Genomic DNA, 144,179 nt, shown 5'->3' with positions numbered 1-144,179 from the left:
ATATTTTAGTGAAAAGGCAATGTTTGTCTAGCATAGAATCATTGAGGTTCCTTTCATATTGGGATGTATTGTTTTGTTGCAAGGCAGCAAAATTCATGAAGATGCAGAATTGATAGCCCTATGCATTAGGTTTATTGGTTAATTTTACGAAGAATATAGGGTTGAAACTTTTGTTGTGGGTTATATGTTTCTTTGTTTTACATTATCAGATGGCTGCTAACTTTAAAAAAAAGATGTCTATATTTCTAGGTGATACTTTAAAAATTAAAAGGAAGCTTTAAAACTTGTGAAGGATTTGATACAAGGGATGTTACACCCTTTTCTGAGGGAATGCAGATAGTAGCAGTGAATAAATAATCTGATGTGGGTTTTGCAGCTCCTGTAATGCATACTTCCATGGGAGTAAATGACTCTTAATTTAGCAGGATGGTGGGGCTTTTATAGTTAAATGTTTCAGACAGCTGGAGTTAGCTTAAAAATTAGTAGTAGTTTAGCAGTAGTAGTAATTTTGTATTTACAATATATTTTATCCCAGGATTTCAAAGCTCTTTCCTTTTTCCATCTAGCTCAGTGTCCTGTCTTCTGACAGCGGCCATGGCCAGGTCCTTCACAAGGAAGGAACAGAACAGGGCAATTTTCAAGTGATCCATTCCCTGTCCTCCAGTCCCAGCTTCTGGCAGTCAGAGTCTTAGGGACACCTGGACAAGGGGTTGCGTCTCTGACCATTTTGGCTAATTGCCATTGATGGACCTATTCTCCATTAACTTATCTAATTCTTTCTTGAACCCAGTTATACTTTTGCCGTTCACATCTCCTGGCAATGATTTCCAGAGGTTGATTGTGTGTTATGTGAAGAAGTACTTCCTTATGTTTGTTTTAAATTTGTTGTCTGTTCATTTCATCAGGTGACCCATAGTTCTTGTGTTATGTAAATGGCTAAATACACCACCTTATTCACTTTCGCCACACCATTCATGATTTTATAGACCTCTCTCATATCTTCCCTTAGTTGTCTCTTTTCAAATTGAACAATCCCACTCTTGTTAATCTCTCCTCATATGGAAGCTATTCCATACCCTAATCATTTTTGTTGGCCTTCTCTGTGCTTTTTCCAATTTGAATATATTTTAGATAGATCTCCTCAATGATTGTCAAACAATGTAGCACAAATGATTTAAACACTCATGAGACCATAGGAGTGAGATTCTAGTGTGCCACTATTTCATGATTTCACAGTGTGAATCATTGTAGCTGTTGATGTACCGCAGCCATGTATGCCTTAATCAGAACAAACATTTAGTCCCCATCTAACTAGGGTGACCAGATGTACTGTTTTTAAAGGTACAGTCCCGTTTTTTGGGATTGTTTCTTATATAGGTGCCTATTGCCCCCCCACCCCCATCCTGTTTTTTTACAGTTGCTATCTGGTCACCCTATGTCTAACAGACGTAATGAATAACATAGATGAAGTGTGAGGAGCCTGTTACATTAGGAAACTGCTTTAGGCCATCGATGACCCCGAATTATTTGTTGTTCATATTGATCCCTGAACAATCAGAGGAAAGCATTAAATTGCACATGTCTCTTCTGCAGTTAATTATTGCACTATTGACCTAGCATCTCATCTGTGTATTTCATCAATATGTATTGTAGGAAAATCAGTTCACAAAGTACAGCATTGGTAGGGGATTGGCAGGATAGGAACTCAAGGGCTGGAAGAGACCTCAAGAGGTCATGTAGTCCTTCCTCCCTTCTCCATGCTGAGGACCAAGCATACCTAGACTGTCCCTGACAGGTGTTTTTCTAACCTGTTTTTAAAAACTTCCAGTGATAGGGATTCCACAACTTCCCTTGGGATCCCTATTCCAGTACTTAACTATCCTTATAGTTATGTTAGTTATTAGGAAAAAACTCTAAATCTACCTTGCTACAGACTGTGGGGATTACTTCTTATCCTTTGGTAGATGTGGAGAATAATTGATCACTGCCCTCTTTATAACAACCTTTAATGTGTTTTGTGTGCTTTTTGAACCTTTCCTCATAGGTCAAGTTTTCTAAACCTTTTATCATTTTTGTAGCTCTTCTCTGGACTCTTTCCACTTTGTCCACATCCACCCAAAACTGGACACATTACTCTAGCAGAGGCCTCATCAGTGCCAAGTAGAATGGGACAATTATCTTGTTTCTTACATACAACACTGCTGTTAATACATCCCAAATTCATATTTGCCTTGTTTTGCACTGCATCACATTGTTGGCTCATATTCAGTTTGTGATCCAGTATATCCCGAAGATCCTTTTCAGCGGTACTACCACCTAGCTAGTTGTTACCCATTTTGTATTTGTGCACTGAATTTTTACTTCCTATGTGAAGTACTTTGCACTTGATTGAATTTCATCTTGTTTATTTCAGACCAAATCTCCAATATGTTAAGGTCATTTTGAATTCTAATCCTGTCCTTCAAAGGAGTTGCAACCTCTCCCAGCTTGGTGTCATCTGCAGATTTTATAAGCATACTCTCTACTCCATATCATTAGTCATTAGTAAAAATATTAACTAGTGCTGGATCCAGGATAGACTCCTGTGCGATCCCAGTAAATATGTCCTCCTTCCAGTTTAACAGCCAACTATTGATAATTGCTGAGAATGGTTTTTCAACCAGTTGTGCACCCACTTTATAGTAATTTCATCTAGCTTTCCCTTGATTTTAGTCAGCCAAAAATATACTGTATAGTCTCCAGGTCACTTACACTTCCTCCCTGTGTTCCTTTTCTACTCTTGCAGTTAATGGGCTAATTAGCTCCTTAGTGCTGGCCAGCTCAGCCCAGGTTGACCTAGTAATTAGCTATTCCTTCCCTCAGTCAGGCCCTCTCCAGGGGAACTAATTCGATTTGCAGTGACCAGAGTGCAGGTTCAGCTGCTGGTTCTCAGCACTCTGTCACAGTCCTTTTCTAGGATGTTATTTGTTCTGCATGGGGATGTCTAGATAAAGGTTAAGAGATTGTCTCTCAGGTTTTATCATATCCAGAAATCTCATATCATATCCAAGTAACAGTTCTGACGAGAGATACCTGTCTCAATGCCAATAAAAATTACTGAGGTTTCCATGTGATCTCCCATTTTAGCCTCTCATCAGCTCAGGGTTATTGGTGATGGATGATTGTGTGCATCAGCACCCAGGAAATGTGCACACATACTGATCTGGGATTATCCCAATCAGATTCTAAAATGGCTACACAGAAGGCTCTTAGTACCGTGATGACTACAATTTTATCATCTCCCTAAAGAAAACTGTCCCTAGACAATCACTCATCTAAAAATTTACATTGACAGTACCATAGTTAAAATCTTCCCTATGGAAAAGAGGGCAGTCAGGATGCATTACATTCATCCTCTGATCAGAGTTTGCATCAAACTGCTGGGTCTCCTGGCTTTCTGTATAAGGCTAACCCCAGAGACCAGCCTATGCAAGAGGAAACTGCAGCAGTTCAGACTGAAATTGTGGAACCATTCTCAGGAAGCAGTGAACCATCAGTATTGTGTATTTTTATTCCCATGTCACAGTCCTGCCAATGGAACAACTGCACTGATGAAGACTGGAGAGCCAACCTGTAGTAGATCATGTTCTTAGAAAAGAAATTGACCTTCATCAGTTTAATGCTATTGAGTTTGCATTTCTTCTTTTGTGATATGTGCTACGATTCCCTACTGGGATAAATGCATAGGAGATTTAGGGTAAAATTTTCAAAAGAGCCTTAGTCGCTTTTGAAAATGTTACCCTTAGATTCCATGGATAGTGTGTCTGAGAACTGTTCTTATAAATGGCTTCAGGTTTGTTTTTCCCAAACTTCTTATTTATTTGTATTCATAATTGTAGCTGCCACTTGTTTTAAAAAAAGGGAACAGAAAGCAAAGCCGTGGGCTACCTTTATCAGCTGCATTAATACTTCTGAGACTAATAAATCCCTCCCCTTCTTCTTCCCCGATACTCATTTATTTTGCTTTTATTAGCCACTGTCAGACTGAAGTAGCTGCATTAAGAAGTGACAGACTAAAATGATATGCAGAAAGCTAGTTATTCTCTGCTCATGAAATTGCTGGTCTTGTACAATATTTTAAATTCTAGCTCTTCACTGATGTTGTTTTCTAGCATGGATACTGTGACAGTGTACCGCATAAGGCTTTATGGGGGGGTGCTTATAAATGTACGTATGACATAACTGGAATATGTTTAGTGCTGCCTGTGCCATGTAATATACCTCCGTAAAGGTTATGGTCTACTGTATCTATTCATCCTATCTGTACACATATATCATTTTCTACTTGAGGTTAAGAATATGGGCTGTATACTTGCTTGGTTTCTAAGTAAGCTTTGGGAGGCAGTTGATCAGTTTCTTTAGGAAGGAATTTGCAAGGTTAAGTACCTGATCAGGAAGCACTTGGGGAACAATGCATCTTGGAATGCTCCAATCCACATAAGAAGTCTTCCTGGAGACATACAAGATACCATGTGGACAATGGCTTCGGCCTGTAAAGACTGAGTCGTGCAGGGACATGTGACTTGCCCAGGTGACTCCAAAACTCCATCTTGGAGCTGGACTTTGCATAGGAGGGAGGAGGGGGCTCTCCACCCACAAGAGAAAGTCTATTTAAACCTGTGGGAGACCCCTCCATTTTGTCTTCAGCTGGCTAAAGAAGGAACTCTCCACTAGGGTTACCATATTTTAATTTTGAAAAAGGAGGACACTCTACGGGGACCCAGCTCCGCCCCTTCCCTGCCCCTTCCCCAAAGTCCCCACCCCAACTCTGCCCCATCCCCTGAACGCTGCGCCCCCTGCTTCCCGCGAATCAAATGTTCGTGGGAAACCTGAAACAGGGAGGCAGCAGGTAAGCTGGGGCTGGGGCGGCCCAGTCCGGCCGAGCGGCTCCCTCTAACGGCCGGCCGGCCCAGGCCAAGAGGCTCTGGCCCCAGCATCTCCTGCCCGGCTTGGCTCGGGCCCTGGGGCGCTGGCCCCCGGCCGAGCACTGCCAGCCCCAGGCCAGCCGTCGGCCAAGCACCGCCAGCCCCCGCCCCCAGTCGAGCACCGTCCGGCCCCGCACCGCCAGCCCCGACCCCGAGCACTGCCGGGCCCTCCCTCCCTATTTTCCCGGACATGTCCGGCTTTTTGGGATTTCCTCTCGGACGGGGATTTAAGGCCCAAAAAGCCGGACATGTCCGGGAAAATCCGGGCGTATGGTAACCCTACTCTCCACCCCGCCCCCCCCCCCCCAGGATACTTGAAGAAAACTGGAACAAAGGACAGTAACTACAGGGGGTGTGAGTGATTGCTGGACCCAGACTAAAAGGAGATTAGCCAGTAAAAGGGAGCATTCTGTAACTGGTGAGGAACTTATCTGTATTTAGTTTGATTAGACATAGATTTGCGCATTTTATTTTATTTTACTTGGTGACTTACTTTGTTCTGTCTGTTACTACTTGGGACCACTTAAATCCTACTGTCTGTATTTAATAAAATCACTTTTTATTTAGTAATTTACTCAGAGTATGTATTAATACCTGAGGGAGCAAACAGCTGTGCATATCTCTCTATCAGTGTTATAAAGGGCGAACAATTTATGAGTTTGCCCTGCATAAGCTTTATACAGGGTAAAACGGATTTATCTGGGTTTAGACCCCGTTGGGAGTTGGGCATCTGAGAGCTATAGACAAGCACACTTCTGTGAGCTGTTTTCAGGTAAACTTGCAGCTTTGGGGCAGGTAATTCAGACCCTGGGTCTGTGTTGGAGCAGACAGGAGTGTCTGGCTCAGCAAGGCAGGGTGCTGGAGTCCTGACCTGGCAGGGAAAACAGGAGCAGGGGTAGTCTTGGTATATTGGGTGGCAGCTGTGATCCAACCCGTCACAGATACCATTATGGAGAGTGTCACCAATGGGTGGTACTAACAATTTTTAGTGTAAATTCTTAAGGACTGAAATTAGTCTACAATGCAGGGGATAGACTTGAAGCAGAACTGTAAGCTAATAATCCTGAAGAAGACTGTACTTGTGCTCAGCACAGCAGACTGAAAGTCCAAATAGGGAGAGGCCCTTTGCAGAATGGATGAACTGTGAAATGCATGTGATTGTGCAAGGGAATTATAAAACAGGCATTTCTGATTGATCGTCTCCTTACTGAAACATCGCATTTTACCCTTAAATTGGGAGCTCAGACCACTTCTCCTTCTGCATTAATACAGAGTGTTTCGAGGGATTTATGCCAAAAAGATTAGTAGGTAGGTCCTTATTTGTTTGCAACCTTATAATTTTAAAACGCTCTCGTGGGTGTTGTGAAAAGGGGCTGAAGGAAGATATCTTTCACAATGCATCAATGAAAGCATTTTTTTATTTTAAAATAGCCACTGCAGAGTGCTCAGGTGCGTCTCTGCAATAACTAATTAGTGTCAAACTTTGGGGCAGGACTTCAGGACTGTTGTACACACTGTGAAAATCTTTGCCAGTTGGTGGGGTTGGGCTCAAACTTAAATGGGCAAAAAAAGTGTTTGTAAATAAAGCTACTTGCCTGTACGAGGAGGGAAGAGAGAGAGAGAGAGACTAAGGCCCAGATCCTCAAAGGTTTTTAGGTGTCTGATTCCAATGGAAGTTAGACACTTAAATACTGTCGAGGACCTGGGCCTAAATTGCCAATGTTTGGACTCTTATTGGGACAGAAAATAACTGAGGCACTATCACCTGTTGTATGTGAGGCTCCATCTAATAAAATACCTTTCATTGCTTTACCCAATTAAACAGAATCTGATGAAATGGGAAGCCAACCTGGAGTTTTACAAGTAGTCAGAGAAAATTATGGAAGATACGTTAAGTATGGCTTAAAAATTACAATGATGCTAATGTCTGTAAAATTTAAGCTGCTTTTTTTGTTGGTTAAGCTAATATGAAAGTCCTCTTTGCTTTAATGCCGATTTATTGGTCGTACATTGGTTTGCGTTTATGCTGCAGCTTAGGCATGTAATTCTTCAGCAATAAGGCCGTCACTAATAGGAGGTACAGGAATGCCAACTGCGATTCCCTGGCACATTTTCAGTGTGGTGATGGTGGTGATTTCTTCCCATGTAAACTTTCCTGTAATCGTTCTAAGCAAAGTATGTACTTCAGCTTTGTTGTAGCGTTTTGGAATGGGGTGTTCCTGCACACACAAACAATGGGTATGTCTACACCGCAAAGAAAAACCGGCTGCTGGCCCATGCCAGCCAACTCAGGCTCGTGGGGCTCAGGCTACAGGGCTGTTCCATTGCTGCGTAGACTTCCAGGCTTGGGCTGGCGGCCGAGCTCTGGGACCCTCCCACCCTGCGGGGTCCTAGAGCCTGGGGGGTCCAGCCCAAGCCCTGAAGTCTACATAGCAATGAAAAAGCCCCACAGCCCGCGCCAGCTGGCACATACAGCTGCAAGTTTTTCTTTGCTGTGTAGACGTACCCAATGAGGCTTAGCCAAAAAAATAGCACTTCTCCCCTTCCCCCCCCCCCCACCCAAAAAGCTACACACACAGCTTGCTTGTTAAGCGGGTGTTCATTCTTATTTCCATACTGTCAGTATTTATTCATGGTGGTGCTGAGATTGCAGCATGCAAAGTGGAAACTTTAGACCATCCAATGCAAAGGGTTAAAAATAGTTTACTCCATCACTCTCCTGTGCTTGTTCTGTTGCATTGTCCCACCTTCCATACATTTTCCAGGTCATTTGTGTCAAACTCACTTGGGGAATAGAGGTGTTGGCTGTTTCATTATTGGCAGGTTGAGTGTACAAAAGGAACAAGAGCAGCTGCAGAAAGCAATGATGGTTTGCTAAAGACGTTTACGTGCCTCTGGGAACACGTCCAGTCTTGAAGTGACTAAGCTCTTTATTCTACCTAGTCCAATGGTTTGGAGTACCATGTTTTAAATAATGCTATAGCAGAACTCCTTTTAAACTCTGAATCGTTTAGGTTTGTCTTTATATCCTGTACTGAGAATATATTTTTATATTGGCAAAAATGAATTACTAATTTATTTTTTATGTTGTGAACTTTCCCCAGTACTGCGAGGAAAATGGCTCATACTAATACAGTTCCATAGCTCAACAGATATTGTAAAGGTTTTTACATCCAATTTGCATTAAAACTGTTACACCCGTACCTCGATATAACGCTGTCCTCGGGAGCCAAAAAATCTTACCACATTATAGGTGAAATAACGTTATATTGAACTTGCTTTGATCTGCCGGAGCGCGCAGCCCCCCCCCCGGAGCACTGCTTTACCGCGTTACATCCGAATTCGTGTTCTATCGGGTGGCGTTATATCAAGGTAGCGGTATATCTGATGGTGAAAGATCCTCTGAATTCTAAGTATGTAGTGGTGTGGTAGGTTATTTTTTTAAATCTCTGTTGCAAAGAATTTTTTTCCCCCCAAAGCCACCATTTTGGCTCCTAGGAAGCTATTAAAATGAAAAATAAGAGACATTAAAATCAAAGTTGATAGAACTAACTTTATTTTTGATGACTGAGCAGTTCAGCTTAGGAAATGTAAGGGTATTTGGTGAGACAAGGTGAGTGAGACAATATCTCCTGTTGGACCCAGGCTATTTGGTGTTGCAGAATTCATGTGCAGTGTATGCAGCATATATTTGTATTGTTCACATTCCTATTTGCTGTACTTTACCAATGTCCTTTGTTTTGAAAACCCACCCACAGTTATGATGGGACAGAACCACTCATTGTGGTGGTAGAGGCTCGGGGCTTGTCTACACTAACAGTGGTGCAGCTGCAGCGCTTAGTGAAGATGCTACCTATGCTGCCGGGAGAATTTCTCCTGTCAGCATAGATACTCCCCTCTCTCCCCCCCAAGAGGTGGTATCTGTGTTGGTGAGAGAAGCCCTCCTGTCAATATAGCGCACTCTACACCGGGTGCTAGGTCAGCAGGGGTGGGTAGTGTGAACCAAGCCTCAGACACAGAGATCCTCTGACCAGGCAGGGAGCAGCAGCCAGCTTCCTTAGCTAGCTGTGAAGATTCCTGCACCCTGCTGCTGCTAGCCTCTCACTGGAGCCAGATGGATTCAAAGTGCTGCTCCAGCTGCCACAGAGAAGTCACACGTGCAGCAAAGAGAAGAGCAAACTAGTGCAGCGGGGTGGGATCAGGTGGCAGCACCAGGTAGGTTCCCAAGGAGAACAGAAGGGCACTGCATTGCACACAGGCTTCTTCTGGGGAGAGGTTGAGAGAAAGAATGAACTCCATGTGGCAGATGTTTGGTTACGTCATTTAATGTCCTCCTGGAAGGCATTCAAATACTACAGCAATGTGGGCAGCATTAGACCCCATATAGAAAAGAATCAAATCAAAGGGGAGAGCAGAGTTGAGAGGAGTGGCAAGGGTGAATGTGTTCCGTAAGTGGGCTAGCGTGCATTCTATTACTGGATGCGGGGCCTAGAAAAAATGCATGGGAGAAAGTCTGTTATATTGAGAGAGCAAAGTTCTAGGGGACTTCCTTCCCCGGACCACTCTTCTTAGGGCTCTTTCTCCCAAAAGAGCTTTTTTTTTTTTAATGGGGATAGAGGGAGCTACAAAGTGTTCAGACTTACTGAGTTGGCTCTTATGAGATTTTTTTCCCCCTTGGTCTTACCAGTTTGTACTTATGTTTTATTGATAATCTATGTTATCAGCAAATACAATTATCCTGTATCATTTTGAAGTATCACTTGGTTAACATTCAGAACTGAAACCATATCTTTTTATGTTTGAGCCAGATTTCTTCTGAGGGAGGCTTACTGGTAGAGGCACTCTGACTTCATGATGAGGGTCTCCTATTACTCTGACTGTGTGAATTACCGTTTGCTGGTAGAAATTGGCCAGTGGCTGCATGTTCTCATCAGTACACTAGTATCATTTCACTTTCCAACCTTTCTCTCCTAGGTGTTCTTTACTTAATGGAACATGAGGAAGAATATGTGTTCACTCTGCCTAGTGCCTATGCACGTTCTATACTTACCATTCCATGGGTGGAGCTTGGAGGTAAAATCAGTATTAACTGTGCCAAGACTGGCTATTCTGCTACTGTCACATTCCACACCAAGCCTTTCTATGGAGGAAAAGTTCACAGGTATTGAAGCTGCTGTCTAATGGGTTGCTTCCTTTTGTACTGTATGTTAGAGTGTACTTGAAAACTTTTCAGTTTTCTGTATTTATTACTGTAAAATTGAGTGGGTGTGTTTGTGTGTAATTAATAGGCAAAAGCCAAATTGAATTTATAAAATGTTTTAAAAAATAAAACAAAACCTTCTTGCATCTGCCAGCACTTCATTACAGCTTTTCCATTTAAAAAAAATGGTTTAAAATGTGATTTGTAGGTTTGAAAAAAAACAAATATAGATACTTTGAATCTGGGACCTTTCACATTAGTATGTAACAATGTTAAGGTTCTGGGCTGTCGGATTTTGAGCTTTAATATCTGGATGTATTTTTAACACAATGTTAAGTGTCTCTCTTCAGTCCACTATAGCAAACAAATTCTGAGTTAGCGCTGAAAACCCAGACAGATGTGTATTTTTAACTCAAGCCACAGCTATGCTAGAAGATCTATGGCTGGAATATCTCAGCACAGATCTACCACACAGTCTGCACTTGCTCTCTTTGATGCAGCAAAGTCAGATTTCTGTTTGTAATTTAAACATATCTGTTTGCAGTTGATTTTTAAAATTGCTTGGACACTCAGACTCATAGACTTTAAAGTCAGAAGCGACCATCATGATCATCTACTCCGATCTCCTCCTGCACATTGCAAGGCCCAGAACCTTACTCACCCACTCCAGTAACTCAGCCAGAAGTTATGGGTCTATTACAGAAGTCTTCAAATCAAACTACGGCCCATGGGACGGATCCAGCCCACGAGCCGTTTTAAGCTGGCCCGTGCACTCCCGTTGGGGAGTGGGGTCTGGGGCTTGCCCCACTCCAGCTGGGGTACAGGGTCGGGGGCTGCTCCCCGTGGCTCCCGGAAGCCACGGCATGGTCCTGCAATGGCCCCCTCCAACACTCCAATGGGGGCTGCAGGGGCAGTGCCTGCAGATTGGGTAGTGTGCAGAGTCACCTGGCCGTGCCCCTGCATAGGAGCCAGAGAAGGGACATGCTGCTGCTTCTGGGAGCCGCTTGAGGTAAGCGCCACTTGGAGTCTGCACCCCTGAGCCTGTCCCCAAGCCCCAACCTCCTGCCCCAGCCCTGATCTCCCTCCCACCCTCCAAACACCTCGATCCCAGCCGGGAGTACCCTCCTGCACCCCAAATCCTTCATCCCCAGCCCCACCTTAGAGTCCACACCCCCCAACCAGAGCCCTCATCCCCTCCTGCACCCCAACCCCAATTTTGTGAGCATTCATGGCCCACCATACAATTTCTATTCCCCGATGTGGCCCTCGGGGCAAAAAGTTTGCCATCCCTGGTTTAAAGACTTCAAGTTACAGAGAATTCATCATTTGCACTAGTTTAAACCTGCAAGTAACCCATGCTGCAGAGGAAGACAAAACCCCCCCAGCGTTTCTGCTAATCTGACCCAGGGGAAAATTCCTTCCAGACTCCACATATGACGATCAGTTAGACCCTGAGCATGGGCAAGACCCACCAGCCAGACACCTGGGAAAGAATTCTCTGTAGTAACTCAGAGCCCTCCCCATCTAGTGTCCCATCACCGGCCATTGGAGATATTTGCTGCTACCAGTCGCAGATCAGCTACATACCATTGTAGACAGTCTCATCATGCCATCCCCTCCATAAACTTATCAAGCTCAGTCTTGAAGCTAGTTAGACGTTTTGCTCCCACTGCTCCCCTTGGAAGACTGTTCGAGGACTTCACTCCTCTGATGGTTAGAAACCTTTGCCTAATTTCAAGCCCAAACTTGTTGATGGCTGGTTTATATCTATTTGTTCTTGTGTCCACATTGGTGCTGAACTTAAATAATTCCTCTCCCTCCCTGGTATTTCTTCTACTGATGTATTTATAGAGAGCAATCATATCTCCCCTCAGCTTCTTTGGTTAGGTTAAACAAGCCAAGCTCTTTGAGTCGCCTCTCATAAGGTAGTTTTTCCATTCCTCAGATCATCCTAGTAGCTCTTGTGTGCACCTGTTCCGGTTTGAATTTAGTGGATTATAGTCCTTTTAATATGGTGGCACTAAGATAAACTGTATATTTTATTGTGGCTTTTGTCATATTGGAATTAGGGTTACAGCAGAAGTGAAACACAATCCCACCAATACCATCGTGTGTAAGGCACAAGGAGAATGGAATGGCACACTGGAATTTACGTACAGCAATGGAGAAACCAAAGTGATTGACACCACCAACCTGCCCGTTATCCGAAAAAAGATTAGACCAATAGCAAAACAAGGTCCATTTGAATCAAGGTGAGGTTATGGACATCATAACCGTTTATGAAGCTTGGACAAAAACTTAATATGGAAGCAACCTTTGTATATTCATGTGTGATTCAGTAAGGGTCTTGTTTTGGGTAGTATAAATTCTTATAGGCAGAGAGTAGGGAAAGCTGCATACACAGATTTTTCAGAGCTACTTTTGATACATAAACTGCAATATAACTGCTGTTCAGTTATTAAATGAAAAATGCTAGTGCGGATTTCATAAAGTTTAAAAATGAAAGGTAATCAATGCAATTTCTATGTCTGCTTCATTGTGAGTAGTTGCTAAATTGTCATTTCTACATATTCAATTTCATGTCTTTCTCACAGCTATAGATTAGAACTATTGACTGTACACAGCATAAAAATACTTTAAAAAAATTGTCATGCATCCACACCTTTTACCTGACTTTTTGACTCACTATATCAGAGAACTTGTGTTAGAATTTACTGTAAATATTTGTCTATGTATTTGTCACTAGAAGACCAATATTTTATTCAATTATAATGTCGCACCTGTTAATTGCCATTTGAGAGAGTCTTAAAGAGCATGAATGAATGAAGCTTCACCTTGTAGTGAATGAATACATTCTATCCATTTTACAAATGGGTGCACTTGGTCAGAAATGTTCTAGCTAATAGACATGCTCCCTCTCTCATAAATGCATTTTTTTTTTGCTGTATCCCAGCCAGAAAAACATGAGTGTGAATGAGGAAGCCAGCAGTTCCAATGTGCATCTGTTTTATTTTTAACACTAGCAGATGGACTGTAAATACTCAGTCTCTGTCTGAATAGTCACAATTTAATAAATTTTAAATGATGACTCACTTAAACACCACTGAAAATTACACATTACAAAAGTTATGCTCTGAAGCAGAAGAACTTAAGTGTTCTGATAACTTTTGGTCCATATTGCTACATGTTGCACAACATTACTATTTGCACTCTGAATTTGGGTTCTTTGCTAGCCAGACACACGGTTCATTCATATGCATACTGTCAAACAGATAAGGACCAAATTTGGTTCTAAACTGAACGTTAATTGTAACCTGCTAGGGACTGTCCTTGATATCTTATCTTCCTAAGTTCAGAAGTAGAAGCTTTTTAAAGTAACAGATGCAAAAGAACTGTGGTGAGCTTCGGTGAGCTTCCTCTGCCAACCAGCGCACAGGTCAAACTTTGCACGATATCTTCATTAATGAACTACACACAGGTCTGGACACAAAGCAGTTCTCAAAAATTGTCATGTTGATTTGAAGATGTGGGGCCAAGGTTTCAAGAGCTGAGCACCCAACAGCTCCCAGTCAGGCACCTAAATGAAGTAGCCAGATATTGAGTGCTGAACACATTTGAAAATCAGCTCCATAGTTTAATACGATGGGGTGAGAGAATTCACACTTGCTAAATAGGAGGAAAATACATGTATTTTTGAGCTTTAAAATATTATAAACAATATACATGTTAAACCATGACTGCAGTAAAAGTAGTTAAGTGTCCTTTAAAATACAATGAAAAGGATTAAAAAAGTGATACACCTCTACCCCAATGTAACGCGACCCAATATAACATGAATTCGGATATAAGATGGTAAAGCAGAGCTCCGGGGGGCCAGGGCTGCGTGCTCTGGCGGATCAAAGCAAGTTCAATATAACGCGGCTTCGCCTATAACGTGGTAAGATTTTTTGGTTCCTGAGGACAGCATTATATCAGGGTAGAGGTGTAGTTCAAAGTCTGTTTGAGATGGTACAAGTAGAGTGCCAGATAATGAACAAAAAGAACGAGGAGTACTTGTGGCACCTTAGAGACTAACAAATTTATTTGAGCATAAGCTTTCGCGGGCTACAGCCTACTTCATCGGATGCATGTAGTGGAAAATACAGTAGGAAGCTATATATATATATACACACACACACACAGAGCATGAAAAAATGAGTGTTGCCATACCAACTGTAACGAGAGTAATCAATTAAGGTGAGCAATTATGAGCAGGAGGAAAAAGAACTTTTGTAGTGATAATCAGGATGGCCCATTTCCAACAGTTGACAAGAAGGTGTGAGTAACAGTAGGGGAAAAAAATTAGCATGGGGAAATAGTTTTACTTTGTGTAATGACCCATCCACTCCCAGTCTTTATTCAAGCCTAATTTAATGGCGTCCAGTTTGCAGATTAATTCCAATTCTGCAGTTTCTCATTGGAGACTGTTTTTGAAGTTTTTTTGTTGGAGTATTGCGACTTTGAGGTCTGTAATTGAGCGACCAGGGAGGTTGAAGTGTTCTCCGACTGGTTTTTGAATGTTATAATTCTTGACGTCTAATGTGATGAACACACCATCATTATATGAAAAAGAATTGGCAAGTTTATCCTGCAATTGTATATCTCTCTTTACAAGGCACTGTATTGTTGCTGAGGAGTTCTCATTCTATTTTGTCTGTGTTTATCTGTGATCAATCACTCAGGCATCTTTGGCAACATGTCACCAACTCCCTGAAAGAAGGCAATATCGATGCAGCAACGGAGCACAAGCACCGCCTGGAGGAAAGGCAGCGAGCAGAGGAGAGGCAACGTGTGGCTATTAATACACCCTGGAAACCAAAATATTTTACCAACGAGGTAATGTGAATCACACCAAAGCATTTCTTTGTTCCTTTAAGATAGGAATGTAATGGAGTTCCACAGTACAGTGAGGAGTGTGTGTGTGCAAACAATTAAAATCAGCTTTTGATTTGTATCATTGTGATTGTGACTAAATCTCTCTGATCTTTCCAAACTGTGACTCCTAAAAAACAATCAGACATTTATTTTAGATTTTGTAAAACTTGTTCTCCTTTTTAAGCTGTCTTTTACCTGCCTTCGGTTAAATGTATTTATGCCTGAATTTTTATAAACTTGGTCTCTGTGATTAGACATCTAAATCCATATTTTTGACCATTTAAAAATAAAAAGCTTGATGCTCAGCAATGGCTCAAAGACTTTAAGGTCAGAAAGGACCATCATGATTATTTTGTTTGACCTCTAGCACATTGCAGGTCACAGAACCGCACCTCCCACTCCTGTGATAGACCCCTAACAGCTGGCTGAATTACTGAAGTCTTCAAATCATGATTTAAAGACTTCAAGTTACAGAGAATCCACAATTTACCCTAGTTTAAACCTGCAAGTGACTCATGCCCCATGCTGCAGAGGAAGGCAAACTCCCCCCCCCCCCCCCCCCCCCCGGGCTCTCTGCCAATCTGACCTAGGGGAAAATTCCTTTCCGACCTCAAATATGGTGATCAGTTAGACCCCATTTGAGACCTTCCTTCAATCTGACATCATTCCATTAATAGCTACTTTTTGTTTGTGGTTGTTTAACCAATTATGTATTCACTTAATGGTAGTTCTGTCAAGTCCACATTTCTCCAGCTTACTTATCAGAATGTCATGTGGGACTGTCAGAAGCCTTGCTGAAGTCCACCACATTCCCCCTATCCACCAAATCAGTTACCCTGTCAAAGAAGGAAATCAAACTGGTTTGGCATGATTTCTTCTTGATAAATCCATGTTGGCTGCTAGCGATTACCCCTTCATCCTCCAGGTATTTGCAAACTGAATGTTTTTTACATTGCTCTAGTAGCTTCCCAGGTATTAAAGTCAGGCTGACTGGTTTATAGTACCTCATCATCTCCTTTCCCCCCTTTTTAAAGATGGGCACTTCTCCTGTCTTCTGGGACCTCTCCTGTCACATATGAGTTTGTAAATATTCTTGCTAGTGGCTCTGAGATTTCTTCAGCTAATTTCTTCAGTAACCTGAGGTGAATAGCATGTGGCCCCGCTGATTTGAATTCATTCAAGTTGGTTAAAAGATCTCTGACATGTTCTTTACTTATCCCAATCTGCATCCCTTCCCCTTTATGGAAGAGTCTATGGTAACTAGGACCTAGATTAAAGCTCAGGTTAGCCAGATGTCTTGAGATGCTCTTCCCAGTAGTTGATAATGGAGCCATCCCAGCAAAGTAATCCTCTTTCCTGGAACATCAGCTCTTTGTTGAGGAAGCCAAAGCCCTCTCGCCAACACCACCTGAGTAGCCACACAGTTTCTACCCGGGCGTTTTCATTCAACAGGAAGAATGGATGAGAACACCACTTGTGCCCCAAACTCTTTTATCCTTCTTCCCAGAGCCATGTAGTCTGTAGGGATCCACTCAAGGTCATTCTAGGCAGTATCGTTGATGCCCACATTGATAAGTAGGAAGGGGTAGCAGTCCAAGGCCTTGATGAGTCTCAGTGGCAATTCTAGCTCTAGGCAAGCAGCACACTTCTTGGGATTCCTACTCTGGACAGCAGATGGATGACTCTGTCCCCCAAATAAAGAAAAAAAAACTAGTAAGAGGACCAAAAAAACCAAACGCACGCCACCACTGCTAAACAGAGTGAAAGAGGCAGTTTTGAGACAAAAAGACATGCTTTAAAAATTGGAGGTCAAATCCTACTGAGAAAAATAGACAGGAACATAAACTCTGGCAAGTCAAGTATGAAAGTATAATTAAGCAGGGCAGAAAAGAATTTGAAGAGCAACTAATAAAAGTCATACAAACAAACAGCAACATATTTTTAATGTACATCAGAAGCAGGAAGCCTCCCAAACAATCAGTGGGGCCATTGGACGATTGAAGTGCTAAAGGCGCATTCAAGGAAGATAAGGTCATTGTGGAGAAGCTAAATGAATTATTTGCATCGGTTTTCACTGCAGAGGATGTAGGGTAGGGGGAGATTCCCAAACCTAAGCCATTCTTTTTAGGTGAGAAATCTGAGGAACTGCCCCCAGATTGAGGTGTCAATTGGAACAAATTGATAAATTAAACAGTAATAAGTCACCAGGACCAGATGGTTTTCACCCAAGAGTTCTGAAGGAACTCAAATATGAAATTGCACAATTACAGTGATATGTAACCTATCACTTAAATCAGCCTCTGTACCAGATGATTGGCTGATAGTTAATTTATAACGCTGATTTTTAAAAAAAGCTCCAGAGGTGATTCTGGCAATAACAGGCCAGTAAGCCTAACTTCAGTACCAGACAACTTGGTTGAAATTATAAGAAAGAACAGAATGATCAGTTACATATATGAACATAATAAGTTGGGGAAGAGTCAGCAGGGCTTTTGTAAAAGGAAATCATGCCTCACCAATCTATTAGAATTCTTTGTGGGTGTCAACAAGATGTGGACAAGGGTGGCCCAGTGGATACAGTGTACTTGGACTTTCAGAAAGCCTTTGACAAGATCCCTCTCCAAAGGCTCTTAAGCAAAGTAAGCAGTTATGGGATAAGAGAGAAGGTCCTCTCGTGGATCAGTAACTGGTTAAAAGTTAGGAAACAAAGGATAGGAATAAATGGTCAGTTTTCACAGTAGAGAGAGGTAAATTGTGGGGTCCCCCAAGGATCTGTACTGGGACCAATGCTGTTCAGCATCTTCATAAATGATCTGGAAAATGGGATAAACAGTGAGGTGGTAAAGTTTGCAGATGATACAAAATTACTCAAGATAGTTAAGTCCAAAACTGACACTGAAGAATTACAAAGGGATCTCACAAAACTGGTGACTGGGCAACAAAATGAAATTTGAGATGAAATTCGGTGTTGATAAATGCAAAGTAATGCACATTGTAAAACATAATCCCAACTATACATACAAAATGATGGGGTCTAGATTAGCTGTTGCCACTACAGAAAGAGATATTGGTGTCACTGGGGATAATTTTCTGACAACATCCACTCAGTGTGCAGTGGCAGTCAAAAAAGCTGACAGTGTTAGGAACCATTAGGAAAGTGATAGAAAATAAGACAGCAAATACCATCATGCCACTATATAAATCCATGGTATGCCTACATATTGAATACTGCATGCAGTTCTGGTTGCCCCATCTCAGAAAAGATAACTTAGATTTGGAAAAAGTACAGAGAAGGGCAACAAAAATTATTAGGGGTATGGAACAGCTTCCATATGAAGAGAGATTAAAAAGACTGTTCAGTTTATCATATCCCCCTTTAGTTGTCTTTTTGCTAGAGGTCTGTAAAATCAAGAATGGTGTGGTGAAAAGTGAATAAAGAAGTGTTCTTTACTTCTTCATGTAACACAAGAACCAGGGGTCACTGAATGAAATTAATGGGCAGCAGGTTTAAAACAAACATAATGAAGTACTTCTTCACCCAACGCACAGGCAACTTGTGGAACTCATTGCCAGGGGATGTTCTGAAGGTCAAAAGTATAACTGGATTTAAAAAAATTAGACACATTAATGGAGGATAGGTCCATCAATAGCTATTAGTCAAGATGTACTAGTTATTAGTCAAGGGACGGAACTCCATGAACTGGGTTTTCCTAAACCTCTGACTTCCAGAAGATGGGATTGGAGGATAGGGGATGAATCACTCAATAATTGCCCTGTTCTGTTCATTCCCTCTGAAGTATCTAGCACCAGCCACTGTTGGAAGACAGGATATTGGGCTAGATGGACTTCTGGTTTGACTGCTATGGCCATTTTTACATTCTTATGTGAATAGTACCATTGGACACAATGGGATTATTCATGTACATTGCATGATGGGGACAGTAAGAAAGAATTAACAGTTAAGCCCTTTAGATCTGGGTGTTAGGATTTCACTGTCCCTGTCAGCAGCAGTGTCTGGATGCTCCAGTGACTTTAAAAAGGAAAGTGGAGGACAAAAATCAGACAATTGAGAAGAAAATCACTGTTACTAATACCATTGAAAGTTTATTACATGTAAATATTTTTAACAATTCTGCGATGTTTACTCTATTCATCTTGGATGATGAAACTAGATTGGTCACTTCATTTTCTGGTTCTGATGCCCTAGCTCAAGCTGGCTGTTTGGGTTTCCACAATTGCAAAGAAATGTTTAGCTTTTTTTAAAGAAGTGGAGGAAAATATTACATTGATCTGTTTTTTCATCTTATCTGTTACTGACATTTTTAGTGTTTTTTGTTTACAAAATTTAAAATATGCATCTAAACTACTTCAGTGGTTTTTTAGATAGTTGGATCCAGAGGCTTTAAGTGTTAGGAAACTACACCCAGAAGGGTATGGATAATGAAATCCCGAGCTCTAGCATATTACAAATAATTGTGTATTGAAATATGTGACTATAGACTAAATGGTAATCCTTATTCTTGTAGTTCCCATTTACAGCCCCCATTATCAGTGGTGGAAGTTGTTCTGCAGATTGAGGGTAGGATATGATCTAATATATTCAGGCCCTTTTACAATTTTTGTGGACGTTTGAGCAAGATATTTTTGAACCATGTCTAGTAATACTCCTGGCACCGTTGATTAATTCTTTGTATGGAATGGAAATGAGGTAAAAATATTCTCTTCCTTTTGCAGATGCAGAATATGATAAAATGCAAAGAAAATACTTGTTTTCAAAACAACTTCATGTTTAAATAGGCACTGTCAAGTTTTTCAAAAATAGAAAAACTAAGAAAATTCCAGTTTTTGATAAGAGCACCATTGAGCTAGCACAACTTAGAATTTTTTCTAAAACATTCTTGTCAAGTAATTTTTAAGGTTTTTTATCTTCCACTGCTGATAGTTGTAAGGACTTTTTCAACACGGGTGAAACTCACTCTACACACGCAGTGTTGTCTGTTGTACAAAACAAAGTGTAAAAGGCTTTCACTAAAACCATTTAGTTTTAGCAGTCTTATGTGTTATTTGTAATTGTAGTAGGTACAGGGTTTTCAGACAGCCATATCTTGACAGTATTCCTTTAGCTTCTATTGAATCTGTTTTAGTAGTGTGTTGTATATCTTTTTTAAAAAATTGAATGGCAAAATTTGTAAAATCTCCCTAATTTTCTTACAGGGTGACGGTTGGATATACTTCAGTCCCCTCTGGAAGTCCCATTGACAAGACAGAACGCACTGTTGTCTCATAACAAACCCATCTTAGAAGCATTAAAATGATGCAGTATATAACCTTCAGGTGTCATTGAATAGCTTTGTTAAAACAAGATACAAATAAGAAGCTATATACTGTGATTGATGAATCTCAAAACAGCTACAAGCTCAAGTTTATTCAACAGCCATTTTGTGTGTGTACACACACACACACACACACACAGAGTTTATATATATGTAAACACGTTATACACGCACTAACAATGATTAAGGTCCTGATCCTTTAAACATTATGTGCACAGAACTTCCATTGAAGTCAATGAGAGTTCGGTGTGTTGTCTGCTTGTGGAATCAGGCCCTATGTTGGCAATTAAGAATACTTTTTTATTAGTACAGTTTGAGGTTTTGTATTTTTCACTTTGCCAAAAACATTTTGCACTTATAAAATGTGACTTGTCATTGGCAGTCATTCAGAGTCTAAATGGTGGTTAAATGGCTCACTTCAAGTGACCTAAGCAAGATACATTTGGGATATTGATTTAAGAGCATGTTTTCTGTCCTTGTGACTCACTTATAAGCATGCATTTCTTGCCATCTTATAAAAAGTAGCAATACCATTGCAAGAACCTTGTTTGTACTAATCCATTGTTCTCCCTTTTTTTTTCTGTTTGTATTCCAAAGAGATGCTTAATATTTTGCAAGGCCATTTGTCAGCCCCTTGACCGTGGGAAAGGGGATCTCTCTGTGAAACACCACTGGCAGTGGTTATGCTAGGGAATGCCGATGTCATTGGGTGAACCTGCTTTACAGCCCATCAGTCTTGTGTTATAGCTTTGAGCAGTCCTGTATTTTTGGTTCTTCTCTTTTTTTTTAGGCCCTGCTGATTGCTTTGTGACATTTTCTCAGAAAATGCTACTTTTACACCAGGCATTATTTGCTAACCTACTACTTCATGGTGAAATAAGGGCTTTAGTAAATTAAAAAATAATACTGGGGGCAGTGATTTGTTTTGTAATGTAAAAATCTATAGCTTGATTTTACTTTGTAAGTAAACCACTGAGAGACGAAGAAAGTGAACTTCTAAAAATATACAGTGTATTAACGCTTAGCTGCATTTCAGTTAAAGTGAGATGTATCGATTTTTCAAGAGAAAGTACAGTAATGGACAAAATATAGTAAACTGACTTCTGCTCAGTGCTTAATTTACTTTTACAGTGACCCTTATAAACACCATTATATTTCTAACTTTCAGTAGCATGAATGCCTAACTTTCAGTAGTACTGGCTAATTTTGTGCCTTTTGTCTGCTTTCTTAATACAGCTGCTTGTAGATACTAGACAAATATATTTAGTTGACGCATTGCTCATCTGTTCATGTGCTCAAACTAGCATTTTATGTTAGTTATTTTTGGTAGATATTAAGGTTACTTAGATAAGTCAGAAAGTTATACAGTACTCAGGTGTATATGTAATTGAATGCATCATTCATTGTTAACTCGGAATTGGCCTTCAATAGATCTTTCAACCTAATGAGCTTCAGATCTCTATTAAATAGCTTGTAGTGTCCTTCATCTCTTAAAGCCACATTGTATCTGTCTGTACGTACTTTTCTCTGCACATAAAAATCTAGGTTTTTTTCTTAAATGTTTTAAAACCTATTTTAAAGAAATGTAGACTGTACAGGATCAGTTTTAATGTACAGAAATATTGTTTGTAAGGAAAGCTTTATTTTTAGGTATAGTGGATGCTTTTCTGTAATTATTATGTCAAAATGATGCCCCTGTGATAAGAGATGAACTTACAGGTAACTTCAGGAGAATTCATATACTTTGTGGTCTGCAGGAACTCATTTATATTGCTTGGGGCCACTCTTGTTTTAAAGAGGTTAGTCTGGTAAGTAACCGGAAACATTAACAAGTTATAACGTCGATTGGATTATGAAGAACAGTCTAAAATGCAGAATTAAACAGATCATAATTGGAGTACACCCTCAAAACTGTAGCTTTAATTTTCAAACACCAAAGAACTTGGCCATGCATTGATTACAAAGAGGAATTGGAGACCTCAAATGTTTGTTAGCAGTGCAGGACTGGACCTTTCCTTATTCATGGTATGACTATCAATGCTACGAAGATGCTGTAGCTCTTATTTTAAGGTGAATTTTAACTAATTTTGGACTTCTAATTTATTAAGGGTTTCTTCTCTGCATGGTTATTTATTACCGCATGGCGAGACTATTCCATTTATGCTCCGATAAAACTTTTGATTGTATTTTAATGCTGTGAAGAACCCTCGGATGCCGTTACCACTGTCTGCTTTCTAAAATAAATCCCGTGAGGCAAGCACAGTGCTCATGTTTGAAATATCTGAATCAAAAACAGATTTCAAAAATAAATTCAAGAAGTGTCTTCACTTTATTTTTTCTGATTAAATAAAATATATATTCTATGTATTACATAATGATAGGACAAGATTTTGAATATTAAGCAGTAACCAGCCTTATTCTGTAGGTTATTTCAATGTCTGTCTTGCACCTGCAAGCGAATAATTTTTGGGTAGCTGGTGTAAACTTTGAAATGTAATGTGACTCTCAACGTGTTTCAGATCTACCTTTTTTATGCACACATGTAGAACCTATGCAATCTTTTCTTCCTTAAAGTAGAACTGTTCAGCCAAAAAATGTAAGTTTATCGTTTAAAAATTTTAAAATACTCTGGCAGTCACTTCTGATTAGCCTTCCTTTCACAATTTATGTGAATTAAAATTACATAAAGTGACATCACTGTCAATAAATGATTCTTTCAGTTAGTGGTTTGGATGCTGTTGCTTTCCATTGAAATATTGAGTTAAAATGGCACCATTTGCTCAAAGGTCTGTAGATGTACAATATTTCTTTACCACATTCAATTGCATATGGGATCTGCTTCCATTGAAATCTTGTGTTTCTGCTGAGAATGCATGATATCAAACTGGGAATATTGTTTTAAATTAATTTTAAACAGCTGGCTTGCTAGATGTGGGGGAAGAGGTGGCAGCTAGTGGCTGGGGTAGCACCACCCAACTGCAGGTAAGGATGGGGTGTGAACTGTGCAGAGAAGCCCTGGTGATGATTCTTGCAATGACTCCAACAATTAGTCTTAATTTTGGGGTGGTAACATGCCTTATGTTGATCAACTGGGAGACCTTTAGAAAGATAAACCTTGATAATATCCTAACTTCCTGAAGATCACTTTTATTCATTCGTTAGATTACTAAATGTATCTTTCTGTAAAAAAAAAAAAAAATCCTTGCCAAGATCGATTCCTGCTCCTCCCATGAAACTTGATAAGTTCTTAAAGATAACATTCAAACAGCAGCTCTGGATAATGAGATTCATGCCCTTCTATTACCAGTAGATGCATTTTCTCCAACAAATACAAATATGAATTCAACACTTAAACTTTGGGTCTAAACCATTTAGAATCCCTCAAATTTTGTATGATTAAAAATGTGAGGCGCGAAGAGGAGAAAGAGTTTACACAATCTAATATGAATTTTTTTTCAGTTTCACTGAAGACAGTTTAGATTGGAAATATTCTTCCGCTGTTGAAAATCCACACACCACAACCTTGGCCTGAGAATCAGAAAAAGAAACTGGCGGCAAAGATGCCTCAACAGCACATATTGCACAACCAGCTGCTCTTTTCAGCACATGGCTTCATTGCTATGGGTCTGAAGATGGACATGCCTCAGACAGACAAGCTTGGTTCTGATGTATATTTCCTTTGGAGCTTTTGTTATATAGATCTAGTCTTGAGCTCTGTTCTTAAACAATTCTGGCAAAACTGAGACCTCAGCGGGTGGCACTGATGCTATCACAGTCTATATTCACTCAAGTCTATGTAGGATGAACAACAGGGACAAGCAGGAGTGACCTAGATGAGCTGGAGAAATCTGGTGGGAAGATCTATTCCACTTATGTTTTGATAACTTTAAAAGATAAGACTTTACTCCTGAGGGAATTCTGTGCGCACCCCCCCCTCCTCAAATCCTGCACACAATATTTTAAAATTAAGCAAATTTTATTTGTCAATAAATAAAAGTGGCTCCAGGATGGGAGTGGGGAGCAGAGACATTGAGGTAGGAGATCACCCTGAAGCCTCCACCGGTACAGGGACTGGGCAGTAAGGCTGCCCCTGACATAGTGCAAGGGCTGGGCTGGGCCTTCTGCACCACGTGTGGGCAGGCTCAGTCCAGCAGGATCCAAGTGTGGGACATCTGGCTGCACGGGGGCTCAGTGGTGGTTCCAGGTGCAGAGGTAATGGGACTCTGCAGGGGATCCAGGTAGTGGTTGAGGCCCAGTGGGGGGGGGGGTTTGAGTGCTGAAGGAGTGGGGCTTGATGGGGTGGCGGTCCAGGTGGGGGACTTGTCAGGGCAAGGGTTCAGTGACCCTGCTGAAGGGACAACCCATGCTAGGCTCCTGCTTCCCTTATCCCCTTTTCTTCACCTCCCTCCCTCCCACATTTCCCCCACCACTCCCTGTAGCACAGAAAACAGAAAGGCTCCCACCACACAAAAAGGGAGTACGACTGGCACTAGGACCCAGTTCTACAAGCCCTCTTCCCAATTCCAGCTGTTTGGGTAGGGACAGGCCAAGTGGTGGTGGATAATACTTGGACTCAAATGGGCCAAAGGATTCATCTAATTTTAAATGCATGTTTGTTAGAGAAGTGCATTAAGACAGCAAAAACTTACAGGGGAAGAGCCTTTCCCGTTTTGGCAGATTTCCCAGGAAGCTCATTGAGCTGAAACTGGACAAGATTTTTATCTATGAGCCATGCCTAAGGCATGAGTCAAGAACCTGTGCCCAAGGAGGTTGTTTTGGACCAGTGACTGATGGGTAGGGCAGAGCTAGCTAGTCTTGAAGGGGGTAGTGCACATTTCTTAACTCCAGGTAACAGCTACTCTTTGCCCAGTCGTCCCATGATGCCTTTGTTGTAGAGGTGGCTCTGCTCAAGGAGTGACTAGCTGCAATTATGATACTGTGCCCCAGAATCTTGACCTGTGATGTTGGGATTCATTTAGAATCCCCCTTTGGATTTTCACCACTAGGACTGCCATCCTTGAAGGCTTGGTAATCTATAACTCAATAGCCAGGTGGAGCTTTGAAAGGCTCAACCCTGGGAAATTTACATCTGCAACACAGAGCAGGAGCTTAAGCTAGTACATACTAGTCTGCCATTAGATTCAGATGCTCTGTGCTGCTGATGCATGCCACAATGGTGAGTTCTGCTGCCTCAAAGGTGGACATTTGTAGATTTGCCTGGTGGCAGATGTTTGGGTTCCACCTAGAAGACAGCAGACTTCCATGTCAATGACTAACAACCAGAACACCTCTCTGCACTCTGTGGTCAAACCACACAACCAGCAGCTGAAGTATGTTATTCAGTAAGCATAAGAAATCAAACTGATTTTCAAATGTTTGTGTAATTACATCACCATTCCACTAGTACCTGGCAAGAAACTCCCTAGTGGAGGCAGATGAAGTATTTTACCCATACTGTTCCCTAGTTGCCCTATCACATGTGCTGAGTGGTGTTTTCAGAAAACCTGTAATTCTGCAGATATCAACAGTTTTTACCTACCATCCCCCAGAGTTTTGTACATGATTAATCATTTTGAATTAGCCCTAGCACAATAGGTCTTTGGTGCAATTCGTAGAAGGTAGTATATTTATATGCAACATGGTGGTATGGAAATGCTGGTAGCTGACATGGTTTGTATTCAGCTATGCTACCACTTCCTTCAAGGGTAAACATTCCTTAATAAGTGAGCCTGCTGTTCTTTTTCAATGCTGGGAAGTGAAAATCAAAAATTCTGACATAGTATTTTCAAGTAAGTAGAATTACAGGTAAGTAATTTCCCCTTCCCTTATCACCAGCATAGAGCTGGCTCACTTCCTCACTTGCTGCTGGTGCTTAGCATAGATTCCTTAATTTATTTATATTTTTTTCTATAACAATTACCCTAGTAGCTGAACATCTCATTAATTTTCAATCTAATTGCAGTATGAGGATAAGAAACTGAGCAGACTCTGGGACTTGCTTAAAGTCATTCAGGAAGTTATCAGATTTAGGCACAGAACCAGGATATTCAAGTTCAGTGCCTTAACAGGATCGCCTTTCTTTTTTCAGATGGCAAACTGTAAAGCTCAAGCTATATGTCTCTTAAAAACATGCATGTGTGGGGAAAGATAGTAGCTGCTCCCTGAAGACATTTTTAATAGCCATTCACAAAGGGTTCTACATTTTTGTGAACTTTCTAGGAATAGACTTAACTTGAAAAGGAACACAGTTCAATTAGTAGAGATTACTGTGGCTTCACTGAAGCAGTAATAGCAGCTCTGACAATTCTTCCACAAAGGCCAACAACTTTGCACTTTGGGAACTGGAGTAGTCTTTGTGACCAAGTAAGGTTACTTAAATAGTTTTGGAAGAACAAAAGCTTTAGAGCATTGTTAAAGCAGGTCCAAGCTTAACTTTGTTTTGCAAGTTTAGTGATTGAGGCAAAAATGATGAAGTAGAGAATTTTCATATGAAGGAACAGACATCCTTGTTTCATAATGGGCAAATTTTTTCTTCTTCATCCTATGGTGAACTCGATGCAGACACGGATTATACCATTTTAGCTGGCGCTATGCTGTGATCTCAAATGTAGAATAATACCTTCACTGAAGGGATTAAATGAGTGGAAGTGTCTCTTACACATGTAGTTTATAGCTTGATCAAACTGTAATAATCCTACACTTTAATCTCAAGTGGGCCAAAGGATTCATGCTAGTAGAAGAGCACCAATTTTTCAAGTTCATTTTAAGAGCAAAAATGACAAGACACCTTAACACAAAACTTGAATTAACTTTATTTTCCCCTATAGTTAACAACTGGTCTGCATTGAGCTTTAAAGCAACAAAGTAAAATGAAATCTCAAAAGGGCAAAGGGTCAGAAATCCAGAATTTTTAGTTTTGTGAAAATGTTGCAGCTGTAGTATTGGTCTGTAAAAGAACCATTAAGGTCAAAAAGGAGTTTATAAATCAAAAAATATTCTACACCTTGGGAAAATCAGCAGTAACATTCTCACTGAATATTGTAAATTTACGTTTTCTTCATGAAAGGTACATACTATTCTGCATTTTACACCAAACTTCTGGTGTAAATTAGATTTGCTTATATAAAAATGAGTTGCATCCTGTGGCAGGAAAATAAACAGCAAAAACCCTCTCTTTCACTTTATTAAAAGAACAAGAAATTTTTCAAGTCTGTATAAAGTTTCCTATAGCTGGAAAGTGAACATGTTCAGTCTCCATTTATATTTTAGTGCATTTAATTTGACAATTGTCACTTTAAAAAAAAAAAAAAAGAAAGCAAATAGCACTAAAGCAGAAGTTTCATCAACTGATTAAGCACTCTAAATAAAAATGCAGAGAAAAAACACAATCCTTTCCAAAAAACAAACCCCCTCACCTGCCCTCACAAAAAAAGGTAGGTTGGGGTTTATAAACCCTCTATCTCTCCGAACAGCCACAGAAAGGGGATTTTGTATACTTGTCAACCTTTTTTTTTAAATTTAAAAAAAGGTACATTTGTTTTACCATGTAAACATTTCACAAAATTAGTTTAACGTTAGTTCTGAAACACCAGCAGTTGTAGTGCTCAGTAGCATTCATTAATGTTGCTTCAGATTTTCAGAAGGATACAAATTTAGCCCTTATATCTATATTATACAAGATTTGTGCTGTGTAAGGCAGCAAATACTGCAATTGTTTTTTAAACAAAAGCAGTCTGTTCAATTTAAACTTATCATCCAAGTACTGTAATATGTCCAGTTATCATTTGTGAAAATGTAGCTTGCCTCTTATAGTCCAGACCAAAAAATTTACAGCAATAGAAAAAGTACATTTAATGAACCCATGTAAATAAATACCAGAAGGGAGAGTAATCTGTGTTTTCTAAGAGCTGAATTACAAAGATGTACATAGTCTTAATTGTTTTAAAAAATCAACAGCTTGGAAAAACTAGTCACTTTACAGATTTCACCATTCCAGTTTACATTACATATTGCTTATTCAGCTGAAGTATGTTGTTTTTAAAAAAAAAAAAAAAAAATTGACAAGTATGCATGTGCCAAGGACCAAATTAGAGGGCTCTTTGGTGCAATCAGTCCAAATTCTCAACAGATTTGAAGGATAATATGTACCAAGAAAAAAAATCTGCTGCTAGACTTGGACAGCAGCTCTGTCTTGCTTCACATTACAAATCTAAAACAGCTGTTCTCAATAAGCCAACATTTTTTAAATCAGACATTGCCTGAAAATTTTGTACAATAATCTGGACCAATGATGGTTCTGTACCCTCATGTTGCTGTGAAACATGACTTGAGCTAAAGGCAAAGACTGGTTATCTCAAGGACAACTGCTTCGTATTAGCAATCAGAACAGTGTATTTAAACTGTCTTCCTGTTGGGTCTCTTGCCTCTCTTTAAAATTAGTTTATTCTTAATGTAGCCCCGCTTCCTTTTGGCAGTCTAAAAAGAAAAACAGAATACATTGTATTAGTTAATTATAATGCTCTAGTATTTACACTGTAATGCTGTGCTTCAAGCTTTGGACTTTTTAAAGTAAATTTAGGTAGTGGGCCTAAACTACTTCATATTGTCCTTTTATTTTAAAATTGTTAAACATATGACAGACTAGCCTCAGGCTACTATCTTAATAAAACCCAAACAAACCCAACATCCTCCCCTTTCACAAAGTTCTATGAAAAGCCATTTGTTGCAAGAGCCACAAGTCCATCCTGCATAGCCCTGTCTCCAGAGCTGTGCTGATGCTAATAAGAGCAAAGATTCTAATTCAGCTTGATTAAGGACACAAAGAGCAAAAATGACATAGAACAGTGGAGAACGTTAGTCTCAAACTTGGAAATGAAAAGTTTCCAGAGAACTGAGTATTGGGTAACAGAGTTTTCATCTTTGAGAGGATGACCAGGTTAAAGTCTATCACTCACAGAACTGTAGTTTAGTGTAAACAGAGCATAACTTATGTCCTATATTACTGATGTACTGTATTAGAGCAACTATTAACATCTGTATGCTTTCAAGGAATAAATTAACATGCACAGGATAAGGGAGTTCTAGCCTTTTTATCCCCCACAATCAGTTTTGGAGCCTGAGTTGGGCCCTAAGATGACATTAAATGAGCAAAGAGGACTATTTAATTTTCTATTTGATGTCCCAAATTTTAGGCTGAGCAGATTCATTAAAATAAGTAAGGACTAATGTAGTAGAGTTATTTTCATTGTTTGTATTTATATCTATGGGAGACCATAAACAGTCAGCTTGTGTATTTCATTTGTCCCAAAGAACAGAATATGAAGTGCAGCTGCTTCAGCACATTTCACATGCAATTGGCTTGTCAGGCTCACCTGCAGGCCACTGACAAAGGGAAATAGAAACTACATCCCTTTAAGAAGCTGGAAAGCAGAGATATTGATTGTAACATTTAGAGTGCACCTTTCATTTTATATGTATATGACAAGTATACATATAAATTCATTTACTACTGATAACTATGTAACCATGCATAGGCAAAGTACATAACCGCTTAAGCCTGTTGAATTTTCAGGGGTTCATGTGGTCAGAATAATTTTGCAAGTTGGAGGTTGGCCAGGAAGATACTGCTCATATAGTTACAAAAGATCCTTTAAGGCTCTATCTAAAGACACCTGGCTGCATTTGCACCCTAGCAACCTGCTGGTTCACTGATAATTAATGGAGACATTTATACAGTATGTAGAATTTACATGTCTCATCCAAATGCTGGCCACACTTTTATCCTGTCTTAGTTTGAGAGCAAATGGGTTGCTCAGCTTAAAGGAATACAGCTGACAGAAGTATGGTTAGGTTTATTATTAACAATTGTTATTAATTATTATTATTAACATTATTCAGAAGCTGTCAGACCAGAACAATGTCAATACTACAACTTGAATTTCAGGTGTTTGAGTGCAAACTGCAATTGGCACTTTATTATAAAGTTTAAACTGAAAAAATGAAGTTCCAGGCCCCCTGGCAATAAAGGCCAATTCAAAATATTCATGTTTAGCATTAAATTATGACTTCAACTCTAAAGGCAAGTTACCAATGACAAGTGAAATGGTTCAAAACAGATTCCTTTCTACCAATCTAATTACAGTCTAATTGGACTGTGCCACCAAAACACCTTACAGACACTGATAAAATCTGTTCAAACATTTTGTATCCATAAAGTATCCTTAATAATTGTATGTTACACATTAATTTAATAGTGGTACTATCATTGTTCACTTGACAAGATTTGGGACTCCTACTTGGGATAAATCACTGCATATCACAGGGCTATCAGTTGCTGTGAAAGATTTTTCCTTTCACTTCCTCTGCAACACCCTACTCCCCCACCAACACTCCACTATAATAGACAAATAATGCACCAAGACCAAAATATGAAATGTGTTTTAAAAAAAGGAACATTTTAAGTGAGATGATTTCAAAGAGTAAGAAGCCAGACACTTAAGTTCCATCAACAAAAGGTTCAGATTTAATTTATTTCATACAAAAATGTCATTTTGAAACTTCTAGGCATCACTATTTACAAACAGGTTCAGAAAGCAACTTCCACATTATTTTTTACTTGGTGAGCCAGTTACTGAAACATGATTGATGTACTTTGGAGAGTATACTTCAATTTACATGAAGCTGTTTAAGATTTGTAACAGCCAGTGACACAGCCTATTGCCAGTTAGCAACACTGTCTTAAAAAAAAAAAAAAAAAAAATCTAGTCTTGTGTCTTCACATGCTCACAGGTTAAGCAGACAGTAAATTAACAATTATTACCAGCAGGCAGGTCTGATATTGGAGACTAATATGAATGAACCGTATCATAAAAAGATCTAGCTAGTGGAAATATATAACTCACCAGCTATGTGATTTACTGTTAAAAACAAATAAAACAGGTTGTTGCCCATTTTGAGTTACTTCACTGGGAACCCACCTTCTTTGACAAATACTTCTGTTTTGGTAAAATGTTGGTTACTCTAGGTTTATGGTCCAATGTCTCTCTGTTGTCTAGTTCTTTCACTTTGTATATTCTTACAAGCCAATGCTCTGATGTAAAGGCTTCCTCCAAATGTTTGAATTTAATGTCCTTGTTGCCGATCTCAGCATTGCGTGTGCGATCAAATCCTGGTGGTGTCCGAAAATCCAGCTATAAAGTTAATGTTACACATCAGTTTGGAAAAAAATATGAAATGCATCGCTGCTAACTGAGCTGTGCTCCAAATTCCCTGGGCTAGACCTAAACTGCTTTAATGGGGAAAAGAATCTGAAGAGATTATTTTCTGTGCAATGTCATTACTGCTCAGAAAATCTTGAAGCCACGGCTTTTTTTAGTCAGCCAAACTAGAGCTCAACTAGTTCTGACAACTGGAAAGGAAACTGATCAAATGACTGATACTTGTACTATGTCTTCTGCATATGACCCAAGTCACCTGTGTCAGTGGTGAGTCTTGTTTCCTTTCTGAATAAGGAAATAAGAACAATGATGGGAGAGCATGAATGTCCAAAGTGCAAGAGCTTGCAGTGCCTTATAAACATGGATGCTTTCTCTCTACCCTCTCTTTACAATGAAAATGCTGCATGGAAGAGTATGAATGTCCAAAGTTCCTTGCGTTGGCTCTATATGCCAAAGTCAGTCCTGAAGTTAAACAGGCATAAGGCCCCCTGATCTCAGAGTCCGACTCACTTATATGAATAATGAATTTAGTGCTGTGTATCAGAAATGGAAGGGCACTCAAAAGGGGAACAGGACAAAGAGAATAGAAAGTTTTATGGACTTAAAATAAGGCAAGTAGCAGATGGGAAAAATAGAAAAGGAAAGCATGAATGAATAACTAAGATTAATAAACTTTATTCACAGATGTAAACCTTAATTTATGCTAAATGCCATTCCAATGGGTGGGAGGAGAAACAGCTATCAAACAAATAGTTCAGACACATTTGTGAGAATCAGGTGAAGCCTTTAGGTCTTAGTAGGGTGCCAATGTGACCCTTAGGGTACGTCTATACTTACCTCCGGATCCGGCGGTAAGCAATCGATCTTCTGGGATCGATCCCGGAAGTGCTCGCCGTCGACGCCGGTACTCCTGCTCAGTGAGAGGAGTACACGGAGTTGACAGGGGAGCCTCCTGCCGCGTGTGGACCCACGGTAAGTTCGAACTAAGATAGTTCGGCTGAAGTTGCGTATCTTAGTTCGAAGTGGGGGGTTAGTGTGGACCAGCCCTTAGTGTTAAAGTCTGGGGAAGTGAACATTTATTTGTTTATGGAAAGTATTTATTTAAGCACGGTTCCACACAAATGAAAAACTATGGCATAAAAAGAATAACTTGAAGTGTAACTCTTCAGCAAGATTACTGCTTACAGTGAATAACTAATTTCAAAGGTCTGCCCGAGGAAACAGAGATGAATACAAAGCAGCAGCAAAGGGTCCAAGATAAAGTCTAGAGAACAACACTAGTACTGCTAGAGCAAATTAAAGATTACATACCATGGTAATAATTTTTTGCAAAAGCATGACATTAGCTTTGCAAATTAAGATAGCACTCATTTCCATCACTTCACTAGCAGAATGAAAGCTAACATTCAATAAAAAAAAACTGATCAAGATGACAACAGTTTTTTTTTGGCCTTCTGTCAAATTCAAATTAAATAAAAAGGGGGATCTATTTAGCAATGGCATAACCTTTTCTCCAAGACATTTGCATTCTCATGCAATTCAAGTTTCATTTGAAGTGATTCAATTCCATACTTCATTACCTTTCTTCAATGCCCATTTGTGTAGTATTGGATTACAAAGAAGAAATCTCAATTAACCAAATTAACAAATGGCAAATTTTTATACTTTCAGAGATACTCGTGATAACCTTATCCTTACAAAGTTGATGTGATCTCATCTCCCAGGGAACTGTATTCTCCAGTTGTGGGAACTGATGTAGGAGTTCATTTTAGCCCAAACAAATATTTGGATCTGAAAAGCAATTCTGCAACTCTCTACCCCGCATGGTCCTAGCAGACAGTTTATAGGTGTCAAACACAATAGATGCTACTGAGAGGTCTTTCTACAAGCAAATGTTTTCAATACCATTTAGAATAACTGTAGAGAGATAGCAAGATTCTGTGTACCTGGGACTTGACAGACACATATCAGGGGTTTTAATAAGGGACTGATAAATAACAGGGGGCTGATGCTGACATTGAACAAGCGAACTACAGATGACTGACAAGAGCTGAAAAACAATTGTAAGTAAGTGGAAAGTTCCAGATACCACTAACCTGCATTTCTCCAAATCTGTAATAGGACATTTTATACATGAGGCAGTTCAGCAACGTTGGAGAACCTGCCTTGTCTACGCGGAACTCTCCCTGTGGAGTGAAGTAGTCACTTTCCTAAAAAAACAAACCAACAAAGACGACTCGTTCCCTCTTCCACAAGATTCTCACTGATGGGATTTGATAAAGTGTGTAAACTGTCTTCTGTATTTTAAATTTAAAGGACAACAGAAAGTGAGGCTCAACCTTAACTACATCATAACAGCTGTGTAACTAAGGCACAGAGGTTGTGCACCATCAGTTTTACTGAACAAATTTACCCCCTAGCTGACATGGTCTTGCTAATCCATTTATTGTATGTAGATGTATGTGACTTGTTTTTGCAAGTATTTCTATAGTAAACAGTTCTTGGAGAACACCAATATTCTGATATATTGATCAAATAAGGTGTATAATTTAGTTGGGCATCTACCAGAATTAGTATTTTATGCTTTATGCACCTGAACTACTATTAATTATTCTGGAATAACATAACTAGGTGTATGGCTATTGTGATATAAGCATGAACTATAGGTTGTATATACAACACACTTGAAACCACACATTTTAACATTTAGGAAATGGAATTGTTGATTGTGTAGAACAATAAATTAAAAAAAAAGTCAAGCAAAGGCCGGTGGTTACTGTCCCTGGACATGTGCTTGAATTTTAACTAACTGAGCAGATTGCTCCCTTACATCTGCTCACTTCACAACATTTTCTTTTGTCTACTAAGACTGTTGCTTGTCTTCTCCTGCAATATTCAAGAACTGCAGAACTTGCATCTTGATTTAGAAAATGTGGCTATTCCCTACCCTACAATATAAGTAAAATCATTTTACTCTCCTATTGGCCCATAGTTCAGTGTGGTAGAAATTCATTTCCTGGAACTGTAGTATAAAAACTAAAAAAACCAGCTCCTTAACAGTAACTCTTTAAATGTTCAGAACATCCCTTTGGTGATGCAGTTCAAAGCTCAATGGTCACACTGTGACCCACACAGGCTATTACAGTAGATATCCTGTGCTTTCAGTAACAGTTTTCAATTCCATAGATGAAACATACTAAAAAATGTAATGCTTTAAAATGACTGACCCTTTAAGACCATATATACTTAAAGACAGCAGACTATCACTCTTTGCCATCCAAACATGAAAGAACCCTAAAAAACCATATGATTGAACACATGTTATCAAATAAAATGGTAATAAAACATATAGATTTCCCCCTTGTGATAAGGTCACACTAGAAAAGTGACATTTTAGTTAATGATGGGATTCGAGATAAGATATTGCCATATGGTACCAAAAAATGGATCCCACAGAAATACTGTATTTTGCCAGGGACACACTACTCCTAGCTGTGTTGTTTACATTTCCACTTACCCGGATATCTTTGGGATGCTCGCCCTCTGCTATTCTCACCATCCACAAGAACTTGTTGATATCATCACCAGAGTAGCCAATAACACCTCCAAAAATAATTAAAACATAATCCACATCCAGACTCCTCATGATCTCATATGCTGCTGTCTCATTTGATGACATTGCTTTTCCCACCTACAATATTACAGGCACAAATATCTTAGTATCTGTACAATTGCTTACCAGCAAGCTAAAGGGCCAGAGCCTCAGCTGATGTAAATAACTGTAGCTCTACTGAAGTCAATGGCGCTACACCACTGAACACAAGCTGAGGTGATGCAGTTCAAAACACATGCATTTACCCTTCACAGACCTTGTTCATCTCATTCTGTCTAAAGAAAACCCATTACTCCTCCATTTATTTGGAAACGGAAGAACCCAATCCCTATGAAAATTATTTTATTCTTCATGGGAAAAATCAGTGTCTGTTGGACTGATCTTTACAGTATATAGGACAGTTATTATACAACTTTTTTTTGCTCTTCTACTGTTTCTTCAAACTACATTTGAATTGCCAACAGATAAAGGAGATGCTGTTTGGCAGAGTGGCCCAGTACACAATGAAAAAATATTTTTAAAAGAGTTGTGATAACTTCAAATCAACAAATTCTTTAACGTGCAACTTAATTTTCCATTTTTCACTTTCATTGAGTTCATTGTGTCTATATAACCAAAAGGCAAATGTTTCAGAGAGGAGTAAGAATGTGTGTGTTTCTCTCTTTCTTTTCACTCTCTGTTCTCCCCCATTTAAGATTTACAGGGTGGAGTCACTTAGATTTAAAAAAAAAAAAAAAAAAAAACCCACCACCAAGATAAGCTCTTCAAGTTCAAACACTACAGATAAGTTTTAGGTCAAAAGGTAATATATGGGGAAGAAAATGAAGTTTATTAACCATAGCCAGAATCTCTCATATAACAGTTGTTTTTTCAGAGTTTAAAAAAAAAAAAAAATAACAGAGTGGAGATATAGAGAAGATACACTTACAAGGTCAACACCTGCACCACTTTAAATTTAGGAAGCTCAACAGTAAATGAAAGTATAGCAATACATCACTAAGATATACATTACTATGGCAACTGTTTTATGTGCGAATTCCTTATGTTAAAATACATCAAAAATTAAAATTTAAAGAATGTTAAGGTTGTTAAGTCAACGACTTAAAAGCTAGGAAATGCCAGACTTAAGGTGACCCATGCAACATTAAATTTGGCCTCCTAATGCATATACATTATGATACAAGCTTTAATTACATGGTCATATACTATTTTTCCCACAGGACCCTTCGTTCAGTGAATGGGCAGTTATCCAGTGTATGGATCCAAGCCTTTTCTCTCTCTCCACCACCATTCAACCTCTGTACTGAATACAGAATGATTAAGATCCACATGGGTATTAATATTGTGCTCTCCCCATAGTATCGGAGTTCTTCACAAATAATGAATTTGTCTTTACAACACCCCTGTGAAATTGGATGGTATTATCTCCATTTTACTGGAGGGAACTAAAGCACAGAGATTACAGCCGAAGATTAGCACAACACAGTATCAAAGCACACGTTAGATTAAGAACTGGCTAAATCAACAGATCTCAAAAATACATATCAATGGGGAATCATATAATGGGGGCATTTCTAGTCACCTTCTGCAGGGATTGGTACTAGGTCTGATGCTATTCAACATTTTCATCAAGAATCTGTAGTAAATATAAAATCACTGCTGATAAAGTTTGTAGATGACAAAGATTGGCAGAATGGTAAAGAATGATAAAGACAGGACAGTCATATCAAGTGATATGGATCGCTTGGTAAGATGGGCCCATTCAAACAAAACATGTTTTAATAAAGTCAAATGCAAAAGTTACACATATAAGAGCAAGGAATGCAGGCAATACCTACAGAATGGGGGACTATATCTTGAAAAGCAGTGAGTTTGAGAAGGATCTGCCAGTCTTGCCCCAGCTGTCTCACACTGGGCATCCAGAAAACAAGGAACACATAACTAGGATCAACTATGAATATTTTTATTCAGTGACTTGTCCTGCATCACACAGGAACTCTATGGTAGGGGCAAGGATAGAATCCAATTCTCTAGGGTGGCAGGCAACCTCTAACCATAAAACCATCTTTCCTTTTCCTGCAATCCCCTGCCTCATTTGCTTCACACCAACTACTGCAATAAATGTCTGGTGGATTACTGCCTCAGCCTCCTTCACTACATAATCCTGATACATTCTCATATCTGTCCATATGCTGTGCAGTGAATGAAGCAGGGTTCCTGTGGGAAAAAATAGCATGTGATCATGTAATTAAAGATTGTATCATAATGCATGGCATCTGACCTGGAAAAACTGAGCCCAAACAGTTAAAGTTTGGAAAAGTTATAAACAAATGAAAATAAGGTCTTATCACAGGAAATGTCAGGCAACCTTAACTATAGGCAGTGCTACCAGCTCCACCTATAATACACAGGACTTAAAATTTCTACTCACCTGAGACGTAGGGAATTTATATATATAAAAATTGTGCCTATCCCTTGCAATTCAGAAGAAAAACATTCCAACTATTAACCAAATGTAACTGATATAATGCTGTTTTTAGAGTAAAAGTCAGCCAGATATTTTGATATTTTTAACCTCAGAGTACATAAAACTACCTTCCTTACCAGGGCTATGTGGCTGTTGTTCCAGGTATTGTTATCAACTAAAGTAGTCCGATTGGCCATTCCTGCTATCTGATAGCCATAGTCCCACCAAGACATTACTCGAGCATGTTCATCTGTATTTTGTCTTAGCCAATAGTATGCCTCTCTGAAATCATCCAGGATGTTCCGAGTGCTGAAAGAGAAGCATCAGTTTAGCCTATATTCAAACTAATGTCAGCGTCAATTTAACCACTAGTTGGCTACTGCTTTGTGGAGATCTAAATCAATGCTCAAAACAATCTGCATACACACATAATTCTTCTAAAGTAAGTTTGCTGATGATATGCACTCAAGAGATTTGATTAACATGATGACAGCTGGCTAGTCAGAAAACAAAACTTTTGAAGAGGTGACAAAATTGTATTTTGAATAGTATATTCAAGTACAGAGTTTATACTTGGATGAACTACGTGCAGCATCTTTTACATTATCTGTAAACATAAGCTAGCTTACAAATTGTTTTTAAATTAAAAGTCAATCAAGTATTTTGATGTTTTTACTTCTGACTACATAAAACTAGTTTTACCATTTTGTTGGGATGGGGGGGGAGAATTAGAAATTGGATATTTAGGTCAGATCTGAGATTACAGAAATAGAATAGAAGAAGCTGAAAGGGAAGGCAAAACAACTCGAGATACCAATCTCAAGAGCCCACCAACTTTTTTTTTTTTTTTTTAATTTGCCTTTAGAAATTGCCTTCAAATATACAGTGCTTTCTTACCCATCATGATTGTATGAAGCCAGAACAACACTAGGACTGGAGTATGCATTGCTAGTTACCCAAGTGCAGTGGACAGCAAACATCATCAACAACATCAGCATCAACATAGTAACAATACTCTTGATGTTGGGACCCAGTCCTTCTTCTGTTTTTTCCTGTTCAGATACGTGTTTCCTCACTTTACCTGCCTGAATAAACACAAATGGAACTGTTACAGCAGCTTAGATATAAAAGATGTTTTTCTGGCCATGGCAATGGACCCAACAGCTTTCTCTACACCATTGCCAACTCACAATATCATGTAAATAAAAAGATCAATAAAGTAGTTCTCCAAATCTGAATATGTACAGGGAGATTTTTACATCCAGTACCATGTAAAATGAATTCTTCATTTAAAATTTTCTTAATAGCATAAAATGCTCACATCAGATGAATGCTTTAGAGCCTTGTTGGGGTGACAGTTGAGTGCAGGGCAAAGTAAGAGGTGAAAATAAGGCCATTGTAGTTGAGAAGAGCTACAAGAATCAAAGCTTGCCATTGTTAAGGTTAGGTAGGAGATATTCCTCTTGCACAGTATTTTGGTTAACTTTATAAACCTGCAGTGAATAGCATGGGTTTCTGAATTCTGCCTCAGAAAAACAAGAACCTCTTTGGTGTGTTCCGGTTTGTTTTAGATGTGAAAAAAGGAAAGAAGAGGCCTAAATATCTTTTTGAGGCAGGGTGAGGTGAGGGAAAGAAGTGGGTATATTTGCTGCAAGAAAAAAAAACAGTAAAGGAAAGATAACCAAGTCTCCTGTGTTACAATACAAAGTTAGTCAAAGCCACAAATATCAAGGAGCCATGTGCTGCCATCTTCCTCATAAGCAGGAAAAACGCAATGTAAGGTTTATGAAGATGATCTTTTCATAAAATATATAATCCTTTATTTTTCACTGTATTTGAGAGAAAATAATGGCAAGTTTTTGCTATTTAGAAAAAACAAAAAAACATTTGCATGGCAAATAAAATATTCTGACTTCAATTCAGCAAGCTTGTAATTGTGTTATAGCCTGCACACCACTTCCTGGTTTGTGAAACCCTCTCCAGGGAAGCCAAAACACTAAATACATTTTTCTTTAATCCTTAGACCGCTACATAATCTCCTGGGGTAAAACTGACTTTCAATAGGATTTAGACTTCTAAATTGCTTAGGCACTTTTGAAGTTTGTCCCAGGTGAATAACTCCTGTAAGGAAAATGGGTCTGAGCACTAGGAGATTAGAAATGGTTGCTTAACTACAGAGTCATTCTCACTCTATTTCTCTGGTCAAAGAACTATGCATTGCCACTATGAATGACAATGAATGCCAGGGGAAGACAGTGAGAATGACTCTAGAGTCTGGTGGTAAGGCGCTCACCCAAGATGCAGGAGGCCCAAGTTCAAGGCCCTCCTCCAATGGCTTCATTTATCCAGAGTGGAACAGCTTCAACAGGAAAGACTGAATGAGAACCTTGATAACTCTGAGCTAAGGGCCTGATTCAAAGACCATTGAAGTCAGTGGAAAGACGAACTGGGTCTCCCACATCCCAGGTGAATGCCTTCACCAGCAGGCTGACATTTCTATGAAGGTGGCTCTCCCCACTGCCACCACCTTCTCTTCCTACAGCCATTTGGTGAATGGCATCTAAGTCCTAACATTTTTTTTTGGCTGAAACTATTTGGCAAATTCATGTCAAATCTGTGCTGGCTAGGAAACAGACGTACATTCTTCATAGCTGAAGCTTCAAATGTAGCCCTAATTAGGGCACATTACCCAGAGATAACAAAGGCAGGTCTGAGCATAACTAAGTCCATATAAACGACAGCAACAATTACAGCTACTAGCTAGACGCAGATAGGACAAGCATTATGGGCTACCACTGCTCCATCGGAGCCACGATGGATATGATAGAACTCCCAGTTTACAAGTTATCCTTGTATTAGGTGGGCATATGCCATCAATAAATGGTACACTTGTACCACCAACCCACCTAATTCCTCTAAATGTTTTTCTCTACCAACAAGCAGGTTTGTAGTCTTGTAAGGTTTGAGCTGCAGCCAGTTTGCAATTAGTTTCTCGAGCAGGCAGGGGGAAGAGAAGTGAGACTGCAGAATTTAGTTTTGCTGTAAAGGAGATTCAATCCCTGATCCAAAACCAACTGAAGTCAATTGGAGTCCTTCAATAGACTTTCAATCTGGCCCTTAATTCAGAGTTACCAGCTTACCGATAGTATGCTTTGAAAGCATAAATGTCCTTTAGTGTCCTCATATACACACTAAAATGGGTGACAAGATAGAATCTGTACAGCTAATCCTTTAGGAAAATGAACTTCCAATCCTACCTTTCTGGGAAGAAGGACCAAATACATGGATTCCCAAATGGTTACACTTGGGTGACTGCGGTGTCTTATTGGTGGGTGTCTGTTCTAAGCGTTAATATTGAATTTCTTGATGCCAGTGATCCCGACCTACAACAGTAGTTTATAGACAGCTGTAAAATATACTGGGCAAAAAATAGGCTATGTTCTGACCTCCAGGGTGTTTCCCAGAAATAGCTAGAGTAGGAAAAAAAAGCCTGCAATGCAATTTTACTGTATTTGTGTATTTGGAATTCAAGGTCAGCATCTGCACACTGAGTTAAGACACACAGTTCAGGGAGATACAAGCTCCTCTGCACCTCTATCCTGACCATCAGCCTTCTGCTTTTTCCACTGTTGTGCCTCTCAAGACAAGGTTGATAGTTTTATCAAACTGTTAAGAATGAAGTCAGTGTGTTTAAGTAAAAGTATGTAGGGCATCTGGTTTAAAATAATAATAATGCTTCACACATGTACACGACTTCTCATCCAAGAAGTGACAATTCCACGAGGTCCTATATCCATTTTATAATAATGCCTTATCAGACTGCAGCAATCCTTGCTTTAAGAGGAAGAAATTCAGCCCGTCAAAGCTCTGACATTGAAGCTTTGAACCTCAGACTATATTGCTCCTTGTTATGAAGGCCAATGAAAAATCTGTAAGGCTTAGTATAAAAGTGCATAAGGATATATCAGCAATGCCTCGGAATCTCTTTTGCTCACCTTGTCATACAGGTTGCCTGGGTTTCTTTTGTCATCCTCATCACTGCTGTCTTCTATTGGTGGATTTTCCCTCTTCATATCATCACCCAAATAGTGCTCAAACACATTGGAGAAAGCAATTGCTGACAGCATACAGACCACTGGAGTCAAAGTCAACATCAGACGAACCATCACACCAGCAAAGTAAACAGCACTGATTGCATACAGAGCGACTGCAGAGACAGAAGTCCATTAATGACATTTAGAAAATAACATTCAGCTATTCTCAGAAGAAATTACTATGTCATTAAATTAGCCTCAGAAATAAAGATATCATCTCCTAAATGGGGTTGACAGCATCTTGGTATATAATGCACATTTATAGCACACATCTTGTTAAATATTGTAAAAAGCTCTTATTGAATAGTTTACAAAGACTGTGTTACATCTACATACATCCCTTTTATCCCCAAAAGGCTTCTTAAAAATCTAACTTTGCAGCTTTTAGTGAGAATTAGAGCCGAGTTTTGATATTCATTAACAGCTTGTGGTATTTCACCAAAAATGCGCTCTACATGAACTGGTAAAAGGAAGAAAATTGTGTAATTTCATTTGATAAAAATACAGCAGAATGGCTTTAGACTGGATATTTTACTGAAACAGAAAAATCAGGTTACAATTTGTAAGGAATTACATAAAAACTGATGTGAATGTAAGTCATGACATATATAATCACTCCATGAGATTTTGCAAATCTACAGGGGGTTGTCAACCTTTCATTTCCAAGCACATACCTCCAACCACTTAAACATGTTTTTGCTAGCAATATTGTAAGGTAACCCCCTCACGATCCCCCAGTAGAACAATGTTATCATTCTAGAATACCTTTATAATAGTAAGAGTGCTTTTCACAAGAAAAAACGCAGGGAAGGGAAATTGTTATAGCAAATATTATTTAGACATTGTTGCTAGGACAGTTTCAACCATGTGGACTGTGTCATAAATGTTAATAATTTATTGTTTATAGAAAAGGAGATCTGCAATGGAAATTGTTCCAGACCTTCACTAGTTTAATTTTGAAATTTTGAAATTCACTAAGGGATTATATGACTTAAGTATTAACTAAAAAATGAGGTCCCCCCCCCCCCCCCCCCCCACACTCTGGCCTCGTTCATGCTGGATCAAAGGGGCTGGAGCAGAATTAAGGGACCTTGAAAGCCCTGATTTTGGCTGGTACATTGAACCATATTAAGAAATTTAATATTTTCAGTCCTATCTCTTGGAAAATATTTTATCATCTCCAGTAAATCAAATTGCTATAAATTGCGTTCAACGCTATGTGGCGACAGCAAACTTTACAAAAGTGTCTATCCAACAACACAGTTGTTGAAGCCTTCTTCTAATACAAAATGCATATCAACTTTATTATGGGATGCAAAGCACACCAAACAAAGCAGAACTTTGATGAAGACAAGATTCTAGAAAATAATTTGTGAATATCTTCTTACCAAAGACTCTTTCATCATTGATATTTTTGATACAGAACCACAGCCCTGCTGGGAAAGTACACACGAGAATATGCAGATCAAAAAAGAAGGAAACCCATGTTGTAGGCTGATGCTCAGACACAGAGGCAATGATCGGGATGTGAATTTTCGCATACCTTGTTTAAAAAAAATTCAGTTCAAATTATTTTGAAATGATGAAGTTGCCAAAATTATATAAATCAGAATTCAAAAGCAAATTTAAAAGTAAACATTTTAATTTAAAATGTTAAGACTTTATTCAGCAGAAATTTGAGGTACCTTTTCAATACATAATATGGTCCTATATCTTATGATATTCAAAATAGAATTATTCACACAGACTGGACATATACATTTAGCACGCATATGCAAGAGTGCTAAAAACCTGCGTGTGAGATAACTGTCAAAGATTCATGTACGTTTTGTGCTAAGTCTGTACATATTGCATAGGTATAACTTAAAGGTGTCCTATTTTTTTTAAAAAAATCTGTCCCCAAATGTTAATGGAACATTTTTAATGATACCGTATGTTATAGACACAAGTGTCTCAAATCTCAGTTGGGGAATATTTTTTTGGTTCAAAGAAAGACTTCCACAGAAGTTAGAATCTTGATAGTTTTAAAATAGTTGCCACCTACCTATCTACAAACATCTAAAAGAGGCAACATTTTGAGGAAAACCCTCTCAATTGTCAACAAGGGAAAAACTTAGTAAAATGTCAATGTTTGGAACTATATTGGTCACAGTTTCAAGACAGGTTATGTAAATGCTCTCTCCAAACAGTTTGTGGAAAATTTATATATGAGCTTTTATCGATGGGAAGGTGGGATGGAAAGTGTGTGTTTTATATTTCAACAGGACAAATAATGCACAAGTCCTCTATCCCTACTTACCCGGTGTCCCACAGTGAATAAAACCTGCCACTCCATGGAGCAATGTAACCTGAAAAAGTCAAGGAAAAAACTAATCTGCTTAGATATTTAATTATAATGATTTAGCTATTTCTTCAGATGTCTGCATAAGCATATATTACAATGAAAGTTTAAAAGTTAAAAAAATGTCATGAAAACCCATATAATTTATAGAATTATTTCTGTCAAATAGACATGCATGTAAACTGTGTATCATAGCAAAACTAACAATGATTCTCCTCTTAAGGAGCTAAGAATTCTCAGCCTTACAGGACTTACACTATACTGTACAGTTCAATGTCATCATCACTCACACAGCTCAACAAATCATCAAAAGGTAGAGTAATAGTTAAGACACATGTTCCAAAAATCAAAGACAGTCTTTAGCGTTTGGAGAAGGGAGTCATTCAATCAAAATAAAACAGAACAGACTACCTAAATACTTCCCTTGCAAAGTACTGTTCCTAAGTCATCAACATTTCATCTAACATTTGATTGCTATAATGCCATCACTGCAGTATCTACATGCAACAGTGAATGCATATTCGGACACCCTGATAAACCTTATGTAAAAGTGTCAGGCTTTTTGAACATGGCTCTAACACAAAAAGAAAGCATTGATACTGTATATCTCCAAGCTGAAAGAACTTTTATTTTTCCTTCCCCGTCACATTTCAATTTGTCATTTAATGAAAATGACACAGAAAAGTATTAAACTGAAGCATGAAAAATAAAATTTCATCTTTTAATCCATACGGCTTTATGCATGGAGTAGGAAAAAGTTCTCTCAAGTCTGCATGTCAGCTGAACGTAACTGATGCAAAGTTTTAATCTCTAATTCTATAACAGGAGGTGGTGAGGGCAAATTTGTGTACATGAGTTTATTTCCCCCAAGCCACACCTTCTGCTTAATCATACAGACAATATTGAAAAACAGAGGGTAAATATATGTATTTGTTTTACCCTCTATAAATGGATGTAGAGGTGATCTAGTTTTACTACTACTAAATTGAAATATATTGTAGGTTCCTACAGAACTGCTCACATGTATCTGAAGGCAGATCACAATCCAGCAAGTTGTGGAAGCATCTGGTAACATCTATATTTGTTCTTTTTGTAACTTTTCAGCTCAACAGCAAAACAAAAAGATTGCTGTTACAACCCTGACCACTAAAGTCAGCAGCATTTTTTTTGAACAACTATGTTATACATTCATACTTCAATTTGTAAAGCAATTAGTAATGTGTGAATTCCTGATTTGATGACATCAGGGTTCAGATTCAATCAGTATGGTGTACTGGCACATCTTTCTTGCTGCCATAGTTTCTAGAATTTTAACTTTTATTTAAATTTTTTTTAAAGTAACTCTAGCAGTTAAGGTTGTTGAGATAGCATCTTTTACACTCCACTCGTGTTTTTGAGGCTATGCCTGCATTTGTAGAAGCTGAAATAGCTCCAGAGGTGCCAACTGTACATTCATATTGTTGGTGTCACTAGGCATATCTACCAGGTAACTCAGGGGAGTGGAAGGCCAGAAGAGCCGATGAAACTCCTTTGCTCTGGGTCTAAGTGAGCCACAGTGACTCCATCTTAAGAACTTTCACCTACTTCTGTGCTAACTGCTTACATGCTGAAGCAGAAATGTAAGGGTCAGCTTTTCTAGCAGACAGCTGTAATTTTGTTCACACTAGCAAAACTTGTAGTGATAATGTGGGGGAAAAGGGGGAGGGAAAGACTGCGTGTGCATGAATCTACAAGGCCATAGATAAGCATACGAATGGGAACTGTTCTAATAAGCCACAATGTGTGTCTGCTGTAACTGCTAGAGGAGGGAGGGGTGGGAAGGGTAAGAGGGAGTAACAGACAAAGGCTTACACAGAAACTGCTTGGAACATAAAATGGAACATGTGCTGATATGTGCTGCGCTTGATTTGAGACGTGTTGGTCTCCTAGTGCCTATTCAGAGCTCTTGAATAAAGTTGGTTTTGCTTCTCCACTCCTGGTGTGTCTATTAGTGCGGCGCACACCGGGCAATGAACCCTGCTGTTTGCCTCCTCGGGCCCATCTGGGCCGGCAACAATATCACTGAGTGCGAACTCAGATATTCAATGATATTTTGGCATAAGTGACCAGGCTTGGGAGACGTTGTCTACCTCCCTCTCCCTATCAAGAAGATATGCCCAAGGAGCCTAAAAGAGCATAGCTGAGCATCTCAGGCACCCTTAAAGGGGAACCAACTCAACAAGCCTAGTGGGACACATAAGCCTTACCTAGTGGAAGTCAAATCCAAAGTACCTAGCAGAGTCCAGGAGTACATATGGACCCCAAAGGGAGGGAGTTGAACCCAAAGAGCCCTGAAAGTCTGCTTGACCATATTTTGAAGATCTGCACAATAAACTGTGAGCAGCATCACTTGTGGGTGGATCTTATTTTGTGGGCAGAGCTTGGAAGAGAACCATTACCTTTCTGTTCTGACTTCTGGACATTATCAAGTGTATCACCAGTTTTCACAATTTTGAACTTCATAGTACATTATCTCTTTTCCACATTTCCCCCCAAAACCTATTTTATCTGTTCCTTTTCAGTATTTGAGAAAATAATGATTTACAATAGTTTTCTACTGTAAATTGTCCCTTGTCTTTGTAAACTACACGTTTCCTAGATTTTGACTTTTTTTTTAATATAAATTTGAACTTCTATCTTCAGTGCACTGTGAAGAAGAAAACACATAGGCTTCAAATAACACAGGCACTTGCTTGCCTCATTTAAACATCTTCCAGGCATGTAACAGAATCAATGAGTTAGATACTTTTTCTTTTAAAAGCCAGAAAACATGTCTAACAACCCAATATATGCTTAACAGATTGCTACTGACCAACTGGAATTGCATTATACTGATAACCTCTTTAGGTCTGAGTTATCTATTTTAGGTTCAAATCTGGCTGAGGTCACAAGTGAATTTGGTGATCTCATCCTAGCCTACATCAGACATTTGGTAACATCACAAAAAATCCTGTCCAGGAGGCCCAGAGAGTTGGAACAACAGTGTTTTACAGGACAGGCCTAAAGAGTAGTAAGAACGAACTACCTAGAATCTGTTCACATACTGCTTAGTTTTAGTCAGACAAGAATTATTCCTACCCTTGCTAATTTATGAGCATTCATCACCTTTTATCTTCACTTTGAAGTACACACACAGTTCTCATTTGAGGTCTCTTACCTGTATATGTCAAATAGATGACACTCAGGAATACAACACCAGCAGCTAGTGACACACCCAAGAAGAACAAGGTCTGGAATTCTTGCTTTGTTAGTCTGTCTCTCAAATACTGCAAAAAGGCATAGGCTTGCAGCAGTGCAAACACACCTGGTTAAAGAAAGAGGAAAATTCTTGTTTAAATTCTCCAATAGAACAAGTAATAGCTGGTATACCTGTGGAATCCTTTGACCAAGGCTATGTCTACACTAGCACTTTTGTTCATCAGGGGTATGAAAAACAAACAAACAAAAAAAAACAAAAAAAAACCCACCACACGCCTCCGACCGACATAAGTTTCACTGACAAAAGTGCTGGTGTGGACAGCGCTATATCAGCAGGAGACACTCTCCTGTCGGCATGCAGGGGCTATACAGGAGACCTTACAGTGGCGCAGCTGCAGTGGTACAGCTGTGCTGCTGTAAGGTCTGTAGTGTAGAAACAGCCTATGCTGGAATTCTGGGAAACATTGTATGACCTTTTAAGAAGACTACTGCAATGCTTACCCTTCCGGCCAAGAACCCATTAACACCTATGCTCATTTGATACGTGATCCACAAGACTAATTTGCAAGTTAGATTACTCGTGTATCTTTAAAGAGTTAAAAATGTTGCTCTTGATAAAGGGAAGGCACTCCTCTATTGAGGAGTCAGGGGACACTACTTCCCATAAGATTCCCAGTTTGTCGTCATTGGCACTTGCTCCAATGACCCACTCTGCAAAAATCTAACACAGGTCTCCTGAAATCAAAACACTAGATCAGGGATCGGCAACGTTTGGCACGCGGCTCACCAGGGTAGGCACCCTGGCAGGCCGGGCCAGTTTATTTATCTGCTCACGCGGCAGGTTCGGCCGATCGCGGCCCCCATTCACCACAGTTCGCCGTCCCGGGCCAATGGGGCGGCGGGAAGCCGCAGCCAGCACATCCCTCACCTGTGCCGCTTCTCGCCGCCCCCATTGGCCCGGGACACGAACCACGGCGAGTGGGGGCCGCGATCTGCCGAACCTGCCACGTCAGCAAGTAAATAAGCTGGCCCGGCCGGGTGCTTACCTGGCAAGCCGCATTCCAAACGTTGCCAACCCTGCACTAGATGGTCTGTATCTTGGCACAAATGAAAGTAAATTTTCATACAAGAGGAGCTGACTGAAAAATTTAAACTATGAATACTAAAATGTAAAAATCCCTCACCTAGAATGTTTCACACTATTCAAACTATTTCAGAAAAAAAAAATCAAAGATTTTAAATTATTTATAAATTCAGTTGTTCAGTAGAAGTTATATTCCACCTACCAAACATTCCAAATACACAACTGTTTTTGACACTTAAAAGTCACATTATATTCCAAAATTACAGTTGATCTAGTCGTCAATACATGACTTCATATTGAGAAATGATCTAGTTTAATACTGGTAAAATATTTACTACCTCCATTAACTTACACACACAAAAAAATGATAATTTAACAATTAAAAAGGCATCTCCCCTGCTATTTACTAAATTGTAACATTTTCTATCTGTACCAATTTAATTAGCTAGCATGTTTCTCTTTCACGACTTGCATAATACAAAGGAGGTGAACAGCAACTTTTCTACCAAAAATTCGTGGGATTCTTTGATGCATTCAAATTTTTGGAAATACTAAAGGAATTTTAGTTTTCCTACCTGCAGCAGCCATGTGCTCACTTGTTCTAATTGGCTGAAAGCCCACAAAAGGTATCTGCATGGATAATATTAAGCCCACAATGTAGAAAGTGCTATATGCTATAGAAGAGAAAAGGGGAAGAGTATGAATTACTACATAATACTTCAAAAAACAATTTCAATTTTCCTTTTATCCCCATCTGTAATGACACATAATATAGCAGAACTACATCATTTAGGTATTTGTAGTATTGATTTATATTACACTCTATTTTTATTCAGATTTACCCTGAAAAGATCTTAGCAAATTTCACAACAGGAACACTCTCATTAACAATGTCTCTGGAGGAAGCAAGGAGACCACTGTTACTAATTGCACTAATATGTTCTTGCAAAGCATGAAAGTTAGAGTAAATTGCATACTCCAGTGGATCAAAGCAAGTTCAATATAACGCGGTTTCACCTATAACGTAGTAATATTTTTTGGCTCCTGAGGACAGCGTTATATCGAGGTAGAGGTCTAACTTGAAAAGCAACCAAAAAAATAAATAAAAGTGCCTTAAACCCCCCCCCATGGTGCACCACATATAATTTTAAACTTTGAAACTCATAAAACCACAAAGGATTGGAAGCTAAGAATTCAGCAGGATTGGGAGGGGGGAAAAAAAGATTAGAATTTACATGGACAATAACAACATCCAGAGTAAAATATTAGATAAAATTAGGAACATTTTATTTTGAAGGGACTTCATGCCATCATGCTTCAGGACATAAACCATCTACTACCTGAAGAGATTTGGGAGAAACTTTCCATTATGAGCAGGTTATTCCATCACTGTCCACTACAAGGCTTCTTACACATTTCCCTGTAGCATCTGGTACTGGCCAATATCAGACACAACATTGAACTAGCTGGATTACTGGTCAGATGTGGTATGGCAATTTCTAAGCAGGACTAGTATTATGCTCCTGCTTTTAAGAGCCTACTGGAGTCTGAAAGGATTATGGATTTCATGATCCTAGTAAATGTCATTCAGTGTAGTTGCCACAAATCTACTGCAATATTAAAAAGCAAGATCACGGTACTACTTTTAGTTTGTTTACGGCAGCCTGAACTTTACAGAAAAAATAACTATATATAGCTACTATGCAGCTGTAGAATAATTAGCACAACAGGGCCTCAATCTTAGTTGGGACCTCTAGGCGCTCCATTAATACAAATAAATACCATTGGCATCAGAGATTAAACAGATCAAAAGTAGCAGTGAGAATAAACAGTGGTGGTTAAAACCCCATTCCTCTACCTGACCCCCACAAACATAACCCGAGTATCTCAGCTTTTAAACAGATGTGGATAATAAAGTTTAGAAGTGGGCTACCAAAATGTGTTTCTTGGCCAACTAGACCACAGTGTAGCAAATTAATGTTTACCTGAAAACATTTATGTTTAATTACAAGACAAAAACTACATTAAGAGACAGGTAAGATTGAAAATACACATCTGTAATTTAGGATAAAATACACTAGAGGTACATTTTATTATCCCCCACAAACAAGTATTATAAACACAAAATACTCAAAGTGAAGATTAAATTTAAACAGAAATCTAAGCATATTAAGTTGCTTTACCTTATCAATTTTTTTAAACTTTCCCTTTATTTTTTTTAGTAGCTCATGTTTAAGACAGTACTGTACTATATTTGCTTTTTTGGGAGGGTCGGGGGTGTGTGTGTGTGTCTCTGCTGCTGACTGATTGCGTACTTCTAGTTGCATATGAGGTGTGTGGTTGACTGGTCAGTTTGTAACTCTGGTGTTCGTAACTCTGAAATCCTACTTTACAAAATGGGAAATGACTGCCTAGGAAGGAGTACTGCGGAAAGGGATATGGGGATTATAATAGATTACAAGATACACTATTGACTCATATTTAACACTGTTGCAAAAAAACACAAAACAAAACCAAAAAAACAACACAACACCACCCAAACATTCTGGGACGGATTAGAAAGAGTGTTGTCAACAAGACATGAGAAGTAATTCTTTCAAGCTACTCTGTGTTGATAAGGCCTCAACTGGAGTATTGTGTCCAATTCTGGGTGCCACATTTCAGAAAAGATGTGGCCAAATTGGAGAAAGTCCAGAAGAGAGCAACAAAAATGATTAAAGGTCTAGAAAACATGACCTATGAAGAAAGACTGGAAAAAAACCTGGGTTTGTTTAGTTTGGAGAAGTGAAGACTTAGAGGGGACATGATAACAGTTTTCAAGTACATAAGAGGTTATAAGGAGGAGGGCGAAAAATTGTTCTTGTCAACCTCTGAAGATAGGACAAGAAACAATGGGCTTAAATTGCATCAAGGGTGGTTTAGGTTGGACATTACTTCCCAACTGTCAGGGTATTTAAGCACTGGAACAAACTGCATTGGAAGGTTGTGGAATCTCCGTCATTAAAGGTTTTTAAGAACAGGTTAAACAAAAACCTATCAGGAATGGCCTAGTGATTACACAGTCCTGCCTGGAGTGCAGGAGACTGGACTAAATGACCTCTCATGGTCCCTTGCAGTCCTTAACTTCTCTAATTCTATGTGTAACTCTGTAGATAGGTAAGTACAAACTGCCTACGAATCACCCTTTTCCCTTAAATTTACCCCCCCCCCATTTGAAAACATTTCAGTATTAAGGTGTCCACAACTGAACGCAGCACTCTAAGTACAGTCTCATCAGAGTCATATGAAAATGGACCATTGGGTTCATTTCCTTGGCCTCTGGTAGTGATACCTCTGGATACGCAGCACAAAAATTGCAGAGATTAGAAGCTCACAGCCAATTTGTTATGCACTTGTTTGTGTCACTATTTCTAGTTCTCTAGGCACAATTGTAGTATTTCTGTCTTTTATAGTATATGCAATACCTCAATTACATATTCTGATTTCTTCTCTCAATTGGCCAATTACTTAATTAATGGAAGTCAGACTTAACAGGTTAATTGCCTTTTCTTTCAAAGAGATATTTACTAAATTAACTTTTTCCAGGTCCCTGTTACCTGTTACATTCTCCAAGACTTCTCAAAAATTGTCATTTGTGGAGTTTAATTATCTAATCTATTTTCTTATGCTGCACCTGATAAGAACATAACAGCAGCCATACTGGGTCAGACCAAAGGTCCATCTAGCCCAGTATCCTGTCTTCCGACAGTGGCCAATGCCAGATGCCCCAGAAGGAATGAACAGAACAGATAATCACCAAGTGATCATCCCCCGGTGCTCATTCCCAGCTTCTGGCAAACAGAGGGTAGGGATACCATTCCTGTCCATCCTGGCTAATAGCCATTGATGGACCTTCCCCCATGAACTTATCTAGCTCTTTTTTGATAAGAGAGGCTCATGGATAGATTCCCTTTTTGAAGCATAATACTGTAACTTATGACTCATGTTTCATTGTGTTCCTTAATATTTATACCAGAGCAGCTAAAGGCCCCACATTATATATCTTCAGTAATCTCCAATTTCACAATAATGTGTCCAGGAATTTTTCTGCAGCAGATCAGAATTACTGTAGATTTGTTTATTTTTCCTCTTATATCCTTACCTGCAGGACTCTGTCACTATCGTCTTCATTATAAGCTTGTACCTCACTGGCTTGGTAAATCCTTGAGATATGCCATGGCTCTATCTTCTTCCTTTTATATCTCACCTAAGACTGCACCAATAGCATCAACATTCTATTTTGAGACTTCACATCAACAAATACTCATTAAGAAAATCTTGTCATCGATATTACTTTTAGCTCACCTTGCTTCCCCCATCCTCAAGCGTACAGACTTTTAAATTCGGGCTGTCGATTAATCACAGTTAACTCACGCAATTAACTCAAAAAATTAATTGAAGTTTTAATTGCACTGTTAAACAATAGAATGCCAGTTGAAATGTATTAAATACTTTTAGATGTTTTTCTACATTTTCAAATATATTGATTTCAATTACAACACAGAATACAAAGTGTACACTACTCACTTTATAAAAACAACAAAGAGTCTGGTGGCACCTTAAAGACTAACAGATTTATTTGGGCATAAGCTTTCGTGAGTAAAAACCTCACTTCTTCGGATGCATAGAGTGAAAGCTACAGATGCAGGCATTATATACTGACACATGGAGAGCAGGGAGTTACTTCACAAGTGGAGAACCAGTGTTGACAAGGCCAATTCAATCAGGGTGGATGTAGTCCACTCCCAATAATAGATGAGGAGGTGTCAATTCCAGGAGAGGAAAAGCTGCTTCTGTAGTGAGCCAGCCACTCCCAATCCCTATTCAAGCCCAGATTAATGGTGTTGANGTCAACACTGGTTCTCCACTTGTGAAGTAACTCCCTGCTCTCCATGTGTCAGTATATAATGCCTGCATCTGTAGCTTTCACTCTATGCATCCGAAGAAGTGAGGTTTTTACTCACGAAAGCTTATGCCCAAATAAATCTGTTAGTCTTTAAGGTGCCACCAGACTCTTTGTTGTTTTTGTAGATACAGACTAACACGGCTACCCCCTGATACTCACTTTATATTATTTTTATTACAAATATTTGCACTGTAAAAATGATAAACAAAAGAAATAGTATTTTTCAATTCACCTCATACAAGTACTGTAGTGCAATCTCTTTATCCTGAAAGTGCAACTTACAAATGTAGATTTTTTTGGTTACATAACTGCACTCAAAACAAAACATTGTAAAACTTTAGAACCTACAAGTCCACTTCTTATTTACAATGTCACCATAAAGTGAGAACAGGCGTTTGCATGAGACTTTTGTAGCTGGCTTGCAAGGTATTTACGTGCCAGATATGCTAAACATTTATATGTCCCTTCATGCTTCGGCCACCATTCTAGAGGACATACTTCCATGCTGATAACGCTCGTTAAAAAAATGTGTTAATTACATTTGTGACTGAACTCCTTGGGGGAGAATTGTATGTCTCCGGCTGTTTTACCCACATTCTGCCATATGTTTCATATTATAGTAGTCTCGGATGATGACTCAGCACATTGTTCGTTTTAAAAACACTTTCACTGCAGATTTGACAAAATGCAAAGAAGGTACCAATGTGAGATTTCTAAAGATAACTACAGCACTCAACCCAAGGTTTAAGAATCTGAAGTGACTTCCAAAATCTGGGAGGGACGAGTCGTGGAGCATGCTTTCAGAAGTCTTAAAAGAGCAACACTCCAATGCGAAAACTTCAGAACCCAAACCACCAAAAAAGAAAAATCCACCTTCTGCTGCTGGTATTGGACTCAGATGATGAAAATGAACATGCGTCGATCCACACTGTTTTGGATTGTTATTGAGTAGAACCAGTCATCAGCATGGACGCATGTCCTCTGGAATAGTAGTTGAAGCATGAAGAGACATATGAATCTTGAATGCATCAAGCTTGTAAATATCTTACGACGCTGGTTACAACAGTGCCATGCAAACACAGGTTCTCACTTTCAGGTGACATTGTAAACAAGAAGTGGGCAGCATTGTCTCCTGCAAACGTAAAGAAACTTTTTTGTCTGAGCGATTGGCTGAACAAGAAATAGGACTCAGTGGACTTGTAGGGTCTGAAGTTTTACAGTAAAAGCTTTGTTATCCGGCATGTTGGGGGAATGGGGCGTGTCGGTTTATCAAATATTCTGGTTAACTGAGGTTTATCAATGGAATACCAATTTTCAAAGAATTAGAATACAAGTGAATAAAGTATAAACTACAATAGTACAGTACACAGGTATTCACCAGTCCAGTATTAGTACTGCGCTGCAGAGTGGTTTCTTGAAGCACTTAGGGTACGTCTACACTACCCGCCAGATCGGCGGGCAGCAATCAATCCAACAGGGATCAATTTATTGCTTCTAGTCTAGACACAATAAATTGATCCCCGAGCGCTCTACTTTTGACTCCTGTATTCCACCACCGCACGAGGTGCAGGCAGAGTCGACGGGGGAGAGTGGTGAAGACACCACGGTAAGTCGATCTAAGTACGTAGCTGAAGTTGCGTAACTTAGATCGATCCCCCCTCAGTGTAGACCAGGCTTTAGGGTTATACAGGTAAAGTTTTCTATACAGTAGGTTATATTATGACACTACATATCACTATGGGCAGTGCATGACATACACCCAGATCACTAAAAACACATTTAACACTAAAACTATACTGAACATAATTTAATCTTTGGTGATTTAGAAAGCACTTCAGGATCTTGCAGTGCCTATGGGGCATCATTATCAACATCAGTTATCATTGTAGATGTAGAAGATGTAGGAGATTGGGCTGACTCTAATGACCCTATGACAGAGGTGGGCAAAATTTTTGGCCCGAGGGCCACATTTGGGAATAGAAATTGTATGGCAAGCCATGAATGCTCACAAAATTGGGGTTGGAGTGTGGGAGGGAGAGTTCTGGTTGGGGGTGTGGGCTCCGGGGTGGGGCCAGAAATGAGGCGTTCAGGGTGCGGAAGGGGGTTCTGGACTGGGGAATGGGGTGCGGGCTCCAAATTGGGGTGCAGGCTCTGGGGTGGGGCTGGGGATGAGGAGTTTGAGGTGTAGGAACGTGTTCTGGGCTGGGACCGAGGAGTTTGGAGGGCAGGAGGGGGATCAGGGCAGGGGAGTGGGGAGAGGCTCAGGGGTGCAGGCTCCCGGCGGCACTTACCGCAAGCAGCTCTGCATGCTGCCCCATCCACAGGTTCCCAGCCAATGGGAGCTGCAGGGGCCGCTCTTGGGACGGGGGCAGAGAGGAGACCCCGGGCTGCCCCTACACATAGGAGCCGGAGAGGGGGGCATGCTACTGTTTCCCTGGGCTGGAGCACCGAAACGGGCAAGCCCTAGACCCCACTCCTCAGCAGGAGCTCAAGGGCCGGACTAATCCGGTCTACAGGCCATAGTTTGCCCACTCCTGCCCTATGACAAACCCTGGAAGCTGCTTTTTTGAATAAATTCCTGGTATCAGCTTGCCTATTTGTCTTCTGCCTCTTTTGCATGAAAGTAGAATGCAGAATGAGCAATTGCATAACCTAGTGGGTAGTATATTAGTCCTGGTTACTAGACTGAAGATTTGTATTGGGAGATATCAGAAATGCCGGTTAATAGAGCTTTCTGGTTGATAAAGTGTCAGATAACACAGCTTTTACTGTACGTTGTGTTATTTTTGAATGCAGGGTTTTTTTTGTACATAATTCTACATTTGTAAGATCAACTTTCATGATAAAGAGACTGCACTACAGTACTTTATGAGGCTGAATTGAAAAATACTATTTCTTTTGATTTTCACAGTGCAAATATTTGTAATAAAAAATAAATATAAAGTGAACACTGTACACTTTGTATTCTGTGTTGTAATTTAAACCAATATATTTTAAAATGTAGAAAACATCCAAAAATATTTAAAGAAATGCTATTCTATTATTGTTTAGTTGCAAGATTAATTTTTTAAATCACGCAATTAATTTTTTAAATTGCTTGGCCCCCTACTTTAAATATATGATTCTATATCTTTTTAGAATATCTCTACCCTTTATCATTCAACTTGGAAGTACATGACACTTGTCAGTGAAAGCTCAGCCCCATCTCTTATTTCCTAGTTGAAAGCTGACTAACTAGCTCTCCCAGTTCTGAACCCTGGAAGTTGTCACCTTAAGGGAAAAATGGTAAACTAGCCACCTAGCTGTTCATCACAGAACATTCCATAATCATTGCTCTCCACTACTGGTCACTCTAACTTTACTTGGCATCAAAGGATTCTCCAAAACAGTCATCTGCTTCAACCCAGGCTTCAATTTTCTAGACATTCCTAAAGCAATTCTTGATTACAAACCCTATCTATTCCAAGGTCGCTTATAGTAAGCTGAAGCTTTCACGCAACTTTCAGGATAGACTTTAGCCTTCTTGTCATTTCTTCACCTGGCAACTGGGAGGCAGCACACTGGCTATCATTTTTACAAATACTCTGGGCCACATTCTTGCTACAGTCCCAATCCCGCAATGAGCTCCCCAAGGACGGATCCATAAACCCACACAAAGTTCCACTGAGTTAAATGAGGTTCCATCCATACAAAGCTCATAGTAGGATCAGGTCCTATATTTATTACTGGTATTTCTGTATCTCCTAGGAGCTCTGATAAGGAATTAGGCCCCTCTTGTACAATACACTGGATAGAAAAGTAGCTAAAATAACCAGACGCAACAATCAAGATGACTTGCCATCTTTTTGTTTTTAGAGGCTTCCTTTCAGCATTTCTTTTTGAGCCCTTGGTCTGGCTACTATTTTATCATCTGCTATGTCAAGGGAATATATTTTTGCTATATAATACTCAATTTTCAAGGAACTGTTGTTATAAATCATTCATAACAGCATGAAAATGTTGCAACACTGCCATCCTGTGGAATAAAAGTAACTGACATTCATCAGTGCATGTCATATTTGTCTATTAAACTATCTTAAAATAAAGCATCACTTTTAAGCCTCCTATATTATTGTTATGTTTTCTACATAATAATTTATTCTTCCCCTACTTTATTCACCTCCCTCCAGAAAGTTTGGGAAAGGCAGAAAGAGTGACCATCACAGACAGATTCTCTCTTTCCCAGCAGTGCCTAAGAATTCTTGAAACAGAAAAAGAAAAGCTGGTGCACTGTGTATGCTATTTTCATACTTCAGTTCACACTATTATTAAAATTCCTCCAAATCCCTTCATGCTCCAAGGATCTCATACCCAATTTTTAATCCCAACCGTATTCCATCTTTGAGGTGCCACAATGAAGGCAACACATATTCCTGTTTAATCCAGAAGTGACAGTTACTTGCATGAAACTCTCCCCTCTCTGAATTAAATACAGGGTTTTCCATATGGCTACCAGTTCCCTTTTGCCTGGGAGAGAAAAAAAACAACTAGGCTTCTAATTCAATGATGTTACTTGATTAGAAATCTATACCAAAGTTTGTATACAAGAAAAAATTGTCAAAGCTCCGAAGTGCATAGATTTTAAGGCCAAAAGGGACCATCTTTTGATCATCTAGTCTAACATGCTACATAACAAAGCTCACTGAATTCACCCAGTAACTCCATAATTAGCCCTACTGGGTTTGTATATTCTTTGCGAGAACAAGGAATCATGTACTCTAGTCTAATGATTTTAAAAACTAATTAGGTCACCACACCAAAAAAAAAAAAATCTATTCTACGGAGAGTAAGGAACTTTCACAAACCAAGCTTTGGTACAATTTTAGTTGCTGCGCACTGCACTAAATCATGAGAGAATAACCTCCTGAAAGTATGTTCGTAACTAAACCAATGCTGATTTCTGCAACCAAATTTATGCAATTTTACACTATAATTATTCACTTTGATTAAAGAGTATTCTAGGCTCACAAATATTAACAACTCAATCCTAGGGCAAAAAAATTAAAACCGATAGGCTGAAGTCAAAACACTGATATGTTTAATAATCCCAGGTTTGTTTTTTAAAATATGCTGCTCTTCAAATTATAAAACGCTAGTCTAGAGGACAAGAAATAGGTAATTTTAAGTCAATCAATCTCCCCTGGATTTAAGCCTGAATAAGTGTGCTGGCTTACTAAATAAAATTGGGGGGAGGGGGGAGTGTTCAGAACTTGAAAACGTAGAATTGCAGAGTGACAATCACAAGTTAATAATAGAGGCCGCAAATCATTGACCCTCAAAGTTGCATGAACATGTACTATGTCTGCATCTGTAAATGTCTTCCCTGGCAAACATATAAACATACAACACAAACTATTAAAAAAGTATAGTAAATTGGAATCTTTTGTGATCTCAATTATTTTGATAAATTGTTGCATAATCAAGAATTTCTGCTTCTGGTCTGAAAAGGTTGCTTTCTTATTCAGATATTGGTATTGCATTGCCATTATAAGCCATATATCATTCAGATTCAACTAGAAGTCACTGACCCTTATATCAAGATTAAAAAGGTATCAGTAGCTTGACCTCGTGTGTTCAGGAGCAGTCAGCATGAGTTTAGCACCCAGATTCAAAGTGGATCAGTAGATACACAGTTGACACCACTGAAGTCTTTAAACCATGATTTGAGCCAGAGGTTATGGGTCTCATTACAGGAGGGGGTGGGTGAGGTTCTGTGGCCTGCAATGCGCAAGCGATCAGACTAGATGATCACAATGATCCCTTCTGGCCTTAAAGTTTATGAATCACTTGATACATTTGCCTACAAATCATAAAACATCCCCAATCCTGGCAAAGAGTTCATGTTCTGGGGGGAAAATTCCCTGGTAAATTATTTTGAATTATACTGCAAGGCAAATTAGATTATGCCTCATTAAAAAATGGTTACTAACCTTCTGTAACTCTTTTGTTCTTCAAGATGTGTTGCTCATGTCCGTTTCAATGTAGGTGTGTGCTTGGCTCAGAGCAACACCACTGGAAAGTTTTTCCCTCAGCGGTATCTGTCGGGTTGGCTTTGGTGCTCCCTGGAGCCATGCCCTCATAACACTGGTATATAGGGCTCTGCCGCCCCCTCAGTTCCTTCTTGCCTGCTAACTCTGACAGAGGGGAAGATGGGGGGGGAAGGTTGGAATCGACATGAGCAACACATATCAAAGAATAACAGTTACGGAAGATTAGTAACCGTTTTTTCTTCGAGTGCTTGCCTATGTCCATTCCAATGTAGGTGACTCCCAAGCAGTTGCGCAAGTGGAGGGTTCAAAGTTCATTGGCACGCTGACTGTAACGCCACTTAGCCAAAACCCACATAGTGTCTAGCTTGCTGGGTGATGGTACAGTGGGATGTGAAAATGTGGACTCTCAACCATGTTGCTGCTCTACAGATGTCCTGAATCGGAACTTGTGCCATGAACGCTGCCACCAATGCTTGAGCTCTTGTAGAGTGAGCTGTTAGTGGAGGAGCCGGGACCTTCGCTAGGTCATTGCATGTGCGGATGCAGGCAGTGGTCCACAATGAAATTCTCTGGGCTGAGACTGGACAGCCTTTCAGTCTGTCTGCAATGGCTACAAAAAGCTGAGTGGATTTCCAAAAGGATATAGTCTTATTCGATGTAAAAAGCTAGTGCATTCAGTGAGTGGAGTCTCTGTTCTTCCCTGTTAGCATGTGGCTTTGGAAGAGAAGACTGGTAGGAAGATATCCTAGTTACTATGGAATTGTTAGACCACCTTTGGCAGGAAGCCTGTGTGTGGCCGCAACTGAACCTTGTCCTCGAAGAAGACCTTGTAACAGTGGTTCTGAAGAAAGAGCTCAGCTCTCTGAGACCCTTCTGGCATAAGTAATTGTGACCAGGAAGGACACCTTCCAGGACAGGTAGAGAACACATTGCCAGCAGTTCAAATGGGGGTCCTGTTAGCCTTGCCAACACGGGTATAACCGCTCCAACCCCTTAAGAAAATGACAGACTTAGTTTGAGAAGACCGACCAGCCATTCACCTATGGGTGAAAGGCCAAGATTGCAGCTAGATGAAACCTAAATAGATGATATTGTTAGGCCTTGCTGTTTAAAGTGGAGTAGGTAATCTAGAATGAAAGGCAGTGAATGCTGACTGAATAGGTGAAACCCCCTTTTGCACTGACCAGATCAAGAATCTCTTCCACTTTGCCGCGTAAGTGGCTTTAGTGGATGGTTTCCTACTCCCTAAAAGCACTTTGGGAACAGGTCCAGAGCATGCCAGTTCTGCAGGGTTCAGCCATGGAGTTTCCACACTGTGAGATGAAGAGACTCAACGTTCAGATGAAGTAGACAACCATGGTCCTGAGAGATCAGGTCCAGAAACAGAGGCAGGCTGTGTTCACCGAGAGATCTAGGAGGATGGTGAACCAGTGCTGATGCACCAGGCCAGAACCATCAGGATAAGATGCATCCTGTCCCTTATGACTTTCAGCAGGACCCTGTGTATGAGAGGGATGGGAAGGAACGTGTAGAAGAGCTGGTCCGTCCAAGGGAAGAGAAAGGCTTCTGCAAGTGAGTCTGGGCTGTGGCCTAAGGAGCAAAAGTGAAGACACTTCCAAGGTAGACCAGTTCATGACAAAGCACAACAGGGAGTTCCCCACCTCTGGAAAACAGTGGTGAGAACGTCTGGGCGAAGAGACCACTAGCAAGGGCTGGAAAAGGATATGCTGAGATGATCCACTAACTCATTCTGTGACCCCAGAAGGGAGAAGGCTTTGAAATGGATCGAGTGGGTTATGCAGAATTCCTACAGGAGAGGAGCTTTCTGGCATAGGGGAGAGGAGCATGCTCTGCCCTGCCTGTTTATGTAGAACATTGCTGTCATGTTGTCTGTAAGGACCGACATGCAGTTGGCCCTCCAAGTGGGGTGGGAATGCTTGGCAGGCTTGGCGCGCTGCCCTCAGTTCCCTCACACTGATGTGTAACAACAGCTCCTCCAGGGACCAGAGGCCCTGAGTCCTGAGAGGCCCAAAGTAAGCCCCCATCCCTTTGCCGATGCATCTGTAACTAGAGACAATGACGGTTGGGGCCTTGAGAATGGGACTCTTATGCATACTGTCCATGGGTACAGCCATCAAAGACGGTGGCAATCACCGACGGGGGAAGCGAGACCACCCAGTCCAGATGGTATCAGCCTGGTGCATATACCAACACCAGCCATAGTCTTGCATGTTGTGCCACATAGGTGGCACGATGCCATAAGCCCTAGGAGCTTTAGGCAGTTTCTTGCTGTTGTGATGGGGTGATTCCTGGGGTTCTCTATGAGCACCCCTAGAGCTCTGAACCAGTTTTCTAGCAGAAAGGCTCTGGCCTGGGTCAAGCTGAGGACTGCCCCAAGGAATTCTATCCTTTGAACTGGGAAAAGGGTAGATTTCTGCATGTTTATGAACAGCCCCAGATCCTGGAAAGTTGACTGTATTAACTCCACGTTTGCCTCCACCTGGGCCTTGGATCGAACTCTGATCTGTCGAGGTAAGGGTAGACCTGAACCCCATGTCTCCTAAGACAGACTTTACTGGTTGGCATGGTCATTTAATTACAAATCCAGGATTTAAAATATAGTCATTCAGATTGTTTTATTCTATAGGTCTTTTGCGTTTTTTTTTTTTAAACTACCACTGCAATGCCACAAAGTTGCAGATATTGCTTCAGCCATTGCTATCTGTCTCAACCTATTAAATGAATTTTACATGCACCATGATAATGTTGTGAGAGTTAAAAAGTGACTTTTGCATTCCAATGAATTATTAGGCATTACAGACACTGTCTCATTTGCAATCTAAGACCATTCTTTATTCTCCCAAATTTGTATGGGCTTTTGAAAACTGGTTCTTTTATCTATAATGGCATGTCAGAAAAATCCACTTCCCTTTCCAGCAACCTTCACAGATATGCCTGAATATTTTTGATATTGTTAAAAATGTGCTATTAACTATACCAAACCCTCCCATATACTGAAGTCATGATTTGGTATCAGATACACATGAATCATCTGTCTGTATGAAGCCTTTAACACACTGGTATCTTCAAGATATAATTTTTACATTAAAAGTGCAAGAATATAGTCAACTTTCCATCATGTTTATACCCCAAATATATATATAAAAACTCTATACCTCTGATCTTCCTGTACATTAGGGTTACTTTGTGTCTCTAGGCAAATAAAGCAGTTTTAAAGGTCAGCAGACCAGACTTTCAGAGGTTCTCTCCTTTCCCCTCCCCCATAGCCAATGGACACCCTTGGATGGCAAAGGATGTGCCATTGTTGCACCTATCAACCAATAGCCCTCAGTTTGGTTTAATTTGCATCAGTAAACAACCTGGTGCAGACACCCCTCAGTATCAGAAAGGTATAAAGGTAGATTAATATTTCTCAGTCACAGCTCAGGTATTGCATCAGCATTTTCAACTGTTTAAAAACAATTAGTTTTAAATACTGCAATTATTTGAGTTTGACTTCTCCTCCACGTGTTCTTTTTCTCTAGAATACTCAAGGGTAAACACGATGACAGGTAGAGGAAGTGATATGTAACTCATGCTAAGTATAGATTTTCCTTTTATATATGGCCAAAAAGTGGAAGGAGGAGGGAGAATCCTATTGTTTTTTTATCAAGTGATGTGGCAATTACATTACTCTTATCTTGTTATAAAAAGGATTCTTAAAGACTGGATAAAGGTAAGTACACAAGGACTAAGTACCCAAGGAACTGTAATATTGATTATTGTTGGTATCTATGGTTTCAGCACTTAAATGAATCTCTATCACGGTTTTAAAATACTGTAATTATGTAGAACCTCTATCCTTTTTCAAATGACTTCTTTCAGAACAGGAGTTTGAGGCTTTCATGATGTCTTTGGGAAGACCTCAAAGCGTCTAAATTAAGAAATACATGTATCAACAACAGGGAAAGTAAAATACTTTTTCGGGTAGGCCTTTGGAATAAACTGCAATGAACTGAAATTAGTAGTTAGATTCTTAACTTTGGACATATCTACATTATGGTGCCACAGCTATGCTGATGCAGAACTTTACCACAGATGCTCAATGCAAGGCATTTTCCTGTCGCTGTAGTAACTTCCCAAGCCCCAAGTAACTTCCCAAGTCCCAAGCCACAGCAGCTAGGTCGATGCAGGTGTTCTTCTGCTGACCTAGCCACATCTGTACAGGGAGTTTAGACTGGCATAACTACAGCCGGTCCCTGAGCGCCATAGCTATGTCAACCCAAGCATTATGCGTAGACCAGACCTGTGTTTCACTCAATGAAGTCTGGTTAATGCAAATACAGGCACTACCCAACTGGGTCTTTTTCCATCCTCCTGTCTCAGTATCTTTAGTGACCTCTCACTGCATAGAGCATGTCAAACTCCTTTTAAAACATTTATATTTGTAATTTTTTTTCATACAATTTCCTTTACAAAAGAGAGGGAAAAGAAGAATTATAGAAAAAAATAAAAAGCAACGGAGGGTCCTGTGGCACCTTTAAGACTAACAGAATTATTGGGAGCATAAGCTTTGGTGGGTAAGAACCTCACTTCTTCAGATGCAAGTAATGGAAATCTCCAGAGGCAGGTATAAATCAGTATGGAGATAACGAGGTTAGTTCAATCAGGGAGGTGATCTGCTAGCAGTTGAGGTGTGAACACCAAGGGAGGAGAAACTGCTTCTGTAGTTGGATAGCCATTCCCAGTCTTTGTTTAATCCTGATCTGATGGTGTCAAATTTGCAAATGAACTGGAGCTCAGCAATCTCTCTTTGGAGTCTGGTCCTGAAGTTTTTTTTGCTATAAGATGGCTACCTTTACATCTGCTATTGTGTGGCCAGGGAGGTTGAAGTGTTCTCCTACAGGTTTTTGTATATTGCCATTCCTGATATCTGACTCGTGTCCATTTATCCTCTTGCGTAGTGACTGTCCAGTTTGGCCAATGTACATAGCAGAGGGACATTGCTGGCATATGATGAGAAAGAATACTTTCAGGATAACACTGAACAGTGCACTGATACACAGATACCCTCCCACCAACAACACAGGAAGAAGAACTCCACATGGACTCCTCCTGAGGGTCGAAATGACAGTCTGGACCTATACATAGAATGCTTTCGCCGATGTGCACAGGCAGAAATTGTGGAAAAACAACATCGCTTGCCTCATAATCTAAGTCGTGCAGAACGCAATGCCATCCACAGTCTCAGAAACCACCTTGACATTATCATCAAAGAGTCTGATAAAGGAGGTGCTGTTGTCATCATGAACAGGTCTGACTACCAGAAGGAGGCTGCCAGACAACTCTCCAATACCAAATTCTACAGGCCACTTTCCTCAGATCCCACTGAGGAATACACTAAGAAACTGCACCATCTACTCAGGACACTCCCTACACTAACACAGGAACAAATCAACATACCCTTAGAGCCCCAACCGAGGTTATTCTATCTACTACCTAAGATCCACAAACCTGGAAATCCTGGACGCCCCATCATCTCCGGCATTGGCACTCTCACTGAAGGACTGTCTGGATATGTGGACTCCCTACTCAGACCCTATGCCACCAGCACTCCCAGCTATGACACCACAGATTTCCTGAGAAAACTACAATGCATTGGTGACCTCCCAGAAAACACCATCCTAGCCACCATGGATGTAGAGGCTCTCTACACAAACATCCCACACACAGATGGAATACAAGCTGTCAGGAACAGTATCCCTGATGATGACACAGCACAACTTATTGCTGAGCTCTGTGACTTTATCCTCACGCACAATTATTTCAAATTTGGTGACAATATATACCTCCAGACCAGTGGCACCGCTATGGGCACCCGCATGGCCCCACAATATGCCAACATTTTTATGGCTGACCTGGAACAACGCTTCCTCAGCTCTCGTCCACTCATGCCCCTTCTCTACCTACGCTATATTGATGACATCTTCATCATCTGGACCCATGGGAAGGAGACCCTGGAAGAATTCATGATTTCAACAGCTTCCACCCCACTATCAACCTCAGCCTATACCAATCTACACGGGAGGTCCACTTCCTAGACACCACCGTACAAATAAGCGATGGCCACATTAACACCACCCTATACCGAAAACCCACCGACCGCTACGCCTACCTTCATGCCTCCAGCTTCCACCCCGGTCACACCACACGATCCATCGTCTACAGCCAAGCACTGAGGTACAATCGCATCTGCTCCAACCCCTCAGACAGAGACCAACACCTACAAGATCTTCACCAAGCATTCTCAAAACTGCGATACCCACACAAGGAAATAAAGAAACAAATCAACAGAGCCAGACGTGTATCCAGAAGCCTCCTGCTACAAGACAGGCCCAAAAAAGAAACCAACAGAACTCCACTGGCCATCACCTACAGTCCTCAGCTTAAACCTCTCCAACGCATCATCAGTGATCTACAACCCATCCTGGACAATGATCCCTCACTTTCACAGACCTTGGGAGGCAGGCCAGTCCTCGCCCACAGACAACCTGCCAACCTTAAGCATATTCTCACCAGCAACCACGCACCGCACCATAACAACTCTAACTCAGGAACCAACCCATGCAACAAACCTCGATGCCAACTCTACCCACATATCTACACCAGCAACACCATCACTGGACCTAACCAGATCAGCTACAACATCACCAACTCATTCACCTGCACGTCCAACAATGTTATATATGCCATCATGTGCCAGCAATGCCCCTCTGCTATGTACATTGGCCAAACTGGACAGTCATTACGCAAGAGGATAAATGGACACGAGTCAGATATCAGGAATGGCAATATACAAAAACCTGTAGGAGAACACTTCAACCTCCCTGGCCACACAATAGCAGATGTAAAGGTAGCCATCTTACAGCAAAAAAACCTTCAGGACCAGACTCCAAAGAGAAACTGCTGAGCTCCAGTTCATTTGCAAATTTGACACCATCAGATCAGGATTAAACAAAAACTGTGAATGGCTATCCAACTACAGAAGCAGTTTCTCCTCCCTTGGTGTTCACACCTCAACTGCTAGCAGATCACCTCAACTTCCCTGATTGAACTAACCTCGTTATCTCCACACTGATTTATACCTGCCTCTGGAGATTTCCATTACTTGCATCTGAAGAAGTGAGGTTCTTACTCACGAAAGCTTATGCTCCCAATACTTCTGTTAGTCTTAAAGGTGCCACAGGACCCTCTGTTGCTTTTTACAGATTCAGACTAACATGGCTACCCCTCTGATAGAAAAAAATAAATGTTCACCTCATCTGAAGTACAAATTACAAATCTCATTTCCAGCATGAGTTGCTATGTCCTCATATTTTTACTGGAGTCCACATACTGTATAATACTTTATACATCCCTCAGGAAACTGTTTATTACATTATTCTAGTCACAAACACGTACATTTTTGGATAACAGCAGCATTACCTGAGTTGAAAGGTAAAGGTATGACCAAATGAAAGCTTCTAATTTTATAATGCAAACATTTCCAACTATGTATAGCAATTGATCAAAAAAACAGCATATACATGGATCAAAGAATGCATACTATACTAATGCTCTGTTTATCCTGATTAAAGTCCCATTAAAATCAAGCTGACATGAAAAATGAGATATTACATAAAGCATGGGAGGGGAGGGGGTCAATACTTTCTCTTATTACTTCACTTACCAGGAATTTAAAAAGTAAAATGAAGACTACGCCACACACCAGTGACTTGATAACATTTAAAACTATGCTGCATAAAACGAAGTGCCCAGCTCTATTTTAGAACAGATGTTCTCTCATTCTGTTAATGGCAAGAGAGGTCTTGCTTACTGCTGCAAAGCCAAAGTCACCAGACATGAAACAGAACTGAGTAAAAATGTGCAATAAGCTTTACTAAACTTAATATAATTTTACAAAATACATATACTCTCTTCTATCATTATCTTCAGTTTACAAATTAATTACACTCTTAATAATGGTGACGCCTGCAATACTAGACAGCTTTGCAGTAGTCAGTCAAAGAGAGGTTCACTATGCCCCAAGGTGGATAAAAATTGATTTAATCTTTTTAAAACTGATTTTGTTTTTAGAATTTCAATTTAAAAAAAAATAAAAAAGAATAAAGCTATGTAAAATTAAATTTGAAATTATGATAACCTATGTTAAAGCTCAATAAATCACATAAATAAAAATAAAAAATATTTAAGCAGAACATATATGATGTTCAAGTTTTAAAAAGAGAAACCACTGAGTTTGTAAAAGTCACTGGCTAAGCACCTGGAATCAATTTGTTGAAGTGCTAAACCAGCTTTTGATAGCAGTAGCCTCTTCTGCAGGTGCAGAGAGAATATTTTCATTTCAGTTTATTCAACTAGTGTTCAGTGATTAGTTCTTCATTCAAAGTTGAGAAACAAATTGGAAGCTGGAAAAAAAAGCAGGAAAGCTGGTTTTCTTCAAATCTGAGTAGAATGTGGTAAGAGAAGAGGAGAATTACCAGTTCAAAAATTGTGACAGACATGCTGACCAGAACAATTACCGTATATACTCGTTCATAAGCCGGATATTTTTGGTAAAAAAGTGACGCATCAAAGAGCAGGGGTCGGCTTAAAGACGGGTCTACAACAAAATTTGATGATTTTAAACTCTATGGAATCATTGAATTGAACATCTAATACATTGTCGTTTTGTTTACCTGGAGCATCTGCAGGCATGGAGCCCCCTCAGCTCTCTGCGGCCGCGCCTGCAGATGCTCCAAGTAAACAAAACGTCCCAACCCACCAGCGTCTTACCCTGACGGGCCAGGAGCCAAAGTTTTCCAAACCCTGAAATATAGGGTTGGCAGAGTCATGCAGTTTTTGCTATTTTTACCTATCCATTTTGGGGGCGGGCTTATAAACGAACGGGCTAATGAACGAGTATATATGGTAGTTCAATTCACTAACAAATATTACTGTCTTTCTTTAATGAATTTTTAAATGCAAAACATGATAAACTTAATTTTCTTCCCTTATGTATCCTGCATATTTAATGCAAGTTTATTTACCTAATGAAAACCAATCTTAAAATGCTGTTTTTGTGCATTTTTAATTGACTTCCAAGTTTTAGCCAAATGCCGCTTGACACAAACCAGGACTAAAAAATGATTCTTGTAAATAAAAAATGTGTCATTCTCCACTTTCTAACATAATAAAAATATGTAAAAATTAATCATCTGAATAAATATATGTTATGCTACATAATTTATTAAATAAATATGTATAAACAGTGTATCCTCTTGGCTAGCAAAAAGTACCACTAAATTATAGCAGATAATGAGAATCAATTAATTATCTAAATCAAGGTTTCCTGCTTGGTGATTTAAATCTACTTTGATTTAAATGAATCCATCCTGCTATATTCTATGAATACAACAGTGATGCACAGGATGTGTAATGATGTATTTTTTTTATTCTTCACTGAAAATGTATTGATTTATTGATTTCTATGCTGTTAGCACAAAGTGTGCTAGAAACTGTATGCATGAAGAATCCCTGCCCCAAGGAACATACAATTTTACAACCTTCTGTCTAAATTTTAAGCTTTTGCAGAGTTTTAATATTTATTGCTCAATGACAAACCATGAAAACACTTTCATCATGACCAATGTATATACATTTGTTAGTTCTGTCAGTGATTTACATAAAAACCATCATAAAAATGCCAAGCAGATAAATTAAATACTCGCTAAACATTATTTACACATGCTTTAAAGTTGAATCCAGTGCATTCTGAAGGATTCCTCTGGATTTGACTGACTCCAAACCAGCAGCAGTGGAATGGGGAAGAAGGGGGAAAAAAGAGGCCAGCGCTATAACCCCACCAAGGAAATACTGAAGGGATGGATCTATATTTCTGCACCCCCAGAGAGCAAAACCCAGCTCTGGTCCAGCACATGAGTGATGATGGAGTGGGGGAGAAAAACACAAGAGCAGGACTTGGAAGAAGAAGGACTAGAGGAGCCACTGAAGATGATGCATGAGATCAGGCTCGCTGCTGAGAAGCAGGTAGGACTCCCTGGCCCAGATCAGTCCTGCCTTCCCGCCTCCCCAGGAGACAGGACAGCATCTGGGTGGTGGTGGGGGACATCAATACATCAGCCACGAGAAGGACAGGGGGGGGGAAGAGGAGGAGGGTTATGTGGAGCACAGCAGTCAGTGGGCAAGGAAGTGCCATAGGAATCACAGTAGGAACTACCAGGATACTCCTTCTGAGTCTGTAGCTGGCTGTTTCCCCCAGTCACAGTAGCTCCCCTTGCTTTTCCTCCACCCACCCCATTCACAGGGAGCTTCTACCCTCATCCCCACTCTAACCTGCTCTTTAGATCTTAAATTTGCTGATAAACAAAAATTATCCCAAGTTTAATAAAAGAAAAAAATGGCTTCTATGTGAAGTTTGTATATGGGAGACAGCTTTTCCTATATTTTATAATGGGTCTATTTCAGTTCCTCTTCCATTTTATGTGCCCAATTTGAGCTACCCTAAGGGTCCTTATTGTCAGAAAGTAGATGCTCAATACTTATTAAAGATTAGGTCCCTTTAAGGTGTGTTAAGTTGGGCAGCTAAAAATCATTGGTCACTTTTTAAAGTCTTGGCAATACACATTTTATTTGAACAGACACTTGTGTGGAATGCTGCTCTGTCTCTCGTTATGTGAGACAGCATATTATAGATGGGTTTTTCATTTTTTTGCTGGATAGCTTTTATAAAGCTGCAATTAAATCATACAAAAAGTACAGACATATGAAACCTGTGCATTAAAGAATTTTAAAAATATTAAACAACTGAGTGAAGACTCAGTGAATTTCCCCTTCCCACATGGAATACTAAAAGGAAAAAAAACTAGCTAGGAAATAACACTTGAGAGTTTAGAAACAACATGAACTAAACATGTATCACATCCTTATCTTTTTTATTTTGTAAACAATAAGCTAATGGGTATACAGCACATGACTAATACAAGACTTGATATGAAATTATTAATTTCCCATTTAGCGTAAAAGATGTAGTTAAGTTATTAATTTCACATTCCTGGATTTAATGCCTCCCAAATAGAACTGACTGTTCAGTAAGAAGAGAATAGAAACCACTTCTCAAATAACTGATTTTTAGAGAGTCAGGACACTCACCTATGTAGACCCTCCGGCTGTATCTCTGCATCAACAGCAGCACAAACACATGCAGTGGAATAAGGTTGATGATGAAAACATAACCACCCCATGCAGAAACCTATGGGAAATTAAACTGTAAATTAGATAATTTAAATATAACTTGAGAAAGAGCTGTAAACTATCAGATTCTATTTATGTACTACTTATTAACACAGCAGTATCATTACATTCACAAAAATTTTCTTTATTCCAATATAGACTTTATGAGAGACTTTTTAAATGATAACTGGTGTGGAGTGGAGGGAGAACATGTGCATGATTGAAGATCATAACAGCTATAAAGGTGAAGGTTTGCGAATGCTGGTGGCAAAGCTCTCTCAATTAGCTTGTGCCTCTAAAATTTGCTGTCTAAGGAAAGATAGTTAAAACCCCAATTATGTTCACTTAAAAAAGAGCTCAAGATGTACCTCTTTGCCCAGTCTTTCTCTAATTAAACCCTGGATTCCTAGTGGAGCGGTAAAGCCACAGGCAGCAGGAGAGCACGCCTGATTAAGACTGTCTCAACGCAAAACTTGGTATTTAAAAACATGGTCATCACTATGGAAAGACATCCATGGAGCTTGAGAGCAAGAATTAGAAAAGTTACTTTTTTAAAGACAATTCTGTGGGTCACATTAACAGTGACTAGTCAGTACATAAACTTTAATTGAGATAAATATCGCCAGACAGTTTGCAAATACATGCATAACTTTTCAGTCAATGCAGTAGCTATTCCTCTTTTCAAATGAGCTACTACTTTGATTTCTGCAATGCAGAATGAAGTTTACTACCCCATAATTGCAATTTTTACCATTTAATTCTCAGCTAATAGTTTAAAGAACACTGATTTCATTAGAAAGATAATATTACGTTGGAGGATACATTTATGTCCAGTCCTAAAGACTGATCTGGGAAAAAACGCATATAAGGAACTTGATTAAAAACTCAGCAGCAACTAAAGGTCTCATTAATTCTTCCACAAATGGAACAGCTATATTGCAAAGAATCACAAGAGATAATGCAAGTACCTTCCCTGAAAATGAAGGAACTTTATTCTTACTATTAATCTTAAACCCTGGCCAAATTTTAGCACTTAATTAGTTTACTCTGTCCCTTAAAACAAAGGAAAAATATGCAATATACCCTCTAGTTCAACTCAGGCATTGTGACATTCAGGGGTAGATATAGCCAGGGATTCTGATACTTTGTTTTGCTTTGCACACAGTCTTTCCCCCCCCCCTCCTCTAATGTGTGTCTGACCCAAAGATGCTACTCAACAAATAAGTGGCAGAATCTCATCATGAATCTCAATCTCCCTCATGATTTCCAGCAGTAAAAATGCATTACCACTTCTTTTGTTATTTGACTGAATTTTGCAAATGGTCGTTTTTAAAAGGATCTCCCATCAGAATATGTGGGTGTAGTAGAAAGGCTATACTATACTAGCATAACAAACTCAGGTCTAATTTGTACATGACAGTATATCAAAACAGAAATATGTAACACACCCTTATGTATGGTTTCACAACCACTCTACCATAAAATGAAATAAATGTGCTTTAGAGGACAATGCGATGTAAAAGAAAAGGCTTACAGCCAGGATTCAGTTGGGGGGGGGGGGTGTTAAAAGGGGTTTAGGTTGCACCCTATACTCCTGGGGGAATTCTGCACTACTGCACAATGCAGAATTTTGCAGAAATTAACATTGTGCATGCAGAATTTCCTTTCCCCCACGGAAATGGGCTGCAGTACTGCTGCTGCCACTAAGGGTCACTGGATCCGGCAGAGCCCAGCTCACAAATAGAAGACACTGCTGGGGGGAGACAGGGAGCTAGAGGGTGCCTGGCAACTGAGGGAAGGAGAGGGCGGCACTCAGGAAACTCCATACAAGCCTGGGACTAAGCATCAGGCTGTTTCTCCCTCTGGACACCTGGGCTCTGCAGGGGGAGGGGGACGGGGACGGGTATCTGGGCTGGGGGAGCCATGGCTGGGCTCGGGGATAAGGGGGTGCAGGTATCTGGGCAAGGAGGCCCCCCAAGGATGGCCTCTGGAGGGCAGAGGGCGTGCAGGTATCTGGGCTGGGGGGCCCCGTGGCTGGGCTTGGGGAGTGAGGAGGAATTGTGGTTGTCTGGCCCCTGACTGGCTCGGGGGGGAGGGGGGGGGAGGCAGAGAAACAGGAACTGCGTTGTCATAGGGATTTCTTTAACTCTCTACTCCCGGGGGAATTTTTGTGTATGTCTGTATTGTTACAGATATACTTGCTGACAGGTATTTTGAAATAAATTACCAAAATAATTTAAACTGGAATGATTATGTAGCATTATTTTGACAAATAAAGTTTGCAGAATTTTAAAATATTGTGTGCAGAATTTTTAGGCACAGAATGCCCCCAGGAGTGACCCTAGATACTGTATCCACACACAAATCCCAATCACAATCCTATTGCTATTTTAGTATTCTTTAGTTTAAAATGTAAGCTCCTCTGGACAGAGACCCTTTTGTATAAGCTTGAGCTGCTATGTACATCTCTAGCACTACATAAATAATTTTTCCAATCAACATCCCCCTCCCCACCACCCCCCAGCAGGCTCCCATTCCCACCCTATGCTACCTGGAGGAATTTATCCATCATTCTCCAAGAAATCCTTCCCACCACAAAATCCTGTCCCACTCGAGTCAACCCATTTCATAAAAAGGTCAGTACAAAAGAACTCAATCAGTTTGGCGCTATCCTCATTTCTGATGCTATCCTTTTTGCTGACAGACTTTCTTCTGATTCCCCCCACATCTTGCAGAAATTCCCATTTTCACAGATTCATAGATTTTAAGGCCAAAAAGGACCACTATGATCAGCTCATTAGACCTCTTGCATAACACAGCTTCTTGAATTTCACCAGTAATTCCTGCACTGAATCAACAACTTGTAGTTCAACTAAAGCATTTCTTTTAAATAGACACACAGTCTTAATTTAAAGACTTCAACTGATGGAAGATCATATCCTTTGGTAAACTTTGCTAGGCTAATGGTTAATTATTCTCACATAAAAATTTGTACCTTATTTCCAGCTTTAATTTTTTCTAGCTTCAACTTCCAGCCATTAGATCCTGTTATATGCTTTTGTTTGCTACATCAATTAACCTTCTAGTATACAGTTACCTTCTCCCAGTGTACAAACTTCCAGATGGTCATCAAATCACGTCTTAAACTAGATACACTTAGCCCCACTTTTACTGCGGCCATCCACCCAAGATCCACCAATTCACTCCGAATGAGATTATCTCTTCTATTGTCAGATCATCTCTACTCATTTTGAGCCCCCACCAACTCCATCACCAAAGGAATCTGTCTGCTCCATTCCAAAATTCCTGGCCTATTCATACAAGGGAAAATTTATTTCCCGGAGAACACAAATCTTTACAAAAGGTTCTGAGCAGAAAAGTAAACATCTGCCCTCTTCTTTGACTTAATTAGGCCAGCAGAAGCAGCTGTAAGTTAATTTAAAAAATACAAAACCCAAACTTATTTCCATTCAACTAGATTGAACAGAAAACAGCTTAGTTTACGTACAAATAAAAGGCTTACCATATAAAAGTAAGATAGACAGCAGCATATTGTCCAAAAGACTGACCCAGTTTTCACAGACTTCACCTTTAAAAAAAAAGAAAAAAAATCAAGTATTCAAGAATTACAAGTTACAATATTAGACAAAGCAATTAAAAATAGCATTACAAAATTCTGTCACCCAAGCCAAAAAAAATGTACCTTTTTATGAAAAGTATGGGTTAAAGCAAAAAGATTCCCATGATCAGTTTGTGTTTTAGGAATTTAACTGCCCACCTTCAGAATTCATGGATGTAGTTGAGAAAGACATCTTCCATAAAATAAAGCAACAGTGCAATTCGGTTCACCTGCATAAGGCCAATCAACCATAATAGTCTATATCCAACTTTTCACTCAAATTGGTACTAGGACATGACACTAGTTCAGTGGTTCTCATCCTATTTACCATTGTGGGCTTGCATAGGCAGCTCTTGGTGTGTTATGTGGGCTGCATCCACAAAATATATATACTACCTAAATGGCCCTGAGGTGTGTGCTGACTGGGCTGCAAGCGGTCTGCGGACTACAGGCTGAGAACCACTGCACTAAATACTTCAACCTCTGAGGCAGAATAGTAGTTGTAGCATCTTTGTGCTACTTGAAGATTGGTGTAAACATAGAGCATATGGCCACTCCACTGGTTGATGACCATCACAACTCTCACCACCGCTGCTCTGTCAGTCCTTGTATCATATTATTAGGGTAAGTGCTGTTCTATTCTGAAAAATAACTTTGAAAACCCACTTAAGGGTAGTGGGAATATCACTGAAGGCATAAGCTGAAGACAATGGGGTTCCACAGGTGTTGAGAGTATGATCCAATTTACAGATGATGTGCTAGATGTTAAGAACCCATTTTGACTGTGAGAGTCCATGACAATTTGTTGGCTGTCAAACAAAATATTTCTTAATACAATATAATATTTTGAATCTATGGTAACAACTACTGATCGATTCCTTTTTAGGGGTTGGTGGGAAGGCTCTGTATCCTTTATAATACATTAAACCCCAGTTGTGGATTACCAGCGCTTTACAAGTCCAGTAGTCTTTATTATTTACTTTGATAAATAACTACATATTTTTCTGTACTTCCAAATTTAAGATTGTCAACATTGTGTAGATTTTCGTTTTGATGAATTATTACACTGCTGGGTGTTGGGTAAAGCTGGACGTTTTGACAGGAGATAAAGAATAGCTGGGGTTTCGGCTCATGGAAGTGCGAAAGATGGTTTTGTGTTTTGGTGCTACACCTCCTCTTTCCCTCTCCCTTGTGAGTAAGAATACAGATTGACTTTAAGCTTGGGGAGAGATGAGTGAACTTTTTGTTCCTTACCCCAGCAATGGTTGGGAGCAAGTACGTCCTCACTGCAGGCTGCCACAATATTGACTACTTCAACAATAACAAAAAGAAGTCAGCCTACTGTTTGTACTAAGATCATCAACAATGACTTATGGCTTGTCTACATGGGGAAATTCCCAACATAGCTAGGGCAGAATAAGTATTCCACTACAGTTATGCAGGTATAAGCCATTGTGTGGACACTATTCCAGAATAAAAATAATTACTTTTCTTCAAAAGAAAAAGTAATTATTCTGACTGGGTTAAGTATAGCAGAATAATTATTCCAGGAAATTTTACCATGTAGATAAGTCCTTATTGTTGACATTTAAATTGTAATTAGACTTCAAAACTAATAGAATCAATTTACATCTCACAGAACTAGTTTTCTGGCTGTCTGCAGACTCAGGCAGACATCACTGTTACCTATTTCTATCTCGTTCACATTTTGGAAGTTGATAAGAACAAGAGATAGGGGTTTTTTTAATAATTAAATTAAATTTTCATTTCTGTAGCAATTCTACAACAATTTATGCAGACACAACAGGATTAGACATAGACCTCAGTTAAATATGACTTACAATACACCAGACACCACCACCATATCCCACTTATTTTCAAGTAACAGCACAGGTTAATTCTATATACATCTGAACAACCATGAAAAATAAAAGTTTACAACTGCAATTTTGTTTTGAGTTATCAGATACTGATCATGCATCTTCCTGGACCTCCCAATTCAGCAACAGTTGGCCAAACAACTTCCTGGATTCCTCCCACAGCATAATGCAGCCCAAGTTTCAAATACTTCACAAATAGAAAGACGTGTAATACACCTCTACTCCGTTATAACGCGACCCGATATAACACGAATTCGGATGTAATGCTCCGGGGGGGGCGGGGGGGGAGGGGGAAGGGGAGAGAGGGCAGGGCTGCGCACTCCGGTGGATCCAAGCAAGTTCGATATAACGCGGTTTCACCTATAACGTGGTATGATTTTTTGGCTCCCGAGGACAGCGTTATATCGAGGTAGAGATGTATATAGTAAGGAACTGTTTAACAAAAGTAGACCATCCAGTATAATAGAAACTTAGGGGAAACACAGGAAAAACAAACTAATGATCTCCAGCCATAAACCTGTACTTGTAATACCAGTAACAATAAGAATTTTGTACTGCCACTCTGCTGGGGTCAATCAAGAGTATGGTATATTCGGAAGCACAAAATGAATTACAGGTACAAGCTGTGTTTCTGTATTCCTTGACACCAACTTGTTATGGAGAGGATTTGTCTAATAATCTCTATTTTACATAAACAGAAATATAACCAATCCAGAGCGGCAGCAGATATCTGCGATATTGTAACAAATTACTTCTTTTAGGACGGATCTGCCAAAAACTGCATCTTAGGAAGCTAAGAAGTCAGACTTTGAGAAGGACAAGCAGCAAGGACCATGTTGAGGTCCTACTTGGTGAGTTGAAGTGCTTGCTACTTTGAAATCTGTTTCATAGCCTCTAGCCTCTTCAGCTATACCATTGCAGCAGCCATTCCTTTAGGAAAGTCATTTGGTCTGGGTTTCAAGACATACATGTTAAGGCATAAAATGATGAACTAGCAGAACTTTATACTGGTAACGGTCATCTCTGATGCAGAAATTAAAGATACTTTGTGTAAGTAAGCTTCATGGAGATATGAAAGTAAGCATTTAAGTTTGAGACCCACAAAGCAATCCTGTGGATTTGTTAATGCAATGACTAAAGCTAGTATTAACAATCTGAATTTGAATTTACAGATACATGTTACATATTCTCAAATCTAAAAAGGGATGGGGCTTTCCCTTCTACTGTTAAGGCACTACTTCTATTGTTCAAAGCTATGATAAGTTAGTAACTTTGGTTCTACTGCTAACAGACAATCAAAAAACGTTAAATGTTTCAAAATTAGCAAAAAAAATTGGGGATAATTTCCTTTAAATTTCTCTCTCTCTCTCTCTCTCTCTCTCTCTTTTGGGGGCAACAGTACTGTTTAGCAATTTTTCATGAGGGGGATGCCTGAACAAGTGATTGGACAGGAAATAGTTCTAGGGCAATAGATTCTGTGATATTCTATATCTTGAAATTGTGTGTTCTCATTTCTATACTATAACAAAATGTACACTATATTGTTGAATTAAACTGCACACTGAGTTGTAATTTAGTTGATGGATATACAACCCTCAAAGTGTCCCTCCAACATACAATAAAACACTACTCTCCTATTTTGTTCTGTTTATTCTGTAGTACATAAAGACTTTCATTTACATAATAGCAATTGTGAATTGTGTGAATCACAATAACCATTGACTATTTTCATGCCCCAAAGCAGAGTGGCTGAATTAACTCAGTAAGGTATCCGCTGAACCACTCTCCAATACTATACAATGCTTTATAAAATATAATGATTCTGTTTAGCTGTGGTTTAATTGCATGTGAGACAAGAACAATATTTGTGCTGTATCAAAAGCACACGGCTATTAATGTGGACCCTGTTTGTCTGGCTCTGCCCCATATTGTCTAATTTTTGTTCAGTTGTATTTGCTATGCAGAACTTCTCAGATTACTTACAATAGTCCAGAAAAACCCAGTATCTTAATTCTGCCCCTGCCTCTTTTTGTCATGTAATGATACAGGAATGTGTTCAAGCCATGCTAGCAAGCAGACAGTTTGAAAAATGCTAACCTAACTGTATTTTCATCACTTCACACATAGCCACAGAATCAAATACAAGAAAACCACTGTTTGAGCTGAAAATGTAAACCCCTTATTGTTAGAGAACATCCCTTGAAAAGTAGCATGACAGGCTGATTTAACAAACTGAGGAGCAACAGTGTGGCAGATGTTCATATGTTACTTTTGGGTGCCTATCCAATCTTTCTCTAAACCTATTCTAGAAGGCAATGAGAATTATAGAAGGAAGAAAAAAATTTTAAGGATCCAAAATTAGATCCTAAGGCAAAGGCCAGGAGTAAGGTCAGGAGAATAGAAAAAAAAAAATAGTGAATCCGAGCAATTACTTACCCACAAATAGTACGTGAACTGCAGTGCAAAAATGGCTATGCCTTCATTGTCAAAGGATCCTGCTACTGATCGAGATATGTAACCTGGAACTATAGCAATAAAACAGGCAGCTAAAAGCCCTGCTCCTTGGTTCCACAGTTCTCTGGTGAGCAGAAAAGTAGAAATAGATGTAAGGCCGCTAAAAACTGGTGCTAGGAATACACATACATCTCTTATGTGGACTGTGACATTTAGCATATTTAAAATCCAATGTATAAGGCCTGCTGTCACCATCAACCCAGGGTAGACCTAGAAGAAAAGAGAAAGAAAATCAAATTATAATATTTCAGGATTGCAGAAAGGGTTGCCTGTAAATCTATTTGCATACAACAAAAGTTACTTATTTCTTGGTTGAAGTCAGTCACATGCAGAGAAAAACGAAATTATTCTAACACTGCTTTCAACATATCTGATACAACAACTTAAGGCAATTTGCCACACTTTAAATTATATTAAATGATTGTTGACAACATGTGCAAGAAACCATTTCTTCCAAATAAATGATGAAGCCACACATACAGATTCAAATTTTATCTACCCTGGAAGTTGTTATAAGGAAGATGATCTTGTAGGTCAGGCACAAGACCAAGGGTACATCTACACTACAGCGGGGAGTCGATTTAAGATACGCAAATTCAGCTACGTGAATAACGTAGCTGAATTCGACGTATTACAGCCGACTTACCCCGTTGTGAGGACGGCGGCAAAATCGACTTCTGCCGCTTTTTGTCGGCGGCGCTTACTACCACCTCCGCTGGTGGAGTTAGAGCGCCGATTCGGGGATCGATTGTCGCGTCCCGACGGGACGCGATAAATCGATCCCCGAGAGGTCGATTTCTATCCGCCGATTCAGGCGGGTAGTATAGACCAGGCCCAAGAGACGTATGTTCTATTTCTAGTAAAGCTAGTCAGAAAATTTCAAGCCATCTGAAAGTGCAAAATTGAAACATTTCCTAGAAACTTTATGTACAGTTTTTAAAAATTTTTGTCATTTTTCAAACAGTTCTAAATTCCTAGTTCTATCATAGGCTTCTTATGCGACTTCTGCCAAATTGTTTAATCTTGCAGTGCTTCCATTTCCCACACCTGTAAAGTGGGAGATATTAGCCTACATTTCAGAATTTTGCAATGATTAAGTCACTGCCTGTAAACAAACAACCCATCCACCCACCCTCAGATGTATACTATTTTATATATTTAAGTGCAAAGTATTTTAAACAGTAGGAAACTTTGACTATGAAATATTTAAAAAAACAATTGAACAGAATTAAGATGACCTCCATGGAAGTGTAGCACAGATTTACATGAGTCTGTTGAATCTAATATCAACTATATCTACTACAGGATTTCAGATAATAATAAAACATTCTAAGTAATAGTTTTACTCTACAATATTAGTTCAATGAAACAATGGTGCCTAAACACTAGACTAGAACATTAACAAACTTCAAATGCCTTAACTGCCCTGCAAAAACAATATAAGTAATACATTTCTGCTAAATTAAACTTTAACATGGGTATTCCCCTAAATGTCTCCAAGACTTAGTTTCAGAGGTGAAACTCTGAAGTTGAACAAAAACACACTAAATATGTTAAGAGACCTTTTGAAATATGCCAGGAATTAAAGATGAAATTATATTTTTAATCCATTTTAACAAGGATTTCAAAAAGTTATATAGAGCTGGTTTATTAAAATGTTTTGTTTAAAAATAAAATCACCATTTAATTTATTGCATAACACTCTGTAAATCCATGTAAATGGTATTTATTCTCTTATTACTGAAGAAAAGGTGCTTCTATGGGTTTTCAACACATTTGTTTGTCATTAGAACTCTTTACACCTTTCTAATCTCAGTCTTCCTTAAATCAATGACATTTCATTGTACCACAATTTGATGTCACTTAATTTTTTCTTCTACTTTTGCATCCACATTAATTTGATCTCATTTATTTTTTATATTCCTTAGAAAATCTTTACATTTCCCCCATTATTTTTAATCTAAAAGAAAAGTATTTGCCTAGTGCAGACCAATATCATTTTCTACAGACTCAAATATCTATTATATTTTTTTTTAAGTGGCTCTAAACCTTGGCCATAAACAGGAAAAAGCCAAGCATTACTCTTGGCTTCAATTGAAAAATGTATAGTCATCCATTACATCAAAGAGGTAGGTCTGTAATGATACATGCTACAAGACAACAGGATTGTGAACAAGTCATAATAGTCTCAATTACTGTTACAGAAAGTTGACATATAAGCATATACTATTCAGGTTTGGCTACTGATTGACAGTAAGTTGTCTGAACTAGAGGTATAAAGCTGACATTGTATTAGTAGTAACTGAAATTCTTATTGTAGCTATTACGGCAATTAAGAGCACATTACATTTAGTTTCTCCTTTAACCCATGTGGTAATTTTACTTGTAGTTATCCTGAATTTTTTAAATTCACCAATAAGTGATCGTTCTCGTACTTACAGTTCCACCTACTATTCTTCCCAGTGGATACCATGCTCTTTCATCAAACCAATTTAAAAATTCATAAAACCCATGGGATGCAAGGTGATGTGTTGATCTATAGTTAAACCTAAAAAAAGAAAAGAAATTTAGATTATTAACTTCAATTATTCCATAGCAACAACAGCTAATCTCACCTCTTTCCATTACCTAAATCAATATCTGGGTCAAGTGTCAAGACCCGTATGTGTAAAAGAAATAAATACAGCATTCAATTTTGGACCTAAATAAAGTTTGGAATCAAGCTGCCCAAAGTTATATTTTTCCCATTTATCCACTATAACATTGCTTGCAAATTTAAAACTGGCGTTTATACACACCATGCAAAATGTGCCTCCCCCCACTTTTAAAAGCTTATGTAAAATGTGTCAGACATTCTCTCATTTTCAACTTTACTCTAATCTCTGCATCATGCAAGTAATCAAATCTTTAAATGTAATGAATCAACAGATTATCCATTATAGCCAGACCATTTAGGATACTGGAAAAATTGGCTTCAGATTATGGCAGAATTTATTTGTCAATCATTCATTCTTAAATTAAGTATATTGGTAGCACTTATTCTACTGCCAACTTTCAACTTATAGGATCAAAATGAAGTAATATGGCAAGATAGACAAAAGCAGTACCAACAGCACTCTGCATATAAACAGTATGCAATGTTACAATCCATTGGCCTGGATGTTATCCCCCATTTTAATATAAAAGAAAATTCTAAAAATAAGTTTCTTGCATATATTTTCTGTAAACCAAAGACCCAATTACCTTAAAAGTATAAGAAAAAGGAGCCCTCCCTTACACAAGTGTGTACCTATTCAGTTTAATATTTCACACCACATATGTCCCAGAGTCAATAGAATGAGACTAGCATGTTACCCACACAGTGCAAGAGCACTCAAGGTCCTGCATACCTGAAAACAATTTTAGCATCTGAAAGACATCTAAACATATGTCATCATCAGTGATTTTTAATCAACACAACAAAGGAGCACAAGAAACTGAAATTCAGTTACAGAGGTCAGCAGAATGCAGGTTCACATTTACTGAGCCAATCATCAGTCAAGAGAGGTTGTAAGCAGATTTTTTTAATATAATATTTTCAACAGACACTCCTACGTGACAAATGAGATAGTGTACTGGATAAGCCCACTGATAAGATACTGTGTACTTTAAGAAGAAACCAATTATGTTTATAAAAGAAAATTCATAAACATCAATCTTTCTGACCTAGAAAGATTCAATCATATCAAGCGATGAGCCATTAATTTCTAATAAGCTTCACACTATTCCCATTTGACTAGATTGCTAAAAATATTAATTCTTCAGTTCTGAATTGTCAACATTAATATGATCTGTAAAACACCATGCCTGTAAAATTAGACTCTTATCTAAGCAAAGCAAAGGTTTACCATTAATATGATTAGTGTCAATAGTAAGCCCAGCATTGCAAAAGACGAAAAGGAAGACATGGTCCCAACCTCAAGAAGCTCACAATCTAAACAGCTGACATAAAATGCACAGGACAACCCAATGGCTGATGGTGTTCTACAGCACGTCTTTTGTTTTTTCTGTTTTTTTCCCCATGAGTTGGTGATAACATATTTTCTGACATAGTTTAGTTTAGAAATCCTTTAATAAAGCCTCAATTGGATGCTAAAAAAAGACAGCTAATATTTATTGTGCCACAATTCCAAGACCGCTTAAGTGGATGAAATAGGAAAAAAACATTAACCTCCACCTTGTGCTGCAAACTACTGTTAAATATGCACAACTGTCTTCAGTGGAAAGTGAACTTTAACATCTGTACTTCCTGCTTTCGGAGCATAATCTTAAATCTTTAATGAACACTGTCAACTGCCAATGAACACTAGTGAAGAAATTCCTTTTTATTTATAACATTAGGATGGAAGAATTTAATTTTCTGCTTCTCCCTAGTATACTTTTGACAGATATAAAATAAACTAACTCCAGCTTTCCAAAATGGACTGTGATTCCTGCCATAAAATAAAAACTTACAAAAACACACATTTCAAGATTTCATAGTTGAAATGAACAGCAATAATATTACATTAATTTTGTACCTTGACAAGATGTACAGTAAGTGTTGGGAGTGCCATGCAGAAAATGATGCAGGACATTATAAATACAGTATGTAGATCAGAAAACCAGAATATGAATACCACAGTTCTTCTAAACTGCAATATTTAGTATTCCTATACTGTAACAATGACTATTCACAGAATTTAAAGAACTGCGGGGAGATACATACACTAATGGGAGTTGTGGGAAAATCAGGCCACTTAAAAAGCTACGTATGGATTTAATAGGTTAACTACAGGCATCTCACTTTCTATTTTTTTAACCCAAGGCATTACTTTTCTCCAAGAACCTCACAAATGAAAACCATCCAAGATTTGTGCATTCAAAAACTTTCTGGTTAAAGCTGTTAAGTTATGCTATACATCATGAACCAAAGATGGCATTGTCAAATAGTCTAATTTTATTTCAAACAAAAAATGGTTAGTTACCTTACAGTAACTGTGGTTCTTTGAAATATTTTGCCCACACAGGAAATCAGATTCTTTTGGTTGGTAATGACTGTTGAGGCTGAGCACATGTGCTCAATGTACTTGAGTCCCTCTGATGACAGTATAGAGGGAAGAATGTCCGCAACAGCCACTCAGTTTCTTCACCAATACAGAAGCCCCCAGGCCAGTGGTTCTCAACCCATGGGCTGCTTGTAGCCCAATCAAGCACAAAGCTGAAGTCCATGTGACATCCTCTGGGCCACTACATATATACATGTAGTATATACATTGTGTGGATGCAGCCCACATAACACAGAAAGCTGCATATACAGCCCACAATGGTAAACATGTTGAGAATCACTGCCCTAGGCCAAAAGGCTCCATACGAGAGAGAGAGAGAGAGAGAGAGTGTGTGTGTGTGTGTGTGTGTGGTGGTCCATCATGGGATCATGTCTTCTCAATGAACTAAGACAGTTCTTTAGTCGTTATGTCAGTACATCATGTGCTGTACATCATGTAGTGGTGCTGCTTGTACGGATTTTTTCTTCAAGTATTTGTCTATATAGGTCCCATTCTAGGAGACAGGCAAAAAGCTGTCTCTCTGGTGAGTGCCAGGAAATGGTGAATGGTGAATCAGTTCTAGAGGCTGACACTTGAGAATGATGAGCTGAAAAAGTATGTATGGAGGTCCAAGTAGCAGCCTTACAGATTTCAAGTAGAAGAGATGACTTTTAAAATGGCTGAAAAGACTGCCTGAATTCTAATAAAATGTGCTTTGATATGAGATGGTGGGGTCAACTTATTCAGTTCATAACAAAATTCTAATGCAGTCTGATACCCCTTTTGAGAGTCTGATGAAAAAACCCACCCTCTGGATTTATTACAAAAGGTACAAAAGGTGTGATCTGTGGAACAGTTTTGTCCTACTGAGGAATACAGATAGCTCTTAATATGTCTGTATGTGGAGTTTAGTCTCTGACAGGGACTAGTAAGGTCTTGGAAAGAACTGAATGAATCAAATGATTTAAATAGAAGTCTAAGCCCACTTTAGGCAGAAGTTTAGGATGAGAATGAAGAGTAACACTATCCTTCTGGGAGGTGGCATAGGCAGTCCTACCATGAATGCTTGACTTTCACTCACTCTGAACAGAAGTAATAGCCACCAATAATGCAGTCTTAATAGAAAATGGTACACAGAACAGCAGCACATCCAAACTGAGATGTAGACACTGGATTAGGGTGTCAAATCAGACCTTCATCCTGTGACATGATGTCCAGAATGACAAGCAGCTTGAATTGTGGTTGAAAGAGATAGGTGTATCATCTCTAAGTACCAAAACTGCAGTGTCTACAATAGGGCTATTAACATAACTTGAAGCCCTGTCATGTCATAATTTCCTAAGGACTCTGGGGACACTGAATCAGAAATGAATCCAAGATGGAGCCTGGACTCCTTCTGTGGAGCAAAACGTGAGATTTGTTGCTTAGACTGGTCATGAATATGTCTATAGTGTGAGAGCCCCACTTCTGAAAAATTCTCTGAAAGACAAAATCCTTGGAGGATGATTCATGAAGAGATTAGCATTTTCTGCTGATCTGATCTGCTAAACTGCTTTGGACCTCAGGTAAGTGCAGAGCTCCTTCAGTCATGTTTTAACACAATCAAGTTTTGTAGCAAAGACTTGATCTAGACTTGGTCTAGATACTTAGTCAGATCTCAGTACAGTGGACTGGACTAGATGACCTATCAAGGTTCCTTCTAGTCCTACATTTCTATGATTTTCTCCTTGAAACTGCAGAGGGTCTGACCTTGGGGAAGTAGAGCTATACAGTTTTTTTTACACTTGCCAGTAAGCTTCAATTTGTGGGTGAACATGTACATTTTTTAAGCCTATGTAAAGGTATTAGGGGTACTTTACAGCCACATAGTCCTTGCTCTTGACATATTCAGTCTCCAATTTCAGACTCTTGAGGGGGATTGGAAAGGTAATCTGAACCACAATTAGCCAGTCTCCTGTATATTCCATTTTACTACATTATTTCTTTCAGAAATAAACTAGTACCCTTGAGTAGTTTAAGGTAACCCTAATAACTTTAGCTCCCACAAGTGGTAAATTGGACAGGTTTGTTAGAACCCTTCCAAAATGCTGTCCTTGGCCAGCCAAATACAAACTCCAACTTCTGTGTGAACATGCAGATGTACAGGTTTAAGCTGGAATGACTAAATGAAACTGTCATAACTTTCATCCCTCCCTCTCCCCTAATGTTTGTTTCTCTTACTTGTAGTATCACATCTAAAATTAGATTTTAAGCTCTTCAAGGCATGATCCCTGCCTTTCTAATAGCATTGTAAAGTACATAGCACATTTTTGGTCACTATAAAAGTGAACAAATAATAACGAAAATAAATAAAACTGTAGTATAGATAGAACCTAACAATGTTCACATAACTGGATTTTACAGTGATGATGTTAGGTCCTATCTACACAACTGTTAAGATACTGTAATAGGGCTACGGGACTACCATGTTGTAACTATGTACCCTGATGCAATTTTAGATGTAATATAGATGGGCTATAAATTTAAGGTTACTAGTTTTAAACATATTTTAAATTAAATATCAAAAAGTGCAGCAAAATATTAAAGTGAAGAAGCAGAGTGGCTGTACAAGCAATCATAGTAATTGGATTTTTGTAGTGACATGAATTTTGATTGGTTTATAAGATGAGAATTTGTAAATTTAGCTACCTGATTAACATTTCCATTAATATATTGGAAAATATCAATACTCATTTTCTCTTGGCTAGCTTTCCAATTTTAGGTTTGATTTTATTCAACTCTGAAAGCTGCTCTTCCATGACATGGGGTGACACTGTAAGATGACTGGTTAACATCACTCACTGTAATCATCTGTTATATCAATGAGCTCTAGAATACTGCAGCACTTCTGTACCAAATTAAGTACTGCTGTATTTATAAGCAGACATCTTTGGCTTTGACAATAAGTACTAAGATTTGTACTTCCTTGACAAAAGCACTGTTTAAAATGAATACTTAAAAAGATATTTTGCTTACTCTTAGTAAAACATATATAAAAAAAAACAAACAGTTTGAGGTCAGTAGTGCAACAACTTTATTTAGAGATTAACAACACTAGAGGTAGACAGAACTGAAAGTTATAGAATGTATTTGACCTGTCCATTACAACTGATTACAAACAAGGCTTGAAAAAGTTACAATACTTTTTCTAGCCAGGCAACTAAACATAGCATAAACATAGATAAAAAAAATATAAGGTGAAGGAAAGGGAGGCACATTAGCAATAACCAAATAAGAAGTCTAGTTCCCGTCATTAATAGCATGAAATGGATAAGATTCCAGACAATGTCATTAAGGTTCAGAGATGTGAATAGCAGCAGTGAAACCAATCAGAATCTTGTTAATTCCACTCTGCCCCTAAAACCTTTAGCACAGCAGGGGCACTGGGGCTTTATGCCTGCAGAGTCAAGAAAATTACCTATCATTTAAACAGCTCATAATTACAATCCTTGCAATTGTAAGAGCTAGATTTTTTTTAAAAAGCAAATTAGGATTTTGCAGAATGGATTGTGTAAGGTGTTTCTTCAGGGCAAGCATGATATTAAGCCCTTGTCATAAAAATGCTCAGTTCCAAATTACTCCAAATGTGACTGGTATTATCTACTTGTATACAAATTGTTCAATGAAACATTAATGATGAAATTTAATTATGAAGATCCAGATATTATAGATTCTACGAAATGCAAACATAGCTACAATGTACATATGTAACATTCCATCTGAGTTAAAAGCTGTTAAATGTATGCTTGTATACATATCTTTAATGTGGTACAGATGTATCATCACTGAAAACTTACACTCTGAATTTGAATTTTGTATATTTAAAATAGCAACCCTATTACTACATCAGCATTTTGCATACTGAATTCTTTCCTTTTTACAAATGATTACAAACATGGCTTGAAAAAATTACAGTACTTTTTCTAGCTAGGGCACTAAACATAATATAGAAGTACAGAAGCTACAAAATACAGGGGGAAGAAAAGGGCAACATACCAATCTCCTGGATCGATTATCAAAGGGATAATAGTTTAAAGAGCATGCAGAACTAACTTCTTGATGTATTCATTTAGGTTCTGAAGGTCCAGAATTGGCCTGAGACCTCCGATTGTTTGGGGTATTAGGAAGCACTGGGAGTAGAACCTGCTGCCCCAATACTGAGGGGGCACTTCTATGGCTCCCAAAGAACACAGAATCTGCACTTATTACAGAACTGATTCGTGAGATGGGTCCCTGGGAAGAGGGTGGGGACAGGGAGGGAAGACCGGAACTGGAGGATATATACCAATTCCACTATTCCATCATCTTTAGCACCCACTTGCGGGAGGTAACGGACTGCCTCGTACTTAGGGAATGTGACAACTTCCTTCCACAAGGAGGGGTAGAGAGATAGAAAGTCTAAGATCTGCTATAGTCCGTATGCCATTTTCAACAGGAATCAGATGGGCTGTTTAGAGGTGTGAGAATGTGTGGATGAGGAGGTAGCAGAGGTGGGAGGGGGAGGTCTCCTCCTCTGCTGCTTGTGCTTCCGCTGGTATTGATCCAGCTGTGTAGGAAAAACAGATACCTGTCTCTAATGTGACCCTCGCTCAAGCATTTCAGGCAAGAATTTGCACCACTCAAAGTAAAGTCTGAAGTCTAAGGACCTAGACGTGGGTTCCACCAGCACCAGGTGCACCAAGTACCACTAACAAAAACACACTGACTGCACATTCACAGCAGAAAAAATTACAGCACACTGTGATCACCAATGGTAAGATGGAACTGAAGGGGAGTGAACATCTCCACCCTTTATACCCTTGATTTGGAGTAACAGGGAGCTGGCGTGGTTACCCTCTGGGTCCTGCTAGGGAAAACCTTCTGAGATCAATGCACAGGATGCACACACCCCCATGGACATCTGCAATCACTTGAAGAACAATGGAAGCACACTTGAAATAGAGTGTTTTAATTTTCCTCAGTTCATCCAAGAGCAACTTTCACAGTGGGAGCTGCAGCTATGGTGACAGGAGCAGCACAACCAGGGCCAGAAGCAATGACAGAGTAAAGCCAGGAGATGGCCTCTGTATAAACCCAGTTTTCAGGGAGCTAGGCTGGTGGGTCTGAAACTGCCACCCAGTGACTCATTCTGAAACAACCAAGAGGCTCAGGTCTCCGCCTGCCGGGAACACCAGTGGGTTCTGTAACATTATTAATGAAGCTAACATTCTGTTTTCCTTGGTTTAGCTGAGCCCTCTTCAGATTCCTTTCCTCCCTGCCCCACATTATATCTGGGCACCTTGTTCTCCCCACACTGTTAGTGTTTGCTGAGGTTTATGATACAAAAGATTCCATATGACTATCAGTGACTAACTTGTATTTCTATTTATGCTTCATTTTCACAAGAACTTGAGACACCTAAATGTAGAAGTGTAGCAGAGCAACTGATACTGTACTGAGATGGAAGGAGTAGAAATAAATATTTGATCAAAAATAAAGAGAAAAAGAAGGTAATTCATATTCAACTAGGCATCACATTTCCATACAATCTCCAGCTATCTGGATCTTCAGCCTTAACAGGTTTAAGAATGTGATTGCCTAGTTACTTAGGGTACGTCTATACTACCTGCTGTATCGGTGGGTAGTGTTCGATGTATCGGGGATCAATTTATTGCATCTCGTCTAGACGCGGTAAATCGATCCCCGAATCGACGCCTGTATTCCACCTCGGCAGGAGGAGTCAGCGGAACTGACAGGGGAGCCGCGGCGGTCGACTCGCCGCCGTGAGGACGGCCAGGTTAGTTGAACTAAGATACTTCGACTTCACCTACGCAAATAGGTAGCTGAAGTTGCGTATCTTAGTTCGAACCCCCCCGCTAGTGTAGCCCAGGCCTAAGTCATACTTCTTGCAGGAATCTTATTCTCCAGAGTATGCAGTCCAGGCTTTCACCTTTTTCCTAGATGAAGTACACAAACACTATGGTTTATCTATAAAGCTTATGATTTAGGTCTTGTATACGTTATACTCTCTTTCTCATGTTTTAATTCTGCAGTTGAGATCACCTGGGAAACAATCTTAAATTCTCTAGCTTAAATTCTCCTATGGTTGGTGTAGGAGGGCAGCACATTATCAAAAATCCTTAACTCTGCAATGATCCATACTGCTAGGCATTTTTTTCTTTACTGGGTTGGGTGATCAGATTTGAAATTGATTAGAGGGTAGGTGAGAGGGGCTTGCGTTGGGAACTAAGTCTCTTGTGTTACCACTGAGTCAATTTGTACTTTGTATTGTACGTGTGTATGAGCATTAGATAAGAACATTTTAAAAAAAATAAAGATCGCTACATATCTGCCTGTTGAGAGTCAAGACAGCTTAGACTAAATTCCCTAAAAACAAAAAAGCACAAAATGGATAGGATTACCCATTTACAATCATACAAGCATCTTCCAACACACGTACAAATCACTTTCAGAACTAATTTCTGTATAATTTCTGGTTATAAGAAGAGGATATACATCTATATATCCACATTTTTACAAATTTAAAAATATATTTATGACTTTATAAACCATTAAAATTCAAACTAGCTTTTACCATTCAATCCACTGAAAACCTGACTTTACATTATGAATTTAAAAAATGAACAGTAAAGCACAAATGAGAGGACACGTAACCTAACACTTCACTCTTTACATATGGGACTATAACTTTCAAAAACTGAAACCTAATAAAAATAAACCTCTGAAATAAATGAATTTTTGTCTTTTTTGTTTTTGTTTTTTTGTTTTGTTTTTAAGTGTAAGGAGAAAAGAAGCAAAGAATAAAAGATTAAAGGGAAAGTTTCTGTCACATTTCTAACTATTTCTTATCTTGATTCTGATTTTCTTTTTAATTACTAATGCTATTGGAAATCTGATAAAGGATTTTTTTTGTAAGCCTTTGGATTTTCATCTAAAAAATTATTACTTTGAGGAAAAGTATCAGTCTTTCTTGAGCTATAAACATTATGTCACTGCAGTCTTTCCAAGAGAGGAGTTCTGACAGTTATTAGTCATTGATTCAAAGATTAGTGTTGCCTCTAACATATAAAGTCATTCTGATTCCGGGCCTGAAGGCCAACAATCTGCTAGAAATTTCTTATTGCCAGCTGTTACTCAGAAGAGTCCTCACAGACCTACAATTTTTTTAAAAGATGGTGACACCTATTTAAAATATTTTTAATATAACCTTTTTAATAAACACATTGGGAACACTTAAGTAGCACCATCAAAATGACCAAGTGCACCACTTTCAACTAAAATAAATTTTGCAGTTGTAGAAAAGGATGGATGGCATAGTCAACTGACAGTAACATTTGACATAGGAAATTTATTACTTGTGAAAAAGTTTGTTGAATTCCCTCAACTCCAACACTGCTGGAATAATCAGCACAGTAACAGGAAGAAAGAAGGCAAAGAACAGAACATATAAAACCTGACTCCACCTACTACAGGGTTTCTGCTTTTGAATTATCTTTAAGAAGAAAGAGGGCAGAAAGGGAGAGCAGCAGAATGGAAGAAGAAACTCCGATCAGCTCTTCACGTTGTTAGTAAATTTACCTTGTTAATCATCCCCCCCTCTTCTTCAGTCTGGTAGGACATATCAGAATAGCTAGCAGAGATGGTAAACTTATTTACTTGGTCCTAAGTCATGTTAGCTGCCCAGCACTGGAGGAGGCCAATGTTTAAATTTGTGGGACAAGAGTGAGTAAGGGAAATGCACAGATTCGATAAAAAAATCCCTCTTTCAAAATAACTAACATTTTCTATTGTTCTCAATGGGACTGAGGCCACAGGCTGAAAAAAGAGGCTCTCTGTCTCTTACTCCTGGGGGAATTCTGCGCCAAAACACTAAAAATTCTGCGCACAATATTTTAAAATTCTGCTTATTTTATTTGTCAAAGGAACATAATATAATCACACTGATTTCAATTATTTTGGTAATTTATTTCAAAATACCTGTCAGCAAGTATGCCTGTAACAATATAGAGAAATAGAAAGATTCAGGCTTTGGGGTTTTTTGGGGGGATAAATAGATTCCTTACTAGGCATACTAATATAGAACTGAGTAATAATTCATCTAAACTACAATACAGAAACATATTTCCCGCATCCCTCAGAAGTGGTGCAAAGGCTTGGGGGAGCCAGGGGTAATGGAGGAGCTGAAGGAGAGGGAAGGAGCCTGAGAGTGATTCTGAAGTGTTGTTGGGTGTGGGTGAAAAGTATGGAACAGTTTCTGGGAGGGGGAGGGAGGATGGTTAGGCAGTTGGGAAGCCTCCCCCATACAGACCCTAAACCTCTTCCATTCAGCCAGGCACATAAGCCCCTGTCCCTGTGTCTCCCTGCAGCCCCTCCTACTGTCCATCCCCATGTGCCCCTGGAGCCCCCCTCCCACTCAGCCCTTGGCTCAATCCTGTTACCCACTAGCTCCTGAGCCCATGCTCCAGTCTGTCCCACCCACTAGCCCTTTGAACCCCCGTCTGTGACTCCCACCCCAGCAGCCCCACTTGGCCCATTCTGCCTCCTAACCTGACTCTACAAGAGGCTGCTGTGATGAAAGCAGCTGGCTGCCAGCTGTTAATGCCAGTCAGCAAGCTGTTCTGGTGCCACAGCGGCCTCTTGTGGGAGAAAGGCAGAACTGCAGCACTTCTTCCGCAAAATGTGTTTTCTGTGGAGCAGAATTCCCTCAGGAGTGCTCTATGCACACATTTCATGTTTCCTGAAGTCCTTCTCTGACTGGTTCTCCCCAGGCTGGGTCCGTATTCCCAGACTGTCTTTCTTTCAGTTGTCTGCCTGAGGAAGGGTGACTGGCCTTTTCCCAGGCCTGCCACAGGAATCTCCTTCCCTTCTGACCTCTCCCTTTTGGAGAAGTTACAGAAGAAAACCCTCTCTCCTACAGCTGAGGGGTAGCTGATCCATCAAAGATAAGGCTGAACCCAACTCCCCTTAAAGGGCTAGCCAGCCTGTGACAGACATATAAAGAAGAATATTCATTAAGAAGCGGTGCTGTCTATGAAAGTACTCTTGGGGGAATTCTGCATCACTGCATGAGAACAGAATTAATGTCCCACACAGATTTCTTTGCTTCCTCACAGAAAAATGACTTCTGATAGAGAAGCAAAGGGAAGCCATAATAGCGGTCATGTACCCCTTCCTGGCAGCGCAGCCAGGTTGGTTCAGGCGCCCGAACAGCCAGCTGAAATGTAACTCACCGTGGGGTGTGTGTGTGTTCAGTCATGCATGTGAGAGAGAGACACTGTCCCTCTTGCTCGTTATTGCAGCACACTCAGCGTGGAGAGGCAGTGCTTTGGGGTGTTTCTGAGGAGGTAGGAGTGGACCAGGCTCTATCCCCTCAGAGCCGAATGTATACTCCTGGGGCAATTCTGCACCACTGCACAATGCAGAATTTTGCAGAAATTAACATGCATGCAGAATTTCCTTTCCCCCATAGTAACAGGCTGCAGTGCTGCTAGCTGCCACTGGACCTGACAGAGCCCAGCTTGCACATAGAAGACACTGCTGGGTGGAGGGAGAGGGAGCTAGAGGGTTCCTGGCAGCTGCAGTTCCCAGCATGCCCTGAGGGAAGGAGAGGGCGGTGCGCAGGAAACTCCATGCAAGCCTGGTACCGAGCATCAGGCTGTTTCTCCCTCTGGATCCCTGGGCTCGGAGGGACGGGGGGAGGGGGAGAGACAGCAGGTGTCAGGAGGGGCTACAGCTGGGCTCTGGGGAGGAAGGGGTGCAGGTATCTGGGCAATGGGGGGGGAGAGAGGAAATGCGGGTATCTGGGCAAGGGGGTCCATGGCTGGGGCCCGGGGGGGGGAGGGGGTTGGGTGGATTGGCTAGGGGCCCATGGCTGGGCTCAGGAGAGGGGGGAAGTGTCTGGCTCCCCAGCTGGCCTGGGGGGGCGGGGGGTGTGAAGGGGGCAGAGACACAGGAACCAGGTTGTCATAGGAGTTTCTTTAACTCTCTACTCCTGGGGGAATTTGTGTGTGTCTCTGTATTATTTCAGAATACCTATCAGCAAGTATGTCTGTAACAAATTACCAAAATAATTGAAACTGGCATTATTATGTAGTTTTATTTTGACAAATAACATTTGCAGAATTTTAAAATCTGTGCAGAATTTTTAATTTTTTTTTTTGGTGCAGAATGCCCCTAGGAGTAATAAAAGGCAGTAGGGTCATAATACGTGAAGACATGCATTTTGAAATGCTAACCCATACCCAGTCAGTCCATATTGGTGCTGAAGTGTGTCTACATGAGGCCTGAGGGCATCCTGCATTGGCCAAAAGTGAGCAGTGAGGGCATAAACTTTGCAAGTACAATATTTGCAATGAGTTTCTAGCCAATCAACAAAAGGAACCAACTTATGATGCATGAAATATCTGATCAACCAGGAAGCAAGCTAGGTATGGACTTTTATATTTGATTTTCTATTCTAAATGGGATGGTCAATTTCTTACTCCAATTAGTGGGAAACATTTCTTGCACAAAACAGCTGCCTGTGTCACTGAATGCTGTAAACCTCGGTTTGCCCAACATGGAATTCCAGAGATTATTACAGAAAATGGACCTCCGTTTGCATTTCAGAAAGAAACAGTTACTTACCTTTTGCAATATGAATCTGAAATCCACCTGTAGAATAAAGTTTTCTCTCAAATAAGTCTAGCTTCTGGTCTCCTTTATTTTGAGGGGTTGAGGCCTGATGTCCATCTTTCTTTTTCACTGGTTGGGGGGGGGGGCAGGGAGAAAGATATTTAGGGCCATAGCCATCCTTCTCAACCACTTAAAATCTTAAGTCTTAAAATCATCTGAAGGTGGAGAAATAGGTTCTGCTACAATTGTCTCATTCAGGGACGAGGAAGAGGAGGCTAATGACATCAGGGGCTAGTCCAGTTCTTGCTTCTCATGCAGCTGTTCACAAGAAGGATCCTGAGTTGGCTTGGTACTGGGCTCAACACCGACGCTATGGTTTTTATGGAGATGAAGTTCCTGGCAGCCAGTAGCTGCAACCAGCTGAGGTTGCTGTGGTGATGCTCTGGATTGGGGGAGGAAGCCCCCTGGGTTCCAAAAGGGCCACTGGTATGGCACTGATCCCCAACTATGCAAAGCCCAAGGCTCCATCCTATAAAGTTTGTGCTGGTACTGAGGCGGAAACTGGGGGAAGGTAACATATCCCTTCCTGATGGGACTGGCTAGGTTGGGACACGTAGGATCCCACTTCAGAATTTGATGGGGAAGAAGCTTCTTCTTGAGACCAAGGCAGTGCCATATCAGTCAGTAGTGGTGAAGAAGTTTCAGACTCCAAAGAAAGGAAAGCCAGGTAAATCAACGGTGGTTCTTCCCTAGATGATACAGCCTAACTGGTATCCTGATGGCCACATCCGTGGAGCTGTTCGGTGTGCAGGTGAAGGCACTGGAGGTGATACCATGGGTCCCAGTGACAGTTGAGTCTCTTGAACTGATGATAATGAAGGCAGAATTTGGACTAGATATTTATTACTGGTGATAAGGCCCAATCCAGAAAGGACGCTACTTAACTTTAAGAACACCAAGATTGAGTTTTCTTGGCTGGTACTCACAAAAAACCTATCCTTTATCAGATTTCTGCCCACCTCCTGCTTGTAGGAGTTACATATCACAAACCGTTCATCAAATATCATCCAATTTTTAAAAAATACTTAATTTCTTTATCCTCACAAAATAACTTTCATTAGATGAAATGCTGTACTCAGCCAATTCACAAGGTTTTATCTATGAAAGAATACATCTCATGAGCTATATTGCAGACCCGAAAATTTTTTAAATTTTTCATTAGCAAGCTTTCAACTAAAGATGGAAGATATTCCACTTGAAGACAAGTGACAAATAATTAAAGCAAGTTAAACACAGATTCTTGTTTCTGAACTATGGTAACTGAACACTTGATGGTTTGCAGTACATAAATATTCACATACCAGTCCACCCGTAAAAAAAAAAAAAAGTGTTAAATAATTTTCAAGGAAAAACTAAAATATGAACTGGTAAATAATGGACCTCAGCACAATTTGGAGGGGAAAAAAAAGTTTATTCATCATTAACTTCAGTATTGCCACCTCATATTTACACTTTTGGGATGCATCTGCAGACTTCAGAAAATTATCAACGAGCAGTACTAGTTAGATGCCACAAGTGTCCTTTTAAAACTTAATCATTCAAGGCCAATGTTATAGAATGGGGTCCTGTGGCCACCAACTGCCTGTACCTTCCTTTCATGGTCAGATTTCAATACAGCAGAACTCTGAGGAAGAGGGGGAAATTGGTTAGGCAGTATGAATAGGCTGAGACAATATCTGAACAATCTACAGTTATTGATAAGTAAATTCTGCTTGAAGGTAGCCTCTGAATATTCTCATATTTTGGAAGTTAGCTAGAAATAAAACACCCCAGAAAGATGAGCTAAGGAGTTCTAGTTAAATAAAGACCGCGGAACAGCTCTGCTTAAGCCACCATTCATCTGGGTACCAATTATCTTTTTGGCCAGTGACAAAAGCTTAATAGCTCTCTTTGCCAGGAGAGACTCAATAGCATTTCCTGCAGCATCTCCTTTTTTGGAGGTGGGGTGATCCACAGCAAGAGGGCTGTCTAGAAGCCAGGACTGAAGATTTTGTGACAGTCTTGCAGATGACCCCCAGATGACCACAAGACGTAGTGGTAACCAAAAATCACTGTTCTCTCTTCTTTGAGCACTGCAGTATAAGATGGGGAATCAGGAGGCCTCAGTACATAGTTGCTTGAAGTCAGGTGCCTTCTCCTGGTGCCTGCTGCCTTGGTCTCTTGTACAGAGGCTTTCACCTCATGTGATACGCTGGAGTTCAGTACCACCAACTTCAAACAGCCAAAACCTGGCAGAGCCCTCAGCTCCAATGGTGGTGGGGGGGCATCCAATAGGAAAGCAGACCCACTTGGTTTAATGGGGGTGGGGGAACCCTGGTGTGGGGAAACCTAACAATAAGGTTTCAGCATTACAAGTTTACTCTTCAAAGCATTCTGGGCATGGTCTCATATAGAAGTTTCCTTGTTGGGCTTGAAGGCTATGCCCACATTTTTTTTCAGTGCATGGGTGACGTGTACAGGCACCACTGGCACATCACAGTAAAATGTAAGACAGAAGACAATACGACCACGCACCCTATACAAAGTTTTGCTGAACTAACGTGTTTAAAGCTGATGTGCAGCCCCTCTTTCTCTATCCAAGACATCCTTGAAAAAATACAGCAGATGGATGTGCACTGAAAAGTGCAAGCTGACACAAACAGTCTTCAGATCCCAAGAACATGGTGCAAGTGCTACTGAGCTGAGACACTCTGAGCATGGAGAACAATACTATGTTGAAGCACAGAGGCACTGGCATGTCATGGAAGCGTTCTAAAAAGGACATCCTAATGTAGACACAGCAAAGGTGCTGGAACAGGGCTAAAACTGTTGGTATATGGCTTTCCATCAAAAGGAATGTTACAGATTCCTCTGAGCAACAGATAGAGCTCAGCCTTCTTTACAAAAAAAAAAAAAAAACCCAACAATGAAAACTCAGTTTTATTGCTTTCAAATTGGACAACCAACTCAAAACCAAAAGAACACTGTCAGCCACTGAAGAGGTTTAGCTAAAGCAGAAAAGTGAGATTATCACAAAAGTTCTCAGAATAAGATGACCAAAAGTAAAATGAGACTGACCCCAACAGTCGTCACAAATTAAGATGCTACAGTGCAAATGTTTAATGGAATTTCTTTACTGTCAAACTTAATTTTCACCGTGGCAACTGAAAGAATAAAAACTATTACAAGGTAAAATGGATCATGAAACATATGTAGCATCTTTTCAAATATTACTTCAAACATTAGACACAGATAAATCATGCTAGTCACTTGCATAACGTACAGTAGTTGAAGTACCCTAAGAAGATTAATAAAACTTTTTGAACAGTTCATGAACTGTATTAGTTTTGACACTTGTTGTTCCACACTTTAGCAGACCAGATAGCCGCCCATTAGCTTCCAATCCTGACCAGCCCCCCCATACCAACCCCCCCCCCCACAAAAAACAAACATAAAACTACAGATACAATTTCTTTTCACCCATTTCACTTTCTGAATGGGGAAAAAAATAGCTATAATATGAAGATAGTCCAATGTTGATTAAAAAAATGAAGTACTTTAAAATTCCTTAAATATATGAGAACTGTAAATATCTTTTATAAACATAACTATACTGTCAAGATAAAACATTCTTTTAAGATATTTTTTCCAAAATTATTTAAAAATAAATTCCAGCATTCATTGAATTGTATGTTGTAATATTACATTTTAGGACAGATTTGACATAAAGAAAGCAAGTTCAAGCCATACAGTAAGACTAAAGAAAGAGTAAAGGTAACTGTAACTGTATCAAGAGAGGTATTATTGACCATTTGTCCTAAATATTTCAATTCAACACCCTTCAGGTCAGGAAACATGAAATGTTATTTTTCCAACTGGTTGGTAAAGATATATAGATATTCCATCTATTGTGGAGCTTCCCTAGTCAGTCATATGCATTCTTGAAGAAATACCCTTCTCAACATCTGGTTTTCCCCACTGTCTGCCAATCACTGGGAAGGGAAGATCAGAATTTGAAAAGCCTTCATAAACCCATGCCCACACAAAAACATACTTCTTGCAATGTAAAGCAACAGTTATTTACTGTTTATTGTGTGCCTACATTAAAAGTAAGTAAAGGTTGCAAGTCAAGCACTCAAAATTAAAGAAATGCCAGAATTAACTTTGCCTGTACAATATAATTACATAATTATCATAGTATTTTTTTCCACAAGACCCCTTCCCCATTTATCATACAGCTTAAATCAGGTGTTCTCAAACTGGGAGTCGGGACCCCTCAGGGGGTCATGAGGCTATTACATGGGGGGGGGGGTCACGAGCTGTCAGCCTCCATCCCAAACCCAGCTTTGCCTTCAGCATTTATAATGGTGTTAAATATATTAAAAAGTGTTTTTATCTTATGGGGGAGAGGGAGGTGTCACACTCAGAGGCTTGTTATGTGAAAGGGGTCACTAGTACAAAAGTTTGAGAACCACTGGTTTAGCTGGCCCAATGTATGAAACAGGATATAGTAAATAAGGCTGCTGTTCACATAGCCCCTGCCTCATGTATTACAGAAGGTGGAAGGTATATAGCTAACAAAGCAAAGAATAGCACTAAGAGAAAGGAGGCATGGGGCGGTATACTTTTTTTTTTTTTTTTTAATAAAAGTGAAAATAAATAAATAAAAGAAACGTTAGCATGTACAACAATCCCTGCCCGGGCTGTCAGCTGTGTACGAGCCCAGGACCTTCAACGGTGCAACATAAAACTCTATCACTTGAGCTAAAGGAGTAATTCCATTAGCGGACAACAGAAAACTTTATCTTACACGGACCAATCACTACAGGGGAACATTTACCGTTTATACTCGATCATAAGCCGGTTCATTTATAAGCCGACCCCCCCAGGATGGATAAGTAAAAATCAAAAATTTTTATAACCTGTTCATAAGCCAACTCTATAATTCAGGGGTCAGGACACTTTGGCTCCCGGGCCATCAGGATAAGCCGCTGGTGGTCCGAGGTGGTTTGTTTACCTTGAGCATCTGCAGACACGGAGGTAAACCTAAGTAAACAAAGTGTCCCGGCACGCCAGCTGCTTACCCTGACGGGCTGGGACAGCAACTGGTGGGGAAATTTTTTGGGGGGGGGGGAGAAGCTGGGAGTCACCCCTGTGACCACCCCCCACATGACCCCACCCCAGCCCAGGACCCCCACACTCTCCCCATCCCATCCCTTCCCACCTTATCTGGGGAAGGCCAGGGGAGGATGTCTGACCTGGCTGGAGCTGCTCTGGCAGGCTGGGCAGTGCGGCCGCAGCCTGCTCCGGTGGGCCAGAGCAGGCAGCGCAGCCACAGCGAGCTCTGGCGCCCGGGCAGCGCAGCCGCAGCCTGCTCTGGGGGATGGGGCCAAGCAGCACGGCTGCAGCCTGCCAGCCCTGGAGCTGCAGCTGCTTTGGAGGCTGGGAGAAGAGCAGCGTGGCCAGAAGTGGAGACTCTGGCCCCGTCTCCTCCCTTCTGGCTCTGCTGGCTGTGCTGCCTCTCCTTGCTTCTTCTGTTGGGAGGAGGAGCTGTGTCCCACTTCTCCCTCTCAATACCCATTCATAAGCTGACCCCCCTCTCTGGTGCTTCCTTTTACTAAAAAAAATTGGCTTATGAACGGTATATCACATGAAGAAGCAACCCCAGTTTTCAGCCAGCATACCCAAACATGTAGATTTGGCAGACTGACTGAGAAGCAACATACTGGATACAGATTTGTGTCTCCTATATTAAAGCCCTGGATTCTACTCACAGCTCTGCTATGACTGACCTGGAGCAAACACTCAGTTATCCTTTCTGTAAAATGGAGGGCTGATACTTTCCTCTGTACCCAGGTATAGTTATGTAGCCTTGCTTAATAATAAGAGCTGTGAAGTGCACAGAATTCTTAATATTAGCCAGAAGAAGAGGGGAGACTAGAATTAATGGTCCTCTGACTCCCTGACTAGCGCACCTTTCCCTATGCCAAAGGCTAGTTTAACAGGAGGTGAAATAAAAAAGAAAATCTATTTTGTCCACATCCATGTCCTGAAGTTCAGTTCTGTGTGGCTGCTTCAGAAAGGTGCAGGAAGCACAGGGCTTGTCTACACTAATGCACGGGGCCAATCTAAGATATGCAACTTCAGCTATGTGAATAGCGTAGCTGAAGTCAATGTACTTAGATCTACCTACTGTGGTGTCTTCACTGCGGTAAGTCGACAGCTGACGTTTTCCTGTCGACTCCGCTTGTGCTCCTCGTTCTGGTGGAGTACCGGAGTCGATGGGAGAGCACTCAGCGGTCGATTTATCACGTCTATACTAGACCCCGCTGGATCGATTGCTTCCCGCTGATCCGGCGGGTAGAGTAAACAAGCCCTCAGTGATGCTAGGAAGCATGTTCAGTGTGGCTGGAATTTAAGAAAATTCTGGAACAAACCTTCAGCAGTTCTATATGTAAAATTGTAATTTTTACAGGATTGTAACTTGACCAGATCTGGACATATTTTCATGAGACAGCAAAAACATCCAACCCCAAAATTACCCATCCTCCCCAATTTCAAGCTCCTATTCCACACCCAGTAGACACTAGAGTATCTATCTATCTATATTAAAAATAAAACCAAACAACCACCGGTGGGGGGGGGGGAGCGGGGGGTAGAGGGGAAACTTACCAGAAAAGTACCAAGATTGACCAAACCACCTATTTTTCCTCACTAACCTTGTTCTCAGAAACATTTTTGCTTACATTTCCAAAATGAATTCTTCCTGAGTCAGAGACTAACCATAGAAGATTTCAGACAATCTGATTGTAGTTTGCCAAAGATCTGTTACCTTCCCAAAGAAGGAGATCAAGTTGGTTTGGCATGATCTACCTTTTGTAAAACCATGTTGTATTTTGTTCCAATTACCGTTGAGCTCAATGTCCTTAACTACTTTCTCCTTCAAAATTTTTTCCAAGACCTTGCATACTACAGATGTCAAACTAACAGGCCTGTAGTTACCAGGATCACTTTTTTTCCCTTTCTTAAAAATAGGAACTATGTTAGCAATTCTCCAGTCATGCGGTACAACCCCTAAGTTTACAGATTCATTAAAAATTCTTGCTAATGGGCTTGCAATTTCATGTGCCAGTTCCTTTAATATTCTTGGATGAAGATTATTTGGGCCCCCCAATTTAGTTCCCTTAAGCTGTTCGAGTTTGGCTTCTACCTCGGACGTGGTAATATCTACCTCCATATCCTCATTCCCATTTGTCATCCTACCATTATCCCTAAACTCCTCATTAGCCTCATTAAAGACTGAGGCAAAGTATTTGTTCAGATATTGGGCCATGCCTAGATTATCCTTAACCTCCACTCCACCCCATCCTCAGTATTTAGCGGTCCCATGTCTCTCTTTTTCTTCTTCTTATTTATATGGCTATAGAACCTTTTACTATTGGTTTTAATTCCCTTTGCAAGGTCCAACTCTACATGGCTTTTGGCCTTTCTCACTTTACCCCTACATGTTCTGACCTCAATAAGGTAGTTTTCCTTGCTGATCCCGCCCATCTTCCACTCCTTGTAGGCTTTCTGCTTTTTCTTAATCACCTCTCTGAGATGCTTGCTCATCCAGCTTGGTCTACAACTTCTGCCTATGAATTTTTTCCCCTTTCTTGGGATGCAGGCTTCTGATAGTTTCTGCAACTTTGACTTGAAGTAATTCCAGGCCTCCTCCGCCTTTAGATCCACAAGTTCTTCAGTCCAATCTGCTTCCCTAACTAATTTCCTTAATTCTTTAAAGTTAGCCCTTTTGAAATCAAAAACCCTAGTCACAGATCTATTTTTGTTTATCCTTCCATTTAGTTTGAACTAAATAAATAAAATAAATAAATTAATTAATGGAGATATCCTATCTCCTAGAACTGGAAGGGACCTTGAAAGGTCATCAAGTCCAGCCCCCTGCCTTCACTACTGTTTTTGCCTCAGATCCCTAAGTGGCCCCCTCAAGGATTGAACTCACAACCCTGGGTTTAGCAGGCCAATGCTCAAACCACTGAGCTATCCTCTTGATTTTTATTCTCCCTTGCAATCCACTGCAACCCATTCTGTATCCTCCTGGGGTTCATATTTGGTGTTATCTCCACTGACTCTTCCCCTCTTCCTACAGGACTAGCTGCTATTCTCTTCTTCCTTGCCCTCTCACCTTCAGCAACCACTGGCTATGCCCCTTCTTCATTTTCCAACTCCACAAACCTGTTCCTGAGCTCTATTTCTCCTTCACTAGCCAGTCTTTTCCTCTGCCTGGTTCTCTTAGTCACATGCTTCCATTGTCCACTTTCCTCACCCAGAAGTCTCCCCTTAGAGTTCTTTGGTCCTGCTTCCATCTGCAAGTCTGAATTTTTCCCCTTCAGTCTCCTCGTGCCTTTGCTCCATCATCTGCTCAAACCCCCTTCTAAACTCAACCAGAGTTTCCACCAATCTTCGGATCTTTTCTTCCATCAGCTCTATCAGGCGGCACTTCATGCAGACGAAACTCTTTTCAGGTACCCCTTCCAGGGTCATGTAGATGCCGCAGCTCCCACATCCAGTCATCTTCATTTTATCTTCCACTGCTTGGGTCACTACCACTGCTGTCTCGGTATCTGTCACAGCCTTCCCACCTAAATCCTGTTAGTCCGGGAAACGCAAACCAAACCACCACCCACAGCAAAATAAACCCCCAAGGAGCACCAAAACACCACACACTCCCTTCACTAGCCTGTCTGTTCCTCTGCTGCCTCTCTTAGTCTTCCCCAAACTCCTCCAACAGAACTCCCACTCAAACTCCCCTGTTTGCTGCTCTGGCTCCTGTGCCACTGCAGCTGTCCAGGGTTCACTGCATTTGTTGTACTGCTAATAATTTGTTAGGGCACCTGGAGCTTTGGATAGGTGTCTTATTTTAAATCTAAATAAATAACAAAAATATTGAAATATTAAAAGAAAACCACACATCTACAGAGGATCGTAAAGCCATTAGCTATAAAATAGCATTAGTTTTAAAATATTACTTGGGAGAAACATTTTTTAACAGAAGTACAAAACTATTCTACAGTTGAAAGTTCAACTTTCGTGATAAAGAGATTGCACTACACTACTTGTACCAGGTGAACTGAAAAATACTATTTCTTTTGTTTTTTTACAGTGCTAATATTTGTCATCAAAAATAAATATAAAGTGAGCACTGTACACTTTGTATTCTGTGTTGTAGTTGAAATCAATATATTTGAAAAACGTGGAAAACATCTGAAAATATTTAAATAAATGGTATTCTTCTGTTTAACAGGACAATTAATCACGATTAACTTTTTTAACCGTGTGCTTAATCATGATTAATTTTTTTAATCGCTTGACAGCCCTAATTGTAACTAAGCTTGATACCACCCCTTAAATTCCTTGGGAATTTTGAAAGTCCCCTTCCTGTTTGCTCGGTGATGCATGCAGTGGTCTCAGTGCATCCTTCCAAGTCATCATGCCTGCTGCATGCACCAGGCAATCCCCCGCTTGGAGCAATGCCAAGCTGCTGGACCTCATCCGCATTTGGGGAGAGGAGGCTGTCCAGTCCCCGCCGTAGGAATTATGATACCTACAGACAGATTTCACGATGCATGCCAGAAAGATATACTGCAGTGCAGGGCCAAAGTGAAGGAACTGCACAAGGTGTGGGAGGCAAACTGGTGCTGCGCCCACAAGCTGCCGGTTCTACAAAGAGCTGGACGCGATACTCGGTGGAAAGCCCACCTCCACTGCGAAGGCCACTGTGGTTACTTCGGTGGCTCACGTGCCAATAGAGAGTGGACCGAGGCAGGAGGAGAAAATCTTGGATGCGGGGGAGGGGGACCCAGAGGCAGAGGATGACTCGGAGGTCAGAGATGCATGCAGCTAGGAGCTCTTCTCTACCCTGGAGGAGGCTAGTCATTTACAGCTGTCAGAGCTTGGTGAAGCGCAATTGAAGGAGTGGCGGGACAGCAAGAAGAGGGACTGAAAGGAGAAAGCGGCGCACCAGAACAAAGCAGCTCTTAAATGTCATGGAGCGCCAAGCAGCACGCTGCAGGCGCTACTAGCACTACAAACCGAGCAGCTCCGCACCTCGCCTCACCTCCCCTGCAGCCGCTGTTGCAAAACTCTCTCTCATGCACCCCCAGACACCACCAACACACTCTTATCAACCTCCTGGTTCCAGACTGTACCCATTGCATTCCACTCCTGCCCCGTCACAGTCCAGCCCTGCGGACTCCCAGTACCCACTGCACTCAACACCCATCCCTCTGCAGTTTAGCCCCGCTGAAGTACAGTATCCACTGCACTGTACTCCAAAGGACAAGGTTGCACATGACATACACAAATCTTTAACCATCCCAGGACCCCACCTCCTCCTTGGACCCTCCCTTCCCCCATCCCCCACAGTGCTGATGTGTGTGTTTGCTTTCAAACCAAAACAATTATTTTATTAAAAAATTGCAACAAGAGGAGAGCGACAATCTTTATTCCATTAATTGAAAGCAAACAGAACCCTGCAAAACAACAGGCAATTTTCTTAAATCTTCACAGTGCATAGTGTGCACCAATCACAATCACCTCCGAGCATTACAAGCACCGCACTCCCAAGCATAGCAACAAATATTAGTAGCTTTCAGATTCAAATTGCTGCCTCAAGGCATCTCTGATCCTTAAGGCCCTGCGCTCCGCACCTCTAATAGCTCGGTCTCTGGCTGTTCAAATTCAGCCTCCAGGCGCTGAGCCTCAGTTGTCCCGCCCTGAGTGAAGCTTTCACTCTTCCCTTCCCAAATATTATGGAGCATACAGCACGCAGCTATAAGCATAGGAATATTGTCATCGGCCAGGTCCAGGCTCCCATATAGGCAGCGCCAGAGGGCCTTTAAACGGCCAAAATCACACTCAACAGTCATGCTGCACTCGCTCAGCCTGTTGTTGAACCGCTCCTTGCAGCTGTCAAGGTTCCCCGTGTATGGCTTCATAAGCCACGGCGTTAAGGAGTAGACAGGGTCTCCCAGGATTACAATGGGCATTTAGACTTCCCTACAGTGATCTTCTGGTCCGGGAAAAAAAAATCTCTGCTTGCAGCTTCCTGAACAGGCCAGTGTTCCGAAAGATGCATGCATTAATGTCCATGAAACGCCCATAGTAATTCACAAGCGCCTGGAGAACCATAGAGAAATACCCCTTCCAATTAATGTACTCGGTGGCTAGGTGGTCTTGTGCCAGAATTGGAATATGCGTGCCATCTATCGCCCCTCTGCAGTTAGGGATGCTCATTTATGCAAGCCATCCACGTCACACACATTGCCCAGAGTCACGGTCTTTCAGAGCAGAATGCGATTAATGGCCCTGCACACTTCCGTCAACCCAACGGTCGACCTTCCCACTCCGAACTGGTTAGCGACCTTTCGGCAGCAGTCTGGAGCAGCCAGCTTCCACAGTGCAATCGCCACATGCTTCTCCAACGACAAGTTAGCTCTCATTCTCATTCTCGTGTCCTTGAGCTGCAGGGCTGGGGTGAGCTCACCACACAGTCCCATGAATGTGGCTTTCCTCATCTGAAAGTTCTGCAGCCACTGCTTGTCATCCGAGACGTGCATCACGATGTGATCCCATCACTGAGCGCTTGTTTCCCGAGCTCAAAAGCCGCGTTCCACTATGGTCAGCACCTCCGTGAATGCCACAAGCAATCTTGTGTTGTAACTACTATGCGTGGCAAGATCAATGTCACACTCCTCTTGCCTTTGTAGTTTAAGGAAAAACTACACTGCTACTCGTGACATGATACTGAGAGTGAGCAGCATATTGGTCGACAGTGCGGGATCCTTTCCTGCACACCGAAGAGGCAGAGCGCGCAGTACACAAACGGTTGAAAGACGGCACCAAATGCAGATGGAAGCACAGGGATTGCTGGGATGCGAAGCAATGCATCACGGGGCATTGGGACAGAACCCAGGATGCCCTGTGACCCCCTCCTCCTTCCCACAACTCTTAGCAGCAGAAGAGGAAGAGATGCTCTGTGGGATAGCTGTCCAGAGTGCATCACTCCGAATACTGATGCAAGTGCCGCAAGTGTGAACACGCTGCTGCACAGGCAGCTGACAGTGTGAACACACAACAGTGGTTTCCCTTCAGCGCTCTCTGAGCGGTGATGTAACTGTCAGCGATGTAACTCTGCCAGTGTAGACATACCCTAGGAAGGAGGCAGGTACTGAGATTTTTACCTGGGCGTGGTTCCTGGACTCTGCTTATGGATTCTTTCTAACCGGACTTTGACTAGTAGGAGTGTTATAAATTTACAATTCTACTCCTATCTAACTGCTCAAATGGAGGAGCAGCTCTGTCTCCTTGCACTAAGACAGCTGCAATGTAGAAGGGTCTCCTCTACTCCATCTTTCTTCCAGATCTTGCACAGTTTAGGTTCTCTTCCCACAAAATAGCTCTACTGCCTACTGCTACACTTCTGGCATGTAGCATCATAACATTGACACGATTCTTGACATTTTCACTGTTGCTCCAAGACTTGCAGAATAACCACTGGGTTTTGTTAACTTTATTCTACAGATGATTGACAAAGCTACATGCAGCAGCAAATAGACCGAAGCTGTCTGTTTGTAGTCAGGAAGATGACTGCATCTAACATGCTGTTTACAAGTAGAACGTTACCTCTGCTGCCATAAGAGCTAGAAATTAAATTTTTGTTTTATCCTTTTTTTTCCTTTCTTTCTTTTTTTTTTTTTTAAGTTGATACTACCATCACCTAACTCACAACAGCACAATTCCCATTCATCTGAGGAGAATGAACCTTGATAAAAAAGAATAACGGGAAGAAATTCGGGGAGAATTTAGACCCTATACCAGGAAAAACTTCCTGACTGCGAAAACTATTGCAGTTGGAAACTATTTCAAAGTGTAAGTCCCTTTACCTACACTTAGAACGGAAAAGCATAAAAAAAATTATATAGGCGACAATTCCTAAAGTATGCACCAAATTTAATAAATCACTTAATCTCTAATTTATATTAATTTAGATTTGCATTTCAATTTCACTTATTTACATTTACACAATCAAACACTCTTATAACGGGCCAATGCTTGAAATAAGTATCCTTTTTTTTGCTTTTTCAGTACTGAATTTGCATTAAAAGGATTTAACACAATGCTTAAGAACAAAGCCTTCATCATGTTCTTTACTTCTCTGGACACTACCTCTGCCCTCAAATACCATAATTTGCAAACTAAATAAAAGTTGCACCTAAACTGAATATTCAAGTGTGCAAATTGAAATGTACAATATCTATTTAGTAAAACATTACATTTTTTCTAGATTTTATAAAAACAATAAAATGCATACTCAGTATTTCAAAACATAGAGCATGCCCTTCCCTCAAAATGATCAACCATAAGAGACCTCAGACCTAAAATTTTGGCTTGTTTAAAAAACAAAAATAAGAAAATCAAATGAATAATGGAAAAATATCTTACTTAAGGATCTAAATACGGGGCACCTTCCTAGAATGGTCTCAACTAACACAAGACACAATATTTCAATGCCATACTCTCCAAAAAAATTCCCCACACTCCTGCTGTATTCCTCTGAGCCACAAACCTTGCTGCAAGGACTAGAACAGAAATTAGTGCAGCATTTCTTGATCTTTTGCATAACATGGTTCCATTCCCTCCAACGCACAAGAATCCAGTTTACACACAAATGAAAACAATCTTTAGAAAATAATGATATTTGAGAAACAGTAAGAAACCATAGGTTAAACAAAAAAACTGGGCACTTTGAAATATCTGGCAATAAATCAGTGTCACCCGTTTTACTGTAATCCCACCAGTCACTTTTATGAAGATTTACTTCCTGAGGTGCATTCCTTACCCTCCTCCCTCCCTGGCCCTGGTCAAAAAGGAATCCAATGAAAGAATACTATGAAGTGCTACTGCACATCTGGAGACAACAATGTGACAGAAGGACTTCATATGAAATTCTAGTTCCTTTTTGGTTCGTCTTCATTTAAAAAAAGCACATACGGATTTCAATTTCTCCAATGTCACTCTGCAGCCCACCTGCCTGCTGTTGCCACAACTTTCCCGATACCTCCCTTGCCACAAAACCTGTATTTTGTACCAACCTACTCCTAACTACAGCATGCAAAATTCAACTCAAAGGGGGCACACGGGAAGGAGAAAGGCAAAGCAATTAGGCTTCTGTGCCCTACCTTCGGGTCCCGCTCACGCTGCCTCCCAGCCCGACGCCTGCCTGCGCCTCCTCGCTCGGCCCACGGCGCCCTTCGCCTCGCGTGTCCCAACACCTGATGCCCCTTTGCTCCCAGCCCAGCCGCACCACGTCCTCTCGCGGCTCCCGCCGCCGGCAGCGGGAGGAACAGGCGCAGTTCAACTTGGCGAAGTGGGCGAGCGGGCCGCGGGCCGGTGCCCGGCCGGATTGGGCCGTTCACCGGGGGCAGCGCCCCGACTCCGGAGCTCGGGACACGGGGGTGGGGCGGCGCGTTCATCGCCCAGCCCAGGACCAGCCCCGACCCCTTACCCCCGCCCTCCCCACTACCCCCTACCCCAGGGCGGCGGCGGCCACTCACCAGGGGTCGAACTCGTGGATGATGCTCTCGAAGCGGATGACGGCGAAGAGCCGGGAGCTGAAGCCGGCCAGCCAGGCCAGGAAGAGGATGGTGAAGGAGAGCAGCGACTGCCAGCCCGCCGGCTGCGACAGGCCCCCCGACAGGCCGCCTCCACCCGCCGGGGGGCCGCCGGCAGCCGCCGCGGAGGAGCCGCTGCCCGTCCCGGGCCGGCTATTCCCCAGCGCCAAGGAGCCGGCGGAGTTGGCGGGTTTGTGCCTGTGGTCGGGGGCCGAGTGCTCCGCCATGTTGTACCCCGGGCTCCTCGCAGTCTCTCCGCCTAGCGCACGGGCGGGGGGAGGAAAGAGGGAGGGTCCGCCCGCTCCCTGGGCGCTACGGCGGGGGCTGTGGCTGCCTCACTGGCTTCCCCCGGCCGCCGCCTCGCCGAGCCGGGATCTGCCTCCAGACGCAGCCGTCAACATCCCAGTGCGGCGCGAGGCAGAGAGCGCGACCGGGACAGCGCGCGCGAGCTGAGGGGCAAGGAGGAGCCACAGGCTGAGAGAGGGAGGGGGAAGGAGGAGCCGGCGGGGGGCGGGGTGGGGCGCGAGGGAGGCAGAGAGGCTGCGCACGAGTGGGTGGGAGGCAGAGAGGTGGGAGACGGGGGAGGGCCGCGCGCGAGCCAAGAGGAAATCGTACGGGGAGATGACGTGGGAGACAGTGGGGGCAGGCTAGGGCATGAGACTACCAAGGCCTAAAGCCGCAGGCCAGTCAGAAGAGGTGCGTGGATAAATGAATGGGAGTCTCTTCCCCCCGCCCATCTGAGAGAGGGCGGAGCTAGCAGAGGGGAGGGGACATAGAGGAGGTGAAAGGGGAGGAGGAACCAATCTCCACCTTACCCTCTCAGTCAGGCCCTCCCTGTCAACCTGTCACAGAGCGACAGGTATTTTCATGGGGCAGGGACAGGCCCATGATCTCAGCCAATCAGAACAGGCGTGGCGGGGGAAGAGGCGGCTTTACCAACAGCGACCAATGGAAATGGGACAGTGCGAAGTGGAAGAATGTGATTGGCGGCTGTAGCCACCAAGTATATTAAGGCGGGGGGGGGGGGGGAAGAAACGTAGTCTAACGGTCACGTGAGAGAAATGAGGTAGTTGGGGGTTAGGAAAGCCTAGGGCTGCCGGGGGGCTCGTGCAGCGCTTCTGGGGTGGGGACGCGGCGGGAAGTCGCAGCTCGCCCCGCTCCGTGGCCCGCAGCAAGGCGGAGCGCGGAATGCTGAGAGCTGTAATCTTGGCTTGGCTTCGGGCCACTTGCCTGGGCTGGCTGTGCTCGCCCTGCCTGGCCTAGGCGGTAGGGAGTAAGCCTGTGAATGCTGAGGACGGGGGCGGGTGTAGGGTGAAGCTCATGTAGCCTGGTGGGCACTAGCGTGGCAAGAGCAGCCAGGAGTTGTTCCCCCATCTGCTTGGGGTCAGGGCCTGGCCCCAAGAGTGAACTGTCTCCCCCCCCCCACACACACACACCTATTATACTGATACTCAGCCCTGCCTGCCCCTCTCTGGCTGCAGGTGGGGAGGGTGAGGCAAAAGCTCCTGTTCAGGCCATGTCTCTCTCCAGTTGGCTGGGGTGCTGAAACAAGTTTTATAGTGGGAATGCTGAAAGCCATTGAACCAAACTGCAAATCCTGTATATAAGGGAAACCCCTTCAAGCTAGGGGGTGTGGTAGCATACCCAGCATCCCTAGTTCCACCACAAATGGCAGCTGTGATATGCCTGATCTTCTCTGGCAGCAGGATTGGAGAGGGAGGCAACTCAAGGCCTGGTTTTGCCCCAGCCTCACCTGCCTCTGGAGCCTTGTTCTATTGTGTATAGGCTTTCAAACTGTGCTCTTCAACCTAGTATTGGGGTGCCTTCCAGCAGTGTCATTAAGCAACCTGATCACACCTCTGTCACATGTTTATCCTCTCCTGAGGAGGGGGTGGGGAGAAGAAGAGCAAGTGCATTGTCTCCGGTTGGGTTGGGGGGGAATCTGCCTCCCAATCACTGTAAAGTGTTGCTAGTTGTCATGACTTGCTAGTCTTGCAATATATAGTGTCTTTCTTAAAGTTCCATTTCTTGAAGCCATATAACTGCATGATAAGTTAAGTATTCATTTTAAAAAGGTTTATAGCAGAAACAAGTTTGGAGGCAAATTTTAAAAGAAAACTTCTATTTTAAAATGTTCACTAACTTTGGGGGGCCTGACGCATCAGGGGCCTGACTTTTTGAGCATGTGGATTGCTAGTACTGCTGCAAACTATATAGCCAGTTCTGCTGCTGTGATCCTAATCAAGGAAATGGAAACAGAGGGAGATCCTCCATTCTTTATATGAAACCTAGTGTGAGAGTAGGCGCTGCCCAGGAAAATGCATGGCGCTTCTGCATTGTTGAATACTTGTACTGCTAACTCATTATGTGCCCTTCCCTTAGGTTTAATTTTCCAAAACGGTCACTCAAGGTTTTGGTGCCTCAATTTTGAACATACAACTTGAAACAGCTAGGGCCTTATTTTCAGAAGTGCTGAGCATAAATAGTAACTGAAAGGGAAGCTGCAAGTACTCATTACCTCTGAAAATCAGGCCTTTTGTGTCTCAAGTTGTATGTTCAAAATTAATTCTTGCCTTCTGTGTCTCTGTTTCCCAGCTGTTAAGAGAAGAATAATTTCCCTTGTAGATAATTTGAGATCCTTAGCTGAAAGATGTTATATAAGTGGAAAGCAATATTGTTGTCCAGGAGGGACTTGATTACTTTTTCCTCAATATTTGTTACTCTGAAACCTCTCAATATTTGAGTTATTCTACTGTGGTGCTTGGTAGCAGTAAAGAAGCTGAGCATATAGTAAGTAGCATCCAAATCTTGACACAACACTCATCCTCAGAGCATGAGAATTTGTAATTTGTATAACAAATCAAATAATTACTACTGTACAAGTACCACAAAAAATATACAATCAATATTGTATATCAATAGATAAAGACCCCCTTCCTGCAGGCACAGGAGCCCACCCACGTGGATCTTGCTACTCAGCCATAGTTATTTTACTCTTTGCTATATGACGCTTTGTGTAGCATAACTAAGTATCAAACCTGTTTGTTAACCTCTGTCTCAGATGCACGGCTTGCTCCAGAATAGAGTGATTTTAAAAGCTATTTTAATATTACTCCTAAATTGGGGGAGTTTCCACTTCAAATAGCCATTAAGTCTCTACATTTAAGCTGTGTAATTTTTTTTTAAATTATCGCTTGGCCATGCTGTTGCTTCTAAAGTCTATATAGAGTGGGGGATTTTAGATTAAGGTCCAGGAAAACTTTGAGAAAACTACAAAATAGTACTGCCAAATGTAGGCATACCTTAAAGAAAATGTAGCTTTTTAATATAATAAATTTACTTTGCTAGTTGTGTTCTAATAGGCCAATAATATGTCTGAGGGAAATGAAATTAAACACATTGAATGCCCCTGTTCCCATGTTCCCTCCCAGATTATTTTAATAAGCTGACCAACTGGCAATTCAGGTGAAGGATTTTTTTTAATTGGTTCATGAGCAAAGAGCAAATGTGTCTACAAGTTTGCCAGTGTCAATCTTTTTCTGATGTGGACTGATGTTTATTTCTTAACCAGTCTCATTCCATTCTTCTAGAGAGATGATTTGCTATTAGCAGTTATGATCCAATCTTTTGGCAGCAACACTTCCTGGCAGTGATGCAGTAGAGATATTGCTTTAAAGGAATGATGGCGGTGTGTATAGGGCAGTGGTCACCAACCTGTCGATCGCGATGGACTGGTCGATCCTGTAGCCTCTGCCAGTCAGTCACAATCTCCGGGCCGCTAAAAGTCCAACGGTGCAGTGGGGCTCAGGCAGGCTGCCTGCTTGCCATGGCCCCACATTGCTCCCGGAAGCAGCTGGCTGCTGGCACATCTCTGTAGCTCATGGGAGGGAGGAGGCAACTCTGCACATTGCCCCCAGCACCGTCCCCGCAGCTCCCATTGGCTGGGAACTGGGCAACGGGAGTTCTGGGGAGTGGCGTTTGCGTGCACAGGCAGTGCATGGAGGCCCTCTGTCCCCCACCCAGGGGTTGCAGAGATATGCCAGCAGCCAGCCGCTTCTGGGAGCGGCGTGGGGCCACGGCAAGCAGGTAGTCTGCCTGAGCCCCGCAGCGCCACCGGCCAGGAGCCGCCTGTGGTAAGTGCCTCCTGGCTGGAGCCTGCACCTTGCACCCCAACCCACTGCCTCAGCCCGGAGTCCCCTCCTGCACCCAAACTCCCTTCCAGACCTCTCACCCTCTCCTGTACCCCAATCCCCTGCACCTGCCCAGAGCTCCCTCCTGCACCCAAATTCCCTCCCAGAGCTTGCACCCCTCACTCCTGCACCCCAACCCCCTGCCCTAGGCTCAGCCAATGCACACCCCACAGTTGATGATGTTACACTGATTTGTGACAATCCCTGAAAGATTTTGGATCTATAAACCACAAATCACACTAATAAGTAAAATTCATGAAATGTCCAGTGGATTCTATGAGATTAGGTGCAGTGTAACCATATGACCCCTGCACCCAAACTCTCTCCCAGAGCTTGCACACCTCACTCCTGCACCCTAACCCTATGCCCCAGGCTCAGCCCGAAGCCCCCTCCTACACTGCAAACCTCTCAGCCCCAGCCCAGAGCCTGCACCCCCTCCCCTACCCCAACCTCCTGCCCCAACCCTGTGAAAGTGAGTGAGAGTGGGGGAGAGTGAGCGACAGAGGGGGGGGGGATTGAGTGAGCGGGGTGGGGCCACAGGGAAGAGGCAGGGTAGATCCTGGGTTAATCTTAGATTCAAAAAGCGATCTTATGCGTAAAAAGGTTGGAGACCACTGGTATAGGAGGTCTTTCCTATCTCATTCCCCCCCCCCTTTCCCTCTCAGTCTTCCCCCCCCCCACCCATCTCCACCCCGCTGTGGAGAGTCCAGGAAAGGATTCCATAGATCAAAATCAGCCTGGAAAAGTACACTGAGCATCAGAAACTTGGTTTACACAGTTCTTGTATTGATTTAATTATTTTGATTAGGCATATGATTTTTTTAAATTAAAACCATTACATTGATACAAATCCTAATATGGACACAATTATACTACTATAACTTATCCCTTTAAGCCTATGGGAATAAGAATACCAGTAGCTGCATGTTGAGATCTGTATTAACTGCAGCCACGCTAGTGGGGTTGTACTGCTTTAACTATACCATTATAGTTAAAGCTGTACAATTTTTGCATGTAGATAAGCCCAGAGAACTTGATTCATTTGAATGCTGACACAAGGTAGAGTGTCTTCTGATCCCTGGTAATAAATTACTCTATTTCAAACCATTCAAAAGTCTGTACCTCTGAATATCTCAGAGCTCAATCAATGAATTTCAATGGTAATAAAAAGCACATTTTTATTTAAAAAAAACCCCTCTCATTAATGTGTCTGTAGCTATATACTTGAATTGCTCCGTTCAAATTGGAGCATGAAATAAGGATATTAGTCTTCATAGTAAAACAGATCAAACAAATATAGAGATGAAAGACTCATAGGTCATAGTAGTTAGGAAAGGAAAATACCTATCCTCTGTCAGTGTAGTATACAGTTCTCAAAAAAACAAAATAATAATATAATTCTCCAATAGAGGGTGTTTCTTGATTGGAGAGACTGATTTACTTCTGCGATTACTTAAGCACCAAAAATAGTACTTTCTGCTCCCTCCATCTCCAGTCTCCTTCCAAATCCTTACCTTGGGTATTGCAGGGTTTCTTTGTTTCAAATGGAAGATCTGCACTAAGGATCGTGGACAACTGGTTCTTTCTTTGCCTGATGACCATTTACAATTTCTCACGCAGAAGAGCAATTGTCTGTTCTGAGGATTCAGAGGAATACCCAAATACTCCCATTCCCTGAAGAAAAGTTCAATTTTAGTGTGTTTTTAAAATCTTCACATTTCCTTAAGGGTAGAGTTATAGTACTCTGATGGCTGGATTAGTTAATGAATGCTGCAATTGGGATCATGGCAGAGTTGTTAAAATTGGAGAATATCAGAAGTTGTATTTCTGTAAACAGTCAGGAAAATGTAAAATCAGAACTCATTCTGTAGCTGATCTACAGTGCATCTTTTACACTGAGCTCACTGGTGACAGAATGGCAAACAAAATTCATCTTGGAGAAAGTGGACAAGCAGGTTTATCTTGCATTTTTAATTTATCACAATCAAAAGAAAAAAATCAAATTAGGCTGTTTGGAGTAGGAGAAGGTGCTGTAGTCTAGTAAACTATATAGTCAAAGAGCAGTTCTAGTTTGACCTGGATGAGCAGATCATTTTTAAACAGACTCCCAAATTCCTACTTGTCCTGTAAGAGATGATTTTAGTAGCCTTAACTTTATAATCGTACACTTCAAGACATTTCTTTTACAGGTGACTAGAGCAACTGATGTAAGACTTCGTATGCAGAAAATTTTTTAGTGTGCTGAATATTATTTGCTGTATAAATGAATTTAGCAAAAAGGGATTTGTGCCATGGTGAAGAGCTCAGTTAAGTAACTAGATATTTGTTTTTAGAAAATGTATAGCACTATTTAAACCACAAAAAATGTAAAACTTGAAATTCCCAGAGAAAATTATCTCCAATAGTAGCATGCATTTAAAAAAAGAAACTCTTGTATTATGCTTTGTCTACATACACACACACACTGCATTGTGTTAACTAAATTTGATTTTCAAATATATTTCATCTCATGCCAATTTATGCAGATACACTTAAATCCAAACTAAATTGATATAAGCCATTTGTAAACTGATAACATTGTCAACAAAGGAAGATGCACCAATTTAACTATAATCAGTTTTTTAATTTGTTTTAGTTAAACTGGTGCAATTTTTGTCTTTAGACAAGGCGTTAATCTACCATTATGTCTAACAGCAACATTTTGACTCAAATCTCATTGCCAGTAACTTTCTACCATAGCTTCCCTTTTCCCATCTCTAGAATTGAGTTGTAAAATGTAGAAAATAAGTTGTCAAAAAAGGAAATTTCAAAACCCTAACCACTGCTGTCTTCTTCCCTGTTAAATGTCCCAGTTCTTTATTTCTTGCTTTCCTCTTTCTGTCTGCATTTTTCCTCTCCAAAGTTCTCCTTTCTTCATCTCTCCTTTTTATACTTTCTCTCCTGGTGTCTTTTACTTTAACTGAAAATTTAACTTTTTTAACAACCTTGAAGAGAACTACATTTTGTGTATCCTCCCTTTCCCTTTGATACTTGTCTCTCTACTTCTTTTCTTTTGCTACCATTCCATTGTTCCTCTCCTGCTCCTTCTTTTTCCCTTTGTTACTCCCGGGGGACTTCTGCCCTACTGCGCCATGCATAATTTTGCAGAAATTAATGTTTTTTGCACAGAATTTCCTTTTCCTCACAGAAATGGGCTGCAGTGCTGCTGGCTACCATTAGGGGCCACTGGACATGGCAGAGCCCAGCTCACACATAGAAGACACGGCCAGAGGGATTCCTGGCAGCTGCAGTTCCCAGCACGCACTGGGGGAAGTAGGCGGCGGCAGCGCGCAGGTAATTCCACACAAGCCTGGGACTGAGCATCAGGCTGTTTCTTCCTCTGGATCCCTGGGCTCTGCGGGGCAGGGGGGTGGGTGTCTGGGTGGGGAGCCTGCAGCTGGGTTCTGGGTAGGGTGACCAGACAGCAAATGTGAAAAATCGGGACGGGGTGGGGGGTAATAGGAGCCTATATAAGAAAAAGACGCAAAAATCGGGACTGTCCCTATAAAATCGGGACATCTGGTCACCCTAGTTCTGGGAGGCAGGGGTGCAGCTGATCTCTGTGGGGTAGGGGATTCAGGTTTATTGATGGGGGGGGTCCCATGGCTGGGCTTGGGGAGGGGTTGTGGGTGTCTGGTCCCCTAGCTGGGCTTGGGGGGGCAAGGGGTCAGAGAAACGAACTAGGTTGTTATGCGGGGGGGTTAACTCTCTATTCCTGGGAAAATTGGGGGGGGGGGTATCTGTATTGTTACAGACATACTTGCTGATGGGTATTTTGAAATAAGTTTCCAAAATAATTAAAACTGATGTGATTATGTAGTGTTATTTTTGGTCACACCTTCTCCTGTCTCCAGCTAGCCCCTGAGTCGGGCTAACCAGAAAACAAGGATTCAATTTCCTGAAAGATTGAGGTTTTGGAATTTTTGTGATGGAGAATGAACCTGAGACCTTCTGAAACTGAGAGAGAATCTGTAAAGGCTAATAGCCCAGTTTGGGTGCTCATCTAAGATGTAGGAGATCCCTGTTCAAGTCCTTGTTCTACCTCATGAGTGCCTTAGTCACTGGGCTATTCCAGGGTGTATCTGGTTTTGACCGGAAATTCCATCTTGAATCTCAGAAATCTTTACAAGAAGTTTTGTTGAAATTGATACGTTTCTGTGAGAGGTTTTGGGTTAGATAAATCAGCAATTAATATCAAAAAAAAAAAAAAAAAAAACACATTTAGTCAAAAAATTCCTGACCAGTTCTATCTCTGACATGGTCCATGTGCTGCCAGGTGATTCTGTGGCATACACCCAGGTGTGGGTCTTATATTTGCCCTATGACTCCTTTGTGCTAGCTCTGCCAAGGCAAAAGTGTTCGCCCTCTCTCCTCTTTCTCCCTTAGTATTCAGTCTTCTTGCTTTTTCCAACCCTGTCTCTGCCTTGGTTTCTCTCTCTTTGCAATGGTCCCTTTTCTTGCCAGAATGACCACTAGGCAGGTTTAAAAAAAAAAAAAAAAAAGGATACCCTCCTCAACATGTATATGCACTGGGGCCCCTCAGACTTGCAGATGTAACACTGACGGACCCCAGTCATCAGTGGGCAGGATCAAACAGGGGACCTCTAGAGCAGGGGTGGGCAAACTTTTTGGCCTGCGGGCCACATTGGGGAATAGAAATTGTATGGCGGGTCATGAATGGTCACAAAATTGGGGTTGGAGTGCAGGAGAGGGTGAGGGCTCTGGTTGGGGGTGCAGGCTCGGGGTGGGGTTGGGGATGAGGAGTTTGGGGTGTAGTAGGTTACTCTGGGCTGGGACCAAGGGGTTTGGAGGGCAGGAAGGGGATCAGGGCTGAGGCAGGGGGCTGGGGCATGGGGTGAGGCTCAGGGCTGCAGGCTCCGAGCAGCGCTTAATCAAGTGGCTCCTGGAAGCAGTGGCATGTCCCTTCTCCGGCTCCCATGCGTGGAGTGGCCCCCGACCCACGGGGCCATGAGGCTGCTTCCAGGAGCTGCGTGGTGCAGACCCCCCGACCCTGTGCTCCGGAGCAGAGCCATGCCGCAGCTTCTGGGAGCTGCGTGGTGCGGTGCCCCGGCTGGAGCACCGGAACCTGCGTGATGTGGCCCTGGGCTCGGCGCCCTGGCTGGAGCAGGGCAAGCCCCAAACCCCGCTCCGCAGCAGGAGCCGGTTTAAAACTGCTGTCGGGCCGGATCCTGCTCTATTGCTTAGCGCATGAGCCAAAAGCCAATGGCTGTTAGCTAAGACTGTAGAACAGACTCATTTTCTCTCTCTTTAAGTGGTTTCAGTGCCACTAGATGGGACAGAACACCACACCCAGAAGGTGTGTGGGTTACACAGACCCCTGGGATACCTGTCTTGAAGAGCTGTGGTAGCTTGTCATCAGTATTGTTAGTAAGTGCCTTAATCATAACTTGGTTATCGTTGATAGAGTCTTTAGAAAAGTGTTATTGCAAAATGTTATTATTAATTGTTTAATGTTGTTAAGGAAGGGCTTCAATGTGACTAGCACATAAAACCATGTGTGACAGGGTCAAGACTCACCACTGCTGGCGCCTCCCGCTGGTTGCTCCAGGAATTAGCTTTTCCACTGCAGAGTGCCCTCAGTGCATGGTGTCTTGTCAGCTGTCCGTTCTGCTCTGTGACCCGCATTGCTTTCCGCTTGGCTGCATCCTCTTCAGGACACTGCCTTCCGGCAATGTCCACTACTCCAGACTCACCCCCTTCCGGGGCGAGGGGGGGGGGGGAGTTAAGAGCAGTCTTTGGGACTCGCACCTGCCTCAGTGGCCAACTGCAACCCACAGTCTAGCCCCTTAGCTCAGAGACAAGTTGCAGTCTGTATTGGCCACTGTCTTCTGTGGCCAGATGCAGTATAAGGAGAAATGTGTGGGAGGGAATCCAGGCCCACCCATTTCTCTGGGTCCCAGCCCAGGGACCCTCTAGCGGCAGCCTCCTTCTGCCTTCCTTCATTCCCCTCCTGTCCGCTTTCCTTCCCTGGGCCATTTTCTCTTTGGCCCTGTACACCTCCTCGACCCTTTGTAGCAGGGCCCGCCGCCTAACAGGTAATGGGGCTGGAGCTCTCTCTTGCTCTGTCCGAGGTGCTAGCTCCTTCCTCAGGAGCCAGTCTGTCTTCCTTGCCAGCCAGGGAGAGACTGCCTCTGTCTCCTCCTGCTAGGCACTCTTTATATAGGGCCTTGCCCAGCCCTGATTGGCTGCCTCTGCCCTGTCCTGATTGGCTCCCTACCGGCCTTTGTTGATTGACTGCTGGCCTGAGCAGCCTCAAAGGCCTGTTCCAACCCTTTTTTCACCACAACATGTAAATACCTCTTGCTTTAAGTGATATCTACTAAATATTCCTATCAAGCAGGTGAATAGTAATATTTAGCATATAAATAAATTCTTACTGGTTGTATTTATTTTAGGTTCTTTGAAGTCATGGGTCCTGGGCTCCCATTCATGCACCATGCTATGACATCAAAGCTGCCAAGTACTTCTCCTGGAGGATTAAGATAGCCTATGGGTGAATGGAGTAAGATAATTTTTTTAAAATATAAGGTTCTGAGATTGCTCAGTTGAAATTAATAAGCGTTTTGCCACAAATTCTAATGAGAGCAGGATCAGGCCCTTGGTGTAGGAGCTAAACCATGTACCAGTGTTTTTTTGTGATAGCTGTGACATCATAGCAAAGTGCATGCTGGGGTACCAGAAGAACAGTGCCTAGCAACTTTTGTGTTCTTGAAAAGGGAGAAAAAATTGAATGCATGATCCAAAGCTTGTTGAAGTCAGGGGAATCTTTTCATTGATTTCAGTGGGCTGTTTAAGGAGTGAATGTGCTTTCTATACTCTAAGCCTAATTAATGGGTACATTCCTCACAATTGTTGAAGTAAATGTTTTTTTTTATTATTTGCAGGTCACCTTTAAAATATGGACATATTTGATCAAAGTCCAACAATTCTGAATTTATCTTGGCAGGTTGTTTAGCTCAGGAAAGTACTACCATAGTAATAAAGATATTGTCTTTAGTCCATTAACTAATTCATGTGGAAAAATTCTGAAGATCATGTAGTGTAATGTCAGCAAAGAATTCCCCATGCTTGAAAAATTACCTTTCCAAGCTCTGTGCAGCTTTGTCCTCAGAATTTGTCCTATTGTCTTCAGAATATTTCTGTTACTAGTATCTCAGACTGTATAGTGTCATCTTTTTGCATTTTCTAAGTTCCTTTCTGATAAGTTAATAAGTTCCTTACTAAGCAACTGCTGCACAGAACTAAGCAACTAACTGCATCAGAATTGCAAAAGAATTTGTGTGATTTTGTTATGGAGTGAACAAGAACCACAATGCAATACAAAGCAAGAGTTGACGGGCACTTGGAGGATGGTATAATTTCATCCCGTTGTCACAAATAGATCGGAAGTGTTATTCTTGCATTCAGCAATGACTTTAAGTTGTTGATGTGAATTTTCTGGACACTGCAACTGCATCAGCTGATTTTAAGGGCTCATAACACAAAGACTGAGTTACATCACGACAGTTACTAAGGACTGTGTAGTGACTTCAGTCTGCTCACGGAGTGAAGGCAGTATATGGCTCTAAAATAGTCTGTAATGCCTGATAGATTTGTTCCTCAGGGAATCCCTTATATGAAGAATGTTGTTCATTTTAGACCCCAAAATTACAGCTATTCTACATAAACGTGCTGGTATTGCAGCTTTTATTGTTGTAAATTATTTATCTCAGATAAGTTGAATCTTCATTATAAAAAGTCTTGCTCTGAGGAAATGAATCCCACAATGTTTAAAGCTTGTTGCTGTATCTGTCATTTTGTCCTTTTTGGGGCAGGAGGAAGGGTTCTGTACTTGAGCCTTGGGAGATTGAGGTACATACCAATAAATGCCAGTTACTTTTTTGAAACTGTTTTTGAAAACTCATCTAATACCTCACATTATCTTACCTAACAGTCTCATTCCCAAAAGAAAACAGCCACACAATTTGGAGAGATAGAAAAGATTACGGTTTTTCTGGCGTGGCTTATAATTATAACTAAATTCAGAGACACGTTGCACAAATGAGAACATGGCCAGAGGACAGATTCTAAAGCCAAGGCAGTTAAGCCACTATACAAGCGCGAGAGACAGACAGACAGACATCAGTCGTGTGATGTGACTGGGGTAGTTTATTTGCCACTTCAGGGAAGGAAATCAGCCAATGAGAGGTAGATGTTCACAAACCCGAAGAGTCACGTAACAAACAATCTTGTAACTCAGGCCACCCTTTCTGATGAATTTGACTGTGCATTATACACTAGAGAACTTGTCTTATCTATTATTTACTCTTTTTATGGCATTTACACTTCTACATTTAATAATTTTATAATAATTTCATCTGAGGATTTCTAAGTGCTTTACAAACACTAATTATTCCCCACAGATAGGCTGTTGTTGTTCTCATTTTACTCATAAGGAACCTGAAGCACAAAGTTCTGCAAGGTCATTCAAAGCTTCTCAGATGTGTGCTCTAACACTAGACCCTACTGCCTTCCATGACACGGAGTGGTATAATGGATTGATCAGCATTCATTGCGGATATATGTATTTAGAGTGTTTGTGTATATTTAATTGCTTTTCCAGGTACAGTATATGATATGAAATTAGCATGGCGTTTTTGCTTCCTTATATGTGTAATGAGATGAGTTATGCCAGCCGAGTTCTAAGAATGTTTATTAGTAGTGGTTGCTGCTGGAGCAGAGGAGAAAGCTCAGACATTTTTGTTACCTTTATGATTTAAAAAATATTCACTGTCATGGTGACTAAATTGTAAAAAAGAAATCTTTAGTATCCAGAGGATATTGCCCAACATATGTCATTTTAAAGTGGGTGAAATTTTGGGCCCATATTACTTGCTAATTTTATGGTGTTCGGGGTCTTTAGCTTACTTCTGATGCTTACTCAATAAAGACCTGATCCTGCAAAGTACTGAGGACTTCTTGTGACTTTACTGTGAGTTGAGGGTTCTCAGAACTACCCAGGAAGTGCTCCGTATTGTGCAAGATTCAGCCTGAAGAGCAGAGGCATGTTTTGCCAGAACATTTGTACCATCTGTGACATTGGAGGTTTTTATAACTTTTCAGGGAAAAGGTGTGTACTCGACAGAGCTTCAAATTGTGTTGAGAACAACACCCAGAAAAGGTATTGAGAGTCACGGTGAGCAAAATATAGACACAAGGGCTAATTTAACTCTTCATGGACTCTGGATTGAAACAAAATTACAGCTCCATATTTAACTGCAATAGTATGAGAGAGACATATATCAATTGTCTGATTTCCATTACTCATCTGCTTTAACTTCCAAGTCAACAACTAGTCTGTTAAGATGCCTGGACTGGGGCATTAGCATTGTGATATCTTTTTGCTGACTATCAGAAGTGTTTTACTTCACCTAATCATTTTGGCTTACACACACTAGTCTTATTTATACAACATTTAGAGTGTGCTAAGTGCTGTACAGACTGATCAGACTGTTCCTGCCCCAAAAGAGCTTACAGTCTATAAATTTACAGTCATGCTACTGTCTTTTCCTAGATTATGCAGTTTATTAATGTCAAGAATAAATTCAGGAATTGGTAGGTTAATGGATCCCTTTTCTTTTGAGAATACTCTAACAGTCTTGATGTATAAGGTTCCAAACAATTAGTCAATGGTACTAATAAAAGCATTAGCAACTTTGCCATTACTCTTAATTTGCTGAGTCTGTTCCCTTTGCATCTCCTTGGTGTGACTTCCATTTTAAGCTAAGACACACACTATGGGTTTTACTGCAGACAACAAATATGATTTGTGTGAAAATCTTAAACCGTTTTTTAATCTGGGCTGTTAATTACTGATATTTGAATTATTATGCATGCCAGTCTTTTCCTGTTTGTGAGATGAGTATCTGAGACTGGTAAGGACTAATGAACGTTATTAGACTATGAATTTTTGCTCTCCTTTAATTCAGACTATGTCAGGGCACACCTTGGCATGTGAGACGAAAGTGTTCAAACACTGTCGTAACAGTATTCAGAGAATTTGTCAAGCTGGGGAGAATGCAGCAATGTCCCAGTTTTCTACCTCCTGCCTAACTCTTGTAGTTTAGAGTGAAGTGCTGCTACCCCAAACTCTCATATAAAGGTTTAATCTGGTTTCTTTTAATTAGAGGTGGTGGGGGAGAGAATGTTTCCCTGCATAATCATGGATGAACAGCATGTGTCTCATGCATTCACTACTGGTCCTCACACCCAGATATCATGAAAGCTGTGAATACCGAATGTGAGAACTGTAAGGTCTTTCATTTAATTCTTTATTTTAGCTGAGGTAGATCAGCCAGATTCTCTAGAGTATTATAAGCACTTGCTGCCAGCATAATACGACTATGTTCTGGAATATGATAGAGAGTGCTAAAAATTCTGAACTACAAGGTCAAACCCTGAATGCTTCCAGATATGCAGTGCAGAATCAAATTATTTTATGATTTCAGGAATTTTCTGTCTCTGTCACAGATTAGAGTTTTAGGAAAATGCAGATGCCCAATAGGTTTAAAAATGTGATTTCACTATTTTAGTTTCTCTGCCACCATATTCTCTAATTACCCTTTCGTTTGTGCAGCCAATTTTGTGATACCTAATCTCTTGACAGAAAAGCAGACCTACTCAGCTTCCTAGGAGCAGATACCAAAACTCCCAGAAGTCTTAGGCCTGGTCTACACTATGAGTGTAGGTCGAATTTAGCAGCATTAAATCGAATTAAGCTTGGACACGTTCACACGGCTAAGTCCCTTTTTTCGACTTAAAGGGCCCTTTAAACCGGTTTCTTTACTCCACCTCCGTCTGACGAGGGGATTAGCGATAAAATTGGCCTTAGCAGGTTGGAATTCGGGTAGTGTGAACGGAATTCGACGTTATTGGCCTCCGGGAGCTATCCCACAGTGCTTCATTGTGACTGCTCTGGACAGCACTCTGAACTCAGATTCACTGACCAGGTAGACAGGAAAAGCCCCGCGAACGTTTGAATTTCATTTCCTGTTTGCCCAGCGTGGAGAGCATAGGTGACCACGCAGAGCTTATCAGCACAGGTAACCGTGATGGAGTCCCAGAATCGCAAAAGAGCCCCATCATGGACCGAACGGGAGGTATGGGATCTGCTCGCCATATGGGGAGATGAATCAGTGCTAGCTGAACTCTGTAGCAGTAAACGAAATGGCAAAATATTAGAAAAGGTCTCCAAGGCCATGAAGGACAGAGGCCATAACAGGGACGCACAGCAGTGCCGCGTGAAAATTAAGGAGCTAAGGCAAGCCTACCACAAAGCCAGAGAGGCAAACGGAAGGTCCGGGGCACAGCCGCAAACATGCCGCTTCTACGCGGAGCTGCATGCAATGCTGGGGGTGCAGCCACCACTACCCCAACCGTGTGCTTTGACTCCATCAATGGGGAATCATGCAACAGGGAAGTGGGTTCGGGGTACAAGGAAGATGAGGATGAAGACAATGAAGATATCTCACAGCAAGGAAGCGGAGAAACTGGTTTCCCCAACAGCCAGGATATGTTTATCACCCTGGACCTGGAACCAGTAACCCCCGAACTCGCCCAAGGCGTGCTTCCAGACCCTGAGGGCACACAAGGGACCTCTGGTGAGTGTACCTTTGTAAATATTACACATGGTTTAAAAGCAAGAGTGTTTAATGATTAATTTGCCCTGCCAATCATGGCCAGTACAGCTACTGGAAAAGTCTGTTAACATGTATGGGGATGAAGCGGAAATCCTCCAGGGACATCTCCAGAAAGCTCTCCTTCATGTACTCCCAAAGCCTTTGCAAAGGGTTTCTGGGGAGGGCTGCCTTATCCCGTCCGTCATGGTAGGACACTACCGCGCCAGGCCAGTAGCACGTAGTCTGGAATCGTTGCATAACAAAGCATGGCAGCGTATGGTCTCGGTGTTTGCTGGCATGCAGACAACATCCATTCCTTATCGCTCTTTGTTATCCTCAGGAGAGTAATATCATTCATGGTCACCTGGTTGAAATGGGGCGATTTTATTAAGGGGACATTCAGAGGTGCCCGTTCCTACTCGGCTGAACAGAAATGTTCCCCGCTGTTAGCCACGCGGTGGGGGGAGGGGTGAAATGATCATCCCCGAAAATTGAGTGTGGGGGAGGAGGGGGGTTAGTTGGGTTTGTGCTGCATGTTAACCCGGAAACCGCAGCCCCTCCTTTTACATTGCAAACCCATTTTAAATGGCCAACCCCAGGGGCGTTTGGTATGAGAAATGAGGGCACTACTGTTTGAAACCATTCCCACATGTTAAGAAGGTTAAAAAAGCCAAAAGACTGTGGTTTACCATGGCTGCCTGCAAGCCGAAATCTGTTGCCTGGCACTGCGCGAGTGATCTCTCACACCAAACCGGCAGGCCCTCAATATAAGAGGAAAAATGCGACCTTGTAACGAACATGTGCTGTGTAATGTGTAATATGTGCTGTGTAATGTGAACAGCAAAATTTAACGTGAAAGAGTGTACCCATTGTTCTCTAAAATGTGTCTTTTCTTAACCACCTCTCCCTTCTCCTCCACCAGCTGCAAATGTTTCTCCTTCGCAGAGGCTAGCGAAGATTAGAAGGAGAAAACGGCGGACTCGGGATGATATGTTCTTGGAGCTCCCGATGTCCTCTCACGCTGAAAGAGCACAGCAGAATGCGTGGAGGCAGTCAATGACTGACTACAGAAAAGCACAACATGAATGAGAGGAGAGGTGGCGGGCTGAAAATGATAGGTGGCATCAGCTTGTAGACAGAAGGCAAGAGTCGATGCTCCGGCTGCTGGAGCATCAAACTGATATGCTCCAGCATATGGTTGAGCTGCAGGAAAGCCAGTAGGAGCAGAGACCGCCGCTACAGCCCCTGTGTAACCAACAGCCCTCCTCCCCAAGTCCCATTGCCTCCTCACCCAGATGCCCAAGAACACGGTGGGAGGCCTCCGGCCACCCAGTCACTCCACCCCAGATGATTACCCGAGCATGGGAAGGTTGGCCTTCAATAAGTGCTAAAGTTTTAAACTGCAGTGTGTCCTTTTCCTTCCCTCCTCCCTCACCCCTCCCGGGCTACCTTAGCAATTATCCCCCTAGTTGTGTGATGAATTAATAAAGATTGCATGAATGAGAAATAACAATGACTTTATTGCCTCTGCAAGCAGTGCTTGAAGCGGGGAGGGGATGGTGGTGTGGTTGATTTACAGGGAAGTTGAGTGAACCGGGTGGGGAGGCGGGGGGTTCATCAAGGAGAAACAAGCAGAAGTTTCACACCATAGCCTGGCCAGTCACAAAACTGGTTTTCAAAGCTTCTCTGATGCGCACCGCGCCCTGCTGCACTCTTCTAACCGCCCTGGTGTTTGGCTGTGCATAATCAGTGGCCAGGCGATTTGCCTCAACCTCCCCCCCCCCGCCATAAATGTCTTCCCCTTACTCTCACAGACCCCCTCCGGGTCTGGCAGTAAGCAATCAATCTTCTGGGATCGATTTATCACGTCTTGTCTAGCCACGATAAATCGATCCCGGAAGTGCTCGCCGTTGACGCCGGTACTCCAGCTTGGCGAGAGGAGTACGCGGCATCGACGGGGGAGCCTGCCTGCTGTGTCTGGACCCGCGGTAAGTTCGAACTAGGGTACTTCGAATTCAGCTACGTTATTAACATAGCTGAATTTGCATACCTTAGTTCAAGGTGGGGGGTTAGTGTGGACCAGGCCACAGATATTGTGGAGCGCACAGCAAGCAGCAATAACAATGGGGATATTCTTTTTGCTGAGGTCTGAGCGAGTCAGTAAGCTGCGCCAGCGCGCTTTTAAACTTCCAAATGCACATTCCACCACCATTCGGCACTTGCTCAGCCTATAGTTGAACAGGTCCTGACTACTGTCCAGGCTAGGCTGTCTGTGTACGGCTTCATGAGCCATGGCATTAAGTAGTAGGCTGGATCCCCAAGGATCACGATAGGCATTTCAACATCCCCAACGGTTATTTTCTGGTCCGGGAAGAAAGTCCCTTTCTCCAGCTTTCGAAACAGACCAGAGTGCCTGAAGACACGAGCATCATGTACCTTTCCCGGCCATCCCACGTTGATGTTGGTGAAACGTCCCTTGTGATCCACCAGGGCTTGCAGCAGCATTGAAAAGTACCCCTTGCGGTTTATGTACTCGGTGGCTTGGTGCTCCGGTGACAAGATAGGGATATGGGTTCCGTCTATCGCCCCACCACAGTTTGGGAATCCCATTGCAACAAAGCCATCCACTATGGCTTGCACATTTCCCAGAGTCACTACCCTTGATATCACCAGGTCTTTGATTGCCCTGGCAACTTGGATCACAGCAGCCCCCACAATAGATTTGCCCACTCCAAATTGATTCCCGACTGACTGGTAGCTGTCTGGTATTGCAAGCTTCCAAGGGCTATCGCCATTCGCTTTTCAACTGTGAGGGCTGCTCTCATCCTGGTATTCTGGTGCTTTCAGGGCAGGGGAAAGCAAGTCACAAAGTTCTGTGAAAGTGCCCTTACGCATGCGAAAGTTTCACAGCCACTGGGAATCGTCCCACACCTGCAGCACGATGCGGTCCCACCAGTCTGTGCTTGTTTCCTGGGCCCAGAATCGGCGTTCCACGGCATGAACCTGCCCCAGTAACACCATGATTTGCACATTGCTGGGGCCTGTACTTTGTGAGAGGTTTATGTCCATGTCAATTTCCTCATCAATCTCATCACCGCGCTGCAATCGCCTCCTCGGCTGGTCCTGGTTTTGCTTTGGCATGTCCTGGCTCTGCATATACTCCAGGACAATGCGCGTGGTGTTCATAGTGCTCATAATTGCCGCAGTGATCTGAGCAGGCTCCATGATCCCAGTGCTATGGCATCTGGTCTGAAAAAAGGCGCAAAACTATTGTCTGACGGAGGGAGGGAGGGAGGGGTGAGTGACGACATGGCGTACAGGTACAGGGAATTAAAATCAACAAAGGTGGCTGTGCATCAGGGAAAAACACAAACAACTGTCACACAGAATGGCCCCCCCAAAGATTGAACTCAAAACCCTGGGTTTAGCAGGCTGTTGATTTCACGGAGAGGGGGGGAAGCAAATGAATACAGAACAAATCTATTTTTTACATCTTAAACTGGCAGCCGACGGTGCAGCATGACTGATAGCCCTCGGCATCTTTTGGGTGCTTGGCAGAAAATACTGGGCGCTTGGCAGAAAATAGTGTACTAAGACTGATAGCCATCATCGTCAAGACAGTTCGATAGGACTGAGCATGTCTGCCGAGGTGCCCATGATTGAACTGCAATATGACGACGATGGATATCAGTCTTAATACACCATCTACTGCCAAAAGGCAAGGGCTGCTGCTGTGTGCAATGCAGCCCCACGTCTGCCAGCACCCAGATCGCCAATGAAGGCTACCAGTCATACTGCACCGATTACTGCCAAAAGGCAATTAGTTAGCTGCTGCTGTGTAGCAATGCAGGACTATATCTGCTGGCACCCAGATGACATATGGTGACGGTGAGCTGAGCGGGCTCCAGGCTTGGCGTCGTATGTTGTCTGCACAGGTAAAAAGGCGCGAATCGATTGTCTGCCGTTGCTCTGATGGAGGGGGAGGGGCCTGACAACATGTACCCAGAACCCCCCGCGACACTGTTTGCATCATTCAGGCATTGGGATCTCAACCCAGAATTCCAATGGGCAGCAGAGACTGCAGGAACTGTGGGATAGCTACCCATAGTGCAACGCTCCGGAAGTCGACGCTAGCCTCGGTACTGTGGATGCGGTCCGCCTACTTAATGCACTAGAGCATTTTATGTGGGGACACTCACAATCGGCTGTATACAACCGATTTCTATAAAACCGGCTTCTATAAATTCGACCTAATTTCGTAGTGTAGACATACCCTTAGAGTTGTATCTATTAAGCTTACTTCCTCCCTGGAATAGAAGTGTATGAAATCCATAACATACTTGGTCCCTACTGGGTTGGAAAGTGAATGAACTATTAGAACATAGAAGTGAGGCATTTGCCTACTTTCGTTGGGTTGAGTAGTCTCTATTCTCCCTGGAGATTTGAGAAGTGTTCTTGAGTTATAAATGAGACACTAATAATGGTGGTTGGTGTATTGGCTATTCAAAACTAGTGTGCAGTGTATATATCACAAGGAAATATGCACCACATATCTAGTTAGCCATCTATGAATGTTTGAAAAATATCCTTTCTTAGACCTAAAACACTGTACACTTTTAGTTGACAGAATTCTCTCTCACTGTGGCAAGAGAGCCACAGATGCTAGTTGTTCCGAGCAGTTTCATTGTCCACATGCATGCAAAATCCCTTGATTTAGCTCAGGGTCTTCTAGCTACCATGACATCCATAGAACTGTCCCAGGTCACAATCATGGGACTGTCCCTCTGGCTACACTATGGTGCTGGTATTTTTGCTGGGGTAAGAGATAAAACATAGTGGCGTTTATACTCATGCTATGAACTGATCTTTACCCCCTGCATGGTGAGGCTGGAGTGCACCTTACCTTTGGGGCAGAGAGCTTGTTTTATTGTCTGACTTGGAAGCTAATGGAATCTGTTGCGTTTCAAAGGGCTCTGAAGAGGAATGCTTTCTTACTGACAGATCACTGGTTTGATGGGAGATTATAATGAACTTATGTCCCTGACCATCAATACCAAGTGGCTCCCAAATGCCCTCTATCTCAAGTGCGTCCTTGTAGATCCTCATGGTATTGTGATAACCTGCGGCAAGCGAAGCAGTAAGGAATACAACTATAATGGAAATCTTGCTTAAATCTGATTAAGAGAAGCATAGAATGTTTGAAATCTTATACTGTGGCTGTGGAGGAATTGAAGAAAAATGTCTTTGACTCTACCATAGAATACATTAATTCCTATTGCTGGTGCTTAACCACCTGGTCAATCTAGGCTATTTGCATTCAGTAACAGAGTTAAGCATTTCTTGCTGTGAGGCATTTTCAAATTCTTTTGTGGATAAGATTGCTTGGATTCAGAATGAGCTGTCACCTGAAGATAGACAAGATAAAAACATCCATCTACCATCTGCAGACTTATAGCTTGGTGGAACATTTAAACAAGACTCAAGGGGAGGTTGAAGAAATTTGTCATCAGATACCCCTAACACTGGGATCGACTGTTACTGCCTGCCTGCCACTACTCTTTGCTAACTGGGAGGTTCCCCAAGCCTCCACAGGTTTCTCCCCCTTCAATTGGTCGACAGCCCCAGGACACCCTTGATTTATTACAGGAGTCCTGGGAAAGCCAGGGACCACAAGCAGAAAACCTAGTCTAATATGTCCTTTAGTTGTACAAGTAGCTTAAAAAGTTGGGCACCTTCACCTGCGAGAACCTACAGGAGGCCCAACAACGTCAGGCAGTGATGTACAACCGTGGAACCTGGTTATGAGAGTTCAAGTCGGGGGACCAAGTTCTTTTGATATTGCTCTGCACGAAGACCATGGATAGCGGGTATCAAAGGCCAGGGCAGGCTAAGCCTCCCCTGACCCAGGCTGTTGCTATGCCCATGTTCTGCCAGGAGCCCCCGCCCTCCCTCTCATCTACCCTGAAGCCAGTAGGGGCTCAGCTCCAGCCGGCAAACAGGAGGTCGGGCCCACGAGCGGCGCTGGGGCCGGTGCGAGGAGGAGGTCGGGCAGTTCCGGGGGCGGGGAGCCCAACTGACCCAGTGCTGGGGCCAGCCAATGGCTTGGTCTAGCACTGGCACTGGTGGGGGGCGGACTGGGGTGGGTGGGCCAGGACTCCTCCAGCCACAGGGTCATGTGTGTTTTGGGGCTTCTCCACCCACAGGAGGGCCTCGGGGCTTCAGCAGGTGGGGGGATGAGGCCTCAGGTGGAAGATGCGGGGCCAGTGGGCAAGCATTCCTGAAGTGGGGGTTCACCCGACACCCATGAGAAAGACCAGGCTACTGGCCCGATGGCAGGAGCCTTCTGAGGTGTTGACATATAACATGTCAACCTTCTAAAGGCCTAGCATGACACAGAAGCGTTCCTCATCATCCACCTCACCACTGACCCTAAACTACGACTTGAGATTCTGATAACAGAGGCTGATAACACTGTCAAGTTGGGAGAGAAGCTTGGGGCTGAACAAAAAGCCAAGATGGATCTGCTGGTACAAGTATTGTCTCAGGTATTCTTCACCCTTCCCGTGGGTGTACTTAACTGACAGATCATCACATTCAGACCTACCCTGGGTAGATGGTGAGTGGGAACCCTTGACCACTGCCCAAGAAGATGTTGGACATCATCAGGACCAAACTCCAAGCAGTGCTAGACCTGGGCGTAGTATAGGAATCCCGCAGTGAATGGCAAAGCCCCGTAGTTCTTGTTCCAAGCCTAACGGCACAACAAGGTTTGCATCAACTTCCTCAAGGTAAACGCAGCCTCCATGTTTGATGCATAAGTCTTGCCACAAGTGGATGACCTACTGGAAAGGCTCGGGGTGGCCAGGTACTTGTCCACAATCAACCATGCAAAAAGCTACTGACAGATTCCATTTATTCCAGAATCCAGGGGAAAGATGGCATTTGCCATGCCCTTCGTACTGTACCATTTTCTGAACATGCCATTAGGGCTGCATGGAGTGTCCGCAACCTTTCAGAGGCTAACGGATCGGGTGTTCCTTCCACATACACACTATGCCACAGGTTATCTAGATGATATAGTAATATATAGCCTAGATCGGGACAGCCATCTATGTCATGTCACCATAGTATTAAAATTGATCTCCAAAGCTGACCAGACTGCCAACCTGGCTAAGCATAGATTCAGGAATGGTGAGGCCACATACCTGGTGTATGTGGGGGGAGGCGGTCCTATTGGCCCGCTTATGGATATAGTACAGGCTTTAGCCAACTACGATATACCCATGACCAAAAAACAAGTTAGGCAATTTTTGGGGTTGGCCGGATACTATAGGTGATTCGTGCCTAACTTCGCCACCATTGCCCCCCCCCCCCGCCACCTCCCACCAAAACCTGACAGGAAATGAGAGACCTTTCAAAGTGCAGTGGTCAGACAAGTGCATCAAAATGTAGAAGGAGACATTGTCATGATCTGGTGCTCTTCAATCCAGACTTCTCAAAAGAGTTTATGCTCCAGACAGATGGATTGGACTTGGGGTGGTGCTTTCCCAGAACCTTTGAGGGAGAGGAATGCCCCATCTTGTATTTAAGCTGAAAGCTGTTTCTGCATGAAAGAATATACTCTGTGATAGAAAAGGAGGCCATGGCCGTGAAGTGGGCCATTGACACCTTGCACTACTACCTCCTGGGAAACCCGTTTTTTGCTTATCATGGACTGTGGGCCCCTCCAATGACTACACACAATGAAGGACACACAAGCTAGGATCATGCATTTGTACCTAGCTCTTCAGCCATACTGGTTCCAGGTGCTTATTGGGCCAGCAGGGCCCACACCAATGTTGATTTCTTTTCATGGAACACAAATGCAGAAGTGGATAAAGAGGACACATCCGCTGCAAGGAGCAACACCCCTGTGTCGTTTGTGAGGGGGAGGGTATGTGATGGGGTTTATAAATCCCACACATATGAGGAGCCACAGAAGGCCTGGTGTTAGGGCTTGCCTCGCCCCTCGGTCTCTGTCAATCATGCATGATAGGGAGGAGGACTCTAAAAGGGAGGAAACTGCAGTCAGTGAGGGGTGGGGGAGATGAGCAGATTTGCTCTAGTCACCAGACTGCAGGAGTGTCTCCTGATGCTCCAGAGTGAACTCCTATGCAGGGGACCTTCACTCCAACCCTGAGGAGCATACAGTGGACTCCTAGTATGAGACAGGCAGACTGAGCTTGTCACAGAGACTAAGCCACAGCATTTCCCCAAACCCATTATCTTGGGACTGGATTGTTGCTAGCACTGTAGAGGGGGTTGGGGTGCAAGAGGGGGTTACGGGGTGCTGGATCTGGGAGGGGGTCAGGGCTGAGGCAGAGTTTTGGGGTGCAGGAGGGGGTCAGGGCTGGGGCTTGGGGTGCTGGCTCTGGGAGGGGGCTCAGGGCTGGGTGTTGGGGTGCGGCCTGCCCCCAGGCAGTACTTATCTCCGGCGGCTCCCGGTTGACAGCACAGCATGGCTGCTGCTAAGGCATGCTCCCTGCCTACCCTGGTTCCACGGCACTCCCGGAAGGGGCCAATGTGCCCCTGTGGCCCCTGGGGTAGGGTCAGGGGCATGTGGTTCCGCGCACTGCCCCTCTCTGCAAGCACTGCCCCCGCAGCTCCCATTGGTCACAGCTCCCCGTTCCTGGCCAATGGGAGCTGCAGGGGCGGTGTTTTCAGGCAGGAGTAGTGCATGGAGGAGACCCCTTCCCCCTGCAGCTGCAGGGCCGCGCTGGCCACTTTCGGGAGCGGTGTGGGGCCAGGGCAGGCAGGGAGCCTGTCTTAGCGGCAGTAGATCACAATCAACTGGGCTATCCTCTAGGATCAACCAGTCAATCGTGATCGAGCGGTTGGTGACCACTGCTCTAATAGTTGTACTGTTTCAAACCTCCTGTTTTTTCAGGAATATTAGCAGAAGAGTTGGCAGGGGCTGCAGTAACGTGGAGTTTCACCCCAGATCTGTTTCACCCCACACAGTTTGGTTTTAGGCCTGGATATAGCACAAGAACTGGACCTAGGATCAGTTTTTGGTAAGAATGAAGATAGAGCATCCATAGTGAACCTGAGTGTTGGGATGGAGTTTGTTTGGGAGTTAGGAATGTTTTATGGGACCTACTTTTCTAAGATCTATTTTGGTATATTTTGCTTAAAGTTTGTGTTTTTTCATTGTTATAATGCATCCAGGCTCTGATACAGCATAGCACTTAAACATTTGAGTAGTCCCACTACAGTTCTTAAAATTAAGCTCATGCTGAATGTTCTGGTGGGTCAGGACCATAAGGAATTATATGGGCACAAAGGAAAATATGTCTAAATGTTGGGTATTCATATGTCTAAGTGAATATACAGTAATACTATCTATTCATATCATGCTTAGTGCAAACTGATACTTCTTTTAAGACAATTCTACTCTTTAGTTATTCATGTATTCAAAGACTGTAAAGGGCATGTCCTGGAACAGAGACATATCTTGTAGTTCCATTAGATAATATATCCTTGCCAAAGATACATTCTTATTTTATTTAGCATTTATATAGTGCTAAGCATTGACAAGGGCCGTTGTAGTTCCCTCAGTCTAAAGGCCAGATTGTGCACTGCTCTGTACAGATATGTTAGCAGGGAGAGAGTGCAAGGAGCTTCCTGGGCTCCCCTTGCATCCCAGTACAGGGACTGGGCACAGTGCCAGTCATTGTGCTCAGGGGCTTTTTCTCTCTGCAAAATAAGGTTAATTTCCATTGCTGCCCATAGGAGTTATGTGTAGCTTACAGTGGGAAGAATCTACCCTGCAAGCACAAGGACTTCACAAGTCCAGTGGTGGTGCTTGATTACCTAAGATGGTTGAATGGGGTAAGGTTGAGGCTCTGGCTCACCCCAGTACTGCACTCATTTGTGGGTGTGGGGAGTACATACTGCGCCCTTTCAAAAGGTGTCAAAATGGCCACAATACACTTTCATTCCTGGAAACATTGTGCCCTGTCTTGAGCATGGTACAGTGCACCTATGTATCCCCCTCAACCTGGCTGGAAGCTTTGCAGCCACATTTTGGACCTAAATTTACATTGTATATACTTAGTTTATATGTATAACTTTGTTATTTCATATTACTTTGAGCATACAACAGGCTCTGTTGGACTAGAGTCCAAATGTAAATGTCATAGAGCATACTATTTAAAAGTATATGTATGAAACCATTTGTGAAATGGTATTTAAATCTGAATCACTGATTTTATTTTGTTGCAATTTAAAAACCATTAGTCGACTTGTCAGATTACTCAGCCTTATCACCTAGTATAATGAAGCAAAGAGTTTTCTAAAGATGCTGCTGTCAAGGAATGCTTGTTTTATTATAAAAAAGTCATTGGTTTCCATTGTGTACTTCATGACTCATAGAATTTAGAGATGGAAAAAGACCTGTTAGGTCATCTCGTCCATCTCCCTGCCACTGCAGAATAGTTTCCTACAGTATATTTTACAGTCCTTTAACTAATCTAGTTTTAAACTTCTCCTCAAGTAATGGGAATTTGACCACTTCCCTCAGGAAACTATTGAAAAGTGCAGTAAAAATGATCTTTGTGATGTTTTCCCTGATATTCAGCATAAATTTCCTTTTTTTTTTAAAAAAAGGACACCACCAACTTGAAACCTAGTCTATTTTTTTAAAAAATGGGTTAAATGTATTTGCAAATGCTACATCTGTCCAAGTCCCCTGGCCAATTTTTGTGGTTTTACAATCACATTTCCCTATATTTAAAAAAAATGTTTTGTTCTTCCCTGTTAAAGGCCCACACAAGGAACAGGCAGTACCAGGGCTAGCCCATTGGAGGCCCTAAGTAGGAATATTTTTGCCCCCCAATACTAAAACAGGCAAGTTCTTATAATAAAAAGTAAATAGGGGGCCCCCTTGAACTGCTTAGGACCCTAAGCAATTGCTTAGACTGCTTATGCCTAGTGCAGGCTCTGGGAACAGGGGGAAACTGATTATCCTGGGGGGAAAAGTGAAAATGACATTTGAAAAAGCACTATCAAATGCCCTGAGTGTATAAATGGGAGAGAAGGAGAAGAGAGTGGAGATTTTTCTCCCCCGTCTAATCTCTTTCTGTTATGGCATTTTAAATTTAACTTGTAGCAACAATAGGTAAACAAAACCTGATTTTTAAGTTGGCAGCTTTAATTTCATCTTATTAGTCCTGTTCCTACATACCCTTGTACTACTGTGACACTCTGTACCTCAAAGTAGCACCCTGGAACCCCCATATCCACCACTGTCCTATGATTATGTGTTTTGTACAAAGTATGCCTTGTGAAGTATCATTTAAGAAGTCTTGATTTGTTGAACGCTAATATCCTGTTGGATTGTATGTACTATCATTGTATGTGAAGTTATGAAGTATTGCTATATGTGCTACTGAAGTATGTTGTGAGATTGAGAGATGTCCACAATGGCCCTTCAGTAGGGACAAAGGAGCAGCTATCGCTGACCAGACACGCATTAATGGCCCAGCAACAAGAATCCATTCTCTGAGAAGCTCCTCAGAGAGAGTACGTATGCAATGAAGACTGCCTGACCCCACATCACAGCAAGGATCTTTCTAGCAGCTGGAAGAAAGTATAAAAGAGGGACAATGACATCATCACTTGGCCTCTCTCCTCCCCCATCTCAACACCTGGAAGATTGTCTGGAAAACTTTGAACTAAGGAGATTGGTCCCAGGCTGGAAGGGAGTCCAGTATGAGTAATGAGGAACTGAGCTGCCTGTAACGTTTCAGGGTGAGAGACTGCTTGATTTAAATTTTGCTTAGTCTGTTAAAGTTAAAATTTAGACTGTTCTATTTTTATTTCTTAGGTAACCAACTTTGATCTCTATGCCAGCTACTTATAGTCACTTAAAATCTGTCTTTCTGAAGTTAATACATCTGTTTTATATTTTACTTAAAGCAGTGTGGTTTTGGTTGAAGTGCTTGGGGAATTTTAGCTCAGGTTATAAAGGCTAGTGCATGTCTACTGTCCTTTGAAGAAGTGGCAAACTTATTAATGAGCGTGCACTGTCCAAGGGAATCTTGAGCAGTGTAAGATGGTGTATTTCTAGGGTGGAAGGCTGGGAGCTGGGAGGATTTGCTGGTGCCTCTCTCTGTATGATTCACGAATGGCCCAGGGGGTATTCATGCAGTTTTGCTGGGTGTATGGCTCCACATGTTGATGGCTGAGCGATCAGAGCACCTGAAGGAGTGTTGCTGCTTGTCACTGGCATAGGTTTGTGAAAGTTGAGGGAGCACAACGGTCCTGCAGTTCCAGGTTGTATCCCGGGGATCCCGTCACAACTACCGTAAACAGTTCTTCTCCTTCCATTGGATGGATACCATGGAAGTGCTTAGAGTCACTTCTGATGTACTTAGGGTGAACAAATAGCAAATGTGAAAAATCGGGACAAGGGGCTGGGGGGTAATAGGCGCCTATAAAAGACAAAGCTCCAAAAATAGGGACTGTCCCTATAAAATTGGGACATCTGGTCACCCTAGATGTCCTAAAGGATTTGTCATTTAGACAAGCTGTAGATGTTATTTTAATCATTTTTTTTATGTGAAAGCTCAAATATAAAGGAGTATACAAAAGTTGCAGGACTCTAACATCTTATTTCATTCTGCTTCTGGCTTTTATTAAACTGTTGTTGTTCCTGCTCAAAGATGCAACAGTAATCATTACTAGTGGCTCTAGAGTACATTTCAGCACATCTGCTTGTCCATAGATACTATTATCCATCTCGCCTCAGTGGGAAAGTTATGGGATAATGATTTGCAGTATCCTCTAAGACTACATGCAGTAGAAAAATGATTACTGCGAATATCTGAAACAAAAAAAAAGAATCAGTTTAATTAAACAAGCACCAAAACAATAGAACAAATATGTATAGCAAAATTAAAGTAAAGTTATATTTCCTCCTGTCCTCATCTTTTGTTGTTTTGTTTTTTAAAGCAGACATTAAATGTATTGTCCTCTTTTTTAACCTCCACACTCTGCCCAAAGTTTCACAAGATAAAGAATAATCTACAGGCCAAGATCTCAAAACTGGCTTTTAGGGGGCCTGAAAAGCTACTCTGTGCTTAAACAGTATGGTGGTATAAGGATTTTTAGGGAGCCTATCTGACCAGAAGACTTCGGAGAGCCTTACAGTATACCTCCCGCTGGGTCCCCCCTTAAGCCCATCTATCAGAGCTGGAATAAAAGAAACCACCACACGGATATGAACTCACAACAACACTTTATTTACTAAAGGAGAAGGAAGGAAGGAAGGGGGTGGATTAAGGACACTGGAGATTTGGAATATAAGCACACACATGCACACACACACTCAATAAAGCAAAGATGTTTTTCTACCTCCTCCAGGTACTGCCAGGGGCAAGACTGTAGAATCTGGACTGGTGAGATCAGTGATGGACACCAACGGTGGATCACAGGTGTCAAAGACAGGTAAGTAACCCTGTCTCAGACCCACCCTATCCCTTTTTGCATCGTCTATGGGTGAGTGTCAGATCTAACTAACCGGATCTAGTCCGAGAGTGCACGTCTGCTTCCCAAAAGAAAATAACTAATAAACCCTAAGAGCACAACTTCATTCAGTGAGTGGCTACTGCAGGCCAGTAACCAGTGTGGAAGGTGTATCACACCACAGAGAGAGAGAGAGAGCTTTAGACTCTAAGCCCCAGAGATTTCAGCGCTCAAGAGCCCCTGGTCCCGCCCTTCATTTGTTTATATAGAAACCAGTTACTTAGCAACAACTGATTCCCGCTCTTTTAACTTTCCCGCCTTTTGCCTAAAATTAGGGAACAAGAAACTGTCACAACATGGAGGTCACTTTGTTCTTATCCAGACCAAGATGGCCACCTAATAAACAATGCCCTAAAATCCAACTGGGTGTGTTCCTTCCCCAAGAATTTGGCAGGGCTGTAATTAACAGTGGCAGGGTGAAAGTTAAATAATTAATGATATAGGGTTTCACCAGCTGGGCATCCAACAGTATTTTATTTCTTTCCACAAGAGATTCATAAATGAACAAGGACTGTCAGAGCAATGGATTTAGACAAATCAAACTTAACAGAGAGTCTTCTGGCAGACAGAGAAATCAGCCCCATGATGGCCTGAAGCCATTTAGCATAAAAAACAATCAAGCGGACCCGTTTCAATTTTTTACAGCTCTCCCACCAGTCTGATTGTTTATCTGAGATTTATTTTCACAAATAGCCATCTTTATAGTATTATCCTCATCTAAAAACAAGAGACAATAGTTTCAAGTCAAGACATGGTAATACCCAAATCTGTTGCCCTTAATTCCAGCACTTCCAGTAGTATTAATAAAAATAATACTTACTATTTGCATAGTACTTTATATCTTCCAAAACCCAACCAAACAAAGCCCAACAGCTTTACAAACATTAACAAGCTGTGCCCTCTGAGCTGTGTAAATTTTCTCCCTTAATTTATAGATGTATAAACTTGAGACAGAAAGCGGTTAAGGGCCAAATTTTCACAAGCAGCCTGTAATTGTAGTTTTCTCAGTTTTTGCCTGGCAACCTTAGAAACTTTTAGGGCCTGATTTTTCAGAGCCTCTGAGCACACTTGCCTAGGGCTGGCCTTATCATGAGGTGAACTGAGGTGGCCGCAGACACAATTTTCTACGCTATGGGTCCTATACTCTGGGTTTCCACACAGTCTGGCACCTGAGGCAGCTGCCTCAGTTCGCCTCATGGTAAGGACAGCCCTGAACTCGTCTAGATATTTGCCTAGTTTTACAACAGGCTACATAAAAAAACACTAGCATAGTCAGTACAAACTAAAATTTCATACAATGACTTGTTTATACTGCTCTGTATACTGTACACTAAAATGTAAGTACAATATTATATTCCAGTTGATTTATTTTATAATTATATGGTAAAAATAAGAAAGTCAGCAATTTTTCAGTAATCGTTTGCTGTGATACTTTTGTATTTTTAAGTCAGATTTTGTAAGCAAGTAGTTTTTAAGTGAGGTGAGACTTGGGATATGGAAGACAAATCAGACACCTGAAAGGGGTACAGTAGTCTGGAAAGGTTGAAAGCCACTGTACTAGAGCAATGTATAAAACATTCAATTTGTGAATATCTGGAGGATGAAGGGGTAATCACTAGCAGATTTACAAAGAACAAATCATGTCAAACCAGCTTGATTTCCTTCTTTGACAGGAAATTTGGTGGATAGAAGGAATGCAGTGGACATAATATACTTGGACTTCAGCAAGGCTTTTAACACAGTCTCACATGACATTCTGATAAGTAAGCTGGAGAAATGTGGACTTGACAGAACTACCATTAAGTGGATACATAATTGGTTAAATAACCACAAAGAGTAACTATTAATGGAATGATGTCAGATTGGAGGAAGGTCTCAAGTGGGTCCACAGGGATCTGTTCTGGGTCCGGTGTTGTTTAACATCTTAATTAATGACCTGGATGTAGAAATAGATAGCATACTGATTATGTTTGCAGATGACACAAAGCTGGGGGGTTGCCAATACTTTGGAGGATAGAGCTAAAATTCAAAGGGATCTTGATAAATTGGAGAACTGGGCTATAGACAACAAAATGAAATTCAGCAAAGACAAATTTATGGTGCTACACTTAGTGAAGAAAAAACAAATGCACAAATACAGAATGGGGAGAAACTGGCTTGGCAGTAGCATTTTTGAGAAGTATCTGGGAGTCATGATGGATCACAACCTCAGCATGAGTCAGCAATGTGATACTGTTGTAAAAAAAGCAAATGCAATTTTAGGTTGCATTAACAGAGGCATACTGGCAAGTTATGGGAGGTGATAGTACCGCTCCACTTGCTGCTGGTTAGGCCTCAGCTGCAGTACTATGTCCAATTTTGGTCACCAATGTATAGGAAGGATGCAGAGAAACTGGAAAGGATCCAGAGGTGAGTGACAAAGATGATCAAAGGGATGGAATGCAAGCCATATGAGCAAAGGCTGAAGGAACTGGGTATGTTTAGTTTGGAAAAGAGGCGATTTAAGGGGGGATATGATAATGGTCTTTAGATACTTGAAAAGCTGCCATTAAAAAGATGGAGAAAAGTTGTTCTCTCTTGCCACAGAGGGCAGAACAAGAGACACTGGGTTCAAACTACAGCATAGCAGATTTATATTAAATCTCAGGAAAAACTTCCTAACTGTAAGAACAGTAGGACAATGAACAGACTGCCTAGGGAGGTTGTGGAAGCTTCTTCATTGGAGGTTTTCAAAAGGAGGCTGGATTGCCGTCTGTCTTGGATGGCTTAGAGACAACAAATCCTGCATCTCGGCGGGGGTGTGTGGGGGGGGTTAAACTAGATGACCCTTGTGGTCCCTTCTAACCCTATGGTTCTGTGATCTTGTTCCTTGTGCCTTTCCTTTGTGTTCATCATTCTTTCTGTGCATACACTCGCTCTCTTCCTCGTTTTCCTTCTCATTTCTCCCCCCCACACTACTTCCTACTTACTTCCATAGTCCCTTCCCATAATTCCTCTTGTACACTTACACCACAATGAGTGTCTCCAAAAAATTCTATAAAGTTCGTTTTTGTCTGAGAAATTTGTTTTATTTAAATTTACAAAATACTTATGTGAAGATGAAGTTAAGGAAGAGATTACATATCACTCAGTTTTACCTGCTGCTTGTTCTCCTGTGTGCAAATGCACACATCAGTTTCTCCCTTCCTCCTGTTCCTACATTACCCAGCATGCACTCCTGTTTTCCTTGCCCTTCTGAGTGGGTATAGAATCCCCTGCACTATCCTTTTCAGTGAATTTTCCCATCCTGCCCTCTCTAATGAGTAGATCTGTTGCAACAGATAGTTTTTAAAAAGAAATGTTTTGGAAAAATTGTCATTTTTTATTGCTGTTCTTCAGAGCTGAAAGTTTATCTGTCAGAGGCTGTTACAGAAAATCTTCCAAGAGAAACTTATGAAGATGGGCTAGCTTTCCAACAGCTGCCACCTCCTATTGCTTTCAATAGGAGTGAAGCCACACTGTTTTCAGAGTAGATGATGGAGAGGAACACTGTGAGGTAATTAATGGAAGCAGTGGCCATCTTTACTAAGGGCAGTTGATTGCTTAATTCCTTTGAGATGTCTGCCATTTTGAAACTGGGCAATTTTTTGTGGACTTCTGTAAAGAGCAACATTATTCTTCAGCATCAACTTATCCTGTTTTTCTCCAAATGTTGCCTATGTATCAGATTTCAGCAATCTTTAGCTATTTGGAAAATTCTAAGTGTCTGTGTCCATTACTGAAACTATTCAGGACAAAAACAAAAAACTGAGCCAGGGAGCTAAATTTCTTAGACTCATTTTAAAATTAATTTTAATTAATAAATAATTAACCAGTTTACTTGTAAATTCTTAAAATCATTTAGTGCTCAGAGAGTAAGTGCTCCAATTTTTGGGTTGAGCATGCTGTATTCTTCATATATAGTAAAGTCATTATGATGCACTAGACCTCAAAGTAGTACCCTGTAACGGCCATATTCATCATTTGAATATCACTGTGATATTTCATACAAAGCATGCCATGTAAGATACCATCTGAAAGCTCAAGATCTGCTGAAACTCATTGCTCTTCAAAATATGCATATCATTATTGTGTATGAAGTTATGATATTTTGCTATATGGTTGTTATTGAAATATATTATGAGTTTGGAAGACGCCCGCTGCTAGCTCTCTAGTGACAACAAAGGTGGTGAGCCACTCCCAAACAAGTGTTAAGCAACCATCACAAGCCTTTGACCAGCAGGGGAATTGTAAAGAAGAGATTTACAATTCTGTAAGAGATAGTTGCGCAAGCACCACAAAATGGGGATTCCTCAACTCTGAGACTCAGCAAAGAGTATAAAATAAGGGACAGTGGCATCATGAGTCCACCTCTCTCCTTCTCCACCTACGCTGAAGGCAACAAGAACGCTGGGAAGACAAGGACTTCGAACTGAGGAGATTGGTCCCAGGCTGAGAAGGAAATTTAGCCTGAGTATTAAGAACTATCACCTACCTGCAATATCCAGTGGGGTGAGAAAAGCTGTTAGATTCAAATCTTGCTTAGTCTAAAAGTTTAAGATTTAGAATGCATGTTTATTTTTTATTTTCTTAAAGTAACTACCTCTGACCTTTATGCCTACCACTTATAATCACTTAAAATCTTCCTGTAGTTTAATAGACTTGTGCTGTTCAAGAGACAGTCTTGAGCAGTGTAAGACGGTATATTTCTGAGGTGCAAGGCTGGGGGCTTGGAAGATTTGCTGGTGTTTCCCTGTGCATAGTTCATGTGTGGCTTGGAGAACATTCATGTAATTTAGCTGGGTGTGCCTCTGCATGCTGGTGGCTGAGTGACAGCAATGCCTGCAGGAGTTTGCTGCTTGTCACTGGCAAAACGTGAGAGACAGCCCAGGCTGGAGAGTTAAGGGGGCACAGCAGTCCCACAGTTCCAGGTTGTATCCTGGGAATCCCATCACAGCCATCTGCTATAGGTATGAGCTGCCAGGATTATATGTATTACTAAATAAATGAAAAAACAGTGTAAAGTGTGTGTGTTTGTGTGTGATATTTAGATTTCCTGATTGATAGTACTGTCAGAGTTCTGTCCCTTAACCAGTTGAGGGTAAATTTTGAACATGAACCTGTCACTAAAATATTTACTTTCTGAAAGGGAAGAAGTAGCAGAGAATGTATATGACTGTATGACGCCCATATAGGCATTATTTTCTTGTGTGAGTCTCATTAATTTGGTGTGTGATATTTAACATGCTCTCTGATGTGCTGATATTCTTAGACTGTCAGTAGATGTTTCTTATTTATAAACTCACTACTTAAGTCAGAATAGTTTTGTTATCAGAGTTTTTAATCAAAACCTTGGGGGGAGTGATTGGATAATCCTCTTTCCATGTATTTTTGGTATTAAATTTTAATAGTTCATCTCTCTCAATGTTAGTTTGAGCATAGAAGTTCTGATCTAAGGCAGACTTTTGAATAAAGGTCCAATTTAAATATAGAAAAGGGCACTATATTTTACCTAC

General features: G+C 41.4%; 2 protein-coding genes and 1 long non-coding RNA gene across 6 annotated transcripts in view; 2 read left to right on the top strand and 1 right to left on the bottom strand.

Moving 5' to 3' along the window:
• Positions 1-22,734, top strand: part of OSBPL10 (oxysterol binding protein like 10) — a gene marked incomplete in the record, with an annotated part of 178,161 nt that extends 155,427 nt beyond the window's left edge. Inside the window, 4 exon segments of the mRNA XM_034760842.1 lie at positions 9,939-10,125; positions 12,234-12,416; positions 14,886-15,039; positions 20,293-22,734. Coding sequence (XP_034616733.1) covers positions 9,939-10,125; positions 12,234-12,416; positions 14,886-15,039; positions 20,293-20,337 — 569 coding nt within the window.
• A 5,719-nt stretch (positions 22,735-28,453) lies between these two features.
• On the bottom strand, positions 28,454-109,646 carry STT3B (STT3 oligosaccharyltransferase complex catalytic subunit B). Its single transcript, XM_034760841.1, has 16 exons — positions 109,116-109,646; positions 81,182-81,290; positions 78,665-78,952; positions 74,253-74,318; positions 70,649-70,748; positions 49,039-49,137; positions 47,339-47,485; positions 44,101-44,149; positions 43,190-43,344; positions 41,703-41,914; positions 38,605-38,792; positions 37,845-38,016; positions 35,145-35,318; positions 33,724-33,837; positions 31,388-31,600; positions 28,454-28,886 (listed from the first exon to the last, which is right to left on the bottom strand). The coding sequence occupies exons 1-16, from the start codon at positions 109,397-109,399 to the stop codon at positions 28,806-28,808; spliced, it is 2,451 nt and encodes an 816-aa protein (XP_034616732.1). The 5' UTR covers positions 109,400-109,646; the 3' UTR covers positions 28,454-28,805.
• A 4,210-nt stretch (positions 109,647-113,856) lies between these two features.
• Positions 113,857-123,133, top strand: LOC117872412. Of its 4 annotated transcripts, XR_004644481.1 has the most exons (4): positions 113,857-116,695; positions 118,675-118,789; positions 119,818-119,924; positions 120,307-123,133. It is a non-coding gene; the product is annotated as an uncharacterized LOC117872412 (long non-coding RNA). The 4 variants fall into 4 exon arrangements; XR_004644480.1 differs by having other exon boundaries at positions 119,818-123,133; XR_004644479.1 differs by having other exon boundaries at positions 118,675-119,924.
• The last annotated feature ends 21,046 nt before the right edge of the window (positions 123,134-144,179 follow it).

The sequence above is a fragment of the Trachemys scripta genome, chromosome 2 (genome assembly GCF_013100865.1).
Source record: "Trachemys scripta elegans isolate TJP31775 chromosome 2, CAS_Tse_1.0, whole genome shotgun sequence".
Taxonomy (NCBI): domain Eukaryota; kingdom Metazoa; phylum Chordata; order Testudines; family Emydidae; genus Trachemys; species Trachemys scripta.
Note: the sequence above shows the minus strand (reverse complement) of the source record. Positions and strands in the feature narration are given on the sequence as shown.

Excerpts from the sequence above, each read along its gene's own strand:
- STT3B (XM_034760841.1), bottom strand. The coding sequence starts at position 109,399 with ATGGCGGAGCACTCGGCCCCCGACCACAGGCACAAACCCGCCAACTCC. Across the intron at positions 49,138-70,648 it reads CAGCCGGAGGGTCTACATAG|CATATAGCACTTTCTACATT; the intron begins GTGAGTGTCCTG and ends TCTCTTCTATAG. Across the intron at positions 35,319-37,844 it reads ACAACAGCCACATAGCCCTG|GTGGGAAAAGCAATGTCATC; the intron begins GTAAGGAAGGTA and ends GTAATATTGTAG.